Genomic DNA, 121,896 nt, shown 5'->3' with positions numbered 1-121,896 from the left:
AACCTCTGCCCCCACCCCACCCCCTTTTTTTTTAATGGGAGGGAATGTAGGTTGAGGTTAAACCTAAACTAAATTGGGAGGCAGGGGAGTTCTGTTTTTAGGTCTGCCACTGACTAGCTGAACTGAGACCGAGGAGTCCATTTTTTCCTGAACTTTAGTTTATTTGTAAATACAGGCAATAGGTAAGAAAATCTCTAAGGGTTTTTAAAACATTAAACTGAGGCACTTCAACAAGATTTGCCACTGCTCAAAAATATCTTTGCAATTTTGTGGAACTGCTTCCGTATCCAGTTTGATGAAGGTCTCAAAACCAGTGTGAATTTAATAGCCACATAGGGCATCACCTAGCTTGATTCACATCAGTTTCTTAACCTCAAGTGATCTATTTCTAAAACTAAAATCTTCCTCAGCAGAGAACTTGCCTGTATTATTTATGTTTTAAGTTTTAGGCACTGCTCCAGGAAGCAATTCAAAAGTATTTCTGAACAATGGTAACGTTGTCGGCATTAGTATAGCTTCCCAAAATAATTTGTTAAAGGGGCGAGGCACCTTAGCACGGTGTACTGTTGTGTAAGACTCTTTCATTGTAATTACAGAGATGTTAAATAGGAGATAAAGGCCTAAGAATTGATGAAATCTACAGTTCATAGGCTTTTCAAAAACTCCTTGTAATACTTAATAGATGTATCTCAAACTACCTTTTTCCACTGAACATTTTAGAAAAGCTTAGGTTAGGACACAGATCCTTGAACATAAAGCTTCCCTTGATTGTATCTGGATGGCAATGTGGTTCCCAAACTTGAGGGCAACAATGAAGTTTCCTAGAGATATTTTTAAAATCCTGCTGCCTGGCTCCCACTCCCACACACTGTAATTTAATTAGTATGGAGTGTGACCTGGGCAACAGGATTGGTAATTCTTTCCGGGTGGTTCTAATGGGCAGCAACATTACCATTGTGTTACAGTGAACTAATTAATGTGCTACAGTAACTCAGAAATAATTTGCATATAAGCAGTATTTCACCTGTTATGACAGTGATGGTATCACTTCATTAAGGAAAGTCTTCTAAAATAGACATTTTCTCAAAGTTAAACATTACAACAACGGGATAGGGAGAAACATCTTGGGAGAAGACAACTGTTGGTTTACAGCCTATTTATAGTTGTTTTGTTTTTGATATGGTTTTTTGTTTTTGTTTTGTTTTTTTGAGATGTATTTATTTGAGAGACAAAGAGGGCACGAGCAGAAGGGGCAGGAGGAGGAGAGGATCTCAAGTAGACCCCACCGAGCCGGGAGCTGGATGCCAGGCTCAGTACCACAGCCCCAAGATCACGAATGGAGCTGAAGCCAAGAGTTGGACACTTAACTGGCTGAGCCACCCAGGCGCCCCTGCAGTATTCTGCATTAAGCAGTCGTGTCCTGTCTTAGAAGTTCGCACTTTAGAAGTTGTGATATATTGTGCTTAAGTCCTGAACTCCACATTACTGCTGAGTCACAGTGTTCAAAAAACAGTTATGGTTGCTTAAAAAGTAAAATAGATGAGAATCCAGTCCATTTCCCTGCTGCCATTGAGGTTTCAAAGCCTCGGAAGGGTGGTGCAGAAAGGCCAATCAGCACACTTGAAAGGGTGAATAGTAACCTCGTTCTCCTTTGGACAGGCATCACTGTGTGCCGCCCTCCTGCAGAATACGGTTGGTCTTAATTATGGGGGACGTGATCGTACAACAGAGCGCTAAAGTCCAGATAAATCACAACTACAGAGGGGTTGTGTTAGGAATGGGTCAAACCTGTAGTAACGGGGAGAAGGTGCAGTGACACTTGTGGAACTAGGGTAGGGTTGTTACTCCTGCTTGAAGCAGGCCAGGTGACTTCAAATAAGAGGAGCTTAGGATACTTCGTAAATAACCCCAAAGCCCAAAGGTGGTCTTTGTGTAGAAGTTTAGCTGGTCGTTGCTTACACACGACTTTTTATATATACAGTGATCAGAGCTGCCTTCTCCGTGGTGAAGTACTGCAAGGTGTGAGGCTAGCAAATGGGGATATACCGGGTGCCCCTCCCCTATCTGCTGCCAAGGCCATCTCCCTGCTGGGACTGCCCTTTTATTTTCATATCAACCTCTGGCTTTTTTTTTTTTTTTTTTTTTTAACTCTTACTTGCGTAGCCCTTCCTGCTATCCTTGATAGCGCCACCCACCCCATCTGGAAATGTTCCCTCTGTGCTTTCTCTGCCAACAGCCCTTCATTTCCCTGCAGGTTCCTGTTCCTCCCCCTAACCTTCATCTTCACATACTTTATACCTCTTAGTCACTAGACTCAGAATGCAAAGTGGACCACTCTGCAACCTGGGTGTTTTCAAGCCTATTTCAGAAATTTTTATTTTGAGGTCTGTCACTTCTAACTCCGTAAATAAAGTGAACTCCTATCTCAGTGAAAGCAGAATGGTCTAGAGAGTAGCTATCCATGGTAGGGCCCAGTGAGGTACAGGTGCCTGGAATGTCTGTAGGCCAGAGACGACTAAAAGAGCAGCAAGAGGGGCACCTGGGTGACTCAAACGGCTCAGATCATGATTCTGAGATCCTGCGATCGAGTCCTGCACTGGGCTCCCTGCTTCTCTGGCCCCTGCTTGTATGCCCTTGCTCGCTCATTCTCAAATAAATAAGGCCTTTTTTTTTTTTTTTTTTTTAAATAGAATAAGGCTTGGGAAGGTGGCCAGAGGCTGGATCAAAGGACTTAGACTTTTTTAGGAAGAGATGCCATTGAAGAGTTTTTTTTTTTTTTTTAAAGATTTATTTATTCATGAGACACACACACAAGCAGAGACACACGCAAAGGGAGAAGCAGGCTCCCTGTGGGGACCCCGATGCGGGACTCATCCCAGGACTCTGGAGTCACGCCCTGAGCCCAAGGCACTCAAAACGGTTGAGCCACCCAGGCTGTCCCGCCATTGAAGAATGTAAAGCAATTGCAGGGGAGTGACAAAATCTGCATTTTAGAATGGCTCAACTTGTAGCTTGAGAAACGGATTAGAGGGAGGCTTCATAAGAGGAAAAACAGCGAAGGTAGGGGGGATTGGGGAAGGAAGCTATGTAAACATACCATCAGCAGGATTTGATGAATGACTGGAGGTAGGAAGTAAGTTGTCTAGAGTGGTATGGGTTTTTGTGTGTGGCGTGAGTAATGGGCTGCATGTAAAATTGTCATTTACTGAGGTAATAAGAACAGATTTTATTTTTTATTTTTTTTTATAATTCTGTGCAGCTATTTATTTTTTTTTTTAATTTTTTTTTTTATTTATGATAGTCACACACAGAGAGAGAGAGAGGCAGAGACATAGGCAGAAGGAGAAGCAGGCTCCATGCACTGGGAGCCCGACGTGGGATTCGATCCCGGGTCTCCAGGATCGCGCCCTGGGCCAAAGGCAGGCGCCAAACCGCTGCGCCACCCAGGGATCCCAAGAACAGATTTTAGAACAAAGGTCATTCAGGAGGAAACAAAATCCTAGGCAATTAGATAAACCCATCTGAGCCTTAAAACCCTAGGCTAGAACACTTTTGGGAGTGGAAACCACAGGCATGGATGAAATTATCTAACCATTAAGTTGAAGTGAAATCATGATAGTAAACACTCTGAGTGCTTGCTATATGCCAGGCACTGACTCTAAGTCCTTAACATATCCATTTAATTCTTGCAAGTACTCTCTGAAGAGACCCACAGAATCTTGCAAAGCATTAACGCTAAATGGGAAACTGAAGGAGAGCAAAGCAGACTCAGACGACTGAAGTAAACCAGGAGGAGGATGTTGTGGAAAACCAAAGGATTTTTAAGAAGTAGGCTGACACACAAGATCACATAAAAAAAAAATGAAGTGTCTGTTTGATTTTACTACTGGATTGTTGGGCTTTAATGAGAACTGTTTCTCTGAGCCAGGATTCAGCTACCTGAAGAGAGAGTAATAGCTATAAAACTTGTTGGAACAAGGAGACCAAGAAGGTGTGAAAGGAGAGGAAAGGCTGAGTACAGGAGGAAGACACGCCTGCCTCCTTCCTGAAACAGGTGGGTAAGGATGGATGCCAGAGTGAGTAGATGCTCTTAGGGCAAAGGGTCCAGAAGTGGAGGGAGTTCACAGCTCGTGACCTCCACCTTCTCTTTAAAAGGTATACTGGTCATTTGGGTAAGGCCGGCGGTAAGGCCGGAGCTGTTGCTGGAAGAAGACTTAGGGAATAAATGAACAGACTGCTGGTGATGGTTCAAAGGCCCTAAGTGAGGCTGGAATACATAGTGGCATCAAGCTATTGTTTTTAGTTCTCTAAGATACTGGACAAAAAGTAAATGTAAGCTACAGTGGTTTATAGTTTGGACGGGTTAAGACAAAAAGCCTTGCCACTCTTAATCCGCAGAAACACTCTGATCAGTACATACTGTTTACATCTGTTTCCAAATAAGATCTCAGGTGTACTTAAAGAGACAGAAAAATGTCTAGGAAGAGAGGTGGAGATAACCTAGGTAGTTCTGACCTACCCCAGTTAGAACCGACTAGAAATACATTGCGGGTGGGCATTATTCACACAGTATTGAGTCCCGTTAGCTGTCCTCCACGGCAACGGACTTAGATTCTTAGCAGATGTGTTACCAAAACCAGGACACGTCTGAGCATTCAGTATGCTCAGCATTTGGGGAGAGGTGTAGGTATGGTGTAAGCTATTTACTCTTTGCCCTCTAAAAATATGGGAGACAGGAGGACTAGAGGAGACGATACAATTAAGCGCCAGAGAAAACTGAAATAAATATTTAGGAAATGTTTTAAAAGTAGGTAGAATTTGAACTTAATTCCCAAATGGGATAAGAATGGAGTTTTTCTTTGAGCTTTTATTGAAAAGTACCATCAGGTATGTTTATGGAAAAGACAAGTACAGAGGGTGCTGTCATAAAAAAAATTTTTGTCGACCTAAGTATTAGTATCTGATCAAATGCACAACTGAAGGCCACAAAACATTAAGTATCAGTTTATTTAATTTCTAAAAGATGTAAAAATAGACAACTTTTCTTTGTAGTAGAAAGAGCATTAAGATGTAGAGTCACAGGCCCTAATTTGGTGTGAAATTAGGAAGTTCATGTAATCCCTCCGGTACCTCCATTTGCTAAATTTGTAAAAGGGCTAGGGTATTACTTGATCTTCTTAACCCTCCAAAGATCTGGTTGAGAAGTAACTGGTCTGATTTGAAATACAAATTCTTTAAGTGTGGCCAACATTAAAATAATAAACTCATTATGGTAAATAGAACATTATAGTTCATGATAGAAAATAAGTGGCAACATGCAGATATTTGCCAGATATTGATGTAATGGAACAAAACAGAAGGAAAATCTCTTCACACAGTAGGGAAGGAGAAATAAGACTTCTTAACTAAAACGGTGTCTCTATACTACTTTTGAGTATTGTTATAAATACCAGAGACCAAAACACAACATAAATTTCGTTTCTATATTTCAGAAAACCTACTTGAATACACTTTGAAACAAGAGTACAACAAAATAGAATATACTTCAAATGTTGAATATACAAACTATTATAGTTCAAATCTGAACACTGGTACTTTCCCTCTTAAACTTCAACTAAAAAAAAAAAAAAAAGGAAGGAAAACAAAAACAAACGAAAACACCAGGTATTAGAGCTACCTGACAAAAATTCATGCTGAGCCTGAACGTCCAAGTGACAGAAGAACTGAAACTGATATGTCTGCACAGATGCCAGGGCTAAGTGAGTGACACAGGCAGGTTACAGCAAAAGGCCAGAGCCAACTGTTAATTTGTCCACAATTAAGAAACTGACAGACTTAAAACTACCATATAAAATGTTACATGTAAATTCTATAACAATACTGTGCTAGGTACAAGATTTTTAAATTTTTTCTTTTAATAAAAAAGCTTTACACAAACAAGCCATTAGCTTATTTCAATAAAGAAAACTGAAAATTAGTCTAAGGCCTTTGTTTTAAATCAGCTTAAGCTATATGATATAAAAAAAAATCGCACTAGATCTTTTTTGCTATCCTCTTTCTGAAAAGCTTTTGGATCCATTTTCAATTCACATTCTAAAATACCTATATTAGCAGTCTTCACATAGCACCAGTTAAGTGAGTTCTGTGTGAACACAGTAATAATTGCTGGTATGCATATAAAATGCATCAAAAATTGCTATATGTAACAACGAGATCACCCATCCCAACCCCTCCCCACTGAAAACTATAGAACCTCTTACAGAATGTTAGTGTTCCAAGTCTTAGTGTAACTTGCTATTGTAGTGAGTTGCTTGGTCCCTTTCAATCCTCCTCCTCCTCGTCGACAGGATTCAGTTGTTTCCTACTGTAAGAGGCAGTTTTCTGTCAGCATCTCCGTATGTACGTTCATTTCCCACTGAAACATGGGATAGGTAATTTATTTCCAGTAAGTCTGATTGTTTTCTTATATGCATTAAAAATGTTTTAAAGTCTTTTGACTTTTCTTGATGACCTCCCTTGGGAACATTTATGTTAGTACTCCCACTAACAGTCTAAAGCCCACGGCAGAGCTGCTCTTTCATTTCTCACATGTCACCAGTCCTTCCGTTTTCATAGTTACAGGAAGGGCAATAGCTGAAGGCGCACTGACAACCACTACGTGGGTCACTGTCTTATTTCCATCTGCCGGTTTTTCTTCTTGTACCAGCTGCAAAGTTTTCACGTCATGTTCTTGCTTTTTTGCCACCGCTTCTGATTTTACCTCTGGCCCTTTTATGACCGCACTGATAACTCGCGGGGGAGTCTGGCCAGATGCCTGTTGGGTAGGCACTGATAGTCTCATTACAGGTGTACCGTGGGCTATTGAAACAGGGGTAAGTGCTCTCACAGCCAGCGGGGTTCCGACAATGTTAATGCTTCCTGACCCAGTCAGATTTGACTTTGTCTGCAGTTGACACTGTGCAAGTTGTGTAGCTGGGATGGTGATAATTTTGGCAGGCTGCATGGTGATTTTGTCTCCATTTTCAGAAGAGGCTGGCATCACAGTAGGGATTGTCTGAATAACTACCTTTGGAGAGGTTGCTGTTGTGGGACTAGTGCTGGTTATCAATGGTGCACCTGCATTAACGGACTGAACTGCCACAGTCGAGATTTTCTGACCCAACGATGTCATTACAACAGGTACTTGCATTGCCACACGAACTGTCCTGGTAGATTCAAAAAAGTTGATTTAATGTTAAACAATAGGTTTTTTGAGCAAAAAGATGATGCAAATCTAATGTACAGAAGGAATGTTCCCAAATTTTACAGGTATATGACCATTTAGAATATGAAACATCATGAAATATATTTTTAAAATGCTGCCCACATTAAGTTCCATCTGTAAAACCATAAAAAACCAATTCAAGTTAGTTGAGACCTCTACTTTAACAAAATAAAATACATTTAAAAGATGAAGCACTTTTTTTTTTTTTAAACATCAAGCACTTTTCAAAGTCTTGACAGTAGATTCTTAAGCTGCTAACGGTAAAAAAGGAACATAATCGTTTTTTGCTAAAGAACTTGCTGAGAAATAAACACAAGTAGTTTTCCTTCACTGACCTTGGAGCTGTTGTTGCTGACACAGATGCGGTGGTAGTAGGACACCTGGATGGAGTATCATGACCAGGGGAAGTGATATTCACAACTCTAGCTACACCTTTCTCTGCTCTGGAGCAGTTTAGAGATGAGTTTTTGCCACCACGAACAGAAGCTGCTTTCAGGAGACTCTCTGCAGACAGTGATACTCGTTCTAATGACTTTTCATCAGTAGCTGCTGCTAAATCTTCATTACAAGTTTCACTTTTGTCATCATCTATGACCACTATGTTTTTGGGCATATCCTTGAACTGATAGACAAGCCTCTGTCCTTCGACCTTTGCAAGAATACCCCTTTGGTAATAATACCTGTAACGGAGACAGTACTAAATGAGTCAAGTGTATTGTATTTTACACACACACACCGCCCAAAAAAAAAACCCACCATGTAGAAACATTCGCTTATTCCTGTTAGAGATGAGAAGGAGCTCTTATTGGCTGGGTTGTTTAAAAGGCTAAGAATCTGGCTAGGAATGCAGGTGGAACCTAGTACCAAAGGTCCTTTAAAACTTTAGGTCTATAAAGTAGCTAAAAGTTCTCTTTCTTAAAGGAAATAATTCAAACTAAATACTGAATATTTTATTGTATCTTACAGCATCAGCAAAAATTCAACTCTGATTTACACAGGTTATAAGAATAATCTGGCATTATATAGAAAAATTAAGCTGTGCTTAAACAGGTAAATCTGGGGATCCCTGGGTGGCGCAGCGGTTTGGCGCCTGCCTTTGGCCCAGGGCGCGATCCTGGAGACCCGGGATCGAATCCCACATCGGGCTCCTGGTGCATGGAGCCTGCTTCTCCCTCTGCCTGTGTCTCTGCCTCTCTCTCTCTGTGTGTGATTTAAAAAAAAAAAAAAAAAAACAGGTAAATCTGTGGGACATGTGAATACTGTCCTATATATAAACTATGTGTCCATTTACAAACATCCCTAATTAGAAGCCATCTACACTGCAGTTTTGTGGGTTTCTCAAAAACTGACAAAACTTTTGTTCAGAGAAATATTCCTATTAAGATAAATCCACAAGAACTGGAAAGCTGTATTGGAAACTATTATTTCATCTGGGTTTAATTTTCTTAAAGGCCTTCCAACTTCTTGATTAAGGAACAGTCAGTCCTAAGTGTTAAGACACATTTTTCCAATGATGGCTGAGATTTCAGACATCTAGACCAAAATCTTTATCTCCATCTGCCTCCAAGTCCAAGAACTCCTCTAGAATATCCCCCAAAATTCAAAGTTAGAAAAAGGTTAGGTTTTTAGAGCTTTTCTATTAAACAATTAATAGATAATACAGAGGCAAGTAGGTTTTGTTTAAAAATTCATTTCCTTGTATTCCTACCTCAGAGCTCGTCCCATAGTTTCATAGTTCATATCTGGCTTGTTCTTATGCTTTCCCCAAAGTTTAGAGACGGCCTTTGAATCCACAAGCTTGAATATGCCTTTTTCTCTCTGGGTCCACTTAATATACCGCGGACAAGTATTTTTATCCTGGAGTAGATCTAAAAGAAACTCCCACAGATAGGTTGTGTTTCCTTTGAAGAAATGAAAAGACATTGGTTAAAAATTCATTAATATAATTAAAAGCAAATATTCAGGGACACTTGGGTAGCTCAGTTAAGCATCCAACTCTTATTTTCTGCAGATCATGATCTCAGAGTTCTGAGATTGAGCCCCATGTCAGGCTCTGCACTGGGTGTGCAGCCTGCTTAAGATTCTCCCCCACCCCACCTCCACTTGTCCTCTCGCTCAACAACAACAACAACAAAAAACAAGTATTTAACTACACTGGACAAAAATTCACTACCTAATGGTAGAACAACTATTCTAGCAGTCTGTCATTAAGTATTTGATTATATGAGCAATCATTTATACAGTATCAAAGTGTGTTGCCTAGTAAGTTTCATATACACTGTAACATAATCCTAAATATATTTGTTAGTCACTAATAGTTATGATACTAATATAATAGAGGTCCTGGATTTTGTACTATTATGCATCATCTTATCCTAAATTGAGTTCAGTAAAGGCAAGGCAAAGGCATAATGCGTGACACAAAGTGAACCTGAATTAAACACAATTTTCTAATTTATTAATTTACACAGATATAAACCATGAATAAAATTTGCACCAGTATGTTTGTTATATAAGCCCCAATTCCATGATCAAAATTCATCAAAAAGCACTTTATTTGCTGAAAAGGCAAGCAATACACAGTGAAATCTGCAAAACTTGTAGACATCAGTCCTAGTGTCTTTAAAAGAAACCTATTTTAATTTTCTTTCAGGTTTTAAGTAATCTCCACACCCAACATGGGGCTGGAACCCCAAGATCAAGAGTCACATGTCCCACCAAATGAGATAACCAGGTACCCCAAAACATATATTTTTCTTTGATTCACCATTATGCAGGAACTCTGAAGCGTATAAATTAGTACAAATTACCCATGACTCTTTAAACAGCTTTCCATTACCCTCTGGACTACTAGTTAATTTGGATTTGATCATCAAGGAGACCTCCCACCTCTAAAAACTGGCAGGTTCTTTTTTTTATTGCTAATCTCTTTCTACTGGTCACGATGCAGACCAGCAATATATATTAGGATTTCATCATCTATATATGAACAGTTGAGTAAATACATTTGTGCTTCAGCATTAAAGTAACAAGCAACTCCTTTAACTAGTCGAGCATTCATCAAATGCTAACTATAACATTTGATCACATGACTATCCAAATCTGAAAATGAGGTATTTCTGCAGAATAACATACTTATTCATCATACACTATATGCTTAAGTGTAGTAGAGGATACAGAAAAGCATTTAAAACTTGGCCCCGGGGTGCCTGGGTGGTGGCTCAGTCGGTTAAGCATCTGCCTTTACGTTCAGGTGGTGATCCCAGAGTCCTGGGATGGAGCTTCACATCAGCAGGGAGCCTGCTTCTCCCTCTCCCAACACCCCCTGCCCACCCCCCCACCCCCCCCCCGTCCTGCTTGTGCTCTCTTGCACTCTCTCAAATAAATGAAATCTTAAAAAAACAGACAAAAAAAAAACCCTCAACAACACTCCTCAGGTTCTCTTTGGATACTCACTCCACCCCAGTTCCCACCCTCAAGTTAAAACTCAAAGTTCTCTATCTCATTTTAAGGAGAACAATTCAGAAAGGGAAGCCACATTTATCAGATAAGGTAGCTCATTAAGCCTATGACAGACATTATCAGCATTTAGATTGATATTTTACAGAAGAAACACTGGATCTTTTTTCCTTAAGATTTTTAAGTGCTCCTATACTCAACATGGGGCTTGAACTTACAACCCTCATGATCAAGAGTCGCATGTTCTACTGACTGAACCAGCCAGATGCCCTGTATTAGATTTTTAATTTTTAATCTTTGCATTCAACATGTTGCCTCAAGTTTGATGATACAAGACTGAAACTTTGGCAAAAACAGGTCATCACAATGTGTTTCTCCAGTGTTAAGCATAAGGTCTTTGGGTACAAGAGACCAATGATGATGGGAATTATTTAAAACACAGTAAAATAACTACAGACTTACAGTTTATCTAATGTTTAATACTATTATGTAAGTTTTAAAGTTTTCAACATAAAAGACAAAACCTAAGATGTTAGAAATGTAAAATGACCAAGGACAGAAAAATATCCTAAATTTATCCTATGTTGAATTTTATTAGTTCCTGAATAAGTAACAGTTAAATGTAACTGTATTTTTTTTGTTCTAAATTTCTCGATAGACTTAATAGAACTTTTTTTTTCTCCCCTAGAGATTTAATTTTTGATTTAATTATTTAAGAGTAGATATAAGACCATCTGTTGAGGATAGAATAAACCTGAATATATTAATCCAAAATCTATCTATTAAATATTAGTCTAAAAACATTCACAGAAATGATAAATTCTGATTATCAGAACATACCTAAAACCACGATTAAAACACTACCTTAAATCATCTAACAAACTAAGAGTGCAGAATGTGGGAGGTTTGTCATTAATTTGGTTTTAATGAAAATAAAATAAATTCTAAAGCCAAAATATGGTAAGGTTTTTTTTTTTTCTGATTCCTAGTATGACTGAAATTGGTTGACTAGGAGATTGAATTCAACTTGCCTTGAGAATTCTTGCATTACTTCTATCAGTGAAAAAATTAGGTATTAGAAATAACTCTTAGTTATAAACCTACCCCCCTTCAATTCCAAGTGGCTCTATGTGAAGAGGAGTGCTATTATACACACGTACCTCCCTTAAGAACAATGGCTCTTAAGAAGGCTGTGCATCAGTCTGCATTTTTATTTATTTATTTATGTATGTATGTATGTATGTATGTATGTATGTATTTATTTTTAAAGATTTTGTTTATTCACAAGAGACGCAGGCAGAGGGAGAAACAGGCTCCCTTTGGGAGCCCGATGTGGGACTTGATCCCAGGGCCCAGGGATCACGACCAGAGCCAAAGGCAGACGCTCAACCACTGGGCCACCCGGCCATCCCCAGACTGCATGTTAGATGGCCTTTTCCAAACACAAATGCCTACTACCCTTTATTCCCCTGCAGTGTATCTATGACTATAGAATCTCAGTGGGGTAGGAACTGGGAAAAAGCTCCCGAGGCAATGCTCATATATATCTCTGATTAAGGATACTACTACTACCAAAGACAGTACTTCACCTGTACATGTACTGGAAATAATGGTCTTCACAAACTTTCTTACAAATGCAAAAAATGTCAACTGAAAAAAACGATCATCTCAACCTCCAAAACAGCCCTCCCCAAATTACCTTTTCCTTCTCTGGGTTTCTTCTTTATACCTAACTCAGGAGACCCATTGGAAATTGGTGACTGCTGGGTCTTTGGTTTACGGCCAACTGAAAAAATAAGATTGAAACCACACATTGAAAACAGGAAAAATAATAGAAGCATGATTAGCAGACTCTTTGATAACACATTACTCATGAAATTGGACACTAATTTGTGGATTAATATACTCAGTGTGTATACAAAAAGTTGCATTTAAAAGGAGCATTAAAAGCACTTCTGTAATTTTAGATTACAGCAGTTAGTTGGCAGTAATTTCAGTGTATATGGCAAGTCAGGTGCTACCAACCTATTATTTACTCGGTCAGAGCCTCAATTTGCTAAACCTCTTCCAATAATGTATAGCAAGGGAAACAAATTCTAGAACAAAACTTTTTTCTTTTCTGTTCTACAGGATTGTTAGAAAAAGCTTTACCTACCTATTGCAGAGGATCTGATAATCTGCGAGGCCCTTTGAGCTCAAACGAGGAAAAGTAAAAAATATTATTTTAAACACTCAACTGCTCTGAGCCAATCAATTCACCAGAATTTAAGCATAAGTGTTCAAATTTCCCCACCTTGATATGCAGGTACATTATACGGATAAAAAAAAATTAATTATCTCCCATATTTAATAAGTGTGCCCTTTTATAAAACTTGACTTATTCATGAGAGACCCACAGAGAGAGGCAGAGAAGCAGGCTCCTCGCGGGGAGCCCGATGTGTGGGACTCAATCCCAGGACCCCGGCCGGGATCACACCCTGAGCCCAAGGCAGATGCTCAACCACCAAGCCATGCAGGTGTCCCAAGTGTGCCCTTCCTTTCGCTTCTCTTCACTTCTACCGTAAGGTTCTCTCAGACAGACTAGCATCCACAATGAAAGGAAAAGCAAAAGCTATAATTATACCAAAGAAGGCATAAGGCTGAAATGCCTTGTTTTCAATCCTCAGCACTGGTAAAAGAATGCTGGCTGACGAGGGGAAGCCTCCAGAAAGGCTGGGAATAGTCGAGTTTATTATAATTTGCAGATTGAGTATATTATTACTAATTTGGTGACTGTCATACATCTGGGATTTCTGATGTCACTCTGCTCTTTATTAGCAGAGTGTATTTAGAGCTAAATAAATACCTAAAAATCAAAGTGTTTTAATTTATTTCAAAATACATAGCTATTATATTCTCGGATTTCATTATGGTAACTAATCAGTAAGAAGTGTGCTTTGGCAAAAATAAATGGAAACTTTCTCTGGTCTCCTTTATTAGAACAGAAATTAATTTCTCAATTTACAGAGTATAAATCAATCAGTGATAAGACTCAAGCAAAAAAAAAACAAAAACAACAACAAAAAAATCCTTCAACTTCCTTCATCAAAACGTTAGCCCTAAAAGGCCTAATTTATTTTCATATAAAGCAGTATTTCCTAAATCATACTTCTTAAGATCTAGTTTATTCATGAGTAAGAAACAAGGTTCTACAGTCAAATTAACTTTAGAACACTGCATGTTATCTTCTCTCGCAGAATCACAACACACATTAGTATATTAGAAGCTCTAAAATTGAGTTTAAATAAAAAGTTTAAAAAGTAACCTAACTTTGCACGTCCCAAATGAACTTAAGCACAAATAAATACATAATATATGTATATTTATATATACATTATAAATAATTTCTAAATGATCATTAAGATAATCTATTTTCAAATAAATAAAATTAATATTAAATTGGCAAATCATTTCCTGGGTTATATCAGACCACATAAGCAGATCAATTTATTTATCTAGAGGTCTTGGTTCCCAGCTTTTTATGGTCTTTTTCATCTTCTTTTAAATCTAAAAATTTCCTGGGGCACATGGATGGGTCATTCAGCTAAATGTCCAACTCTGGATTTCGGCCAGGGTCCTGATTTCAGAGTCGTGAGACCAAGCCCTGCCTCGGGCATGGAGCCTGCTTGAGATTCTCTCTCTGTGTCCCCCCCACCCCCCACCCCCTAAAAAAATAAATCTAAAAATTTTCTAAATATTTTTTAATAGCTCCTATCAAATACAACCAGCCAAAGGCGATAGTGAGGAAGTAGGTAAACAGGACTATTAATATGTTTGCCTTTTTTTTTTTTTTAAACATTTACAGCAGCAACTAATCCTTCCTTCAAAATTCTCTCGGTCATACCTCTCACAAAATACATGTAATCTCACAAAATACAGGAGGGAAGACACTCAAATCTTATTCTTCACTCTGTCCCTCACAATAACGAGCACAGACCCACCAACACCACAACAATTTGAAATACCTCTAACAAATGAAAGAAAATACCATTATTTCTAACACAAGTTTTTTTTTTTTACTTTTGCCTTTGATTTCTAACATGTGAAAAAAAGATACAGAAGAAAGTGGAATTAGATGAGTACTCATTTATACAGAATTTTATTTCTTTCAAGTTTTACTTCTGATTCAGACAGGAAAAGGACCCACTTGCTGCCCATCTCCTAGTGCTGTTGGAGGTGTGAGGGGCCTTCGGCCTCACCCATCAGGATCGAGTGAGGAGAAGTTTCAGCAAGAGTCAAATAGTAAGTGGAAATGAAATGCTCTTTACCCACTGGTGAGTTTATTCCACTTAAAAGTCCTTGTTGGCAACCTTGGGTGTTTTAATTAAGACAGAAGGTACAGGGGAGAAAACAGCATTGGGCTTTTTATTATAAAGCCCACAAAAAGAGTGGGAAGATAAGATGAAAAATAGAAAAAGTTAAAAAATAAAATGTTTTTTAAAAATAACCAAGTACCCTAAAAGGATCAGAAAGCAAACAAGCAGTGAATCTCTGATCTTCCTTCTGCTTGTCCAACACAAGCAGGCAACTTTCTTTAGAGCTCAAATACTAACTCCTTTAAACAGTATGAACACCTTAACACAAAATTAAAATCGCAATTGACTGATACTTTGAGAATACCTAGGTAAAGATAACATCAATCTTAAATCTACAGCATATATTTCCTAAGTCCCCTGATGGGGGGAAAGATATTTCACCCACTTTTCTGGAAATCTGTAAATATACTCTACCTTTTTTCTTTTTCATTGGTTCATGGCTATCTGGTGATGTAGGAATAGGAGAGGTATCCATTGGTTCAGATTCTTCAGTTGACACCTCCACTACAGTTTCTGTAATGACATCTGGCCTCATAGCAGCATGGATAAATTCTGGAGTTGATACACAAGGAGGGACAAACACTTCCACTATAAAAAAAAGTTGAAATATTAAAATTTCCCACCCCCATTAGTACTTTCTCATGTGGACAATTCAATATTTAATAGAGGTGAGGTTTATTTAACAATTCATCAAAGTAGGGTAAGAGCCTGAAGTTACTTTGCTGAATATGTAATACAGTTTAAAGTATGTTAGGAAATAAATGCAAAGAAAATCACCTTGAAGGAAAATGTTAATCCCATAAGTAAGGTAGGGGTCATGAGGAATCACCCCCTTTCTTCACATTTTTACATACTTTCAAGCTTACTGTAGAAGACTTTTGAGTTATTCTGACAATTGGGAAAACATTTGGAAATAAAATAATGGAATAATAATGAGTTCTTTAACAGTCACTTTCCTTCCCACTACTGCCCACCATTATTCTCTAACTAGGTAAAACATGCACATGGTATAAAATTAAAAACATTCTTATGTGTCTCCAGTGAAAAGAAAGCACTTACAGATCATTTCAAAATATGAAGAAAAGAAAAACCTGTTCATCAAAGCCCAAGGAATATCATCTTTCAGTATCTAAAATTTTATTAAATATAACAGTCCTGATGTCTTAGGTCACTAAAACAGTACATAGAGACTGCCATTTGGTGTTCTGTTAGATACAACAGTGTTGCTCCAGCTTCCTTCCAAAGTGCCTGAATAGTCATGATATGTCATTACTATTTCAATTAAGAGACAGTTAATACTGCTACTGTGGACTAATACATTGCGCTCACTTCAGCAGCACATGTGCTAAAACTGGATTAATACACTGACCAATATGCCCTGATTTTCTTCTCACATCACTGAATAATACATGGCATTCCTATTCTAATTGAAAAGTACAGTTGCTCTTGGTAGTTATTATAAATCCCTCTAATAAGAAGGGCCAATATTATTGAATTAAGTGAAATTAACACTCGGGCATTAAAATTAGAGGGCAAAATGGCTCTCAAAGGCACTCTTAAGGAAAAAGAGACCAAAAGAGAAGGAAACTCTCAGCCTGAGAGAGAGTATGAGGAAATGGTGGAAGCTATCTCCTCTCTCCACCATGGAAGGTTCCCTGGAGCTACTGCCTATTTACCACTGAATACAAGATAGAAAGTAGTCACAGGACACAACTCCCCCACCCCCACCTGCCTTAAGGACTGACTACAAAGGTTATATAATTAGTACAAAATTATAAATTTACCCAGAGTTAAGGAAATAAGACATAAGGGCATAAAAAAAATAGCAATTTAACAAACATTTATCTGTCTACGGTAGGCATTTTCTGTATCATTTATTATAAAAAAATTAAGTATTTCAAGTATGTGAGACTTGGGAACTTTGACAAAGATCATTTATTGCTGCTACAGGTATTCATGCATAATAAACCTTGAGAACAACGATAATCCCCGCGTATTTAAGAAAAACACCCATTGTAGATATGCGAAGTGATGTGACGTGTTTAATATAAAAAAGAACAAGTCACATACCAGGACTTCTTGAATCCCTCAAGCAGGTAGGAGATTCCATATGAAGCAGGGCTTCAGCAGCTTCAATTGTCTTATCTGTACAGTGTGCATTACTGCTATGAACTGATGCTTCCACTGGGGGGAAAAGAAGTTCTACTCAATTAAAAATGCACTGAATACATGACTAAATTAAAATGTATTACTCTATGAAAAACTAATTCTTGTGTGGATAACTCTAAATTAAGTCACTGACACATATCAGTCCATATAAATTATTTACAGAAATAATTTTAAAAACGAAATCACTAGTATCTATACTTTGCAAAATGGATGTTGATTATCAAGCAATGATTACTGAGAAACTTCTGAATCTTATCCAAAGGAAAACAAAGAAAGACCCTTGAAATCTGAACCCTGTATCAATTTTAGAGCAAAACTAACTTGGAGGTGGTGGGAGGATGGCTGGCGATGAACAATCCCAGGAGGTCAATGATGTATCGTGATATACATACAGCCACTGAAATCAGGGGCAGGAACTTGCAGAATCAGTCAGAAACATGCATTTCCTAAGTTAAACGAATTACTCGGATTCTTACAGACCTTCCGAGGTGAGTGCAGCAGCACAGCGCCAGATACCCAGGAACTCAATTCCCAATAACCTTGTCTCTTCTTCTTCAAGACTTCACTCAATTTTTTTCTGGTTTTACCAATAAATTTGCTTTTAAAGTGTCTATGTCTGTTTTCCTTGAAGCCTTTTTCCAATCCTGCCACCTTCTGTAACTCCCTTTTAGCACTTACCCTATGCTGTGCTGCTTGAATAACTAGTGAAAAAGTCAAGTATACAGTGATCGTTTGGCTTTTCAAGTCCAAGGTTGGGCCCTAGACTCTGCTACTTACAGGTTACCCTAGACCAGCAATTTAATTTCTTGTAAGGCTCAGTTTCCTCTTTCCCAAAACGGAGGAGTACTACTTAACCTCATACAGTTGTGAGAATTAAGTGAGGTAATACTCATAAAAAAACATGTACAATGCCTGGCAGATGGATAAGAATTCAATAAATGGTGATAATTTCTTATCATTTCTGTTAAGATTCTAAGTTTCTTGAGGTTGTGGGGGCTATCTTACTTCATCTTTATTATCTGCTACAATTCCCAATGTAGATTTTTAATACAACAGGCACGCAAGGATTTCTTTTATATATTAAGATTAAGAACAACCCAGGGAAACTGGCCATTCAAACACAAACTTATATAAATGATATTACCTTAAAAATATTGGATATTCTACTTGGTTCTGAAACATGAATATGTAAGTTTTTAATTTGATAGATTTTTCTCAAGATGTCCTCTAAAAAGACTAAAAGGAAGTATTTGCTCTGCCTCTCTCTCTCATGAATAAATAAAATCTTTAAAAAAAAGGGGGGGGGGTGGATCCCTGGGTGGCTCAGCGGTTTAGTGCCTGCCTTTGGGGCAAGGCGTGATCCTGGAGACCCCGGATCAAGTCCCAAATCGGGCTCCCTGCATGGAGCCTGCTTCTCCCTCTGCCTGTATCTCTGCCTTTCTCTCTCTCTCATGAATAAATAAATAAAATCTTTAAAAAAAAAAAAAAAAAAAAAGGAAGTATCTGTACATATCTTATAAACTTTATCACAAATTCACAAGTTCTATACACTAACAATACGAATTTTTAGAAACTGCTTCCAGCAAACTTTAAATTGAAAAAGAAAATTTACTTAATCACAAAATTCACCAAATGCTAATAATAAAGCCTTAAACAGCAGTCATTTGGAAAGCATTCATTAAAAGAAAAGAAAAGAAAAAAATCCAGCGACTGTTTTACCACCTGTTGCACATCATCCACACTCTCAACCAAGGTACTGGGTCTCTCCAGTTGCTCTTTCCATTTATGGAAATCTGCTCTAAGCTAAACAGTTCCAGAGAGGCAGCCAAACCTCTAAGTAAATCTATCTTTAGGTGACCCTGCTTACTCTTATCTGCAGCTTCACTGAAGCAAAGGATTCAATCAGTCCTTCTAGCTCAACTTTAAGAAACTTAGTAAGTATAAAATATATTACCATTCTCAAGAATTTTTTTCAGTGCTTCCCACAATACTCACATATACTAAAGAACCCTGGAAAGCAAATTCTCAGGGTTTTAGATTTATTCTAGGAACTTCATTCTCTTTAAAGTCTGCTTGTGTTGCAATTTAGGTGTTGTCTTAGGTGCTATTAATAAACTATCCCGGGTAAACTAATTCCTTATGTAATTGTATTAAGACACACCCTAAAAACCTTGCCATATTAAAATAAGTGCTTCAAAACTTGATAATACAGCAACAGAATTTTACCCAAGTTTTTAATGTTTTCAGTTATAAGCAAAATGAAGCATGCCTAACAATTACAAGTAATGGTGCCCCAGGTTTTTATGTAGTTTGAGGCCCATTCATAAAACCATGATTTCATGTTAGTCATGTCCTTGGAAATCATTTCTTAAAAAGTGCATTTTCTTGCTCCTATCTCTGACCTCAAATTCCCCTTCCCCCTAAATTCAACATATTATTTCCCAGAAATATTTTACATTTACAGAGTAAAACAGAACACATACAAACTTAAGAATGCAGTTTATTAATTCATATTTTAAATTTAGGGTGAGAATATAAAAAATGCATATGTTCTCTGTGAATATTCTCAATCAGATCTAGTACTCTATGTACAGTCAACATTTGGGTGTTGAGCATTTACCACATATGCCAGACCCTGTGTTATAAATGTGAAAGATAAATGTGAATGGATCTCTGGCCTTGTGAGGCTTGTACTAATAGTTCAAAAACATAAACAGTAGTATCAAAAACACAAATGGAAATAAAACAGTTCAAAACTAGCGAAAGGTATAAAATAATTTACTCTGTAAGCTAAGAGCTTGTTAAGTAGAGCACTGATTTTTTTTTATGCTTTCTAATTCTACTTTTTGTCATTTTTATCAAGTAACTCTGAGCACATGCGAATAAATACCTAACAGCTCATACTTAGATCAATTTACAATAGTGTACCTACCAGTTTCCAAGAATACTTCACCATTTGAAAAAGAAAGCACTTTAAAAAATTTTTTGTTGATATGTCAATAGCTTTTGATAATTTTTGAAAATTTTTCAATTCATTTCGTTTAACTCAGTAATTAAAATACAATTTAAACTAGAATTATGCACAATTCTTAAGGATAAACATGAATTTAACAGTGTTGTACAATCCAAGGAAGCAAATAAGCACACTATAGGCAAGGGCTGAAAAATCCTTATCTCTTACTTAAAACTTGATTCACTAGGATCTTTTTAGACCTGTGTATGAAATTAATGGGGGGGGGGGGGAAGCAATTCCTTTTAAAAATAGAAACAATGAAGCTAAAAGTAATCTGACAGGTATCATTTTCTACTTAAAGAGTAGTACTTGGTGTTGCTGGTCAATTCCTCTTGAAGAAATAAACGTATCAAATAAATTTCAAAAGAATTTTAACTTTAATCATAGTGCCAAAAATCAAATTTGCTCATGTCCTCCTTTACTATTGGTAAAAGTCTTCTTGTTCCATTTCCAGCTTTCTAATCAACTGGTGTTTGTATGGTAGACTATTCCAGACTCACTCAACAGCTGTTACAAAATACCAAACTTGGTAATTAAGTCTGACAAGAGACATACCTCTCAGCTTTGCAGAAGAGAATACTGGCAATGGATCTAGCTCATAACCAAGTTCTTAAAGTCAAAAATAAAAATAGCAATTTAATTTGAGAACAATGGGAAAAAATTAGAAAACCCTTCCTTAAATGATAGTAGTATGTCCCTACAAGCAAAAGACCATAAACTAATAATACAAGGTCATCCCTCAAGCAGGCAGAAGCAGGCACCTGACTTACCACAGCTTATCTTCTAATGCCCCAAGGCATAATAGGTGAGTGAAGAATACAAATGAATGTAATAAAAAGGGGAGGGGGAGAGGGAAAGGTGAAACTCTGGGACACTCCATCTTTTCTGGTTTCTCTGACTTTCTAATCAATATAGTTACAATTTAAAAGTTTAAAAGGAAAAAGGAACTAAAATTATTTTCTAAAACAGAGCTCCCTGATGAAAATACGTGAGCCACGTATAATTTTCAAATTTCCGACAGCCAGATTTTAAAAAGTGGAAACTGAAATTAATGCCTTTCCTTTAACCCAGGATAGCCAAACTATTGTCACTTCAAGATGTAATCAATATAAAAGTTTACCACAGCTTGTTAAGTTTACATTTAAAATTTTTAAAAATTAAAAATTCAGTTTTTCAGCCACAAATACAAATAGCTACTGGCTATGGTACTGAAAAGTGCAGACCAAAAAAAAAAAAAAAAAAACCAAAAAAAACAAAAACAAAACTGCAACACAGCTACTCTCAAACTTTTTTGGTCAAAAGAAACTTTCACACTCAAACTAATGAGGACCACAAAGAGATTCTGTTTATTTAAGTCCTAATTTTAGACATTATTCTATTCAATTGAAATTAAGAAGACATTAAAATATTTATCAATTCATTTAAGATAATAAACCTAACACTTTTAAGTAATTTAATGAAAAAATAGCTTTTCTATAATAAAATTAGTGAGTAGCTTTGTTGTACATTTTGGTAAATCTTTTTAATACATGGTAGAAAGCAGTTGGATTCATATTTGCTTCTTCACTGAATTTCCTGTAAAATCAAATCACGTCGCCTCTAGAAAACTCTGAAAGTGAAAAGGCAAATAATGTCTTAGAATTATTATGAAGCCAATTCTGACTTTACAGACTCCCTGAAAGAGTCTAGGGACTGACTCCCCAGATCCTCAGATCAGATTTTATTTCAGTCTTTAAGAACTGCAGCTATAATTTATTACCAAACATAGTAATAACACCCAATTCTATCCTAATGTTTCTATAAGCTTTAGCTTTTATTTTTTATTTTTTTTTTTTTTTTAATTTTTATTTATTTATGATAGTTACAGAGAGAGAGAGAGAGGGAGGCAGAGACACAGGCAGAGGGAGAAGCAGGCTCCATGCACCGGGAGCCCGACGTGGGATTCGATCCCGGGTCTCCGGGATCACGCCCTGGGCCAAAGGCAGGCGCCAAACCGCTGCGCCACCCAGGGATCCCCAAGCTTTAGCTTTTAAACAAGTGTACAGATGAAAAACGATGACTCCGTTTTCCGTAAGTACAGCAGCACTTTGTCCACTTACACATAAAGGAGTTTTTGTCAAGTTTTTCATAAATACTTTCTTTGCATCCCTTTGAACATTTAAGCTATAGATAACACAAGGTATCTAAATAATTATCAAGAACATGCTCCTGCCTGCCCTTCTCCACCAGCCACATGTTTCTAAAGGAAATTGTTTTATGTTCAATTATCCTGATTGAATCCTTAAATACTGATGTTATTCATCGACTCATTTTTTTCATGAATTTTACTAATAATGCTGCAATGACTTCTGAAAAGTAATTTCTTAAACACATTTTTAAATAATTTATTTTTTCTTTCTTTCTTTCCTTTTTTTTTTTTTTTTTTTTTTTATAATGGGGGCCTAGGTGGCACAGTCAGTTCAACCTCCGACTCTTGGTTTCAGCTCAGGTCCTTCCTTATCTCAGGGTAGTGAGATTGAGCCCCGCGTTGGCCTCCGCGTTGGCCTCCGTTGGGACTCCAAGCTCAGCACAGAGTCTGCTGAAGTTTCTCTCCCTCTCTCTGCCCCTCCCAGCTGTGTTCACGCTCACTCTCTAAAATAAATAGATCTTGAAAAATAAAAACAAAAAGTGAATGCCATTCTTCCAGTTTTATTTCAACATATGCTTCATCTTTTCACATCCTAAATTGTTTTCAAATTTAACTTTTCAAGATTGATACCAGATATTTCCATTTACAGTAAACTGGAAATAAGATTTTCAAGTTCAAATTTCACAATGAACTTTGACAAACTAGACAGATTTGTCTTATCAGTTAAAATACTTAAGCTAGATTTCCAGAAAACTCCCTCCCTCCCATTTAATAACAGCGACCTAATAGAACAAAAGTTGGGTGACCGTATCTCTCAACTCTCAAATTCTCCAATTTAATTCTCAGTTTCTCAAAAAAAGAAGAAACAAGTCAAAGAAAGTATACTTGAAAATAAGAAGGCAGAACATTTTAAACTGAAAATCTTCCAGAAAATCTAGATCATAGGTACACAATACTTTCACATAAAGACTTTTTCCCTATAGGCATGTTTTTCCTGTAATCTGTTATACATGAAAGATTAACTGTGTGTGTGTGTATATACATATATGATATATATATATAGAACTTTTATGTATACGTATATGAAGATGATCCAAAACTGTATCCTAGTCTCACTCAATGTATAGACCGACCTGGCTGCAAGTTCCAATTTGGCACAAACACTGGCTAGCAGAAATGAACCTCCCAATTATGTAATGACCTTACAGACACACCTCATTCACACCATGTAATGTAAAAAATCCAGAAAGAAAAAGAAGCCTTCACTTTCCATTAAATTATTGAAACGACTTATAATTTTAGAGCCTTAAAAGTTATGTAGAGATCACCTAGCCAATCTTGTCCTTTTACCAAAATATGAAGCGTTAAAGAAGTTAAGTCACTAACACAGAGCTAGTTCCGTGACAGTGAGATGCGATCCTCCTCTCCTGACTTCAGGTCTAGACTCTTTCTCATACATCACGGTGTAAGTCAAAGTTTCACAAAATGTGTCAAATCTTCACCACAAAAGTATTTTGTATGTTGAAATAAATGATCTTTAATAAACAAGCTTATTTATTTCATTCTTAACTCAGACTCTTCTGACAGCAAAAAAAAAAAAAAAAAATGCTGGTAACTAAAGCTGAGGCTGATAACTAAAGTTGACTGTTAAGCCTCAAAAGAAGGAAAATTAACAGCAAAAGTATATCCCCTGGTACCCTAATATAATACAGCACTGGTAATATGAAGTGCTTTGTAATTGCTTAGAAACAAGAGTTATGCTGCCAATATTCAACCTAAAGCTTATCGCCTCTGTAAGTCTTCATTAATAATCAGTCATTAGAGCACTAGTAATCAAACCATTACAGCAATCACTGTAGTTATATCAGCATTTCCGTACTAGGGAGATTTACAGCTGTCTCCTCACTCAGACTGTAAAACCTTTGTAAGGAAGAATCATGCCTAACACACAATCCCCTCAAGGGGGAAAAAAGGCACCCTTCTATTTTACACATACAAACTTCACAAACATGCCTCTCCCGACATCCCTGGAAACTGGCGGCAATATAAATTTTTACTGAGTGAGATCCGTGGTTCTTCATCCGCGACCACCTTCCTTCCTCAACACTTGGGTCAATCAGCAAACCTGTCTCAAGTTCCTTCTACGACAGGGGCTTGTAAGAGCTTCAGCTTACATGAAAATGATGGAGGAAGCAATCTGAACACAACTATATGTAAAACATTCCTTACAAAACACTATTATCCTAAAGGAAACTTCAGCTGTTAAGATCCACAAATACTGAAGGAATGCGCCAGGGCCAGAAAACGACGCTCAACCTCAGAATCCAGAAGCCGCCTTCTCCGGAGGGGAGAGACAGGCTGCGCCTGGGGCTGGGCTGGGCTGGCTACAGGTCTGCGCTCCCCGCAGAGCACCTGCGGCCGCTCAGCTTCCTGATTCCGACGCTGGCCAAAGCGGCATCTTCGTTGGCAACGTCAGCCCGGAACCTGCAGTGGCTCGAGGCTCCCCGGGGCGACCCACAGGCGCAGGCACCTCGGCACCGGCCCTGGAGCCATGTGCCCGTGTTAACGGACCCAACGTACACGGAGGACCCCAAGGTCTGCCTTCCTGATCCTTGAGTTCCTGCTCGTACCTGAAATAACTGGGAAACGTGCTGTAGGGGCCGCGCCGTGAACTGTGATTTTCTTTTCCTTGGGGCCTTTTGAGTCGTGGGATGGGACATGCTACAGAGTGCGAGGCTGCTCGCGGCGTGCCCCACAACGCCCAGCCCAGCCCAGCCGAAGCACGGAGGCCACTCATTCGGGCTCAAAGTCCTGCGAGGTCGGGCGACGCGCCCTCGTGTGCCGGAGCCCCCGCGCCGACCGTGCAGAGCGGGTGCGCCCCCGGGCCCCGCAGCCCCCCCTCCTCCCCGGGTCCCCGCGGGTCCCCGCGCCCGGCCCCCCGCGGCCCCGGCCCCGGCCCCGGCCCCGGCCCGGGCCCTTCCGCCGCCGCCGCCGCCGCCGCCGCGCCGCACATCCCCCACGGCGGCCACTTCCGTGTTTACACTCCTCTTCCCTCCAATTCCAGGCGTGCATTGTCAGCCTCGCTCCCGCCCCGCCGCCATTGGCCGCCGAGCGCCCGGGCCCGCCCCCCGCGGCCAGCGTTCTCGCCTGGAACCTGTCGGCGAGCAGATTGGGACCCGCGGCCCGTCAATCGGCGCCGGGCCGTCCTCTGCGCGGCGCTTCCGCTGCGGTGGGAGGCCGGGGGGAGGGGAGCGGAGGGGAGCGGAGGGGAGCGGGGCCGCTCGGGGCCGCTCGGCGCCCGGGCTCCCCGCGCCGCCCGCCCGCCCGCGCCCCCGTGCGCCCCAGTAAACGTGCCGCCCCGCGCCGTCGTCCGCGTCCTCCCCCGGGACCGCCGCCCCCGAGCGCCGGGCAGCAGCCCGCGGGCGGGGACGGGGCAGGGGCAGGGGCGGGAGGCGGGCCCCGAGGCACCCCCGGCGCCCCGGGGGGAACCGTTACCCCGGGCCCCGCGGCAGCCCCGGGCGGGAGGGCGGGCGGGCGGAGGCGGCGGCGGACAGCGTGGCAGGCGCCGCGGCGGACAACGGGCTCGCTCACTTCCTGGTTGCCGGCGCCGGGCTCCAGCGCTCGCGCCGCGCGCCCGGGGCCCCGAGTCGGCTGCGGCGGGTCCCGGCCGCCGCCCGCCCAGCGCAGCCCGCGGCGACAGCGCCCCTCCGGCCGCAGGCGCCCCCGCGGCGCTCACTTCCTGATCCGCCGCCTCCATGGCCGCGCTCGCCGCCCCCTCCCCGGCCGCCCCGTGACGGCGCCCGCCGCCGACCCCGGCCCCCCCGGCCCCCGCCCCCGCCCCCCGCCGGCCGCCGCGGCGCGCGGGGCGCACTTCCCGCGTCCCTACCGGCGCGGATGAGCAGATCCAGCTGGTTCGTGGGCCCCTCCTGCAGCGACGTCGCCATGTTTACCCCGGGGCTGGAGCTGCCGCCTCACATTGGCTTCCACCGCGAGCCGCGGCGGCGGGGGAGGAGGCGGAACCCGCGGCCGGGCCACGCCGTGCGCCCCACACACTCACGCACTCGCACACACTCGCACGCCCGGATCCTTGCGCGCCGACAGGAAGCCGCGGCCGGCCCGCCTCCCGCCTCCCGCCCGCCGCCCGCCTCCCGCCTCCCGCCTCCCTCCCGCCTCCCGCCGCGGGGCTCAGCGGCCCCAGCACCAACGGCAGGGGCGGCGGCGGCGGCGGCGGCGGCGGGCGGCGCGATCCTTCCGCCCCGCGCCCACACAGGAAGTCCCGACGCCCGCCCGCCCGCCGCCCGCCGGCGCCGCCCCGGCCGCACGCACCTGAGGCGGACGCCGGCCCGGCCCGGCCCGCGGGGGAGGCGGCGGAGGACGACGACGACGACGAGGCCCGCGCCCGGACAGGGACCAGGGACCAGGGACCAGGGACCAGGGGCCGGGGCGACCCCCGCGGAGCGGCGGCGGCGGCGGCGGACGAGGATGAGGACCAGGACGAGGAGGAAGACGCGGGGACGACGAGCCCGCCGCCGAGGGGCCGCCCCCGCGGGAAGCCTCACTGAAATGACCCTGAGGGGCCGAAGCCCCGCCGCCCCGGGGCTCGCGCGCGGGCCGCACAGCAGCGCCGTCCGCACCGTGAGTCGCCGGGAGTCCCCGGGACCGGCCCCCCCGGGCCCCCCCCCCCCCCCCCGCCGCCTCGCTCCCCCGGGCCCCGGGCCCCGGCGCCGCGCCCCCGCCCCGCCCCGCCCCGCCCGCAGCGGCCGGGAGGCCACCGCCCCGCCACGGCCCCCGAACCCGGGGAGCCCCCTCCCGCGCCGGGCCCAGCCTCACCTGTTGGGCCGGAGGCGCCTCGCGGCCGGGAGCTCCCTCGCCCCTAGTCGGTGTGAACCGGGGCCGCCCGCTCCACGCAGCACCTTAACGGGGGGATGGGGGGGCAGGGGACACCGGGGAGCCCTGGCCGGCGCTGACACCTCACCAAAACTGACCAGAAACCGGAATCTCCACTAGCAGCCAGTAGCTTTTCACACACTTAAAAAGGAAGACAAGCTTATCTTTTCCGGAGGCAACAGGTTAACGTGGCTCAAGAAGGAACATGCAGTACACGACTCGATTTGCAGCCTGATGGGTAACTTCCACCTCACAATTGGCTTCTTGAGATAGATCCTAACAAGTCCATGGTATGTGAGAATTTTACTTTGTACATGTTGATCCTATGTATTCCCCCCGCCTTGCCCTTTGAGCGCCAGGAGAAGAGGAGCTGCATCTACCCCTGCCTAATACTGCACAGTGTACGGGCGTGGGACCATAAATTCAGAAAGGCCGGAAAATATTCCTATAAATGTACAGCTCTTGTAAAAACACAACTCCCCGGGCTCTATGCAGTCCTGCCTTGCTACCGAAACCAGGCTTTCAAGAGCCACCAACACTTCCTAGAAACCAAAAACACTGTATTGGAAACAGCAAGTAAGGATAGGCTGCGGCGGCGGCGGCTGCTGCTGGAGGTATTAATTGGTACAGACTTTCGGGAAAGCAGCGTGGCACTATATATCAAGAACCTGAAAGAGGTTCACACACTCTGACCCCAGGAGTTTCATTTCCTGGACCTTGCCTGAGGAAGTAAGACACTCAATGGGTTGTTCCATTAAAAAGAGTTTGAAAAATCTTTAACAATACAGTAAGATAGTAAAAATACACATGTGCCAAGATTCAAATATATATTTCCAACACCATCATGACTCAAACTCTATAGGACATGTGAATAGGTGTATGTAATATACTGTATGCACGTGTGCACACTCCTCTGCATTTCTCAAGTCTTCAAGAGTAAGCAGGTGTTAATAAGCAGAATAAAAAACTGAGTAAGGATTGCTTATCATGGTAGACACTTGAGAGAAATTCATACTCTACTAATGACATTACAGAAAGATCTCTCCTACATCAAAATCCCAGCTATGTCCTACGAGGGCAAAAAAAATAAAATAAAATAAAGTAAAATAAAATAAAATAGCTATCTCTTCCTGAAACAAAAGCCGCTATGCTGCATGCTTTACCTTCACTTTTTTCACAGAGTCCTCTCCATGTTCCTGTGAAATATATATTACTGTTGTCCTCATTTTACACATGTGCAATCTAAGGTTCCTTGACTAAGGTCATACAGTTCATGGAAGGCTGGTCCAGGATCTGAACTGAAGTACTAACTCCAGAGCCCTTAACCTCAAACACCACTGAAGCACCAAAGCAACAAGACCTTTCTATTAATTATAATGCATTTAGTACCTGTCCATTTTCTCATCTGAAAATTATTCTTTTTTTTTCTTCTTTTGTAGAGAGCGAGCAAGCAGGGGAAGGGCAGGAGGAGAGGGAGAGAGAAAATTTGAAGCAGGCTCCACGCTCAGTGTGGAGCTCAACATGGGCCTCGATCTCACAATCCTGAGATCGTAACCTGAGTCGAAATTGAGAGTCAGATGCTTAACCGACTGAGCCACCCAGGCATCCCTGAAAATTCTTTTATATTCCTTCCTTCAAGACATAGAACCTAATGCCCTTCTCCCTTTGAGTATGAGCTGGACTTCGTGACTCACTTCTAACCAACAGTATAAAGCTGAAGTGATGGTGTGGGACTTCAGAAACGGTCCGCTTGATCCCTTCCTTTTGGGTCACTCTACAAGGAAGCCAACTGCCATGTCATGAGTACACTCAGGTAACTGTGGAGAGGCCCTTTAGGCAAGAAACAACGGTATCTTGCCGACAGCCTTACATCTGAGCTAATTAGAAGACCGGCCCGTCAGCCCTAACCAAGCTTTCAGAGGACTGCAGCTTCAGGAAACACCCTGAGCTACAGCCAGCAAGTAAGCTACTCCCCAATCCTTAACCATAAAAACTACCATAAATGACTGCTGCTTTAAGCTGCTAAATTTGGGGTAATTTGTTTGCAAAGGAAAATTAATACAGAAGGAAGGCATTTAAACTCTTGTTACATTTCACAGCTTAGGCTTTTAAAAAAGGGTAAAGTTTATAAATAACTTTAACTTTTAACTACAGAATCCTGAGCAGTTCTTCCCATTTCTTAATTCTTTATAGTCTGGGCATCAACTCTTAACCTCCAACCTCTCCATTTTAAAAATAAGTCTTTATAATATAATCATTATCATTACAGTCTAATATAACCAAAAAAAATAGATTCCTTTGGCTTTTTGATTTTACGGTCCCATAGTAACCAAAATGGAAAACATTCTTGAGAGAGATATAGATATATAATTGTTTCCAGTACCATATAAGTTTCAGATGTTTTTATTTTTAGATTACCTTGATGATTTCATTTGTGCTTTGCATTTAACTAGTATAAAGAATCATAAAATGTTACAGATTGAAAAAATCCTAGAGGAAACATCACCTAGAAGTTTTCAAAAAATAAAGAACCTGAATATCATGATCTCTCTTCCTCACTACCATGTTAGATACATTACATTTTAAAAACCAAATATATAATTATGTGCTCTATTAGATACTAATAAAAACAAAAGGCACAGACTTTAAAGTTTAAAAAGAATTATGGGTTGGAATCTAAGGGAGTAGACGTTCCATGCATTAATGCTATCTTCCTACAATTCGGAAGAAGGATGCCAATTTCCTATGTTAGTAATAACAACTCTCTAACAATGAGAGTTATTTAAGAATCACCAATTTAGGGCAGCCTGGGTGGCTCAGCGGTTTAGCGCCTGCCTTTGGCCTGGGACATGATCCTGGAGACCTGGGATCAAGTCCCACATCAGGCTTCCTGCAGGGAGCCTGCTTCTCCCTCTGCCTGTGTCTGCCAGGAAAAACTGAGGGCCCAAGAAATTAAATAATTTGATCAGTCATGTAGTATCTTATTATTTCAAGGTCAAAAATTCTAAAGAGCAATCTTCTATAAAACTTAGAAATTAAAAAACAGATGAAAAGGGTTTTTTTTAAGATTTTATTTATTTAGGGACGCCTGGGTGGCTCAGCGGTTAAGCATCTGCCTTTGGCTCAGAAGGTGATCTTGGAGTCCCAGGATCGAGTCCCACATCGGGCTCCCTGCATGGAGTCTGCTTCGCCCTCTGCCTCTGTCTCTGCCTCTCTCTGTGTGTCTCTCATGAATAAATAAAATCCTTAAAAAAAAAAACAGATTTTATTTATTTATTCATGAGTGAGGCAGAGGGAGAAGCAGGCTCCCTGCGGGGGGGGGGGGGGGGGGACGGGGCATGGACTCGATCCCAAGACCACAGGATCACCACCTGAGTCAAAGCCAAAACGCTCAACCACTGAGCCACCCAGGTACCCTAAAATAGATTAAAAGTTAAATCCCTTTTACTGCTACTGTATTTATGAACTATAAGTTGCAAAATGATTGAAGTTTTGCTTTTTAATGTCAAACGTTAAAGCAACGGTTAAATGTCTTTCTGACAAATTGAGAAAAAAAATGAAAAAAAATTTTAAGCAGTGAATGGTAGGAGAGTAAGAGGCCAGATGGTCTAAGCTTTCTGATACAACTGAATTACTAACAAAATTTAAAGCTGGGATATGATGTGTTAGCAATGTTTAAGAGAAAAAAAGTCAAGAAAACTACACTATAAGAAAAATATGCTTATCAAGGACAAACTGGAAATCAAGTGATTTAGGACCACTCAGCAAAGCTTAATTCATCAGCCTTGACAACTGATGTAGAAGTACAGTCTACAGATTTACAGAGAAAAAAATGAATTATTTCACATTTTATGCTATTATCTATTTGCAGTTTTTTATACTGCTGATTTGTTTTACTTAATAGTCAGGGTTTTTTTGTTTTTTTTTTTTTAATTTTATTTATTTATTCATCATAGTCACAGACAGAGAGAGAGAGGCAGAGACACAGGCAGAGGGAGAAGCAGGCTCCATGCAGGGAGCCCGACATGGGATTTGATCCCAGGTCTCCAGGATCATGCCCTGGGCCAAAGGCAGGCGCCAAACCGCTGCGCCACCCAGGGATCCCTAATAGTCAGTTTTTACAAAGTATTATTAAAATGAAGGTGTTTGAACCCATAGTTGCATATTCATCCATTTATTCAACAAGTAATTATCTAGCACTTGCTTTGAGCAAGTTTCTGTCCTAGGCATCTATTATTACACCTGGTAGCACTGTTATATAACAAAAGAAAAAAATTAAGCCTTCCTAATTCACACAGACCTCCCACTAAGGGTCGAATCCTTAAAGACAGTATGATATATGAAATTGATTATACATGAAATTAGAGAAATAGTGAGTATATACTACATTTGGACTATGACCCTGGAAAGTTAAAGTATTTATATGTATAAAAAGCCTTTATAAAGGATAGATTTTTAATGAGGGGTTCACAAAGCCAACGTTTTGTTAGTACAATGAGCATTTTTCTAAAGAGAAGGGCCATGGCTTGTTTTAGATTCTCAAAGAGATCCATGATTACTAAAAGTTATTTTATCATAAGCTACCTTGCCATATGCATTTATGGACTACAAACACTCTACACTGAGTAAAGATTCATTATGTACCATTTTTAAGATGGATAGTTTTGGGGCACTTGGGTAGCTCAGTCCAATTCCTGGTTTCAGCTCAGGTCATGATCTCCCGGCAGTGAGTGAGATGGAGCCACAAGTGGGGCTCTGCACTCAGGGCAGCACAGAGTCTGCTCCAGATTCTCTGTCCCTCCATCCCCTCCCCCCTCCCCCCCCCCCCCCCCCCGCGTGCTCCCTCATGTTCTACCTCTCTAAAATAAATAAATAAAAGCCTTAAGAAAAAAAGCTGATGGTTTGGTTTAGATTCACGTTTTCTGCATTTTACTTATTAAGTTATCCTGGGCAAGACCCTCCTTGAGCTTGTTGACTCTTCACTCTATGGTGAAGGTAGACACACTGCTTCTGATTCTTAGCAGCCACTCCTAGAAGACTGATATTGTAGCTAGTCTTTTCTAACAGTATTAGACAAACAGCTCTTTCCAAATAGCATTTATTAAGCACCCATATGTACAAGACCTCCTGCAAAATGAGTTTAAATAATTAATGATCTCTATATTTTAGATAACATTTATGACAAGTGATTTCAAGGGCTTGGGTTTGTTATCATTAGAGAATATGGAGTATCTTGAATACTTTGGAAATTTTTTTCAATTCCTGTGAAACTGTGTAAGAGCTAACACACATTCTCATTTAGCATGTTCATGAAAAAAATTTATAATGGAGTTAAATCAAATACTATTTTGGTTAATTCCTAAAGGAATATTCAGAACAACTAATTTCTTCACTCTTACAAGAGAGCTTCTGCACTCTACCCACCCAAAAGTTCCTCAGAGGTCATCACTGAGCTTTGAATTGCCAAATCCATCTATCTCCACTTAGTCTTCACCTGACTCTACTTCTCTGAACAAGTGACATTATTAATCACCTGCTACTGAAAACCTTTCCTTCATTTAATTTTCATGAGAATAAACTGTCCGCCTTTGTTTTCTATTTCAGTTGATTTCATCCACTTTCGCACAACCCTTAAATGTGGTTTTCTCCCAAAGTGGGATCCTTAACCACCTTCTCTCTTCATCCTTCACTCTCCCAAGAATTGTATTTATTGTCCAATGACTGCCGGGGTTTTCAATATTATTTCTTTACTGATTCAAAAATCACTGACTACAGGCTTGACTTATTTTTTTGGATCTAGGTTCTAATCTCCAATTATATAGCAAACATCTTTATTTGGCCAACCCACTGGTACTTAAAGGTCTTTTATCTACAAATCTCCTTTGTTTCTTCTATCAATAACATTACCATCATCCCAGGTTACAAATCTGAGTCACTTATGATCCTAGTTTAGGAACATGTCTACTATACAACTTTTGAGGAGGATTTAAAAGATACATGAAATTATAAAAAATAACATAACAGTCACCTTCCCAACACCCAGAACCAACAACTGTTAACATTTTGTTATTTATGCCTAAAAATGTTTTATTCTCCATAAGAAATAACACATTACAGGGGAAGATAGCATCTTTGAATACTACCACCCCCAGTTCTCATTCACCATCCCATCTCTCTGAAGAAACTACTACCATTAAGTTTTATCTCTAGTCCTCTAGTCTATTTTTTACACTTTTATGTTTTTGTGTATGTGTGTGTGTGTGAATCCCAGAGTAATATATATACTATTTTGCATGCTTTGGGTACATAAATGACATTATTCTATATATGCCATGCTAAAATTTTCCTTCTTTCCATTCAAGATTTACATTCTATCCATGTTGGTATAAATAAATATAGCTATGCTTTTTAGATGCTACACATTATTCCACTGCATGAGTTTATCCCACTTTATTCATCAAATTATCTACTGGTCAGCAAATAAATTTATTTCCACTTTGAACTTTTATGAACAATGCTGCAAAAAACTCCTCCGTGTTTCCTTAAACATGCGTGCTAGATTGTCTCCACAGTATATAATATAAATTTTTACATACAAATAGAATTTTTACATAATAGAGTAGTGCATTTTTAATTTTATGTCACTCACACAAAGTAGCTGTGAAAGCCTAAAATTCCACATGATGTTTTAAGAGTATCCACTTCTCTCAAATTCTTGTCAATATAAAATATAATCAGACTTTAAAATTTTTTCCATCTGTTGGCTGACAAAAAACTGTCATATTAATCTGCATGTACTTAAGTACTGAGGTTACTTTTTCACGTACTTATTGGCTATTATAATACTTCCCTTTAAACTGCCTAGTCACATCCTTTGTCATTTTTCTGTGATACTTTTTGTCTTATTGATCTATAGAATGCTAACATATTCTAGATGATAATTCAGATATGTGTTGCAAATACCTTCGGCCAAACTGCTGTTTGACTTTTAATTTGGTTGGTCTATAGTATCCTTTGTCCTACAAAAATTTAGACTTTGATGCAGTCAAATTAATACACATTTTACCTTCCAATGTATGTTAAATAGTCCCTGGAATAAAAAGGAAATCATAAAGAAACTAAGAAATATGTAGAAACGAATTATGATTAAAATATAATATGTCAAATAGGTGTGACACAAAAGAGAACTCAGAGGTCAGGAGACGAAAAGGTCTTAAACAAGCTAAGCATTTGATTCATAAAGATGGACAAATCAACAGAACAAAACCAAAGAAATAGAAGGAAAGAAATAATAAAGAATAGGAAAAATGTGCGGATCCCTGGGTGGCGCAGCGGTTTAGCGCCTGCCTTTGGCCCAGGGCGCGATCCTGGAGACCCGGGATCGAGTCCCACATCGCGCTCCTGGTGCATGGAGCCTGCTTGTGTCTCTGCCTCTCTCTCTCTCTGTGACTATCATAAATAAATAAAAATTAAAAAAAATTTTTTTAAAAAGAATAGGAAAAATGAATAGAAAACAATAATTTTTTTTAGAGAGGGTGCAGGAAGGGGCAGATGGAGAGAGAGATGATTTTAAGCAGGCTCCATACCTGGCACAGAACCCAATGGGAGCTTGATCGCACAACCCTGAGATCATGAAGAGTCAGATGCTTAACAAACCAAGTCACCCAGGTGTCCTGAGAACAGTGATTTTTAAAAATAGTACAGATTCACAAAATCAAAAGATGATTCTGAAAAGATTAGTAAAACAGACCTCGGCAAGAATTATCAAAAACAAAGAAAGCGCAAATATAAAGCTAAAGGGGGAGAAATAACCACAGAGACAATACATATAAAAAATAAGTCAGTATTTTGAACAATTATATGTTAAGTTTAAATGTGGATGACTTGTATAAACTGTGTAAATTATATAAAGAAGAAAATAAGTACTAAGTAGTAAAGAAATTAAAATGTAGTCCAAAACCTCCTTTCCATATTACTTATGAAAGGTCCTAAACTTAAAGGAAAACAAAGCAAAATGATGAGCAACATGTATCTTTAAATGCAAGGAGAGTTCAACATCTGAGAATCCATAAATTAACTGGCCCCATTAATAGATTTAAAGGAGAAAAATTATGATCTACCCAAAAAATGCAGAAAAACCATCTTTAACACAAAACCAAAACAAAGGCATAGATGGGAATTCCCTATACGCTAAGAACTACAACAAACATTAAACTTCAAGTTGAAATTTGAAATACACTACAAGATTAGGAACAAAATAGTGATGCCAATTATTATCACCACTCCTCATCATATTAGAGTTCTTGACCAACATTGTAAGAAAAAGATGTAAGATAACTGGAAAGAAGGGAGGAGGGCTCAGTTGTACCAGCTGAAGCCCACCTAGACTGGTGAGCTCCCAACTGATCCACAGATGACCACAGATAGGGAAATCAGTGCAGCTCATCTCAGCAGAACCAAATGGCTAGAATCCACAGTGTCAGGAAAACCAAGAACTAGTTCTCGTTTTAAGCCAATAAACTTTAGGGGGAGTGGTGGTTGTTATGCAACAATAGCTGACACAAGTAAGGAGTTATGGGTATCCATTACTGGGCGACTACAAAAATAAAATGTGATGGATATCTACAGTGGAGTATTGTGCGGCAATAAGCAGCAACACATTAGATACATACAAAGCAACATGCATGGATGTTAAAAACAGTAGTTACCAAAAAGAGTAGGAAACAGTAGGATACATAAGACCATTTATATAAATGTTAAATATATACGACAGCATATACACAATATGTTAAAAATATGTATTAATCAAATTACATTGGATGCTTATGAGCGAGGGAGATGACTGCTGCATAAATAAAGGGTAGAAAGGAATACATCAACTGAAAAAATAAAACAGGGTATGAAATAGCTAAAACCTTTTTCTTTATATAAAAAGTCAATTATCAATGTAACTTATTAAATAGTCCATCCTTTCCCACTGACTTATAAATCTATGTCTATTATAGAGGTATAATGCCAGGTATAAATACATTCTTACTCTGTTTCTGGGGTCTCTAGTCTATCCTCATAAACTGTCTGCAGGCCAACAACACATTTAAATTTTTTCTAGGGGGATCCCCGGGTGGCTCAGCAGTTTAGCGCCTGCCTTCGGCCCAGCGCATGATCCTAGAGTCCTGGGATCAAGTCCCACATCAGGCTTCCTACATAGAGCCTGCTTCTCCCTCTGCCTGTGTCTCTGCCTCTCTCTCTCTCTCTCATGAATAAATAAAATCTTTAAATAAAATAAAATTTTTCTAGGGCCTTAGAATCATTCCTGTAGGAAGGAGGGCAAGCACCCTATAATTTGTTCTTTTGCATAATTGTCTAGATTTTTGGATCTTTACCTAAGAGTTTATAAAATTCCTCCAAAACCAAGTCCTCTCGAGATTTTGACTGGAATTGTTCTGAATCTATAGATGCAGAAGAATTAACAGCTCTATCTTGTCCATCTTTCCATGTGTGTTTGTGGGTTAAGGATTAAAGGAAATCAAATGGTTTTGGTCTATTTTCTCTTAAGTTGTTTATCTCTTCACTTATTTATGCCCCTCAATAAAGTTAAATTATTATTTTCATAAAGGCATTGCATATTATTGTTAGATTTATTCCTAGATACCTATTTAAGTTTTTTTTTTACCATTGTGAATGGGATCTTTTTTAAAAAAAAATTTATTTTTAAATTTTCATTACTGAAGCATAGCTGACAACCAACACTTTGTCCTGTATTAATGGACCTGTTTGTGGTTTTTGTTTTCTTTTAGATTCCACATATATTAAATGAAACTGTATGATATTTGTCTTTCTCTGTCTGACTTACTTCACTTAGCATATTATATCCTCTGGGTCCATCCATGTTGTCACAGATGGCAAGACTTCATTCTATTTTTATGACTGAGTAATATTCCATTGTGTGCGTGTGTGTGTGTGTGTGTGTGTGTGTGTACACACCACATCTTCTTTATCATTTTCTGATTGTTGTTCTTGTATACAGTATCCCTGATTAACTCTCTATGCAGGTTTAAAATCTATACAGTTTCTTAGAATTTTTGTGTTAAAACATCGTGAATACCAATTTTGTTTTTTCCCTTCTGATCTTCATGACTTTTAGTTGTTTTTCTTACTCCCATTCGCTAGAATCCCTGGAAATTACGCTTGTTAGAAAGATGGGAGCTGACACCCTGTTTCCCTATTATAATTAATATGATATTATTTAATAAATAAATATATCAATAATAAATATGATACTTGCCATAAATCTTTAATATAGACACCTTATCAAGTCCCAATCCAGATTAAGAGTCTCAGAAGATGGTGAATTTTAACAAATGCTTTTTGGATCTACTGGGATGATTATATGGGTTTTCTCTTTTAATCTATTCATATGGCAAATTATATTAACAGATTTTCCAATGGCCTTCTTTGCCTTCCTAGTATGTATTTAGTCATCATGTATTTTTTTTTAAGAGTTTATTTGAGAGAGATAGAGAAGGTATGCACATGAGCAGGAGGGAGGGGCGGAGGGAGAGGGAGAAGCAGACTCCCCGCTGAGCTGAGAGCCCAATGCACGACTGGATCCCAGGACCCCGGGATCATGACCTGAGCCAAAGGCAGAGCCACCCAAGGACCCCATTTTGTGTTTTTAAACCAGTGCTAGATTTACTATTATTTATTTAGAATATTTGTAGCTATTATGATACATAAATTCAGCAAGAAACTTACTTTTTTTAAATGCTGGGTCCATTTTAAAGTTAAGGTTTACTACACCTCCATAAAATAAGTTGGGAAAGCTTTCTCTCTTTTACTGTTTCCATAATTGTATAATAAGGCTTATGTATTCCTTGAAATTTTAGTAATAGGCCTGGGTCTGATGGATTTTATTTGAATGAGGAAATGCATATGTAAAATTAAAGAACTTAAAAGCCTGACTTGAACGTTTTCTATTTCTTCTTGAGTCAGTTGTAATTTACATACATTTATATTTTTTTAATTGTCCACAGGTTTTCAAAGTCCTTAGCAACAGGTGGTTCATAGTATTTTCTTATGATTTTCAAACTATTCTATTGGTCATATTTCTTGTTCTTCATAGTGTTCATTTTTCTTTGATCTGTCTTCTCAGAGGTTCATCTATTTTTTTAAACTTTGTGGTTTTACTATTTTCTTTTATATTTCATTAATATTTATTTTTTATCTTTATAATTTCTTCTGTTTAATTTGGATTTATTCTGTTGGACCTTTATTACCATCTAGATGAACATATGCTCACTATATCTTTCATATTTTCCAATAAGTGCATTTAGAGCTACTAAATTTTCCAGTGGGTTCTATTTAAATCACATCTCAAATTTTTATATGCAATGCTTTCATTGTTATTTAGTTGCAAATATTTTATAGTGTTCATTTTCTCTTTCATCCATTAATTAGTGAGACAATATAAAGTATTTTGATTTTCACCTCGTTTTCTAATTTTATTGTTTTATGATGAACTGATACATTTTGAATGATACAGATTTTCTGGACATTGTTGAGATTTGTCTATAACCTAGTACACAGTTAAAAGCTGACCTACATATAACTGAAAAAAGTATATAACCCTGTACAACATTTTATTAGGTTAGGTACAATGTTCCACATATCTCTAGTTTATGAGGTTTGTCAATCCTGTGGTTCAATTCTTTGATCTCATTTTTCATTTTTTATCTGTTTCATTTTTCAATTTTGGCAGAGGTGTGTTAAAGTCTCATGTTTTGTAGGCATGTCCACTACTTGCAATTCTAAAAGTTTTTGCTTTAAATGATATCTCAAGGCTATGTTGTTAGATGCATATAAGTTTATGATGATTCTATTTTCTGGGTTGTTCCTTTTAGCAGTTTGAAGAGTCTCTGTCCCAATTAAAACTTTTTTTAAGATTTTATGTATTTTATTAATGAGAGACAGAGACAGAGACAGAGAGAGAAAGGCAGAGACACAGGCAGAGGGAGAAGCAGGCTCCATGCAGGGAGCCTGACATGGGACTCCATCCTTTGTCTCCAGGATCACACCCCGGGCTGAAGGCAGCGCTAAACCACTGAGCCACCGGGGCTGCCCCCAATTAAAACTTTTTTACACTAGGGATCCCTGGGTGGCACAGTGGTTTGGTGCCTGCCTTTGGCCCGGGGCACGATCCTGGAGACCTGGGATCGAATCCCATGTCGGGCTCCCTGTATGGAGCCTGCTGGGTCTCTACCTCTCTGTCTCTCTCTGTGTGACTATCATGAATAAATAAATAAAATCTTTAAAAAAAATTTTTTTACACTACATTCTATTTTATTACACCAGCTTACATTGGTTAGGATTTTTTGTTTTTTTTGTTTTTGTTTTTGTTTTTTAATATTTTTCTTTTTTTTTTAATTTTTTTCTTTTTTTCTTTTTTTTATGATAGTCACAGAGAGAGAGAGAGAGAGGCAGAGACACAGGCAGAGGGAGAAGCAGGCTCCATGCACCGGGAGCCCGACGTGGGATTCGATCCTGGGTCTCCAGGATCACGCCCTGGGCCAAAGGCTGGCGCTAAACCGCTGCGCCACCCAGGGATCCCAATTTTTAATTTTTTTTTTTTTTTTTTATGATAGTCACACAGAGAGAGAGAGAGAGGCAGAGACACAGGCAGAGGGAGAAGCAGGCTCCATGCACCGGGAGCCCGATGTGGGATTCGATCCCAGGTCTCCAGGATCGCGCCCTGGGCCAAAGGCAGGCGCCAAACCGCTGCGCCATCCAGGGATCCCGGTTAGGATTTTTTGAATGAAGATATTATTCTATCCTTTTTATAACATTTTGTTTTGTGTATCTGTTAAAAATAACACAGACTCATGTTAAGATCACCATAGATTATTTTAATACAATTTCTGGTGTTTTGGACTTATTTCTACTATTTTGATTTATGATTTGTATTTCCATTTTTTTCTCCTTTGTTGCCTTTTATTAGATTGGTCAAGTTTACTTTATTTACTACCCCCAACTTAGTATTTTAGAAGCTATACCTTCTATTTCTATTATGTTAGTATGTGCTAGTTACTTAAAATAAATGTCCTTTTCACTTCTCATCTTCTCCAGATCACATTTCACACAGTTCCTAATAACTATTTTATTCAAAGGCCACCACAGTCTGGTTCCACTCTATCTTTCTAGCCTTACCTCTCTCTCTACCATATGCCTCTACAAAGCCATACATCTAGTTAAACCATATTGCTTGTCAATTTCTAAATAAAATACAAAATTCCTGGCATTCTCTTCTGGTTCGTGATGTCTTCTCATTTACTCTCTCATTCAATCAACAAATAATTTATTGAAAACTTACTTGGTGCCTAACTCTGAGCAATACCGTAAATGCAAAGGATAAGGTCCCTGGTTTTATGAAGCATCATGTGGAAACATTAAATAAACATAAATAGAACAGAATAGAACACCATGAATACATGAATGAATTCAGCTAAGTTAACTGGTGGTAATTGGCTCCCGTCTTCCACTATACCCTCAAACAACTGTCACTGGAATACACAACTACCCACCAGGTGGCACCAAACCACAACCAGACCTTTGACTGATTGGGAGGTCTTTATCTGAGTCCTGGAACCCCTTCCACACATCTTCCTCAACACACTGTGTTGGGTCGTTTTATTAAACTCACAATAAAGCCATATTTTTTGTGATCTAAGGTTTTTAGAATTATTTAATCACCTCATCGTGGGAGTTTACTGTATCACAAGTTGTAGCTACTAACCAAGAAAGAAAAATGGGGGCCTAGGACAAAAATAACAGAACAGCCTCTAGTTGAGATTGATGAGTACCAGCTAAAGGCAATCCCTCTCTGAGAAAGTGACATTCAAACTGAGATCTAAAGAATGACCAGGAGTATGAAACCGAAAAACTGGAAAGTAAACAGTGTTATGTAAGCACCCTATGAAGGTCAAGTTTGGATTTGTGGAACTCCAAAAAGATAACTGTGTGTGTGTTGGGGGGGGGGGGTGTGAGTGAGTACTGGCGTGAAAGGGGTGGAATATAATTCATCAGAGTATAATGCTTCAGAGCTTGGACTCTTGGAGCCCTACTTACTATCTGAATTTAAATCCTTGCTCCACCACTTAAAGAACTGTCTAACCTTGGAAGGGTTACTCAGACTAAGGTTGTTTAGAATATTAATATATTAATATGTCAAGCCCTAAGAACTATTCCTGACAATATAGTAAAGAAATTTTAAACATTAGGGTTTTGGGGTTTTGTTTTTGTTTTTTAGGGTTTTGGTTTTGTTGCTATTATTGTTTCCAAATGAGTGAGAGGAGCCAAATTATTCAGTGTCTTGAAGGCCATGTTGAAATTTCTGAATATTATCCTAAGTGCAATTAGAACCTACTGAAAGGAAAAAAGAAAAGAAAAAAGAAAACCTACTGAAAGGTTTTAGGGCAGGGAGTGTAATGATTAAATTTACAAATATATTTTTAAAATCATTTTGGCTAATATATAGAGAATACATTGCTTGGAGTAAAAGGGAGAAAGGCCAAGAATGAAGACAAGAAGTTAGAAGGCCAATGGCCATGGTAGTAACCTATATAATAACAAATAACTACAGATTGGTCTAAGCTAGTAGCAACAAAGATGGAAAGAAATTGATAGATCCAGGAGGGAGTCTGCTTGAAAGATTCTCTCCCTCTACTACCCCTCTCTCCCAGGAGCTCTTTCTCTCAAATAAATAAATAAATCTTTAAGAAACAAAGTGGAAAGAACTCAAACATCCAATTACGATCAGGCATTGACCTTAATCTAGGAGAATATGGGATATCTATTATAAAAACTGGCACTCTGTCTTAAAAATGCCTAAGTGAAAGAGAAGAAATGGGTTATATTTTCTTCTCTGACATACCCAATGAAAAAAATTATAGAAACACAATTTTAAAAATAACAGTTAGTCCCATCTCATTTCCTACCCACTCCCAAATTGTAACTAAGCACTGCAAACAATTTGTGTTTTTTCATTGTCCTGATTTTGTGAATGGAAAAAAAAAAAAGTCGCTCATGGGTTTCATGGGCCCATTTCCACACATAAAAAAATTAAAATGGTGACATTTAGGAATGCTTAATTCCATTTGACTTGCTCCTCTGCCCCTAAACCCAGAGGCCTTAACTGTCAACTATGCCCTCACGATGAAACTTAAAATGTCCCACCACATAGCAATAATGCAATAATGTGGAACCTTTAAATTAGCTACCCTATTTGGCAATTCTTTGTCTTTTCTCAACTTTCCCCAGCCCTCCCTACTCCATAGTATTATTTCCTTGAATGCTTGTGTATCTTAATTTAGTTGGTAAGCTTGAGGCCAGGCCCCATGCCTTATTCAACTTTGAATCACTTACTCCCTAGAAGCCACGACGCTGTTTGAATGTAAGTACTTTGTACATATAAATGTGAAGCCTACCAGTATCTCAACTGTACTTAATGAGTATCATATGACAGAGGAAGAGGGAGAACTTCTGCTGCTTTAAAATGTTCGAAAAGAAATGGTCTTAGCTTAATTGCGAATTAAAGAACAATTTCAGGAGGTGTTCATTTATGTGATCTGAGCTGTGACAGAGCAGTTCTATAGTATGGCAAATGTATATGCTTTCTCTTCTAGATTCTAAGATTCTAAGCACCTTGAATGCAGGTATGTTGCCTGTCTGGTCTGCCCCTCTAGTCCATGCTTAGAATAGTGCCTGGCATATAGTAGATGCTCAATTAATATTTACTGATAAATTAATTCATAGGAATTCATTACATTATCTCATATAAACCTAAAAGAATTTTAGTATCTCCCCCCCCACCCCAATAACAATCTTTGGTGATAGGTCTAACACAGTATCATAAAAGCTAGTACATTAACTGGGTTTTCACAATAGCAGCAGCTCTCTTCCAGCACTATCATTCCTAATAGTCTAGGCAATGGTTCTCAAAGTATGACCCCTTGGCCAACATCAGCATCAGCATCACCCACCGAGGGACTTGTTAAAAATGTAAATTCTCAAGTCCCATCCCAGATCCACTGGAGGTGTGCAGCTCGCAATCTGTATTTTAACAAGTGCTCCAGAGGATTCTGATGTGTGGTCAAATTTGAGAACCACCGGCCACAGAAATTTTTGTCTGGAAATAGAGGGATCTCAAAACACAGGTCATAAAATATTACATGAGGCTTTAAAGAAATATACTACATGTTCAAAAATTAGAGTGTCCTACAATAAGTTAAATGAGGTCAATCAATTTAAGAGACATAGAAAGAAAATTACCACTACATAGTTGAGGGCCATTTTTTTTCCTTAGCAAGGATCATAAAAGTGTATTCAATTCAAGCGACATTTAAAATGGCTTTCAAAAAAAAACAAAAAAAATAAAATAAAATAAATAAAATAAAATAAAATAAATAAAATAAAATAAAATAAAATAAAATGGCTTTCAGATCCCTACTATGAGTTATTAGGGAAAAAACAACAGCGATAGACAGAATTACAGAGCAGGAAAGTATGAGAAAAATAATACATGGATGAGACCTAGAAAAACTGCTTCTCATATTCTAATTGAAAGTAAGCACTTTCATTTCAAATAAAGGCACAATCACAATAGTTCTGGCAATATCTGTGACTTTATAACCAACAGAAATCATAAATATTCTCATATTTATAGTTATTACAGATATCTCAAAATATAATTTATGGTCATCACTAGTTTGAAATTACAGGCATAAATTAGATCTGCCACTAGCTCTCATTATTTAATGCATTAGTAACAAGGCAAGTGCATTAATATATCACAATTAAAAATAGTCTGAAAGCTACATTTTACTGTATTTGGTTCCTTGGTAATCCTAGATATTATATTTTATATATTTTAAAAAATTGTTCTGTGAGAAGGCCCAGAGGCTGGAATTCACCACATGATCAAAGAGGCCTGACACAAAAAAGATGAAAAAAACTCTAGAAAAGTTAATCGCTATGTTGAAAATGTTCTTTGACCCCCTTTAAGTGATGCCCTTTCATGAACCTGAGAAAACCCACAAGCCTCTTTCCCAGTTTACAAGTGGGTATGAAGGACGCATAAGGGACAACGACTCCCTTTCCTGAAACAACATTGTACCAAGGCACGCAGCTTTGCATTCTGGAAAGAAAGGCAAGCTGCGACTACCTTAATCTCTATCATTTTTAGTTTAGTTTAAGCGATGGGCATACCTATAGCTCCGATCTACAGAGGCAGACCATTTAGTGGAAGGTGAATAAAAATAGTTAACCAACTAGTAGGGAGTTCTGAATAAGAAGCTAAGGAGTTCAGACTTTATTTTAGGTAATGCCTTGATTGTCTTGTTTTACTTTTCATTTACAGTACTATTTGGGAAACAACTAAATTTGTATAAGAAACAGACTTTGTGGGGATCCCTGGGTAGCGCAGGGGTTTGGTGCCTGCCTTTGGCCCAGGGCCTGATCCTGGAGACCTGGGATCGAGTCCCACATCGGGATCCCGGTGCATGGAGCCTGCTTCTCCCTCTGCCTGTGTCTCTGCCTCTCTCTCTCTCTCTCTCTCTCTCTCTCTCTCTTTGTGACTGTCATAAATAAATTGATTAATTAAAAATAAAATTTAAAAAAAAAGAAACAGACTTTGTTTTTTAAAACTCTTAAGAGGCTTTCCATTGCCTTTTAGATAAAGCCCAACAAAGAGACACAAACCTTATAAAGTCGTCAGCAGTAAGACTCTCTTACCTCTTCAGCTTCATTTTAATCCCCTTTCCTTCCCATAACCCATATTCTAGCTATATTCAATTCTTTCTATAATTCAAATAGTCCATGTTTTTCTTTCTCCAGACTTCCAACCATGCTAGTCTCTGCTTGGCTAATTACTTCAAACCCTTCAAATATGCTCAAATGTCACTTCCTCAGGGAGGCACTCTCTGCCCTCCTAGGCATTCCCCAGTGGTATACTCCCTAAACCTTTCATTAATCCTTTCATAAGGCTCATCACATTTGATTATAATAACATGTTTAATTGTTCATTCCTCCATATAGCTGAAAGCCTGGTGAGAGCAAAGACAGGGTCTTATTTACCACAAGACACTCAGCTCTGAGCCTGACAGCTACAGCCCTCAGTAACAGCTGGTAGAGGATGAATAGATGGATACTTTGCCTACAGATAGGTTTTAAAGCATTCCTACATTTAAGAACCTTTAGCTATCCCTACTTGACATTTATAAACCTTGTGTACTCATTTAAAATTCTATATAATCAATATTTAGCCTTCTCCTCCGTCTAAATGAGTAAAAATTTATTACTTAGACACATTGTTAAATAGTGAAATTGAGAATTAACTAGTGTTTTAAAAATTAAAATGTCTGTTATCTCAGTTGGTTGAGCAACCAACACTTGATTTCGGCTCAGGGCATGATCTCGGGGTTATGATCATTCTCTACCTCTCTCTCTGCCCCTCCCCTTGCTTGCTCGTTCACTCTCTCTCAAATAAATAAATAAAATCTTTTTAAAAAATAAATAAAAAATAAAAACTAAAAGTCTGAGCACAAAAGAATGAGTGCTACTAGTTTCCAAAAGCAAACGCCCTTTATTGATCTGTTTTCTAGCTATATATACTTCTCTTTCCTTCTATATAAAACATGATTCTTAGAGCATACAAATACCATTTAAAACCATTCCTTTTCGTTTCTGCTTTGTTAACTGGCAAGGTAGTTCTTTACTTTTGGCCACTATTTTTTTCCTTTACATAACAACCTGTAAAACATATATTCAAGTGCACTAAGAATCAGTTGTTATTTTAAAGAGGCCTTAAAGGATCCTGTTTTTCAATTATAGGTGACAAAGCAGAAGCTTTGTTTTATTTTCTTTTTGGATCGCAAAATCTCTATAAAAAGTAACAACTACAATAAAACTCTATTGATTTAAGTAAATGTGTCATATTAAAACACTCATCTTCTACACTCTTCATAATTTAATACCTTATAGCTACTTTGTATACTTTTAAACACTATGGTTAAATGATTTTTCACTTAAACACCCTCTATTAAAAGACAAGTAAAGAATTTAGTGACTTTACTCAGCATATACGGGCTTCCACAAACACAACTCACCTCCATTTTTTATAAACTTGATACTTGTAATGTCCAATTCCCAGTAAATAGGATTTTCAGGAATATTCCTAATTGCATGATACCGTATTTCATTAATTCTAAGATGTACTTTTTTTTCACATTTTAACACCTCTGAAATCAAGATGTGTCTTACAACTGATGGTATCCTAAAATTTATAATTGGCAGCATTTACTTCTTTTATTGGTCTAAAAATGTTTCTTACAATAGATTGTATCTTGGCTAAATGAAACACAGTTATTAAAATGTTTTAAACTTTTCTCTAATAATGCTTTCTAACTGGTCTAAATCACAGTACAATAATAATTCAAACAGTTCTAGAATCAAAACTAAATAAACTTAAGATTCATGTTTTACCTTTTTAGAAAACTAGTGACTAGGCTAAACTCAAAAAGTAGATAATTGAGGGATCCCTGGGTGGCGCAGCGGTTTGGCGCCTGCCTTTGGCCCAGGGCGCGATCCTGGAGACCCGGGATCGAATCCCACGTCGGGCTCCCGGTGCATGGAGCTTGCTTCTCCCTCTGCCTGTGTCTCTGCCTCTCTCTCTCTCTCTGTGAGACTATCATAAATAAATTTAAAAAAAAATTAAAAAAAAAAAGTAGATAATTGAAAGAAAATGCTTCTTTTTTTTTTTTAAGAAAATGCTTCTTTAAATAAAAATGCAGCAGAAGTTAGATTTAAGAAGCAGAAATAACAGAAATGAAAAAAAAAAAAAAAAGACTTGAAGATGTTCAGTCAGTAGTAGCTTCCAAGGAAGTGGAGGCATGAAATAGCCCTAGAGCTTAATCTATAAAAAGAAACAAATATTAGGAACATGGCAGGGGTTAGCAAAGATAACAAATTATTTAGGAGGAAAGATACTGTTGTATTATTTTTCTCTCCTTAAGGAGGAATCATTGTCACCCTTTAAACAAAAATATGGTAGAAGTAGTTGAAATAATTGTAATTAAATGTAAAATTGTAAACATTCTTAGTAAATTAAAAACCAACCTACCAGCATTGTCTTCCTTCTGGCTCAATCTGTTTCACCTTCAGGTAATCCTAGGATAGGGGCTCCTTTTCAGATCCCCAGTTTTTCATGTCGATCTTCTACCTCCCTGTGGCAACAATATGTTCTAATTAAAAGAGTCCTTTTGTGCCACAGGGAGGATTTCTGATGGTATAACAAATACAAAAGTTATCACAGCTCATCCATGAAGTCAAATTAATCTTGAGATTTTTCAAGAAAGAAATTTGGCTCTTGAACTTATTTTTCAAGACAGAAATCTCGTTTTATTTTTTAAAACTGCACTTTAAAAAGCTAAGCTTTCATTTACTTAAAAAAAAAAAGCAGTTCTTTCTTGTTGAATTATGTAAAAATTCTTATCATTTGTGTACCTTTTCAACTAGTCTCTAAACGCAATTTTGTTGATCACAAAAAAGTTTTCTTGAATTATTTAACTATTAACACCAAATTTTTATGTTTTGCTACCTGGTTAAAAACCAAAGTCCTGGTCCTAAGGATCAGAAGAGAGAAGTAAGAAGCTACCAGACTGCTTTCAGCCATGTCTTTTGTAAAGATTAATAAATCTACTTGTATTACAGAACATGATGTTAATTTTGCTTAAAATATACATTTTTAAAAGACCAGCAGGAAATATAAAAAGAAGTACTTGCTGTTCCCTTGCTGGTAAGATTATGAGTGATTTTCACTTTTTCTTTTTAATACTTCCCAATTTCTCCAATGAGCATGTATTGATTTTATTATAAGAAAAAAATCAAATTTAGGTATAAGAATGAATGATTAAAACCTGTTGTGACCTTCAGATGAAGTTAATCTAATATGACAACATTATGGCTCTGATATATTTTGGATGGTCATATTTATGTTTTTGGATGACTACCTTTTTATATTTTAAATAACACTGAAGTATTCAAGGTTTAGCATATAAACCTTTCAAAAAAGAAAATATATTTAAGATTTTATATAGATGGTTCTCAGTTATCTGCAATACTGAGGCAAAAATCAATTTATTTCAATCTTCATTTCCTAAGAGCTATGTGTTAAACACTATATACTATATTCAACAAAATTTAAATATATGGTCTCTGTCTTCAAGAGACTTATATATCCACTTTGAAAACAAAAGGAGTATGTATACACACAAGAACAGTATAAGAAAGTAAATGATCAAGTGCTTTAGTCCAGATGGTCTAACACAAGATCAGGAAAGAGCATCCTTAATGTAGGCCATAACCACTGTGGAAAGCTTCATGTAGCTGGGCCTTGAAGAAATGGATAATATCTAATCACAGTATTGATAGAAAACTATACTTGCACAAAAGCTCAGAAGCATAAATAGCACAGTCCATGCAAGGGGTAATAAGGAAACCTAGAATACAATGTTTCAGTAGATAAGAAGTCCAGATTAAGAAGGATCTACTTCTGGATGATTCCATGGGTGACTGATCTTGGCAGAGGAGTGACTTTTGAAATCTAATAAAGAGCTTCAGAAGAATGATAAATGTAGGTGCCAAAGCACAGTAACTTAAGGAAGGAATAACAAGGAAAAAGCACAGACTGAAGGTATAGAGCATTTGTCTTTTTAAAAAAAGTGAAGTGAAAGGAAAGAGAAAAATAAAACAGAGAAGTAAACAAATGTTCTGTTTTAATGTATAAAAGACCTTCTCCATATTCGAAGACATAAGCAAAGGTCCTAATGAAGTTAAGGAAATACTTATGGAGCACTTACTACATCACAAGCACTGTGCTTTGTATATTTATTTTATATAGTCCTCACAATCTTGAATTACTATTTTATGACTGTGAAACAGACTCAAAAAAGTTAAACACTGACAGGTAAGTAATAAAGTAGGAATCTGAAACCAAGACTAACCATCAATATTCTTCCCTTTTCTTCTAAAGACAACTACTTAAAAAGGCTTTAAAAGAAAAAAATATTAACCCCAGGAATAGGACTTTCTATCGTATCTGACTATTCTTGGCTCTTCTTCATGTTCCTCAAAATGTAAACATTCCCTAAGGTTACTTCTTAATCCTGTGTCCTTTGTTCTTGATCACAGAGAGTCAAACACAGAATCTAAATATCTTTCCCTTGGAGAAATCTCTCAAATACCTTTGCTTTTGGAGATTCCATTTATTTCCATGGCATCAATTACTGATTTCTAAAACTATCTCTCCTTGACCTTTCTTTACTAAGCTTCACTTGTACTAGATAACTTCTATTTGCCCCTCCAGATCTATTCTCCACCCTTCTTGATGCTGCTCTCTGTCCCAGAAGGCTGACTTCAACATCCTATTGCTTTAGATTGCACTTGGTCAGTGGAGAGCCTTGCCAGGGGATTAGAGGGAAGAAGGAGAAGAAAATCAGAGTCCTTATTCCCTGGCTCTCTCTCTGTGCCATTACCCTCAAGCCAGCTGTATCCTTGACCAAAGGTTCCAGATTCTCCCAAGGTAATCCTCGTTCTCCAGGGCTCTCTCCTTCTGGGTTCCAGCAATCATTCCCTCCCTATGGGAAGAAACAACTCTGCTACTGCCACCTCTGAACTACAGTTCTATTTTTTATGGTCACCCTATACTTGCCCATATATTTATGACTAGTCATTTATTAAATATTTTTAAATTGTTCTAATTTGAGTATGACATCTCCCTTGTGATAGGGCCCTGACTATACATTTGTGCACCTTTAAATACCTAAATATTTCTCCTTAGAAGCTCTGCTTCAACTCAAAATCAACACTACTACCAGACTTATATGGTTCCCAAAACAGTCTTGCCTTCCTCAAATCCCTATATGATACTATGGCCATCACGTAGGGTTAAAAAACTGAGTAATATCTACCTACCTGTGCCTGTCCCCCTAATTTGTCATGTCAAGTATTGCTAGATCTGGGCAGCCCAGGTGGCTCAGGGGTTTAGCATCCCCTTTGGCCCAGGGCCTGATCCTGGAGACCAGGGATTGAGTCCCACATCAGGCTCCCTGCATGGGGCCTGCCTCTTCCTCTGCCTGTGTCTCTGCCTCTCTCTCCCTATGTCTCTCATGAATAAATAAATAAAATCTTAAAAAAAAAAAAAAGTATTGCTAGATCTTATGTAGTAGTATTACTTAGATAAGCCCTTTCTGTTCCTGTGGTTTCTACCTTGTTTAACTCAAGTCATCCCTTAACTCATATTACGACAGCTAGTCTTCCTGCTTCATCCCTTCCCCTACAATCATCCTGTATCTCCTGAGATACTAATTACATAGTACTTTCTACTCAAAACCTTCCAAATCTTTCTGCTTTTTACATGCCTTATCACTAACTCTTGGATTCAAATGGTATTTTAGTCACAACTCTTAGTAGAACTCCCTGTCATGGTCTCATTTACTCAGTAACTTCTAAACATGCCTTAAACTTTAATATTCCACCCATTATTAATTATATTTCCCTCTGCCTTTCACTAACCTCCTATCTTGTCCCATCCTAATCCCACCATCTGTCCTCCTTTACTTTCTCTAACCATTCCCTAATTCTGTAAATTGAACTTTCTTCTGAAAATTTCTTTAACTTCGTAAATAGCACTCAGTTGATTCTATACTGCCTTATATTTTCAATATAATATATATTATATATTATTAACTTATATATATATGTAAATTATTAACCCCTTGAGGGAAAGAAACATGTTGAAGATAGTACTCTCGTACATAAGAAATACAAACTATTTACTGATATATTATCATAAATTAAAGTAGAAGTTTAAGGGGATAAATACAGTAAGTTAAAGTGCAAAATGAAGAAACAGATCCTAAATAGGTCAATCTTCTCAGCTAAGCCTTAAAATATTTCTATCAACATTTAGCTACTATTGGTTGCATTGGCATAAACTTACTACTTGTTAAATGGTAATCTGTCTAATAACCTTTAAAATTTATATGTATTTTATACATGTGTGTATATATATATATATATATATATACACACACACATATATAATTTTTTGAGAGTGAACATAAAAGCTACATCTTCAAATCTTAGTAGGGAATCCCAGAGACTCCTCTCCATCCCCAACTCACCACCTCAGTCTATCTAGCGGGCCTCCAGAGCTGGTGGGGTCTGCAGCTACTGGCAAAGGTACTTTCAGCCTGCCAGTCAAGACCACCCTTCACTCATACTCCATTACCATTCCTTAAAGACACTTTATGATTATTGATCTCCAGTTATCATCAAAAAACAATTTTATTTTTTAAAAAGGCAATTTATAGATGAATACGCTTATTTTTAAAGTCTCAAACATGTTTGGTTTTTCCTATAAAATTTGAGAGGATTACTATTACATATAAGCTCTGTGAGGAAAATGTACATTTTCTTGGTCTATACAAAAGGTGAAGCAAAATAGCCAACAGTTACAACTAACAAAATGAGAAATCATTTTATACATAAAATAATTAGGATGGCTAAATGTACATCACTAAATAATTTTAGTACTCCTGCCTGGATTTCATCATGAACATTATTTCTGTTGGAGACATATACATATGGGTATATAGGAATAAAACAAGAAAAACTTCAGTGTAAACATGCAGGAAACAAATATAACAGGTCAGTAAGTGTAATTATGAACATTTTTAGACTAATATAATTTAAGTTATAATACAGGAGCATTCCAGGAAGTAGTTCCTAGATGTACAAAAGGAAATCTTGTTCTATACGATCTCATTTCCACCAATTCACTAAATAAAAACTGCTGTAGACATCTTATAAATACTCCTTTTCCTTTTCTCCCTAGTCAGCTTCTTTTCCAAAGCCTATACATATCTGGAATTTAGGTTAAAAATGTCTAGCACCACAAGAAATGAACCTAATCCTAATCAACTACCTAAAAGGAAACATACATTAGGATAAGTCATAACAGCTTTATTTATCTGTATATGTTCTAGATATCAGAAGAATGAAAAAATATTTATTCAGATTTTAACTTGTTTAAAAATGCATTTTATTCTTTATGGGGTGCCTGGCTGGCTCAGTCATTAGAGCATGGGACTCTCGATCTCAGGATTGTTAAATTCAAGCCTCATGCTGGGTATAGAGATTATGTGAAAATAAAATCTTTTTAAAAATGCATTTTATTCTTTAAATTAAAAAATTAAGTTTAGATTAGCTGATTCTAAACTAATCTATACATATTAACAATCCTTAGAAAGTTACATTAGCCACATGTATTTTCAAGTAAGTCCGTATATTGTAGTCTCAAGTTCTGCATGCCTTATGATGAATAAATGGGAGTATTTTAAATTGTTCTAATTATACATTTATGAGATGTATGAGCCAGCAGATTTCAGTCTGAATTTGGCATTGCCTTTAAAAGAGCTGTAAATGAATTCTAAGTTTCAGTGTTATTCTATAAAGAGAGACAAGAATAGCTATACTATACTATTTTTTATTTTTTGAAGTAATAAAGCAAACATACATTTTTAAAAAAATGTTTAAGATGAACTTCTCAAGTACTTTTAGACTATTTTAGAATAATGTAAGTTATTTACTAACATTTCCTTTTAGTGTTGAAGAAAAACCAATCTAAAACATATTACCAACTAGTCAAAAACCACTTTTAAAATATCACAAAAGTAACTGTTCTTTTTAGCCAGATGATGTATATTCCATTTTTCAATATCACAATCATTCATACCCGTGCCCAGCAAATGACTGTCATCACCCTTAGAGTTCAAGATAACTAAGAAAGTAAAATCCTTTGAACAGATGATATTCGCTTCCTATTTGAAATTGTTTTTACCTAAGTAATTCAATGAAGCACTAATCATCAATTTATACAACCAATAAGATTTGGCTGATCTGCTCTGGCATTTTATTTTATTTTTTTTTAAAGATTTTATTTATTCATTCATGAGAGACACAGAGAGAGAGAGAGAGAGAGAGAGAGAGAGGCAGAGACACAGGCAGAGGGAGAAGCAGGCTCCACGCAGGGAGCCGGACATGGGACTTGATCCTGGATCAAGCCCTGGGCTTAAGGCAGCACTAAACTGCTGAGCCACCGGGGCTCAGCCCTGCTCTGGTATTTTAATGTGATAAGTATCCATAATTTAAATTAAAAAAAAAAATTTTTTTTTTAAAGGTTTTACTTATTTAATCAAGAGAGAGAGAGAGAGAGGCAGAGAGAGAAGCAGGCTCCATGCAGGGAGAGCCTGACGTGGGACTCGATCCCGGGTCTCCAGGATCACGCCCTGGGCTGTAGGCGTGCTAAACCGCTGAGCCACCTGGGCTGCCCTTTTTTAAAATTTTTTAATGGGAATTTGGTATTGTAGTTTTCATATTTTAAAGTTTCCCATTTGTTACCAAAATAATAGTCTTTTTTATTTTTTTGATCAAAACATTTTCCAGGGGATGCCTGGGTGGCTCATTGGTTGAGCATCTGCCTTCAGCCCAGGGCGTGACCCCAAGGTCCTGAGATCGAGTCCCACATCAGGCTCCCCACACAGAGCCTGCTTCTCCCTCTGCCTGTGTTTCTGCCTCTCTCTGTGGGTCTCTCATGAATAAATAAATTTTGAAAACAAACAAACAAAAAACAAACAAAACACTTTCAAGAAATTTCAAACCGGCTCTTTTTTTTTTCAATCAATTTAAGCTATCATGCTTTTTTTTCTTGTGCTACTAGTTTTGTTTAGTTACACTCTAGTTATACTTCCATAATAAAATCAGTTACAAAATCTACTTCAAAACATCATCCTGCATAATACTTTTAACTGTTCTCACAATTTTTTTCCTCAAGAAGAAAATTCATCTCTGCCATGATGCTTCTGGCTTCAGACTGGAAAACTCTCCAAAACCCTCAAAAAAACATACATATATCTTCCTGCCACTTCCATTATCTACTGTCCATCACGTACCACTCCAGTCTAGTCACAAAGTCTCTATAAAGTGTGTAGCTACCTATTTTGAGAAAATGAACTGATTATCCCTTCACATGGGGTTTGCAGGCACTGCTGTAATCATTGCTCTGCAGAGCAAGGTAACTTTTAATCCCTTAGCTCAATAAAAAATAAAACTGGAGAGAAAAAACAAAATAAAAGTGAAACTGGAGGAAGGGCAGCATTAAGCCATTAAGCTAGACTAAGCTAATAGTCTTAGGGTGTGCTACTGGGCCTCCACAAGCAGAAAAACATCAAATATTCAAAATTTTTAATCATGAGACTTTGCTACATTTATAGAAATTTATCTAAATACTTAAGAATGCTGGGGCAACTGGGTGGCTCAGTTGGTTAACTCTTAATCTCAGCTCAGGTCTTGATCTCCTGGTCATGAATTCAAGTCCCATGTCAGGCTTCACGCTGGGCATGAAGCCTACATAAATACATACGTAGTACATACATACATACTTAAGGGTGTTCATTAGAATTATAAACCAAGCATAAGGATTCTTTTTCTCCATTAAGAGCTAAAGATAAATTTTAATGTTTATTTTTATAAAAATAGTCATTACAGTCTTTCTGGTAAAATACTCTATTTTCTTTATGGTCAGTGGCAAAAATGAAATGGTTTCCAAGAATTACATAGATTAACCTCCAATTAAACATATAGTTATCTCACCACAGACAGACTGAAATACCAAAATTTCTCAGAAGACAAAAAGGGAAGGAGACTCTGATAGACTGTTAGAAAGATGCTCCTGATCTAAGAAAAAAGGAATCATGCTGCTCCACCAATACTGATTCAAAGAAATTCTTAATTGGTTATAGAATGAGAATACTGTGTTTGTTTTTGAATTAGTTACCCTCCTTTACTAGCCTAAAGACTTCTATAAGTAACTAGTCAATACTCACACTCTTAGAAAAAAATGATAAAGATAATTTTATTATTATGGGCCTATTAACTTGTCCTTAGGGTCCATGATTTGAAACCTGTTATACTTCAAAGAATTGTAATGTTGAACTTTATAAAAAATTCCCTTCAATGAAAGATTTGCCACCAGTTTCCAAGCAGAAAGAGGTTCTGTGCTCTATTACTCATTTAGCAATAGTACTGTGGACACATCAAATAAGAACTCACAAGTAATGAACATTTCATGAGACATCTACCTGTTTCCACATTTTCGGTCTCGACTTCTTGTTCCTCGGCCACATCTTGCATCATGTAAGTCTCATCATCATAAACCAGGACCTGGGCTGCATAGCCCTGCTCTAATCTGGCACTTGGAACTGGCTCCACAATCACTGCTGGATATTCAGAAACCTTTTCACTTTCCTGCAAGAGCAAATTTAGAAAACAACCTTTTAATTCACAAATTCTGGATTTACTTATAAATACTTGAGTTCACATAGTGTCAAGGGGGCTACATAACAAGTTTCATGTATTACGAGTATGAATGTAAAAACCAAAACAAGATGAAAAGGGAACTTTAATCATCTTTTCAAATCTCAGGAGGTAAGACATAAACATTTTACATAAGCAGGGCTTCAGAATTAAGATGACAAATTAAAAACATGCATGCAACTGCACTGTCTCACAAAACCCACAAAAACAAAGTAAAAGACTTTTTAACACAAATCCATAAAGAGAAGAGAGAAGAGCAACAAAGGAGAAGAAATAAGAGCAACAAAATCTTGGAAGATTGAAAGTGGATGGGTAAGTGTTATGAAATGGTTTAGCAGACCCGGGAAAGCCAAATCACAGTCTGGCAGCAAAAAAGAAGCTGAGAAATGACACACTTTACAGTGGAGAACCCACAGAAGGCAGTACCCATTACTCCTGGAAGTGGAGCAGCAGGTGGTAGAGAAAGGAGGGGTTCAAACAGGAAGGTTCCATTAAAGCTGTTTGAAAAGCACTTTAATTCCTAGACCTGTTCCCTCCATGATGCTGGGCAACTGGCCCTCATCTCAGCAGAAGATTGGAGAATTAACTTTCTGGTGAGGGAAAAACAAGAGCATCTTTGAGGTATATTAGGCACATTGTTAGCATTGATTTGTTAGCATTGATTCCGCATTAAAAAGAGAATTTTCAATCAGCTTTTTAGTCCTCCACTTTTAATCATGACCAGACAGCTAAGTATTATTAACCATCTAAGGAAAAGCCTCTACCACAGAATACACACACACACACACACACACACACACACACAAACACACAGTCATATTCCTCAGATAAGATAAATCTTCCTCAGAAGATAAGATAAATCTTCCTCAGATAAGATAAATCCATAAAACAAGAACAGAATACAATTTAATAAAGATATTTAAAAAGAAAGAGTTCCTAGAAGTTAAAAACACAATGACTGAAATAAAAAAGACAGAGGGTTGGAAGATAAAATTGAGGCAGTCTTCCAGAAATCAGAGAAAAAAGATAAAGTTTTGAAAAACAGGACAGAAGACAGAACAGTATTAGAGGACCAGTCCAGGAGGTCCAATATCTGAATAATAGAGTTCCAGAAGGAGAAAATAGAGGAGGGGGAAAAAAGGGTTGGAAAGAAATGAGAAGAATTCCAGAAAATTTCCTAGAGCTGAAAGATACAAGCTGCCCATTTGAAAGGACCCACCAGATACTTAATATAAAAAGTTAAGGGAGAACTACACTGAAGCATGCCACTGTGAAACATCACAATGCTGGGGACAGAAAGGAAGATTTTAAAGTTTCTAGAGAGAAAATACAGGTCACATGCAAAGAATATGGACTCAGACTTCTGTCTTCTCAACAGTCATATTAGAAGGAAATGACAGTGAAACAATTTCTTCAAATTGTAAAGGAACATTATTTCTAACCTAGAATTCTTCAGCCAGTCAAATCACCTTATGAAAATAAGATACTTTCTCAGAATCAAAAGATCTCAAAACATTTACCTTCCATACATCCTTTCTCAAGAAGCAAGTGGAGAGTGTATTTCATCAAAACAAAAGTAAAATTTTAATAAAGACAACAACTCAAGATAGAGAATACAGGAGATCCAAAACGGGAGAGATGACGGTAATCTTCAAGAGAATCTTGTGAAGAGAGATTCTGGGATGCCCGCTATGCACTAGATTTATAGGGCCACCAGTCTGGATTGTAGGAACATGATTCTGGAGACAGCATTATAAACTGTCATCACCAAGATAACCACTGGCATTGCTCCTAAGGACAGAGTGTCCAGATAAGCCTATTCCTGGTTTTCATTCATATTTGGTTTGCTTTATCTATTCAGTCTACCTTGTACTGCTACCTGGATCAGTTAAGACTCATTTCACCTCCAAGATGTGTTCTGCTTTGATCTACCCTTAAGTGTTGGAAGAAGACCACAAAGCCTAGAAACAAAACAAAACAAAAAACAACCAACCAGCATTCTTTCCCTGTGACTGCATGTATACCTGCTGAACAAACCTTCAACACCAGATCATACTATTGCCTGAAACCTGATCAAGACGGCCCTATGTTTCTAAGAACTAACTCATAACATTGCTTGCTGATTTCCTGAGTAGAACCTCTTGAAACTCAGTGAACCTGATGCCAGACTACTCCTCCTTTTCCTGGAAACTTTAATCTAACTGTGGTAATACTATCCTTTCCTAACTCAGCTTGGAACATTAATCATTTTTTCAAAGTAAACAACATGTTGTTTAGGAATATATACAAAGACAAAACTATAATGGAAAGTAAAGGAATATTACCATTTATTAAGTCAGGATAATGGCATCTCTGGGGTTATTAAGAAAGGGGACACATTTAATATCCTAAAATACTACTAATTTCTATTTTTTAACCTGACTGATACGTACTATTTTTTGCTCTTAAACATATATTTTATACACTTCATTTTGCATCAAATATTTCACAATAAATTTTAAACATATTAAAAACAAATGTATAATAAATTAAAAATAAGCAAGCATATGCTGAATATTAACATTGAATTTCCTACTCTGTAAGACTAAAAAATTTTAACATTAAAAAAAACCATCCTGGGGCGTCTAAGTGGCTCACTTGGTTAAGCAACTGACATTTGGTTTCGGCTCAGGTCACTATCTCAGGGTCCTGGGATCAAGCTCTAAGCCCCCTGTCAGGCTCTGTGTTCATAGGGAGTCGGCTTCCCCTCTCCCTCTGTCCTACCCCCTACTCAAGCACTTTCTGTCTCTCAAATAAATAAGCCTTTAAAAAAAAAAAACTCTTTCCACAAACTGGATATACTAACAGTTGAATCTCTATGCTGCTTGCTCAGCTTTATAACCACAACCTACAGGCAGCATCACCTAGCTGTAATAGCTGTTAATGAGAAGCGTGGGGTAAGAAAAGACTGATGAGATCTACGCTCATCAAAAACTCAGAAAGCAACAACATAAGTAGCATTTGAGGCTAGTACTGACCCACCCAGTAAATATTTATATATAACCCAAGAGATTTATAACTTCTCTCATTCCTCTGAAATCTAAGAGTATTATTAATAGTAACATTAACCTGAAATCATTTTATATTGTGAACTCTCCACCTCCACCTTACCAGCAGGAAATAAATTTTCTAAACTATGAAATACTTGAGGTCTAGAAGTCTGTATAAAACCAATTTCCCCATCTATACTCTCTTCTCCACCAATTAGGATTCTAGACCCACTCTTCTCTCTTATACACGTTAGTTGGGTTTTAAGATCTCAATGGTTCCTTCTCATTAACTTTTTTAAAAAGATTTTATTTAAAAAATAAATAAATAAAAGATTTTATTTATTTGAGAGACAGAGAGAGAGCACAAGGAGGGAGGAGAGGGAGAAGCAGGCTCCCCGATGAGAGGGAGCCCCCTGTGGGGCTCCATCCCAGGACCCTGAGATCATGACCTGAGCCGAGGGCAGACGCTTACCCGACTGAGACGCCCCATCCTTCTCCTTAATTTTTATAAAAAAGAAAAAAAATCTTTATTAAAAATGTTCAATTCTTCTTTCAACTGAACTCCAGATCTTTGCTTCTTTTACCTGTATACCCTCTCAAAAGATAGTTTAACTCCCTGACTAGTTATCTACACCTACCTTGTGATCTGGATTCCACCACCACACTGAAACTATTCTCTTAAATGTCAAGAAGGACAAAATTCTATTCCAGCTTTCATCCTCCTTTCCCTTTCTGCAGACTCTTACACTCTTACCTCACTTTAAAAACTGTCGCTTCCATCATTTTTGTTCTCTCTCTACCACTCTGCTTTTAAGCATCTTTGATTCTTCTTCTGTCTCCAGTGACTAAAACATAGCCAACCTTCTATGGTTCTGTCTTCAGCATTTCCCTTTTACTCTCTTCTACCTTCCCTGGCAAGGCCACCCATTCGTAGGGCTTATTTTAAAAATAGCACCTCTATACTAATGATTACTAAATATTTGTCTTCTCTGACTCATCACCTGAACTCCCGAACCAGATTTTAAACTACCAATTTAACATCAGTACAAGAATAATCAGCTAATACTCTAAGCTTAACATGTTTAAATGTTAAAAATAAATAAATAAATAAATAAATAAATAAATAAATGTTAAAACAAATTGTCAACATCTGTACCTGTTTCCCTGTCCTGTGTTCTTCTCTCAACCTATTTCTTCACATTTAAAAAAATTACAATATTCATACCTCTCAAGGTCCCTTGAGAATTAAATATCCACAAAGTACATATACTTAGCACAGCGTTTAGAACAAAGTAAATACTCGATTAGTGACAGCTAATCATCATATTGTAACATTAGCAATAGTATTCAAACCTACTATTTGCCCTCAACTTTGGAAGGCATCTCTTCACACTACAATCAGAATTGTCTGTATTACTTCTTTGTACAAAAAGCTTTCATGACTCCTCATTTGTCTAAAACGAAGGTTGAACACACAAAACAATGGTTTTTAACACTCTGAAATATAACCCTCAACCCACTTGTTAGATGTTGAATTGATTCAGATTGGGGGATGATAGAAGACTTCCTAGAACTGGGTCATGAATGGATGAAAAGGATTTGGACAGATGTGGAAGGCAATTGTAGGCTACAAGATGAACACGAGCAAAAGTCAGAGAGGCTTTCACATTGCGGAATTAGAGGCAAAGCAAGTAATCAAAGAGCTATGAGAAGTAATGCAGGAAATAAGGCTGCAAAGGTGGGTATATTAATTTTTGGAGCTACTATAACAAATTATCATAACCTGGGCTGTAATGCTCCTGTGAACGTCCCTGCTCTTCCCCACCCTTCTGTTCCATTCTATTCCATACTCACCTATGAGTCAATTTACCAGATCATACAGTAGTTGTACACTTCATTTTAAAAGAATACTCAAATTGTATTATTTTATATTTGCACTATAAATGAGAGTTCCAGTGCTCTACAACCTTTCCAACACACGGTATCCCTCTGTTATTTTTGCCATTCTGCGTAAGTATGTAGTAGTATCTCCCTCTGGTTTTTGTTTTTAAGATTTTATTTACTTATTTGACAAAGAGAGAAAGCACAAGCAGGGGGAGTGGCAGGCAGAGGGAAAGGGAGAACAGGCTTCCTGCTGAGCAAGGAGTTGGATACGGGGCTTAGTCTCGGTACCCTGGGATCACGATCTGAGCTGAAGGCAGACACTTAACTGACTGAGCCACTCAGGCACCCTTGCCTGTGGTTTTAATTTGTGTTTCCCTGACAGTGAATAGCATTGGGCATTTTTATATGCACTTATTAGCCAGTCATATTATTATCCTTTCAAATCTTTCCCCCATTTTAATGTATTATCTCCAACTTATGTATTCTGAATATAAATCCTTTGTCAGTATATTTAGTATTTTTCCAAATTTTGCTTCACCTTTTTAAAGATTTTTTAAAGAACATTCGTTTTTAATTTAAATTCATCATTTTTTTCTTTTCAAGTTTTTTCAAGTTTTTGTGTTCAATCTAAAGAAACCACTGATTCAAAAAATTTTCTCCTGTGTTTTCTTCCAGAAGTTTTTATAGTTTAAACATTTAATTCCAGGATCAATTTTGAGCTATTCATGGTGTATGATGTCAGAAAGGATTGAGTTCATTCTTTTGCATATGGATATCCAAAAGTTTCACCATTGTTTAAAAGACTATCCTTTCTCCACCAAATTACATTGTCACCATTATTGAAAAATAATCAGTCTTATGTGGCTCCATATTATGTCAACTGATTTACATGTCTATTGACATATCAAACTACACTGTCTCAATTACTGGAATGTCAAGGGAAATCTTTAAAGCAGGTAGATAAGCCCTCTGACTTTCTTTGACATAAGTCTTCCAATCTATAAACATAGTATAACTCTTCATTTATTCAGGTCTTTTAATTTCTCTCAACATTATGTTGTGGTTGTCTCCATACAGATCTTTTAGTTACTTCCTTAAACATATCCCTATGTTACTTTGATGCTTCTAACCAGTACTTTTTTTCCCCTAAGATTTTATTTATTTATTTATTTATTTATTTATTTATTTATTTATTTATTTGAGAGAGAGAGAGAGAGAGAGGGTAAGCAAGAGTGAGAGACAGCACAAGCAGGGAGAGGGACAGAGGGAGTAGGAGAAGCAGGCTCTCTGCTTGCTTAGCAGGGAGCCTGAGTCCGGGCTCCTGGGATCATGACCTGAGCTGAAGACAGATGGTTTAACTGACTGAGCCACCCACGTGGCCCAGAAGCACTGCTTCTTAAATTTCATTTTCCAGTTGTATTTCACAAAGACATATGAACGTACTTGAATTTTACATATTCACATGTTCTAAATTTATTACTTCTAACAGTTGTATAGATTTCTTATGAAATTTTTTTAAAGATTTTATTCATTTATTCATGAGAGACACAGAGAAAGAGGCAGAGACACAGGCAGAGGGAGAAGCAGGCTCCATCCAGGGAGCCGGACGTGGGACTCGATCCCAGGACCCCGGGGTCACAGCCTGAGCCAAAGGCAGAAGGTCAACAACCGAGCCACCCAGGTGTCCCTTCTTAGGAATTTCTATACATATGACTGTATCATTTAGAAATACAGACACTTCTACTCTTCTCTTCCAATCTATACGTCTTTTATTTTTCTTACCCTGCAGCAAGGTCACCACTGCAATGTTGAATAGAAGTGATTAGAGCAGACATCTTTGCTTTACTATAAACCTCACAAGGAAAATATTCCTTTTTCACCTTTAAGCATGATGTGGCTGTGGGTTTTTCACAGATGCACTTATAGGGTTGAAGAAGTTGCCTAAAGGGTTTTTTGTGCCTACTGATATGATCACATGATTTTTTTTTGTTAATGTGATAAACTCCATTGATTGATTAAACCCACCTTATTGGGACATAGATCCCTTTTATATGTTACTGGGTTTAAATGCTAGTATTTTATCAAGAATGTTTTTTAATGTGCCCATGAAAGACATTGTAGTTTTCTTTGCCTGTGTATTTTTTATCTTGGTATCAGGATAATGCTGGACTCAAAATGAGTTAGGAAATGCTATGATGTCTATTTTCTAAAAGAGTTCTATAAGATTGTTATTATTTCTTCCCTAAATGCTTGTTAAATCATCAACAAAGCCAGGGCACCTGGGTGGTTCTGTCAGTTGAATGTCTGACTCTTGATCTCAGCTCAGGTCCTGATCTCAGGGCCCTGATCTCAAGGTTGTGAGTTCAAGCCCTGCCATGGGCTCCATGCTGGGCCTGGAGACTACTTTAAAAAAAAAAAAAAAAAAAAAAAGAGCAGGCCCAGATGATTAATAAAGCCACTTTGCCATGGAAATTTCTTTGTGGAAAAGGTTTTTACTAGAATTTCAGTTTATTTTAAGATAGAGGGCTATTCAGACTTTCTATTCCTTTTGGAATGACATTCAAGGATTTTGTCCATTTCATCTGGGTTAAGAAGCTTATTGACATAAAATTGTTCATAATATTTAGTATCTATACTAATGGCTCTTTCATTCCTTATACTAGTAATTTTTGACTTGTTTCTTTTTCCCTTTGGTTGTCTACTTAGAGATTTGTTAATTTTATTAATCTTTCCTTTTTTAAAATAAAGATTTTATTCATTTATTCATGAGAGACACAGAGAGAGAAGCAGAGACACAGGCAGAGGGAGAAACAGGCTCCATGAAGGGAGCCCAATGTGGGACTCAATCCCAGGACTCCAGGATCATGCCCTGGGCCGAAGGCAGGAGCTCAAATGCTGAGCCACCCAGGTGTCCCTTATTAATCTTTTCAAAGGACCAGCTGATAGTTAATTTCCCTAATGTTTGTCCATTTTCTACTTCACTGACCTTTATTTATTTTGGTTATTGCCTCCCTTCTACTTTGGGTTTAATTTGATCCTCATATTCTAGCTGATTGAGATAAAAGCTTAAATGATTTTAGGCTACACTCTTTCTAATATAAGTATTTGAAGCTCTAAATTGGGATGCCTGGGTGGCTCAGCGGTTGAGTGTCTGCCTTTGGCTCAGGGCATAATCCCTCAGACCTGGGATCAAGTCCCACATCAGGCTCCCTGCATGGAGCCTGCTCCTCCCTCTGCCTCTGTTTTGTCTCTCTCTCTCTCATGAATAATAAATAATCTTTATTTAAAAAAAAAAAGAAGCTATAAATTTCCCTCTGTGTACTGCTTTACCTACATTCCTCAAATTTTAATATACTGTGTTCTCATTTTCATTCCGTTAGGATATTCTCTAATTTCTCTTGTGATTTCTTTTTAAACCATGAGTTCTATAAAAGTGAGCTGTTTAGTATCCAAATATCTAAAGATTTTGCAAACGTTTTTGTTAATTTCTAACATAATTATGCTTTGGTCAAACAACTTTCTCTGTATGATTTCAATCCTTTAAAAATTATTGAATGTGGGGCACCTAGGTGGCTAAGTCAGTTAAGCATCCAACGTTTTTTTAAACATGGACTATTTTATTTTGGTGGAGGGATTTTTAAAAATTTAAATTCAATTAATAACATATAGTGTATTATTAGTTTCAGAAGTATAGATTTCAGTGATTCATCAGTTGTGTGCCCAGTGCTCATTACATCACATGCCTTAATGCCAGTCACCCAGTTACACCATCTCCTCACCCCTATCAACATCAGCAACCCTCAGTTTGTTTCCTAAAATTAAGAGTCTCTATGGTTTGTCTCCCTCTCTGATTTAGTCTTGCTTTATGTTTCCCTCTCTTCCCCTATGATCCTCTGTTTTGTTCCTTAAATTCCACGAGTGAATCATAGAACTGTCTTTCTTTGCTTGATTTCGCTCAGCATAATACCCTCTAGTTCCATCCACATTGTTGCAAATGGCAAGATTTCTTTTTTTTTTTTAATAACTGAGTAGTAGTCCATTGTGTATATGTACCACATCTTCTTTATCCATTCTCTTGTCGATGGACATCTGGGCTCTTTCCATAGTTTGGCTACTGCAGACACTGCCGCTATAAACATTGGGGTGTAGGTGCCCCTTCAGGTCACTTCACTTGTATCTTTGAGGTAAATACCTAGTAGTCCAATTGCTGGGTCGTAGGGCAGCTCTATTTTCAACTTTTTGAGGAACCTCCACATGGTTTTCCAGGGAGGCCGTACCACCTTGTATTCCCATCAACAGTGTAAGACGGTTCCCCTTCCTCCACATCTCCACCAACATCTCATTTACTGATTTGTTAATTTTAGCCATTCTGACTGGCATGAGGTGGTTTCTCATTGTGGTTTTGATTTGTAAAAGTGTTCAATGTGTCTCTGATGCTGAGAGATGTTGGGCATTTTTTCATGTGTCTCCTGGCCATCTGTATGTCTTCTTTGGAGAAATGTCTGTTCATGTTTTCTGCCCATTTCTTGATTGGACAGTTTGTTCTTCAGGTGTTGAATTTGGTACATTCTTTATAGATTTTGGATAATAGCCCTTTATCTGATAAGATATTTGTAGTATCTTCTCCCATTCTGTGGTTGTCTTTTGGCTTTGTCAACTGGTTCCTTTGCTGTGCACTTTTTATCTTGATGAAGTCCCAATAGTTCATTTTTGCCTTTGTCTCCCTTGCCTTTGGGAGCTTTTCTAGAAGCAAGTTGCTGTGGCCAAGGTCAAAGAGGTTGTTGCCTGTGTTCTCCTCTAGGATTCTGATGGATTCCTGTTTCACATTTAGGTCTTTCATCCATTTCGAGTCTACTTTTGTGTATGGTGTGAGGAAATGGTCCAGGTTCATTCTTCTGCATGTGGCTGTCCACTTTTCCCAACACCACTTGTTGAAGAGACTCTTTTTTCCAGTGGATATTCTTTCCTGCTTTGTTAAAGATTAGTTGATCAAAGAGTGGAGGGTCCATTCCTGGGTTCTCTCTTCTGTTCCATCGACCTATATGTCTGTTCTTGTGCCAGGACCACTGTCTTGATGATTACAGCTTTGTAATAGAGCTTGAGGTCCGGAATTGAGATGCCCCCGGCTTTGGTTTTCTTTTTCAACAACCCTTTGGCTATTCCTGGTCTTTTCTATTTTTTTTTTAAGATTTTATTTATTTATTAGAGACACAGAGAGACAGGCAGAGGGAGAAGCAGGCTCCGTGCAGGAAGCCTGACGCAGGATTTGGTCCCGGGTCTCCAGGATCAGGCCCTGGGCTGAAGGCAGCGCTAAACTGCTGAGCCACCCGGGCTGTCCCTTTTCTAGTTCTATACACATTTTAGGATTACTTGTTCCAGCTCAGTGAGAAATGTTGATGATATTTTGATAGGAATCGCACTGAAGGTATAGATTGCTCTAGGTAGCATAGACATTTTAACAATATTTTTCTTCCAAAGCATGAGCATGGAACATCTTTCCGTTTCTTTGTGTCTTCCTCAATTTCTTTCATGAGTGTTCTATTATTTTCAGAGTGCAGATCCCTTGCCTCTTTGGTTATTCCTAGGTATCTTATGGGTTTTGGTGCAGTTGTAAATGGGATCCACTACTTAATTTCTCTTCCTTCTGTCCCATTGTTAGTGTATAAAAATGCAACTGATTTCTGTGCACTGATTTTATACCCTGCCACTTTGCTGAATTTCTGTATGAGTTCTAGCAATTTTGCAGTGGAATCTTTTGGGTTTTCCACATAGAGTATCATGTCATTTGTGAAGAGTGAGAATTTGACTTCTTCTTGCCCACCCCAGTGCCTTTTATTTCTATGTGTGTCTGATTACTGAGGCTAGGACTTCTAATACTATTTTGAACAAAAGTGGTGAGAGTGGTAATCCCTGCCGTGTTCCTGACTTTAGGGAGAAAGCTCTCAGTTTTTCCCTGTTGAGAATGATATTCACTGTGGGCTTTTTGTAAATGGCTTTTATGATACTGAGGTATGTTCCCTCTATCCCTACAGTGTGGAAAGTTTTAATCAAGGAAGGAAAGCATCCAACTTTTTATTTCATTTCAGGTTGCTCAGGTTGATCTCAGAGTTGTGGGATCGAGCCCCATGTCAGGCTCCTCACTCAGCAGGTAATCTGATTGTCTCCCTCTCCCTCTCTCTCTGCCCCTCTCCCTGCTTGCCCTTTCTTTCTCTAAAATAAATAAATAATTTTTTTTAAAGTATTGAGATGTATGGGGCATCTTTGTGGCTCAGCATGTGACTCTTGATCTCAAGGTTGAGTTTGAGCCCCATGTTGAGTGTAGAGATTACTTAAAAATAAAAAAAAATTAATAAAAAACTATTGAGATATATAGCCCAGCATATTCTCTATTTTGGTTCACTATGTGCACTCAAAATAAATGTGTATTCTGGTACTACTGGGTAGAGAGCTTCTGAGAGGATTGCAGCTTCTGAGAAGAATGCAGCAACCTCCAGCTAATACTGTGGATTTATCTATGTTTTCTTTCACTTCTGTCACTTTATGCTTTATGTATTTTGAAGCTCTAATATTGAATGCATACCTATTTCTTGACAAATGGTCCTTTTATCATATAGAAAATATCTATCTTTATCCCTGGTAATATTTTTGTCCTGAAGCCACTTCAGCTTTTTTATGATTAATGTTTGTAGTGTATTCCTATACTCTTACTTTTATGCTATGTTGTTATACTTAGAATGAGTTGTTTGTATGAAACATAAATAGATTTGGTTTTTAACCCAATCTGACAATATCTGCATTTTAATTGCACTGTTTAGAATATTTACATTTAATATTATCAATAAAATGGGATTTAAATCCACCCCCTTGCTCTGTTTGTTGTTTCATTTATTCCTCTCTTTATTCTGTCATCTTTTGAACTGAGTCTTTTTTTAGTAGCAATTTTTAATTCAAAAATTGCTTGCTATCCATAGTTCTTTGCTTCATTTCCTAGTGGTTCTCTAAAGTTTACAATATGTTTACCACAGTTTATATATGCGTAATGTTACTTCGTGTATAATGTACAAGCTTACAATAGTATTCCTACAGTTCTCTCCTATCCTTTGCTTACTGTTGTCATACATTTACTTCTTCACGTTGTAAACCCAAGACACTGTTATTGTCTTAAACAAATATTTTTTTTAAGTTAAGAACTGATCTTTAATTTTATGTTTATATAAATATAAATTTTATATTTACACATTTCCAGGGCTTTTCATTCCTTTATGTAGATCTATACCATTCGGTATCATCTACCTTAGTGCCTATAGAACTTTTTTTTTTTTTAAGATTTTATTTACTTATTCATGAGAATACACAGAAAGAGAGAGAGAGAGGCAGAGACACAGGCAGAGGGAGAAGCAGGCTCCATGCAGGGAGCCCGACATGGGACTCGATCCCGGGTCTCCAGGATCACACCCTGGGCTGAAGGCAACACCAAACCGCTGAGCCACCCGGGCTGCCCTACCTATAGAACTTCTTGTAACAATTCTTATTAACAAAAGTTTGCTGATGACAAATTCACTTTTCACTTCACTTTTGAGAGATATTCTCACTGGCTATATCCTTATAGGCTGACAAGTTTTAGTCTTGCTACATTTTTTTTTTTTTTTTAATATGTGATAGCCACGCAGTGAGAGAGAGAGAGAGAGAAAGAGAGAGGCGCAGAGACACAGGCAGAGGGAGAAGCAGGCTCCATGCACCGGGAGCCCAACGTGGGATTCGATCCCAGGTCTCCAGGATCGTGCCCTGGGCCAAAGGCAGGCGCCAAACCGCTGCGCCACCCAGGGATCCCTCTTGCTACATTTTAAAGAAGTCATTATCTTCTCACTTGCATAGTATCAGTATCAAGATGTCTGTTGTCACTACATTTGTTTTTCTGTTTGTAGGATTTTTTTTCTCTGCATGCTTTCAGGATTTTCTTTCTGAAATTTGCTTTCAGCATTTTTGTTATAATGTGGCCCAGTGTCAAAAATAATAATAATGTGCCTCAGTGCCTCTGCTTTATCCTGCTTGAGGTTAAGATTCTCAGATCTATGGGTTTGGGTTTTTATTTTTCATCAAAATTGAAAATTTTGATGGTCATTATTTCATTTATTGTTTTCTGTTTCCCTCCACTCCTCTCATTCTGGGACTCAAATTACATGTATTTTAGACAACTTGGTATTTCCCACAGATAACTACGTCTTTTTTCATGTTTTTTTTTTTTTTTTCAGTTTTTCTTTGTGCTTCATAATGCAGTTTCTATTGCTCTCTTCAAATTTATTTGTCTTTTCATCTGTAGTACCTGATCTATTTTTAATTTTATTCAGTGAAATTTTCTTTACAAAGTATATATTTCATCTCTGGAATTTTTTTTAATGTCTTTTATGCCTCTCCTCTGAGGTGCATATTTTCTAACATCTTGACCATATTTATAATGGCTGTTTTTTTTTTGTTTTTTTTTTTTTTTATAATGGCTGTTTTTAAGTCTTATCTGCTCCTTTCGTCATCTCTATCATTTGTTTTTGTCTTGATACATTTTTTCTTCAGGTTATAGGTTACATTATTCCTGCTTCTTTGCATTTAACATGGTTAGGTGTTAGATATGTAAATTTTACACTGTTGGGTACAATTTACATACTGTTGTCATATCTTAATAATGTTTAGGTTCTTTATGGCTCAAGGGGCACCTGGCTGGCTCAGTCAGAAGAGCATGCAACTCTTAATCTCTGCATTGTGAGTTCAAGCCCCATGTTGGGTGTAGAGATTACTTAAAAATAAAATCCTAAAAAAAAAAATTGTTATTTATGATCAACTTCTTCAAGGCCTCTTTTTTAACTTTTTAGGTCAAGTTTGAACTACCCTTTATTCTACGGCTACTACAGCCCTACTGGAAGGCATAACACTTCTGGAGTCTGTAGGAATGTCCTGAGCATTTAATAAGGACTCTCTCTTCTAACTGCTTAGGACTGAACTCTAGATTTTTCAGTATATTATTGAATTTATACCTTTCTGGTCATTCTTTGCCTGGTTTCATGGAGTTTCATATTATATCTGAGCAGCTTATTCAGCTAAAGATCAGGTTACTTGAGGCTGAATTCTGGTATTCTTCCTCTGAGCAGCTTCTTCCTCTCAGATACTTTGCACTTCAAATTAGTCATGTTTGTCTCTCCATATTCCAAATTGTACTTCCTCAATTCAGTGAGACTATCACTCTTTGCTTGGGTTCCTCCCCACTATGCTAGATCCAGAAAGTTGCTTCAAGCAATGAGTCAGTACAGAGATTATCTGCTCTTCTCTTAAGAAACACACTGCTGTGCTTCCTGATGTCCAATTGTCTTAGTCCATTCAGGCTGCTCCAACAAAATAACACTGATGTGGCTTATGAACAGTAGAAATTTATCGTTCATAGTTGTGGGAGCTGTAAGTCCAAAATCAAGGTGCCAGCATGACTGGATGAGGGTCTTTTTCCAGGTCAAGGACGCCTTATTGTATATCCTTACACAGCAGAAGGAACAAGGGATCTCCATGGAACCTTTTAAAAGAGCACTAATCCCATGCATGACAGTTCCTCCCTCATGACTTAATTACCTCCCAAAGGCCCTAGCTTCCAATACCATTATGTTTGGAGGGTAGTGTTCAACATATGAATTTGGGAGGGGGGGTCACAAACATTCAGGCCATAGCACCAATGTTTCAGAACTGTGCTTTCACATGTTTGTTCATTTTCCTAGTTGTTTATGGTGGGAATAAAAATCTGGTCTCAGTTATTCCACAGAACTCCCAATCTTATTTGTCTGAAAGTAGATGCTCTCTAGAATTGTATTTGCTATGTTTTTAAAAATGTATTTAAATCCTCTTTATTTTTCAGCATTAACTCTGACTTTTATGAGACTTACCTGCTATACATTTCCTTTTCAAAAACTGATCTGGTTATTCCTGCCTATCTATTCTTCCATACAATCTATACATTCATTATCAATTTCCCCCAAACTTGCCCTAAGATTTGATAGAGATGGAATAAAATACATAAACTGCAGGAAATTGACATCCTCCACAATATTGACTCCTTCCATCTCTCCTATCCAAGTACAAAGTATATCTCTTTATTTATGGAAGTCTTCTTTCATGTACCTTCTTTCATGTACTTCAATGTCTTCAAAGAAGCCCCATATGTCTTTTACACTTATTCCTCAATATTTTATATTTTTTGCTAATTTTCTGAACGGAATCTTATTTTCCATGATCTCTTCTATTTCCTTACAAAGGATAGCTAGATATTTTTTAAGTTAATTAAATCAGGGTACCCACCAAACTACCAAGCACTGTTATTAGTTCTAATTGGTTTTCATGGATTTCCTCTGGTTTTCCCAGGTAGAGAATCATATTATCTGAAAATAATAATTTGGTCTTCTAACACTTATATATTTTTTCATTATCTTATCTGATTACAGGAAAATATTAAATAATAGTTATGGTACTGCCCACACTTTAGAGGAAATACTCTAGTACTTCACCATTAAACAGGATTCTGGCTACTGATTTGTAACAGTTATTTTTTTACAATGTTACAGAAATATATACTTATATTTATATTATTAAGAGTTTTTATCAGAAATGGATATTTAATTTCATAAAATCTCATTTCATCAGTTATTTTATCCCTATTAACATGTCATAGATCATATATCCTATTATTAGGGCTTATATATATATTAACTAGGTTTTTTTTTATATTGAAATATCCTTGTGTATCTAAAATCCTATTTGGCACTGGACTCCATTTTATATATTTATTTCTATTCTATTTTTTATTTTTGCATCTATACTCTGATAAGTAAGTAGGTATCTTTGGTTTTTGGTCTCTGTCAGAAATAAAATGATTCTAATTTTATAAAATGCATTACTTTTATAATCAGGTCTCTTTGTCAGAAATATAATTATTCTAATTTTATAAAATTATTACTTTTATAATAAGGAATATAATTATTCTAATTTTATAAAATTATTACTTTTATAATAAGGAATAAAGTTAAAAAAATAAAGCCTAAAAATCATCAATAACTCTTCAAATGCCCACAACTTTTTAAACATTTATTTTTTTTCTTCAGATTCTAGAGCTGTGATTATAAAATTTTAACAGGTCATTTTTTTCACCCCACCCCACATTCTAGAGTGTAGTTATTAAATCTATCTTTCCATACACTATCCTCAAAATTCCCTCTGTAATATTAGGAGATATTTCAGATACTAGTGGCTTTTCAATTTCTTCCTGGAATTCTCTTCCCCTAGATGTTCCTATTTCTATAGCCCAAGCCATTACTTTGTTTAGATCTAAACTAAAATGCTACTCTTTCAGAAACTATTTCCCTGACCACCCTAACTAAAATATCCCCTACCACCTCTCTATTTCTAGCCCTGATTTATTTTTCATAGCCAAATATTTTTATTCCCAATGCCTTAAAAAGTACTTGACACACAGAAAGTGGTCAATTAATATCTGCTGAAGGGACAAATAAGTGAAAGTAAGTGGGTACCTATATCATATAATTTGAAGAAAGAGTTCCCCAAGAACAATTTCTCCCATTCTAGTGCCATACTACCTAAAATGCCTGTGACTATCTACCACATAAATCATTAGTCAACAATGCCTTGGTGAAATGATTTCATTTATCAGATTCATTCTTATATAATAATCAGTTCTCCAGACCATGAACACTGGGTTCCATATAAAGAAAGAAAAATATAGTGTCTTCCAGAAACTGTTGTATTCTTTTTCCCACATTAATGATACCAAACCAGTACAAGGTAAATATACTCTGCCTATTACTCGTGGTGGTTCCCTTCTTAGGGTTAAATACTACAGAGTAAAATTATACAACAAAGAGGAAGCACTGGAAAAAGAAATAATAATTGGTCTGGGTGATGTGAAGGGGATAGTAAGTCCCCTGAGACCCTGATCTCCTTGGTGAGTCATACCTAGAAGTGATTATATAGAAAGCAAATCTTCAAGGAACAAGTAGAAATCAATGAAGAGAATTAAGTATGTTCTCTGGCTGTGGCTTCTCTTAATGGACTTTGAACCAGTTTTAGATTCAAATACAATTAGAACATTCTGGTTACCAAGTCCACTGAGAACAAAGAAAAAGTAATATCTTCAGTTTATCTCCTTCCCACTGACTTTAACCATAGTTATCTTGGAAGATTGAAGAGACACAAACAAGCAAGAAAAAGAAGCAGACTCCAAAAACAGCCTTATTCCTAACTTATTTCTTGGTTCTGTCACAGTATTATATGCTGGTACTAAGGACCAGTAACAGCAATATCTTTCACAGAATATAGAGAAAACAGATTTTTTAAATACAGCCAACTCTCCATTTGTCCCTCTCATCTCTGACCAAGTATCTGTCTATTATTGTAACAGCATTACCATATTTTAATTTAGATTCTTCCCAATATTCAGTCTTTAGTGAATGGTGGGAACAGAAGTCAGGCCCTGGAAGTCCATATGTTTCTGGTACTGTTGTTTTTCTACTCTGTCTCCTATTCTTTAATGTTATCAATAACAAAAAAATAACCAGATATGTTAATGATGCAGAGATCTATATGTATAAAATCTCAAAACTTTTCTGATTTACAAACCATCCAAATTCTTAAGTATATACACTTAGGATTAAAATATGATAGATCTTCACACTGAATCAGGTAGAATAACAAAAGATGACAACTAAAGGAGATACAGAATTCTAATTTAAGATGAATATAATTTATGTACTTAGATACAGTATATACCTATAAACACTTTAATCCAAAACAATGGATTTTTATCAGGAATTAAAAATCTATCTCAACTAATACTTTCTGTGTTCTTTCTTTCAATTTTTCCTCCAGTTCATTCTAACATATGCATGTTCCAACAACTCAGATGAGCCTAACTAAGTTTTGAGGGCACATGACATATTCAATTTCATGCATCATACATTTAACTCTACTCAAAAATACCTATTTCCCATTAATTTCAAAATTAGTTCATATAATGATTTCTATGAACAAAACAGAAATGTAATACATTGGATGCCTAACCTCTTGATTTTCTACTCCATTGCTGGAAAGCTCCAAAATAGAACCTCCATTGTCAACCACTGCTGATGTCATTGTTACTCCCTGAGGAAGCTTCAAACACTATAAATCAGTGTAATTTAAAGGTTCATGGATGATGGCCAGTGGTACAGGTTTGCATTATGTTTTAAAAGTCAATAGACATGGAGTGAAGGAGATATCCAGAAATCCAGTCTTCTAAAGATGATTAGCCAAAGAGCCTAAAAAGAGGAAGAATTTGAAAAGTTATTAAAAATATACAGGAAGTATATAAAGTACAACCTATTTTACAATCTAATCTTTGACATTTTTGTAAACCAAGAAAAAGGAGCTTAGGCTTATAAAGCCAGTGTCTAGGGGATCCCTGGGTGGCTCAGCGGTTTAGCGCATGCCTTTGGCCCAGGGTGCAATCCTGGAGTCCCGGGATCGAGTCCCACGTCGGGCTTCTGGCATGGAGCCTGCTTCTCCCTCTGCCTGTGTCTCTGCCTCTCTCTTTCTCTCTCTATCATGAATAAATAAATAAATCTTTTTTAAAAAATAAAATAAAAAAAAATAAAGCCAGGGTCTAAAGAGGGCAGTAATGAGCATTCTACTTCTTAGAGCTGTCAAGTTCATAAACAATTTATTGCAACCAAGCTATTGCACATGGATGACCTTATGACATTGACATTCCAAGAGATAAAATGTTATAACTTTGTCCTTTTATGAAGATGTACTTTTATTCCCAAAATAATTTTGGTAGAAATTTTAAAAATCTTTTATGCATTGATAACAAAATATGCTAAATCAAGACAACTTCTAAAACTATTTGCCTATTTAGCAAATTAAAAGATTTATTGGTTTGTAAATATTTCACTATTCTTTGGCTCATTTGGTTTCTTTATTTGAATAATATAATTACACTTGTCTTTTGCTTATAGTAGCAATCTCATTTTGTGTTCAGATTTTGAATACCATATACGGCATATAAAACGGATTAATCTGAGTTGTATATTTATAATTTCAAATAGAGTAGTTCAAAAATAAAGTAGCAAAATCACTTGGAATGCCTTTAGTATTACTTTAACATTCTTAATTTCTCTATAGTTTTTTTGCTACAAATGATGTGATGAGCCTTAGGTGTTACATGTTGGCAAATTGAATTAAAATAAAATAAAATAAAGTAGAAATATCCTGATTTAGAAAAAAAAACTAGTCTTTTTGCTCTTGGTTAAAAATTCATTATAGCAGAGGTGCCTGGGTGGCTCAGTAGGCTAAAGAGTCTGCCTTCAGCTCAGGTCATGATCCCATGGTCTGGGATCAAGCCCCCCAACAGGCTCCCTGCTCAATGGGGAGCCTGCTTCTCCCTCTCCTGCTCCCCCTGCTTATTTTTTCTCTCTCTCTTTCTCACCCTCTCTCTCCCTCCACTCTTCCTCTCTCTCTCTCTCTCTCTCTCTGTCAAACAAATCAATAAAAATCTTTAAAAAAAAATTCACTATAGTAGCAGCACCTAGGTAGCTCAGTCAGTTAAGAGTCTGACTCTCAGTTTCCACTCAGGTCATGATCTCAGGGTCATGGGATCAAGCCCCATGTAGGGCTCTGCTCTCAGCAAGGATGCCCTCTCCCTTCACCCCTCCCCACCACTCGTGCTCGCTCTAAAATAAATAAATCTTAAAAAAAAATTTCAACATAGCAAATGGTTTCAAGTAAACATAATTCAAACTTTTTTCTCCTAGCAGAGATGAATATTGATATATACATACATCATCTAGATTTATGCATTAGATTATTCCTAAAAAGTTATATTTTATTTGATTTTATATAGGTTAAATTTTTCATGGCGGAATTAAAGATTTATTTTTTGCAGATGTTCAGATAAAAATCATGTAATGTAGAAGAAGTAAGCATATTTAAAGAGAAATAAACATGTATTTCTAATAAATCATTTCATTAATATTATATCCTACATTAAGTTTGACCACTGGCACTATACAGATATGAAATAAAATAATAAAGAATTTCCATTAATTTATACAATAAAATACCTGGGGGAAAAAAGCAGAAATTTCATACCTACTATATAAGATTCATTCAGAACTATAAATATTCTTTTTGATCTCATCACAGAAAATGGGATAGGATGTATTAATATCTTAACAACAAAAATTAGTAAAAATCCATAATCCACATCACACTAAAGCTCACTATTATCATATTAGGGTAATGACTATTTTCAATTTCTGTTTTCTTAACATAAAGGTAATAATAGCAGAAATAAAGTTTACTTACAATTTGAATGTTAAGTAGTGTAAGCATCCTTCACTATTTTCACAACTTGGCAAGAGCTAAAATATAAACCAGCAGTTCTTTGGAACTACTGTTGGGAGGAGGAAAAAGACAGTATTAATATAATTCTATTTAAAAATATTTTGCCCAAAATAGGTATGACTCAGACAATATGTACTTCTTATAACAAACCATCTCCAAATCCTGAGCATACATTATATAATATACATACATATATATAATAAGCATAATAAAAAATTATTTCTAGGCTACTGGAGGAATCAGAAATTTTAAGTCACCACTAAATTGCCGAGTTTATATATTTGTTATACTGGATCTTTTGAATAATGATAGATCCAAAATGCTACAGCCTATGCCTCATAGTATGGCTATATTTCCATCAACCGACAGGAGTGGTTGCAGGTATAATAACCCCTGATGCCTAGAAATATAAAATCATGTTTAAAAACACTAACTCACAAAACCACTGTAAAACAAAATCAATATTCTATTGCCTATTAAGTCACTTTCCGACTCTCTAACCCTCCAAACTTAGCTTCCATATACGTCCAAACATCCCAAGCTTCCTCAAATAGCCCTCATCCCTTCAAAGGCTAATCTAATGACCCATGTACTGGATGTAAGGTCTTGCTCCATCAATCATTCCCTCCTTTTCCTTAATCTTCTCTTACTTGACATTGGGTCCTCTCCATTAACATCTCAGCATTTGTAAGACATTTTCATCTTAAACATAGAAAGGTCTTCCTCCATGACCCTACAAACCACTCCAGCTACTCTTCTAGTTTCTTCCTTTCTCAGAGACAGATATAAAAAAAAACAAACTTCTATCTTCAATATCCACTTCCTAATTCTTCAGGTATTCTCCCTTTTATGGGAGTTTGGCAACCATCACCACCAGCTGAAATTTTTACTAAATTCTGATTGTCAGTTAAATCCAATGGATACATCTGTTTTCATAGGACTTAATGTCTCTAAGTCTTTGACACTATTTATCATCCCTCCTTGAAACTCTATCTTGAATTTATCCTCTCCCTCTCTAGCTACTCCTTTTCAGTTCCCTCCTGTAAGCCAACCCCTAATTTTCAAGGGGTTTAGATCAAGAGTACAAACGGAAGCCTACATTCCATATGTCTAAATATTTTTAAATTATACATCAAGCTAACAGGTTGTTAAATTATTATTCTATCCTCCTATCTTGATATGTATACTTTGATAACAACCTAAAAGGCTAAGTTCTGATTGGAATTCTCAAACCACCTCAAGTTTTATAGGAGCATGGGAGTCACTCAAATTCTTTGGGAGCCTGCCCCTTTTTCTATTCCCACCTTTAGCTCTACTCCATACTATAAGGAACCTCATATGTATACATGTAGACATCCCATCCTACATGTCCAAGTTCTGGCCACATGCCTGCAAACAGCAGCTTCTTGGTCATTCCTTACACCAAGAGAAGCCCATACATGTGTTCAGTCAAGAGAGAAGAGAAGAGGCTTTAGAAGGGCCACGTGGGCAGGGAATTCTAGGGTTCAAATATTCAGAACTCAAGTCTAGAAATGGGTACCAAATGAACTAGTTCCCTTGTGCTTCCCTCTCTCGCCACACACACATACACACATACATGCCTCATCCCATCAGGAGGGGTATAGCTCCACGAAGGTCAGGATGAGGACCTTCACAAGGTCATAAACCACAAGGCCTAAAGCAGGTTCCTGCTTGTCAAAGTCAAAGAACAATGTTACTCTCTGGTCAGCCCTTACATGGAGGTGTTTCCAGAATCCCACCCCTAATCGTCTTCTGACTCTTTACACTCTCTCTAAGCTATCTTATGTATTGCCATGGCTTCATGCATATCTCTCTTCCAATCTAAACCATTTTAATGGGCTCCAGTTTGTCTACTAGACACATTCTTTTTTAAAAAATATTTTATTTATTTGAGAGAAAGAGAGGACATGAGCAGGGCGAAGGGCAGAGGGAGAAGCAGGTTTCCTGCTGAGCAGGGAGCTTGATACAGGCTCAATCCCAAGACACTGAGATCATGACCTGAGCTGAAGGTAGACACCTAACTGACTGAGCTATCCAGGCATACCTGTCTGTTAGACACTTCCTTGCCTACTTCTTTGTGAAATTAAAAAGGGTATAAATAAATAGTAAGCATCTATCCCAGGATATCCCAAACATTCCATCAATTAATTTAAGTCATTCAATGAATATTGAGTACCCATTATATGCTAACAGTTTTCAGTGTTAAACGTACAGTAGCAAATAAAGCAAAACTCCTCATTCTTATGGATCTTAAATTCCAATAGGAAGAGATGAAAATAAACAAAATAGGGATCCCTGAGAGGCTCAGCGGGTTTAGCGCCTGCCTTAGCCCGGGGCATGATCCTGGAGTCCCAGGATCGAGTCCCACATCAGGTTCCCTGCATGGAGCCTGTGTCTCCCTCTGCCTGTGTCTCTGCCTCTCTCCCTCTCTCTCTCTCTCTCTCTCTATCTCTCATGAATAAATAAATAAAATCTTTTAAACAAAAAAAGAAAATAAACAAAATATGTTTGGCATACACGTAGATAGTGATAAAGGCTAAGGAGACAAATGAACCAGAGGGAAAGAATATTCAGCAGTGAAGAGAACTATAATTTCAAACTGGATGGTCAGTGAAGGATTCACTAAAAAAGTAACAAATGAGTAAAAACCTGAAAGTAGGGAGTGAACTGTGTCAGTGACTGAGGGAGGAGCCCTCTAGTCAAAGGAAAGGGAAATGCATATCTTCAGAATGGCATATGTCAGATTAGTTCAAGGATCAGCAAGGAGGCCAATGTGGCTGGAGTGAAGTAAGCAAAAAAAAAAAAAAAAAGTAAAAAAAGATGAGAGTGAATAAGGAGAAAGGATCATATAGGCCCTCCTTGAAGTCTGTGACATTTACTCCAAGGAAAGGAGAGTTTTATGCAAAGAGATGATTGATTATTATAAGAATCATTCAAAGCTGGGTTGAAAACCGACAAAGGCATAAACAGGGAAATCAGTTAGGAAGCTACTATAATAATTAAGTGAGAAATGATAGTGGTTAAGATGAGGGTGGTAGGTTCTGGAGAAAGTAAAAAGTCATCAACTGTTAGATATAGTTTGAAGGTAAATGGACAAATTTTATAGCAATCTGGATGTGGATATGAGATAAAAAGAAGAATCAAGAATGAATCCAAAGACAACAAAGCACATTGGAATAGCCATTCAATGGGATAGAGGAAAGTGTGGGAAGAGAAGTCCAATGTGTCCCAAACTAAACCCACTTCTTCCTCTGCTAGGAAACATATTACTTCTCCTGCTGTGCTAGCTCAGTAAGCTGCCTTAACAGCCACACAAGTTGTCTAAAAAGTAAAGTTCCTGAAGTTCAGAGTTCCTGAAAAACAGAGTTAATCAACACTATCATACTCTGTCACTCTTGACCTCATTTCTATAATCTTATATCCTCCCTTAGCCAAGGTCCTATTATCATTTCTCTATATTGTTTTAATGGGCCCCGAATTTGCCTCTTTATCTCTCATCTTCCCATCCTTCAACTCTACCTTCTGCAATATCAGGATGATCTAAGATGCAATAATGTTAGGCCACTCTCAAAATTCTTCAATAGTTCCTCATCACCTGTGCAATGAAATCTCAACCTCTTTGCAAGGGGAGTGCAAATCTTAACTTAGTAGGAACAAGCAAGGGGATAGGTCAACTTTTCTCAAGTTATGAAATGTTCATTCTGATATGCTCAGGTACAGAAATCACAAATCCAAACCATGCTCACTTGTCCAGTTTCATCTTCCTTTATTCCCTTTACCTAATGTTAAACCACATTGTTCATAGTTCTGTATGTCCTTCTCTCTCTCTTATCGTGAATATCCTTCCTTTGCTTGCTCATTTGGCCAATTCCCAGCTGTCTTACAGGTCTCAGGCTGTAAGGTAACCTGATCCCCTCAGGCTTAATATCATCTTCTAGGACCCTCTTCCCCCAGCCACACATGTACCTCCCTCATAAAAACATCAGAGAAATAACAACTTCCAGCAGATTCTTCACTTGCCACCTCTTACCAATCTTCAAGCCCAACTTCCTTCCAGCCCCTCTAAAATCCTGCTCCTCTTTACCTTCCTGATCTTACATCTACTTTCCCAAAGTACCAAGTTTTAAAAATCTGTGGTTTATATCATCTAAACTAGTGCCTTTCATACGGCAGATACACAATAAAGACGTGACGAGTACAAGAATAAACAAACATGTTCCAATCAGACAAGTATCTTCACTGTTCACTTACATACCATGCTCATCCCCATCCCTATTCCCTTTGCTAGTGCTCTTCTCTCACCAGGAATGCCCTCTTCTTTGGTTATTCAAATTTTTTCCCTACAATTATGTCACCCCCTTCCCATCTCTTACTACACCAGTTCTTTTAATAATCTTTATTTTTTAAAGGTTTTATTTATTTATTCATTTACTTATGAGAGAGAGAGAGAGAGAGGCAGAGACATAGGCAGAGGGAGAAGCAGGCTCCATGCAGGGAGCCCAATGTGGGACTCGATCCTGGGACTTCGGGATCACACCCTGAGCCAAAGGCAGACGCTCAACTGCTGAGCCACCCAGGCATCCCAAATAATCTTTATCGAGCACTTAGTATTTCCCAAACACAGAACTATGCCAGGAACACAAAAGTGAAGTCAGAACTTAGCCTTCAAACAGCTTAAAGTCTAGTAAAAAGAAACTATATAAAAGCAATTACAACCATGTAAATCCCATTAAAGAAATTACAAAGTATAGAATATTAAAAAAAGGAACATCTGAGTCAACCTCAGGGAGTTCTAGAAAAACTTCAGAAAGGAGCCATCATTTGCTCTGGGACTAGGAGACAGGATAGAAATTGGCGTAGAAATGAGAACTTTGAATAATAAATGCTATCCTCAGGATTGAAAAAAACTGCAAAATGATAAAAACTTAAGTATCACTCAGAAGTAAATTCTGCTCAGACTATAATTTAGGTGCTTACAGTACAAATCACACTCTCATCAAAAACAGTTTGTGTAGGGCAGCCCCGGTGGCGCAGAGGTTTAGCGCCACCTGGAGACCCGGGATCGAGTCCCACATCGGGCTCCCTGCATGAAGCCTGCTTCTCCCTCTGCCTGTGTCTCTGCCTCTCATTCTCTCCCTGTGTTTCTATGAATAAATAAATAAAATCTTTTTTTAAAAAGTTTGTGTATAACTTTATTTATATAAAGTGCAAAAGCAAGGAAAACTCAAACTATGATATTAGAAATGGGATAATGTATTTCTTTTTTTTTTTTTTTTATGTATTTATGATAGTCATCAGAGAGAGAGAGAGAGAGGCAGAGACACAGGCAGAGCGAGAAGCAGGCCCCATGCACCGGGAGCCCGATGTGGGATTCGATCCCGGGTCTCCAGGATCGCGCCCTGGGCCAAAGGCAGGCGCCAAACCTCTGCGCCACCCAGGGATCCCGGATAATGTATTTCAAAGGGTTAATATCACTAATACATAAAGAACACTTAAAATAGAGGAATAAAGGACCAAAAAACCTAAGAGAAAAATACAGAAAACACATACAATTCACAATAGCAGATATAAAAATGGCCCTTAAACATATGAAAAGATGTTCAAATTCACTCACAGAGAAATGCAAATATTTTAAAAATTTTCTTAAAAATAAGAAACCATTTCTCTCATCTATCAAATTGGTGAAAAACTAAAGTGAAAAATTAAAATGTATATTGTGTTGGTGAAACTGTGCACCCTTATACATTGCTGGTGGGAATGCAAACTGATACAATTTGGCAATATCTAAGTAAAGTATATACACACCCTTTTTTAAAGAACTTTTTTTAAAAAATATTTTTATTTAATTTAGAGAAGCAGAGGAAGGAGCAAAGGGAGAGGGAGCAAGAATGAATCTCAAGCAGACTCCACACTGAACATGGAGCTGAAATTATGACCTGAGCCAAAACCGAGTGGGATACTAGCCCACAGAGCCACCCAGGAGCCCCTTAAAGAACTCTACTGAGATACAACTGACATACCACTCAGTTGCCCACTTAGAGCATCTAACTCAAGGAACCTGGGTGGCTCAGTTGGTTAAGTGTCTGCCTTTGGCTCAGGTCATGATTCCAGGGTCCTGGGATTTAGCCCTGCGACAGGCTCCCTGCTCACTAATGAGTCTGTTTCTCCATCTTCCTCTGCCTGCTTGTGCTCACTCTCTCTTTCAAATAAATAAGTAAAATCTTTAAAAAATAAAGTATATAACTAAATGACCTTTAGCATATTAATGGAGTACAATCAATCAATCAATCAATGGGATAACATAATCACAAAAACTAGAAGACACCTAAGATTCAATTTAACAAAAAATGTACAAAGACCTCTATGGAGAAAATCATAAAATTTATTGAAAGGAATTTAAAAAGTCTTATGTATTTGTAGAGATACCCATGCCCAGGGAAAGGAAAGCTCAATATCTTAAAGATGTCAATTCTCACCAAATTCATCTAACAAATTTAATGTATTTCCAGCCAAAAATCCCAAAAGCGTTTAACAAAAAAACTTAATAGTGAAAAAAAATAAAAGTATGTAAAAGAGTACAGGGCAAAAGTCAGCTAAGACCCTCCTGAAGAATTGCCCTAGTCTATACAGTTAGGCAGTAAGTAAAATAAGTAGCGGTTTATATACAGTCAAATATGCTAATGGAACAGAATATAAAGGCCAGAAAAAGACTCAGGCATATTGGAAACAATATATGACAGGAGTGTATTAAAATCAATGAAAAATGTAATAAATGACACTGAGACAAGTAATTATCCATACAAGATAAGAAATTAAATCATTACACCTCACACCATTCACAAAACAAATTACAGGTATGCTAACAACCTAAATATACAAAATATTTTGCAAAATTAGAAGAAAATATACAATATCTTAATGAACTCAGAGTTAAGGAAAAATTACTAGTAAGACATGGAAAGCAAAAAACAAAGAATTAATGAACTTGACTACGCCAACTTTTTTTTTTTAATGCATAACAACAGAAACCAAAAACAAAATTGAAGGACAAGAGACTGGGAAAATTTATTCCCTTCCTCCCCCTCCCAAAAAAGGGAGGGGAAAATACACCTACTAATTAATAAGAAATATATATAACCAAAATTCTATTAAAAGATTTTTATATAGGAGATCCCCGGGTGGCTCAGCGGTTTAGTGCCTGCCTTTGGCCCAGGGCGCGATCCTGGAGTCCCGGGATCAGGCATGGAGCCTGCGTCTCCCTCCTCCTATGTCTCTGCCATTCTCTTTCTGTCTATGATAAATAAATAAATAAATCTTTAAAAAAAAGAAGATTTTTATATAATCAAGATACACATGGGTAAATGTAAAGTGAATTCTTGATAAGGTTCTAGTTCTCATGTTGAATGATGGATTAATGTGTGTTTGTTAGATTATTAAAAAAAATAAACAGCCATTCTTGGGCTAAGTATTTAAGTGTTTCATGGATCAAGGATTATGACTCACCTAATTTTGTACAACTGGGGCCCAAGGTAGGAGGTTCAAAACCATTTTGATTTTATTAGTTTCCCATCTGAAGTATGAAAACCTAAACCGGTTCTTTTTAAATATGTCATATACACTGAAAAATACTAATCCTTTGACAAACTGTCTTTTTTACAATTTAACAAGCCATGTGTTTCTCATCGAATTGCTTCTTACTGCAATTCCTAATTTGTGAGAAAGCTATATCAGCATAGGGGTTAGTCATCTTGTTTACTACTGCAGCAACCATATCTAAACAACTACACAGAAGGAAGAAGGGCAATTCCATTTATATGATATTCAAGCAAAGGTAAAACTATAGGAACAGAAAATCAGTGGGAAGGAGCTGACCTCCAAGGGCACCAGGAAACTTTCTGGAGGTGATACAAATGTTCTTTAAAAAAAAAAAAAGATTTTAAAGATTTATATATTTGAGAGAGAGAGAGCACAAGTGGGAGGGAGTCTCAAGCAAACTCTGTGCTGAGCGCAGAGCCCAACCCAGGGCTCCATCCCACGACCCTGAGATCTGCACCTGAACCAAAACCAAGAGTTGGATGCTCAATTGAATACACTATTCAGGCACCCCTTGGAATGCTAGAAATATTCTATATCTTGATTGTGGTAATGATTGCAGAATGCTAAGCATCTGTCAAACTCATGGAAATACAAAAAAAAAAAAACTCATGGAAATGTAAGGATGAATTTCACTATATAAAAACTTCAAAAAACTTGACTTTAAAAGAGGGAGAGGACAGTGTTGAAAATTAGAATTTAACTTATTAGATACACTCTTATTCAATATTAACAATATTATGATGTTAAGAACTATAGCTTGTAATCTAAATCCATACACAATTAATTCACAACTGATCCTTGCCTGTAGAATCAGTAAATTCTCAAATACTCTCCCCTCAAATCCTTATTATTCTTAGCCATTTTACTGGTAAAATTAAATGTTTTTAATATGGAACTCAATTCCTGAAATACTTTTGATTTATATATTCATTGTCCCATTTTTAAAAATTATCTACAAAGTCTGACAGGAATTATATAAATAGTTTATAATGCTAATAGTCTCAATATAATAGTCTCACCATGTATTTTTCTAGTTACTGAACCACACAATTGTATGCATTGTCTATTCATCCTTGGACCCTAAGAAGTAGGTATAATTGTCCCCCTTATTACATGAAGATTATTTTGACAGTATGCTTTATATTTAAGAGCTACTATGATTTAACAGGTAAGAGCCTGTTGGCTACTGCATCCCCAGAACACAGTAGGCACTCAGCAAATATTTGCTGAATTTTGGCTTTACCTCTGACTACATAATCTTGGACAATTACTTATCTCTTTAAACTTCAATGTCTTCATCCAAAATAAGATAGTAAAACAACTCTGGGAAGTAGGTGTGTTTAGTTTTTTTCACTCTTCACATAAAGCATCTGGTACATTATGAGCACTGAATATCATTGAATTTATTATTATCATCTCTTTGGTAGAATGTTGGAACTGTATATTTCTAAAGCTTGATGTAAGAATAAAGCAGTAGCAGAATAGATTATGCCTAAAACCTAACCTAACTATTCTTCATGCAAAATTGAGCTGTTCATTTTTATGATTTAAGACAAAAATAAGCACAACTTTTTTTTTTTTTAAGTACAACATTTTAAAGGTATAAAAAGCAGGAGCACCTAGTTGGCTCAGTCAGAAGACCCTGCAAGTCTTGATCTCAGGGTTTTGAGTTTGAGCCTCATGTTGCATATAGAGATTACTTAAAAATAAATAAATAAATTAATTAATTAAGCAAACAAACAAATGAATACACTTTTAAAAACAAATAAATAAGGGGCACCTGGGTGGCTCAGTTAAGCATCTGACTCATGATTTTGGTTCAGGTCATGATCTCAAGGTCCTGGGATTGACCCCACGTCGGGCTCCACACACTGAGTCGGCTTGGGATTCTCTCTCTCCCTCTTTTGCCCTTCTCCCCCACCTCATTCTCTATCCTGCTCTAAAATAAATACAGTAAAATCTTTTTTAAAAATTTTAAATAAAAAAAAAAATTTTAAATATGAGATGCCTAGATGGCTCACTGGTTGAGCGTCTGCCTTTGGCTTAGGGTGTGATCCCAGTCCTGGGATCGAGCCCTACACCGGGCTCCTTGCCAGGAGCCTGCTTCTCCCTCTGCCTGTGTCTCTGCCTCTCTCTGTGTGTCTCTCATGAATAAATAAATAAAAATCTTTAAAAAATAAACAAAACTAAAAATTTTAAATAAATAAAAGGATAAAAAGTTAGTTAATGAAGCTTTTAAAAAAAGATTCCTTTGAAATGGGAGTGAAGCCATTCACTAAGTCTAAGGAGCATACAGTTTAGAAATATTTGGGCCCATAAGTCAGGACTGGAAATAAATCTGGCAGCAAGAGTTCATGTCATGAGACCTACTTTAGGGCAAGGTGATTGATCCAGATATTTAAAATTGGATGCTAGAAATTTATACGATAAATGCAGTTGTAGAAATTGCACAGGATAAAAGAAAATGAGCTCATTTTATAAAAGAAAAAATTAGATGGAAGAGAATAATCAGAAAATTGAGTGAAATAGCTCACCAACTGTAAAAAGCTTTGCATTTCAAGAGTCCCATACCATGGATAACAGTATTTTTAACATCCTTATTTACTCATGGCCCTGATATTGTTATCCAATTAAGATACATTTTCTTAATCCAACTAAGATACATTTTCTTAACTTTATATATTCTTATGCACAATACGTATGAATGACATATAAGAACTGAATTTATATAATCTCTGACTTCATCTAAATTGTTTACAATATTTTGATGCTTTCCCTGAAAGCATGCTTTGGTTGGTTTCTTCAACCTAAGAACTACAATGGCCAGGTTCCCAGGTGTAACCTAATCAACGATAACTTATTCAAAATATTTTAGTATGATGATTAAAATCTAAAGAGACATATCATATAAAAATACTCTGGGGACACCTGGGTGGCTCAGTGGTTAAGCGTCCAATTTGATTTTAGCTCAGGTCTTGATCTCAGGGTTGTGAGATTAAGCCCAGCATTAGGCTCTGTGCTAGGCATGGAGCCTGCTTAAGATTTTCTCTCTCCCTCTGTCTCCCCCTCCACTTGCACATGCGCCCAAAGGCACTTGCTCTCTCTTAAAACAACAACATTTAAAAATACTCCAAATACTCAAACTTTACAGTTATTTAAAGAACTGATGACGGTGTCTGGGTGCTCAGTCAGTTAAGCAGCTGCCTTCAGCTCAGGTCATGATCCCAGGGTCCTGGGATGGAGCCCCATGTCAGGCTCCCTGCTCACTGGGAGTCGGCTTCTCCCTCTGCCTCTCCCCCTGTTCATGCTCTTTCTCACTCACTCTTTTCTCTCTCAAATAAATAAAATCTTGAAGAAGCAACAGCAGCAGCAGCAACAGCAACTGAGGAGCAAAGAGACACCAAGGCAAAACAAACCTGACCTGGCTGCCCACAGTCACCATTGAAGCTAAAAAATTATACTGTTGCCTAGTTATACTCCTTTAATATTATTATCTTCCTAATCTCTGTTACCAGTTCACATAATGCTCAAAGTCTAGGGCAGCGATAATAAGGGTCAGAATAAGTATATGGAGGAAGGACTCACATCAAGTGCAGTTTAGAATCCAACTATCTCAGGGAGCCTGGATAGCCCAGCTGGATTAAGTCTCTGGCTCAGGTTGTGATCTCAGGGTCCTGCGACTGAGCCCCACATCGGGTTCTGTGCTCTGCACGAGTCTGTTTGGGTTTCTTATTCCCTCTCCCTCTATTCGTACCTCCATCAAAATAAATAAATAAATCTTCAACAAAAGCTATAGAATCCAACCTATCTTGAGGCTGAAGCAACAAAGTTTTGATTATTTATCAATAACCCCAAATTTATGGGACTATTCATTCCCTGACTTCATGAACTATTTGTAAAAAATACTAAATTGTGGGAATAAATATGTTTAGCCATGCATATTCTGCAAACAAGCAAATTTCCAAATCAATTCAGAACCAGATAAAAGGACAAATACTCTGAGGTTTAGTTAGGGAAAAAGTAACAATCAAAGTAAAGGCTTATTCCCTAACTATTGCTCAGAGATTTGAAAAGTCTAAAGTCTGGTTACAATAGCCTCTTGTTTATACAAAAAGAGATTCATAGGTCAGCCTGGGTGGCTCAGCGGTTTAGGGCCGCCTTCAGCCCAGGGCCTGATCCTGGGGTCCCGGGATCGAGTCCCACGTCGGGCTCCCTGCATGGAGCCTGCTTCTCCCTCTGCCTGTGTCTCTGCCTCTCTCTCTCTCTCTCTCTCTCTGTCTCTCATGAATAAATAAAATCTTAAAAAAAAAAGAGAGAGATACATAAAAGCTTAGAAGTCTTGTTTCAACTGCATCATGGTAGCCAAGCAAGTCCTTTACAAGACAGAGGTGGTTGGGATATATGGCAGGTTCCCAGTCATTAAGAAAGCCCAACATCTAGTTAAGTTCTATTCCAAAAAGCAAACTGGAAGAAATTTTCTTTCTTAAGGAGGGATAAATTGCCAGTCCAGCAACTGACATTCTGACATCTTGGTATATTTAATTCTAAAAACTTAACCAACTTCCTTACTTTCAGGATTTAAAAAAAAAAGAAAAACTGCCTTATATTAGAATCATTTTAATATTCTAGTATATGTGCTGCTGAAATGAGCACAAACTGTTTAAATATTCTGATTTGATAGGACATGAATCCATTAAAGTGAATTTATCCTAGAGGACAGTCAATAATTAGCTTAGTTTACAATATTTTTCCTTCTTTTCTCAAACAAAAGAGGGATAATAATAGGTAACATTCATACAGCACTTGCTCTGTGCCAGGCATTGGTTTAAATTCATTATATGTGTTAACTACTTAATCTGCACAATCCTACAAAACAGGCATTATCATTCCTATTTTATATTTGGGAAAACCTGAGGCATGGGGAGATTCAAATAATTTACCCAAGGTTAAGCAACAGACAAGTGACAGAGTCACAATTTCAACTCAATCAGTCTGGCTCCAGAGTCCATCTATGCTCTCAATCTTTAAGTTTTTCTGTCTCTTGGTTATACAGGTGTCTTTGTTTTTGTTTTATTAAAACTGTAAAAGAAATGCATAGAATATCTCCCACCCCACCATGGGAGATTTTTCTCCTTATTTCTAACTGGCTCATAACATGGGCTAATTAGAAGGCTTAAAACGTTTTAAGTGGAAATTATATATATCTTATCTACATTAAGTATATAGATCTTTTTTCTCTTTCAAAAAAAGTGGGGGAGGGGCATGGACCGGGGCGGGGGGGTGTGAATTCTTCAACTCACAGATTCTCTCATATAATTTCTATAGGCCTTAGGAAGAAAGTGAAAGCATTAGAAATTCTTTCTACTTTGCTCTCTTCAGCGTTGAGTTTGCTTTTTAGAAAGAAATTTTGGTGTGGAATTCTGTATTAGCAGCAAGTGAATATTCTCAGATATAGGGCGTATAGTTCAAGTTTACCTATTATTTCAAATAAAAGAACTATCTAAAACCAAAATATAAACGTTTTCATAGTGCTAAACAAAAAGGTCCCCTGCAGAGGTGCCTGTCTGGCTCCCCTGGTGGAGCATGCAACTCATGATCTCAGGATGGTTAAGTTTGAGTCCAAGCTGGCTGTGGAGATTACCTAAAAATAAAAATCTTGATAGATGATAGATAGATAGATAGATAGATAGATAGATAGATAGATAGATAGATAGGCAGGCCCCCTGCAGAAGCAACAAGACCTAGGCCACTTTGAGGCCTAAACTATTTACAAGGTGACTCTCTTTACCTAATGAAGCCAAGGTTTACAGCTCCCCCCTCAGGGCCTAGAACATGGGCACATATGGGCCCATAGAATGTATAATGAATGGATGACTGAACGAATGCAGGCTTATTTTTATTTGAAGGACGAAATAGCATCTTCTCCATTGTACCTAGGTCTCTAATCGACAGGCAAAGGTAAATAAACTTCTTCCCCAGAGGTTAAAACACCAATCTTCAGGGCGCCTGGGTAGCTCAGTCAGTTAAGTGTCTGCCGTCAGCTTGGATCATCATCTCAGGGTCCTGGGCTGGAGTCCCACGTCCGGCTCCCTGCTCAGCAGGGAATCTGCTTCTCCCTCTGCCCCCCTTGTAATCTCTCTGTCTCTCTCTCTCTCTCAAATAAGTATCTTTAACACACACACACACAAATCCTCAGCTTCAGCAGGGCTGAATCTTAGTCTTGAAAAAGTGTGTCAGGAGATCTCACAGATCTCAGCATACAGTTGCATTCATGGATACAGTAAGATATGCAGCAGGCAATAAAGAAGAGAGACAGGTATAAAATGGAGGAGTCCACCAGCAGGCTTCCTTACACTCTCTCCTTCCCATGAGAGGAGGGCATGCAGAACTTACGTGAAGCCCATCAACAAAAAAACACCAACGTATGTGCAATGTTTCTGCCCAGGGAAGCCCATCAGAGAGAAGGCACCCAAAGTTTTATTGAGGGCTGCTCACATGGTACCCTCTGCCACATGTATGCCAAAATTCCAGACCCCCAGAAAGAAAGCAGGTGTTCAACATAAACCATATTGTTTGCACAGTCTAGGCACAGTGAATCAACCTCATCAGTTACTGGAAACACTCTGAGAGCGGAGTTCCCAGATGCCAACCATGGGCCAACCCTGCAAACGGGCCTTTCCAAGGAGAGCAGTCTCAGACCTACTATCTTAACTCTACCATGCACCAAGTTATTTAACTTCTTGAAGTCTCAGATTCATCTGTGAAAAGGAAAAAACAATAGAAACTACCTCACAGCTACTATGATTATTATAATGTAACTATCATAGTATTGTTATCCAGTGTGATGGCAAGACTTCATAAAGATCACTTCATGATAATGATGAGAGCTACAGAAAGTTGCAGATAATGTAAAACTTCTAACTTTATCTTCAACCCAACAGCACTTTTAGATGATAAAAATCATAATGATCTGGAATGAAGAAGACACAGACCCCCATCTTCTCCTATAAAAGATATGTGAAGATTAAGATGCTTTATCATTAAAGTCACCCGGGTGGCTCAGTGGTTGAGCGTCTGCCTTTCCCTCAGGGTGTGATCCAAGGGTCCCGGGACAAAGCCGCATGGGGCTCCTTGCAGGGAGCCTGCTTCTCCCTCTGCCTATGTCTCTGCCCCACTCTCTGCCTCTCTCATGAATAAATGGATAAATCTTGTAAAAATGAAAGAAAGAGAGAAAGAGAGAGAAAGGAAGGGAAGGGAAGGGAAGGGAAGGGAAGGGAAGGGAAGGGAAGGGAAGGGAAGGGAAGGGTGGAAGAAAAAAGAAAGGAAAGAAAGGAAAGAAAGGAAAGAAAGGGAAGAAAGGAAGGAAGAAAGGAAGAAAGGAAGAAAGGAAGAAAGGAAGAAAGGAAGAAAGGAAGAAAGGAAGAAAGGAAGAAAGGAAGAAAGGAAGAAAGGAAGAAAGAAAGAAAGAAAGAAAGAAAAGAAAGAAAAGAAAGAAAAGAAAGAAAAGAAAGAAAAGATTGAAACTTTGGCCTTCCCTACGAACCAGCAATTGCACTGCTGGGGATTTACCCCACAGATACAGATGCACTGAAACGCCAGGACACCTGCACCCCGATGTTTCTAGCAGCAATGTCCACAATAGCCAAACTGTGGAAGGAGCCTCAGTGTCCATCCAAAGATGATGGATAAAGAAGCTGTGGTCTATGTATACAATGGGATATTCCTCAGCCATTAGAAACGACAAATACCCACTATTTGCTTCGACGTGGATGGAACTGGAGGGTATGATGCTGAGTGAAGTAAGTCAATCGGAGAAGGACAAACTTTATATGGTCTCATTCATTTGGGGAATATAAATAATAGTGAAAGGGAATAGAGGGGAAGGGAGAAGAAATGGGTAGGAAATATCAGAAAGGGAGACAGAACATGAAGACTCCTAACTCTGGGAAACAAACTAGGGGTGGTGGAAGGGGAGGAGGGTGGGGGGTGGGGGTGACTGGGTGGCGGGCACTGAGGGGGGCACTTGACAGGATGGGCACTGGGTGTTATTCTGTATGTTGGCAAATTGAACACCAATAAAAAATAAATTTATTATTAAAAAAAAAAGAAACTTTGGCCTTCAAGTATAGATAAGAAACCAAAGGACTCTGCATTTTAGTATTTATTCTGAAATTACTATATTATTTGCTTGTTTTATCCCAACTCATGAATTTAACTTATTTTCTTACATTATTTATATAGCTTAGCCCTATAATCAATCTACAGCAATGTCCCTCTAAGCTTCCTTATCATCTCTGATTATCGCTGAGTAGAAACCTATAGACCATATAAATTACCAGATTAGAGAAATTTTTTGGTTTTGTTTTTTTGACCAAATTTATAATCCAATAATGTTAAGTAACATATGCAGGCGTGGGAACCAAAACAAATTAGCTTTATTCTATCTTAAGTGAATCATATCAAGGATATTAAAGGCATTAGACAATAGAATTTTTTAGTTGTCTGGATTTTATCCTGTCCCAAATCATCTTGTCATTCCTCTGGAATGAAGTAAAAGGTGAAGGTTTTTTTTCTTACATGCTTAATGCAAATCGTTCTATCACCCCACCAACACAAACTAGAATATAAGCTCCATTAGAGCTGAGCCATAGCTATTTTAATCACCATTGTATACACACCTCTCAGAACAGTGTCTGGCACATAATAGACAACAATTTTAACTCCTGACTCAAGTTTTCTTGTTCTTGGCTTCCTTCCTCTATTTTACTATCACTAATATATATCTCTGCGTGTCCTTTGTTAAGGCTCTTTAAATCATTATTGGGGGCAGCCCTGGTGGCTCAGCGGTTTGGGGCTGCCTTCGGCCCAGGGCATAATTCTGGAGACCCAGGATCATGCCCAGGGCATAATCCTGTAGACCCAGGATTGAATCCCACGTCGGGCTCACTGTATGGGGCCTGCTTCTCCCTCTGCCTATGTCTCTGCCTCTCTCTCTCTCTCTCTCTCTCTCTCTGTGTGTCTCTTATGAATAAATATTTTAAAAAATAAAAAAATAAATCATTTGGGGGGAAAAAGGAAGCACCTTTTAACAACTATATATATAATACTGAATATAGTCAGATTAAATGTTAGTGAATAAAAAAGGCAAAGAAATATATTCAGATACACACTGCAAACCAATATTAACACAGAATTAGAGTAATTTAAAAGTACCCTCCAAATTATATTATACCTGAGTTGGTTTGATATAGCTAGCTTATCTGAAATTTTCAATATATTTCTAATACCAAAAAAGTATATTTTAAATATTATAGAAAAGCACAGTTTGTTTGTTTGTGAGAGAGAGAGAGAAGGCACAAAAGGGGGGCAGGCACAGAGGAAGAGGGAGAAGCAGACTCCTCACTGAACAGGGAACCCAACACAGGACTTAATCCCAGGACCCTAGGATCATGACCTGAGCCAAAGGCAGCCATTTAACCAAGGGAGCCACCCAGGCACCTCTAGAAAAGTACATTTTAAATATTAAAAATATACATGACATTATAAGGGGAAATACTGGAGGTTACTATTCACTTTCACTTTTCACTTACAAAAACCATAATTTACTGTCTTTTAACAAATAGTAATATTTTGAAAAAGTAGTTTATCTTCATAAATTTTATTCACATAAAGCTTTAGAGGACTATATTCCACTTTGTCTAATCTGAAGTGACTTGAAGTCATATTTATTTTATGTTAATATTAGTCAAACAAAAATAACTGTGACTGGGGCACCTGGGTGGCTCACTTGGTTGAGTGTTTGCCTTCAGCTCAGATCATAATCTCGGGATCCTGGGATGGATCCTGAATGGAGCCACCCATTCAACTCCCTGCTCAGCAGGGAGTCCAGTTGTCCCTCTGGCTCCCACCCCTGTCCACCAGGCTCCTTCATTCTCTCTCTCTCAATTAAAAACTAAAATCTTTAAAAATATTTTTTTAAAAAACTGTGACTGTTTTTGCTAGTGGAACAGAGAGGAAAAATAGTTCTATTTAGAAAGTCACCATACAACTAACTACATCATGCTATCTGTAAATTTTAGCTCATAATTATGAATAGTTGAGAGTACAATTTTATAATATTAACATAAATTGGTTAAAATTGTTATCAGGGCAGCCCTGGTGGCACAGCGGCTTGGCGCTGCCTGCGGCCTGGGGTGTGGTCCTGGAGACCCTGGATCGAGTCCCATGTCAGGCTCCCTGCAGGGAGCCTGCTTCTCCCTCTGCCTGTGTCTCTGCCTCTCTCTCTCTCTCTCTCTCTGTGTCTCTCATGAATGAATAAATAAAATCTTTAAAAAAAATAAATAAAATTGTTATAAGAATCTCTGTCATTGTTATAACTGTATAACAAATTTAAAGTTTTGTAGATATTGACATTTTAAATTTTTTTTTTTTTTAATTTTTATTTATTTATGATAGTCACAAAGAGAGAGAGAGAGGGGCGCAGAGACACTGGCAGAGGGAGAAGCAGGCTCCATGCACCAGGAGCCCGACGTGGGATTCGATCCCGGGTCTCCAGGATCGCGCCCTGGGCCAAAGGCAGGCGCCAAACCGCTGCGCCACCCAGGGATCCCAGATATTGACATTTTATTTCATTTTTAGGTAGCTAATTTTCAAGTTAGAAACATTAGGAAAAGTGATTTTCCCTATTGCTCTTTATAAAGCTAAAATCATTTAGACAAAAATCTGACATACATTTACTCATACTCAAAAATCATTACAGAATAAAATTACAAACTGAGTTAACGGGATCCCTGGGTGGTGCAGCGGTTTGGCGCCTGCCTTTGGCCCAGGGCGCGATCCTGGAGACCCGGGATCGAATCCCACATCGGGCTCCCGGTGCATGGAGCCTGCTTCTCCCTCTGCCTATGTCTCTGCCTCTCTCTCTCTCTGTGACTATCATAAAATAAAAAATAAATAAAAATTAAAAATAAAAAAAAAATTTTAAGTCAAAAAAAAAAACTGAGTTAACTCTTTAGTCAAGAATGAAGATCACTAAAAAAAATAATAATAAATAAATAAATAAATAAGAATGAAGGTCACTATAATATTTTTCCAGTGGGTTCCCACCACATTTAGAAAAAAAAATCTAAAATCTTAAACATGGTCTATATAAAGAGCATCTCAGGTTAGCCCACCCCACTTCTCTGACCTCAGCTCCTTCACTGGCTTCCTGAGCTGCAACTACGGTGGCCCTATTCTGCAACAAAATAAGCTTATTCTGGACCTCCCATTCCCTAGGCTACAGGCTCTACAGGTCATCCACAGACTGAATCCTCCTCACCCACTACACAAATATCACCTCAAGAACCATCCCTTTAAAGGACAAACATTATATGTTCTCATTCATTTGGGGAATATAAATAATAGTGAAAGGGAGTGAAGGGAAGGGAGAAGAAATGGGTAGGAAATATCAGAAAGGGAGACAGAACATAAAGACTCCTAACTCTGGGAAACGAACTAGGGGTGGTGGAAGGGGAGGAGGGTGGGGGTGGGGGTGAATGGGTGACGGGCACTGAGGGGGGCACTTGACGGGATGAGCACTGGGTGTTATTCTGTATGTTGGCAAATTGAACAATAAAAAATAAATTTATTATTAAGAAAAAAATTTTTTTAAAAATAAAGAGCCATTTCTATCATGGCTCCCCAGTTCCAATCATCCATCGCCATATAGCTCCCTCATCAGTCTCTATCTGATATCACAATAACCTATTTTATTTCATTATATTTATCACTAAAATTATCTTACTCATTTATGTTTAATGTTTGTCTTCTCTCCCAGAATGTAAGTTCCATAAGAGCAAGTACTGCATTTATCTTGTTCACCACAATCTCTCAAGAACCTAAAATGAATTAATACTATACTATTAAATGTACAGGCTAATATGGAGATTTCTGGGGTTTTTTTTAAGATTTTTATTTATTTATTCATGAGAGACACACAGAGAGGCAGAGACACAGATAGAGAGAGAAGCAGGCTCCATACAGGGAGCCCGACATGGGACTTGATTGCCCGGATTCGGGACCATGCCCTGAGCTAAAGGCAGATGCTCAACCACTGAGCCACCTGGGCTGTCCTCAAGTTTCTTCTATCTTTATCACTATTTTCCACCTCCTTTTGAGATCTTTTCTCATGTTAGTATGTAACCATAGTTTGTTAGCATCCAAGTTGCTTAACTCTGGCAAGAGACAAACCATCCTTGATAGAACCATCTTTAGTAGCAAAATGATCAGAAGTCAGGCAGATTTTGATATTTTTTGGCAAAATTAATATCAGTTAGGTTTTCATATCAAAACTAAGTGAGTCCCTAATATGAAGATTTTGATATTTTATAACCATTCTCACACATATGGCTCTCTTAAGGCCTCTTCCATTTTTTTCTATGCATTAACACTTACAGTAAGAGAACTGGTTAACTAAAAAATATGTACAGCAAGAAGATGTTATACTGTATAAGCAGCTCAGAAACTGACTCAAAGTTTCAGAATTTTTTTTAAAGATTTACTTATTTATTTATGATAGAGAGAGAGAGAGGGAGAGGCAGAGACACAGGAGGAGGGAGAAGCAGGCTCTATGCTGGGAGCCTGACGTGGGACTTGATCCCGGGACTCCAGGATCACGCCCTGGGCCAAAGGCAGGCGCTAAACTGCTGAGCCACCCAGGGATCCCCTCAAAGTTTCAGAATTAATGGTATATCTTTCAAGTTACACACTGATCCTACATATCAGTAAACATTAGAAATTATAAGTGAATTGTTAATTATGTCTAAATAAAAACTATCAGATAAAATTTAGCATTTATGAGTAATATACACTCCTATCATAAGATAGATAAAAATTATTGAACATAATTAAGAAATAAAACAAGCAACGTTTTAGAATTTAACATAGATTAGATATCATCTTCTACCTAAAATATAACCTTATCTGCAATTAAAGAGATCATGTTTAAAGAATTAAAGGAAAGCATGACAACTATAACTCAAAAAATGGGCAATCTTAACAAAGATACACTACTACTACATTAAAAATATAGGAAAAAATGGAAATTCTGGAGGTGAAAATACAATTCAAGAGTTAAAAAGTAATCAACCAAAATTTAAGATTCTCTAGCAGAGTTCAATAGCTGATTTGAGATGACACAAGGGTCAGTGAACTTGGAGATCCATCAACAGAAATTACCAATTCTGAAGAAGAGAAAAAAAGAATTTTAAAAAATGAACACAGCCTGAGACTTATGGGATACCATCAAACAACCAAAGTACATTTATTGCAAGTTTCAGAAGGAACAAAGAGAGAGAAAAGGACAGAAAAAAATATTTGAATATTATGGTCAGAACTTGCCAAACTGTTGAAATCTATAGATTCAAGTTTAATGAATCCAAAGTAGGATAAACACAAAGAGATCAACACCTAGACATATCATTATTGAAAGCCAAAGGCAGAGAAAATCATGAAAGCACAAAGAGAAAAACAACTCATCAGAAACAATGGCGGTCAGAAAGCAGGAAACAACACAGTCAAGGTGCCGAAAGAAAAAAGATCTGTAACAAAGAACTCTATATCCAGCAAAACTATTCTTCAAAAATAAAAGCAAAATAAAAGCAATCCCAAAAAACAAAGATTGAAATAGTTCATTGATAACAGACCTGCCACACAAGAAATCTTACACGAAGTCCGTTAGACTGAAAGAAAATAACCAGTCCAAAAGTCAAATTCACAAAAAAGAAATAAGGAGTGGGATGCTTGGGTGGCTCAGCAGGTTAAGCATCTGCCTTCGGCTTACATCATGATCCTGAAGTCCCCCGATTCAGCCCTGCATCAGGCTCCCTGCTCGTGGGGAGCCTGCTTTTCCCTCTGCCCCTCATGCGCCCTCTCTCAAATAAATAAAATTAAAAAAAAAAAAAAAAGAGGAGGGACATCACTACCTACACTAGTAAAATTAAAAGTACATCCAAGAACATTCTGAACTATGTGCCAAAAATATTAAATAGCTTAGAAGAAACAAACAAATCCCAAGAAACACAATTACAGAAACTACCTCAAAAATAAGCAGAAAATTTGAACAGACCTATGACCAATAAAGAATCTGAATTAGCAGTTTAAAAATTTTCCAAAAGAAGAAAATCCAGGCCCAGATGCTTTCAGTAGTAAATTCTATCAGATGTATTCCAAGAGATAATAATATCAACTATTCACAAACTCTTATAGAAAATAAAAGAGGAAATACTTCTCAATTCATTCTGAGGCTAGTATTACTATGTTACAAAATCCAAAAATATATTTAAAAAAAAACCTACAGACCAGTATCTTTCATAAACACAGACACAAAAATGTTCAACTAAACATTGGCAAAGGAAAGCCAGCAACTGTAGTAAGAATTATATGCCATGACAAAGTGAGATTTATCCTAGGACTAAGGCTAAATTTAATATCTGAGAATCAATTAATATAACACACAATATTAATGGAATAAAGGACAGGAACCACATGATCATTTAAGGTACTAAGGTGACCAACCATACTGGTTTGTTCAGGGCAGAAGAGTTTCCCAAAATGCAGGAATTTCAGTGCTAAAACCACAACAGTCTTGGGCAAACTGTGACAGTTGGTCAAGCTAACAGATGCAGAAAAAGCATTTGACAAAACCTAATACTCATTCATGATAAAAACTCAGGAACAAACTAGGATTTAAAAGGAATCCTCTATCAAATATAAAGATGTTCTATACAGGGTGGGAGTGAATGGGTGACGGGCACTGGGTGTTATTCTGTATGTTAGTAAATTGAACACCAATAAAAAAAAAAAAAAAAAAAAAAAGATGTTCTATACAACACCTGTGCCTATAGTAAACAGTATTGCATTAAATACTTAAAAAGTTCAGGAAGTAGATTTTGTGTTGTGTTCTTACCACAATAAAATTTAAAAATTAAGCATAAGATTTATACACTGAAATTACAAAACATCAATGAGAAAATTAAAGGTCAATAAATCAAAAGAAATTTTCATGTTCCCGTATCAGAAAAGTAAATATTCCGAGATTTATAATTCTCCCCAAACTGACCTACAGATTCAATGCCTACCCATAAAAACCCCAAGACTGTTTTGCAGACATTAATAAGCTAATCCTAAAATTCTTACATTGGGCCCAGAAGAGCTATAACTTTTAAAAACAAAAACAAAACCAGAGGCTTACACTACCTGGTTTCATAAGTTACCACTGGGCACAATAATAAAGACAGAGTTAGTCTCAGCTAGTGTAAAGACAGATATATAGATAATAGAACTGAGTCCAGAAATAAATCTTTACGTTTATAATCAATGGAGAAATGGTATCTTTTCAACAAATTGTTCTAACACACTCCATATTACAACAGATGAATTTAGACCCTTACTTCACACCATACATAAAAATTAACTCAAAAAAACCAAAACCAAAACCAAAAACAAAAACAAAAATTAACTCAAAATAGATCCTAAATCTAAGAGCAAAAACTATAAAACATCTAGAAGAAAACAAAGGAGAAAATCTTCGAGACCCCGGATTATGCAGAGAGTTCTTACAACAAAAGCATGATCTATGAAAGAAAAAGCTGGGGGGATCCCTGGGTGGCGCAGCGGTTTAGCACCTGCCTTTGGCCCAGGGCGCGATCCTGGAGACCCGGGATCAAATCCCACGTCGGGCTCCCGGTGCATGGAGCCTGCTTCTCCCTCTGCCTGTGTCTCTGCCTCTCTCTCTCTCTCTCTGTGACTATCATAAATAAATAAAAATTAAAAAAAAAAAAAAAAGAAAAAGCTGGGAAATTAAACTCCATAAAAATTAAAATTTGGGGGGGGGCACCTGGCTGGCTCAGTGGAGCATATGGACTCTTGGGGTTATGAGTTCGAGCCCCACATTGAGCCTAGAGCATACTTTAAAAAATAAAAACTCTAAAAATACATGTATTTTAAAATTTTTTGCATCTCAAAGGGCTCCAATAAAAAAAGGTCAAGACAAGCCGCAGACTAGGAGAAAATATTTGCAAATCATGTATCTAATAACGGGCTTACATCCAGAACACATAAGGAACTTTTACAACTCAGGGGGCCTGGGTGGCTCAGTCGGTTAGGCATCTGACTCTTGATTTCAGCTCAGGGCATGATCTCAGGGTTGTGAGACTGAGCCCCAGGTCAGGCTTCTCACTCATTGGGGAATCTGCTTGATTCTCTCTCCCTCTTCCTCTGCCCCTCCCTCCTCTCTCTCTTTCTCTCTCTCTCAGGTAAATACATTTTTTAAAAGAAGAACTTTTAGAACTCAATAATAAAATAAAAATGGGCAAAGATTTGGATGGCTACTTCAACAAAAAGGATACATTAATGGCTAATAATTATATGTAAAAATAGCCAATGCCGGGCAGCCCGGGTGGCTCAGCAGTTTAGCGCCGCCTTCAGGCCAGAGCCTGATCCTGGAGTCCCGGGATCGAGTCCCACGTCAGGCTCCCTGCATGGAGCCTGCTTCTCCCTCTGCCTGTGTCTCTACCTCTCTCTCTCTGTCTCTCTCATGAATGAATAAATAAAATCTTAAAAAAAAAAAAAAAGAAAGAAAGAAAGTAGTCTAGGGGCACCTGGGTGGCTCAATCTGTGGAGTACTTGGCTCTCGATCTTGGGGTCATAAGTTCAGGCCCTACACTGGGCAGAGAGATTACTTCCAAAATAAATAAAAATTTAAAAATAAAACAATAAAGTGGTCCAGTTTCATTCTTTTGCAATGTAACTGTCCAGTTTTCCCAGCACCATTTATTGAAGAGACGTTTCTTCCGTTGTAACTTCCTGCCTCCTCTGTCAAACATTATTTGACCTTATAAGAATGGGTTTATTTCCTCGGCTGTATCCTGTGCTATTGATCTATGTCTGTTTTGGGGGAGGTACCATACTGCTTTAACTATATAGCTTTGTAGTATAGTTTGAAATCAGGGAGATTAGTATCTTCAGCTTCATTCTTCCTTCTCAAGATTGCTTTGGCTATACGGTCTTTTGTATACAAATAAAATTCTATACAAATTTTAGGATTATTTTTCCTACTTCTGTGAAAAATGCCATTGAAATTTTGATAGAGGTTGCAATGAATTTGTAGATTGCTTCAGATAGTACGGATATTTTAACAATATTAATTTCTCTAATCCATGAGTATGGTTTATCTTTCCATTTATTTGTATCATCTTCAATTTCTTTTTTTTTTTTTCATCTTCAATTTCTTTCATCAATGTTTTATAGTTTTCAGAGTAAGGTCTATTAACTCCTTGGTTAAATTTACTCCTCAGTATTTTATGCAATTGTGAATGGGATTGTTTTCTTAATCTCTCTGATAGTTCATATTTGGGAATGGAAATGCAATAGACTTATGCATATTAACTTTCTTTTTTATTTTTTTTTTTTTGCATATTAACTTTCTATGCTAGGTACATACCCAAGAGAAATGAAAACATAACCACAAAAAAGTGTACAAAAATGTTTAAAGCAGCATTGTTCATAATAACAAGAAAGTGAAAACTCAAACGTCCACTAATAAGTAACGTAGTATATCCATACAATAGAATATTAGCAATAAAAAGAAACAATGACATATGCTACAACATGGGCTTTTAAAACAGTATATTAAAACAAACTAGTCATGAAAAATTACATATTATATGATTCTTTTATTTTTTGAGTGTGTGTGTGCTTTAAGCAAGGGCGGGGCGGCCAGGCAGGGGAGAGAATCTTAAGAAGGCTCCACCCCCAACTCCATCTTCCCACCCTAAGATCAGGACCTGAGCCAAAATCATGAGTCAGAGCTCAACCCACTGAGCCACCCAGCGCTCCTGATTCTACTTATTAAAAAAATGTCCACAATAGGCAAATCTATAGAGACAAATCAGTGGTTGCCTAGAGCTAGGGATTTTAGGGGAAAAAGAAGAGTAACCATTAATGGGTATAGGATTCCTTTTCCGGATGATGAAAATGTCTTAAAATCGATTATGGTGATAGTGCAAGAACTCTGTGAATATAGTAAAAACCGCTTAATTTTATACGTTAAATTTAAATTGGTGAATTGAATGGTACATAAATTATATCTCAATAAAACTGCTACCAAGACAAACAAACAAACAAAAAACCCCACCTTGGTGTATGACCGGTGAGTAGGTAAAGCCAACAACACTGGTTAGGCCTGCCACATCCAAAGTTAACATCCTAATATTTAGGACAGAAAAATCTCAAAGTCATAAATACCTTCCAATCACACTCTGATAATTTGGTAAATTAGTGTGTCTGTATATATACATATATATGTGTGTGTGTGTATATGTATATATACATATCTGAAATGGGAAGCAATGATTAATCAGAGTAACTAGTTCAGTCACTAACCTTTAAACATAGGTTGACAGTAAATGTTCAAACTTCATATGCCCAAGATATTTCAATCTTCTACTTAATGTGTGCACTAGGAGAGAGCTCGGGGACATTCAAAGCAACACACTGCATGAACTGTATTGCACGACATACAAACTTCAGTCGTCCCTAAATTCCTTACATGTAATCTAGTGATTCCCAGGCTTGCATAAAGTCGTTTCTCCCTCTTAAAGAAAGGAAGAAACTCTGAAACGCGAGTGCCCCATCCTACCTTGGCAAAGCGGCCGTCCCTCCGCGGTGCTGGCCCTGCTCTGTGTCACGGCCCTAGAGAAAGTGCGCATTTCCCTCTCTACAGTGACTCACAGGTAAAAAGGAAAGCAAATCTGATTACCAAACGCAAGATTACTGTTGTATCATCACCGGATTAAAATGTAAACCACGCAGCTGAGAGCAAATGGCCACGAAGGGGGGGAAATTTTACAGGTTTTCTAATGAAGTGTTTCCCCCCCGTCCTCCCCCCTCGTTTAAACGAGGACTAACAACTCTCGGGCTGCTCGGCGGCGAGTCCAGGTCCTGGGAAGGGAGCCCGGGGGGCGGGCGGCGGGAGACGCGGGGAACGGTGCACTCGGGACTGCTCTGGGCCCTTGTGGGGTGTTTTCTCCGTCCTTTACCGACATGGAGTAAAGATGTCCCAGCCGAGCGGGGGTGCGGGGGGCTCGGGAGGTGCGGGGCTGCGGGGCTCGGGGGGCTCGGGGAGTACGGGGGGCGCGGGGGCTCGGCTCGCGAAGGCGCTGGGGAGTCCGCAGCAGCCGCCCCGGCGGAGCCCCAGGCCCCCTCCCGCGCGGTCCCGGGGGGCAGCCTCGCCCGGCGGGGACCCAGGGCGGCCGCGGGACGCGCGCCACACAGCTCGTTTTTGTTTGGTTTCCAGCCCAGCCTGCGCGCAGCGCCGAGCCTCGAGCCTCCGGCCCCCGGGGGCAGCGGGCGGGCGGGAGGGCGGGCGCCGGCGCGGAGCCGAGAATAAAAGAAGAACCGCGCACAACCTGCCACGCGAGCCGCCGGGCGGGCACGGGAGCGGCGGCCGGAGGGCCCGACGGGGAAGGAGCGCGCGCCCGGCCCCCCGCCGCCCCGGGGCCGCCCGGTCCCGCCCCGGCCCCCCCGGCCCCCCCGCCCCCGGGACGCGCTTCCTGCGGGCCGCCCCCCGCCCCCGCCCCGGCCCGGCCCGGCCCCGGCCCCGCCGCCCGGCCCTGCCGCCCGGCCCCGCCGCCCGGCCTCCCCGCGGGGCAGCGGCTCAGCCCCGTCCCGGCCGCACGGGCGACTCGCGGAGATGTAAACACGGCGGGCCACCGCGCGGCCCATCCCCCGCCCGCGGGCCCCCCGCCCCCCGCGCCCCGCGCCCCGCGCCCCCCGCGCCCCGAGTCCCGCCGCCCCGCCGCTGCCCCGCGGCGCCCGGCCGTTGTCACCGCCGCAGCCTCCGGGGAGCCGCCGGCAGCGCCCGGGGCGGGGACCCGGACGGCGAGGCCCCGGCGGCCCGCGCTCTTACCTGCTCTCCGCCGCGCCGCTCTCCTCCCGGCCCGGCCGCCGACTCGCCCCGAGGGGCCCGGGGCCTCCCCGGCAGCCCGAGCCGCTCCGCCGGGAGACGACCGAACAAAACAGCGGCGGCCGCCCCGCGCAGCGCCCCGCCCCGCCCGCGCCGCCCCGCGATGCCCAACCGCCGAGGCGACGGCGGCGACACAGAGCCCGGCGCGGGGAGCAGTGGGGGCCCCCGCCCCCCGCCTCGGCTCCTCCCCCTCGGCCTCCTGCCGCCGCCACCAGGACACTCGCGTCCGCCTCCCCCGTCCTCCCCGCCCCGCCCCGCCCCGCCCCGCCCCGCCGCGCCCCTCCCCGCGCGGCTCGGGGGGGCCCGCCCGTCGCCGCCGCCGCGCCTGTCACCCGGGGCCGGCAGTTCGCGCCCCGCGGGGCCCCGCGCCCCCGGCCCGCCCCCGGCCCGCCCCCGGCCCCCAACTTCTCCCGAGCCCGCTCGCCCAGGTCAAGGCGGGCCCCCTGTCCCGTCCCCGCTCGGGGCTCCCGCAGCCGCCGCTGCCACCGCAGCCCTCCGCGGGGGCCCCGCCGTGCGCCGGGCGGGGGCAGCGCGTGCACCTGCAGCGCCCGCTCCCGCTCCCGCTCCCGCTCCCGCTCCCCGCCGCCCGGGCCGCACGGCACAGCCTCCCGCGGCCCCGCTGTCACTCCGGCCCCTCCCGGGCTCAGCTCCGCGCTCGGCCAGTGCGGCCGTTACCGGGGCCGGGGCTCGGGAAAACTCCCCGCGCAGGTGCCCCCCGCCGCCCGCCCAGGCTCCACTCCTCGGCCGCCGCCAGGGACGGGCGGGGGCGCGGCGGACCGAGCGCGCCGCGGCCCCGCCCCCTCCAGGCCCCGCCCCGGCCCCGCCCCGGCCCCGCCCCGCCCGTGACGCTCCGGCCGCCCCGCCCCCCCGCCTCGCGGCCTCGGCGCCGCCCGCTCCTCCTCCGCCGCCGCCGCCGCGCTCGCCCGCGACCCCGCCCCGTTCCCAGAAATGACCCCCGCCCAACGGCCCCGCGGCGCGGCGGTTGGTGCCCGCGGGGGCGGCGGCGGCGGGCTCAGCGCGCAGCTGCGGGGCGCGGAGGGCCCCGCACCGAGCCTTTGTCGCGCCCCGCTCGGCCCGCGGCGGGAGGGCGGCGGGCAGGCGGCGGGGGCGCCCCGGGCGGGGGAGCCCGGCAGCGAGACCCGGCGGGAGCCGCACGCCCCGGACCCCCTTGGGCACCGAGGGGCCCCGGTGCGCGGACGCCGGCGGCGAGGAGCTCCCGCGCGCTGGTGCGGACGGACGGACGGACGGACGCGAAGTTGCGCCTCGGCCGGTTCCCGCGCCGCCACGCCCGGCCGCCGCCCGCTCCCTGCCGCCGCTCCCGGAACAAAGCGACGGGCGCCCCGGAGCGCGGACCGACCGGCCGCGTGCGCTCCCGCCTCCTGCGGCCGCGCTCCCTGCACCCGCCCCGCCCGCGCCCCGCCCGCGCCCCGCGCCCCCCCGGCCGCACCCTGCACCCACGCGGCCCGCACCGCGCCCCCACCCCGCCCGCCCGGGCTCCCCGCGCCCGCCTCCCGCTTCCCCGCGGCTCCTCGGCCAGCCGCGAGGCCAGAAAAGCCCCTGAAGGCAGGGCGTGGGGGCCCTGGAAATGCCCCAGGGGTGCGGCTCAGCTCAGAGCCGCCGGCCGCGCCGCTGTCCCCGGGGAACCGAGAAGGTGGGGCCTCTTCCTTCTTGGGGCTCCCGGCGCCCCGTGGGGGGGCCGGCGGGATTCTTCTTTCCCCACCTGGAAAAGCCACTCTGGTGACTTAAGAGAGTTGCTTTTTGTTTTTGTTTTTTTTTTTAAGACTATTTATTCATGAGAGACACAGGGAGAGAGGCAGAGACGCAGGCCGAGGGAGCAGCAGGCTCCCAGCGGGGAGGCCGACGCGGGACTCGATCCCGGGACCCCAGGGTCACGCCCTGGGCCGAAGGCGGGCGCCCAACCGCTGAGCCACCCGGGCGTCCCTTTCTTTTTTACTTTTAAACGTGGGGGGCAGCCGGACAGCAAACGGGGTTCGTGAAGAGATCCTCTTAACTCCGATGAAGTTTCACGGGCCCCTTAGTTGGAAAACACGGCGAGCCCGGGCGTTCTCTTGAACTAAGGAACTCAAGCCTTTAAGCACAAGGGACCGGGCCCCGCGAGCGCCCCCCGCCTCCTCCAGGGCAGTTGGTGTCCGCTCCCTCCGCGGGTACAGGGGCCGCTGCGCCCTCGGGGCGCCCGGGGTGACCCTGCGCATCCCCGCGCAGCAGCGCTCGGGCGGAGGAGCCGCGGGGACGCAGCCCGACCCGGCCGTGGGAGCGGGTCTCCCCTGCCGCGGCCTCCCCTCTCCTACTGCACCTGCAAGGCGCCTGGAAAGTCCCAGGTGGCTAACGACGGGGCAGCACTTCGTCGGTCGCGGATCTCCCGCGCTCCTCCCCGGCGTGCCCTTTGCGACGCGGCTCTGCGGTTCCAAGCAGCGGCCTCAGGCGCCTGCACCCCGCCGGGTGGCCGTGCGGTGCCCCGGGCCTGCGCCGCCGGGGCCGGGCGGAGGACGGCTCGCGCTTCCGAGCCCGCCCGGAGGGGCCTCGGCGTGTTTCCGCCGCCTGCCTCGCCCCCACGCCTGCCTTCCACGGTGGGAAGAACCGGCCCGGTAGTCAGTCTGCGGGTACAAGGAGGAGAGCCTGCAAGCGGCCCTAGAACCAGCCCACCCCCCCCCCGCCCCCAGCTTGCAGCCAGTGGCCTGCAGGGGGAAAAAAGGAATGGTATTGGGGAGCGCTCTGCTACCCAGGATCCGTGTCCCCGTTGCTGGCCGGAACCACAGGAGATGGAGCCACCTGCTCTCTTGGTACTGGCCTTGGAGGCGCCAAACTGATGCCTCTGGCTCTAAAAACTTCCTAGTAGGTCTTGGAAAGGCACGTCTCGTAGAAGCAGACTAGGAAGTTTGTAGCAAAGCACTAAGACCTCAGACTCCGTGGGAAAGGGGTGATGTGCTCAGTGGTCCTGGCTTAGGAATATAGACGGTGAGATCTGCAGGGGGTCGCTCACCTGCTCTTGCTTCCCGCGTGCCTGGGCCGCTCCTCGGTTGGTTGAGTGGATTAAGGACCTGACTCTTGCTTTCTGTTCAGGTCATGATCTCAGGGGTCACGGAGTCCAGCACCTCCTCACTGGGCTCTGGACTCAGTGCAGAGTCAGTCTGTCTCTGCTCCTCCCCCTCCTCATACTCTCCCTCTCTTTCTAAGATAAATCTTTTTTTTTTTTAAGTTGCTCTTCTGTTTTTAATAGCACACAATTTATTTTGTAATTACGCAGGTGCTTCATTAATACAGTCTCATCGTCAATTTTCAAGTAATACAAAACAGATGTTTTAGAGAGTCAGGTCTCCTTTTCTATTTCCCTTTCCACTCCTCACCCTGCATCCATGGTGGTCTTTCCACACCTCTACTCTTCCATAGGTAACCATGAATGATAATTTAGCATTTCAGCTTCCTGACATTTTTCTGTGCTTTTATATACATACACATGTAATTATGTAGACCAACTATAAATGAAATGGTATGTGTATTAAACAGGACACTTTTTTTTTCTTTTTTTAAAAAACAGGACACTTTTATACTCCTTTTCTCCATTTATTACCCTTTGTTCATTTTTTTTTACCTAAGAAAGTCTTTAAAATTTCAGCCTGTCTTCAGTATGATGGGTTAACTAAGAGGTTTTTCCTGCTTTTATACCAGAATCTTAAATGGGGAGCACCTGGGTGGCTCAGTTGTTAAGCGTCTGCCTTCAGCTCAGGTCATAATCCCAGGGTCCTGGGACCAAGTCTGGAGTTGACCCGGGCTCCCTGCTTGGTGGGGAGCCAACTTCTCCCTCTGCCACTCCCCCTGCTTGGCCTTGCTCTCACCCTGTCTCTTTCCCTCTCTCACTCTCTCTCTCTCTCTCTCTCAAAATCTTTTTTATTTTTTTTATTTTTTTTCAAAATCTTTTTTTTTTTAATGTTAAATGGGAAAAGGAGTTTTTGGAGCCATTTTAGGGATGGAAGTGATAATCAACATAAGGAATACAGAAGACTAAATTCTTCTAGTGCTAGCCAGTAAATCATTTTCCTCTCCCAAACTGGAAATTCTCTTGCTTGGGATAATCCTTGGACACTTTGAGTTAGGGTTGATTAAATAAGACTATATTCCTTTACAACATTCCAGAGCGAGTAGTCAAGAGAAGGGAATGATGTGCTACCTTTTCTGACATAGCCTCAGGAATCTCTCTCACACACACACACACACACACAGACACACACACACCAGTGAGGATTGTTGGAAGCTGGCTACCACAAGGACATTGTGCAGTAGTGAACTTTGAATTACTGACACAGTCTTTTTTTTTTTTTTAAGATTTATTTATTTATGATAGACATAGAGAGAGAGAGAGAGGCAGAGACACAGGGAGAGGGAGAAGCAGGCTCCATGCCAGGAGTCCGTTGTGAGACTTGAACCTGGGACTCCAGGATTGCGCCCTGGGCCAAAGGCAGGCGCTAAACCACTGAGCCACCCAGGGATCCCCACTGACACAGTCTTAAAACCTGTTGGATTCCAATCATCGCAGGTGGGCAAATCCCTAGGTTTACCAACAACTAGACTTTACAAGAACAGCCAGAAAAATCTCTTCTTTTGCTTCTCTCTACAGAATAAGTGGTTTGGGGTGCTATTGTCCAGTTATATCCTGGTATTAACCTACATTTAGAAGCCACTATGTCCATCCCTTCCACTACCCCTTTCTGGGCTTCTGCAAAGATGACTACTATTCCTAACTCTCCCATACTCTGGTTCTGCAAAGGAACCCAGTCTCCATACTCACTTTTGTTTTAGGCATCATTTTGCCTTGTATGAATCAGAATCTCTTAAATATTATGTAGTAAACAAGTTATAAGAGGCTTTCCTCAGAGAATGGCCAAAACCAAAATAATAGGGGGTGGGGAACCTATTATGTTTCTAGAATCCAATGAAACAATTCTTGAGGATGAAATTTGTGCCATCAAATGCAATCAGATAGGGATCCCTGGGTGGTGCAGCGGTTTAGCGCCTGCCTTTGGCCCAGGGCGCGATCCTGCAGACCCAGGATCGAATCCCATGTCGGGCTCCTGGTTCATGGAGCCTGCTTCTCCCTCTGCCTGTGTCTCTGCCTCTCTCTCTCACTGTGTGCCTATCATAAATAAATTAAAAAAAACCAAATGCAATCAGATAAAATAAGGAAGTACAAACTTTTGAGTATAGAAGAGAAGCTAAATCCTCAAGAAGTACACATGTGATTTTACCATGTAATGTTTTCTAGTAAAATAAGTCCTTAAAATCATTTCATACTTTGAGTTCATGATATATTTTTAAAGTAGCTTTTTCTTTAAGATAGTGCTTTAGTTGGAAGCATTTTATTCTATCAGCAAATTACTTTTAGCATACATTTTATTGCTCTGTTAAAATATTTGAAGGGTTAGGATAGATTATATTTTAGATATAATTTCTAATATTTTCAATGATAAAACCAATTTTTGTAAGCAGATTTGCCTGTTTTTATTTTTTTAAAGATTTTATTTATTTATCCATGAGAGAGAGAGAAGGGCAGAGACACAGGCAGAGGGAGAAGCAGGCGCCATGCAGGGAGTCGGACACAGGACTCGATCCCTAGTCTCCAGAATCACACCCTGAGCTGAAGGCGGCGCTAAACCACTGAGCCACCGGGGCTGCCCTCCTTGTCTTTATCATAAAAATTAAAAATCCAAATGAAATGTACGTAAAGATATTAGTGATTTAAGATCATATTAATCTTTAGAGTTTCTGAATGAAATCGGTTTCTTAATAAAATTCAGGATAAATGCCATAGTACTTAATTAAAATACAAAGATAAATATAGTCCATGGGGAAAATTCTGAAATAAATTTCCATATTTGTGAGCTGACCAGTTTTCAAGCGCGTGTAACTGTTTCTTCCATGCTACTAAGTTAAAATGAATTAATAGAAATTTTTCTTTCCGGGATCCCTGGGTGGCGCAGTGGTTTGGCGCCTGCCTTTGGCCCAGGGCGCGATCCTGGAGACCCGGGATCGGATCCCACGTCGGGCTCCCGGTGCATGGAGCCTGCTTCTCCCTCTGTCTGTGTCTCTGCCTCTCTCTCTCTGTGTGTGACTATCATAAATAAATGAAAATTAAAAAAAAAAAAAAAAAAAAGAAATTTTTCTTTCCATTCATTTCCTGGATCACTCTAAAGATTAGAAAGGCAAACTAATCATTCTGTTTTTTTCCACGATTTATTTGCTTTCCCCTCTGCAGTTTTTTCTTACTGGTCAACTAACCAGAGTGAGTGGCAATATTTTAGTAAGAGGAAATAATAATGACAATAATGACAATAATAACAATAATATTGACCATAATTAGTATAGTGCTAAATACTTTGTATTCTTAATCTTATGAATTACCTACAAGTATCTCCATCTTACAGGTCACATTGAAGGGTCAAGCCACTCATTCACAGTTACACAGTTGACAATAGAGTTGGATACTGGATCCTTCAGAGCTCATGCTTTAACCACCAGTACTTCTAAAGTGCAGGTGTGTTTTAATGGTTCATCACCAAACATCAAGGACAAAAAGTATTGCCCTCTTCCTCAGCTTTGACACCAGCCTCATGTCTTACTCCCCCAATTTTGGGGGCTTGGATGCCACCTTGCAGCTCTATTTCACCTCTCTTTGGGTCCCTGTTCTGCCTAATGTAGCAGACACTGCTGCAGATGATGGTTGAGTGTTTCTGGCCACCTTCCCTATCTCCGTCTCTCCAGACACTCCTTCGTCCACGGGTTGCCAACATATTCCCTCTACTCCAGTTCCTGTTTCATGTCCTTCCTGTCTGCTTTATTGTGTCTGAATAGACCTCCCACATCTGCTGATGACACTGACTGGTATGCAAAAAAGAGAGAGATTAGGGTCAGGAGAAGAAGCCAATCAATATGGAGGATGAAGGGGTCACTATGATTAAGAAGAACCATAATTTAAAAAAAAAAAAAAAAGAAGAAGAAGAACCATAATTAAAATGTGAATACCAGGCAGAAAAAAGAATGGGATAAATGGGAAGATGGGTTGAGAGTTTTAAAATACTGTGATCCTAGGGATGCCTGGGTGATTCAGTCAGTTAGGCCTCTGACTTTGGCTCAGGTCATAATCTCAGGATTGTGACATCCAGCCTGGCCAGGAGCTGCATGCTCAGCAAGAATCTGCTGGAGATTCTCAACCTCTCTCTCTACCCCCACCCCCACCCCCACCCCACTCTGGCATGCTCTCTCTCTGTCTCTCTAAAATAAATAAATAATAAATAAATAAATAAATAAATAAATAAATAAATAAATAAATAAATTCATTCTTAAAATACTGTGAATCTATACGAGTGACTGGAAACTCCTATAATGTGAAGGAAAGAGGGAAATAATAATAGTTCTATAGTTAAAGTTAATATTCAAGAGTTCATGATAGGCATTGTAATTGATAATGTCTGTCCTTATATGCGATCAGAGTCCTAAATACCAGCAAAATACTTGTGAAATTTAGCATCATCTTACTAGTGCTGATTGAATGTATACTTTCTTTTCATCTTTTTTTTTTTTTTAATCATCGTAGCAACCCAATCAGGAAAGTAACCGTTGTCATTTGCAGATTATGACACCGAGGTCTTGAGAAAGACCACCAGCAAGTGAGTAGTGGAGCCAGGCAGGAAACCCAAGCAGGCTGGCTCCATGCTCCCAACATTCTGCTCAGCTTCCTCCTCTTCTGCATTGTCCTTCCCAGGGTTAAAGGCTAGACCAGGCCAGCTTCTCCCTACCCAGTGCTCTCCTTATGAATAAGCCAATACCTCTGACCTGTGATTTGAAGCAAGTGAATTCACAATTCAGCAAGTCTACAAGTGTCTTATAATCTACTAGCAGAGAATTTTCAGAGCCCACCTACTAAGTTTGTACTTTTAGTTGGTTACCTGGGTGGAGAAAGAAAATTAGTATGTTAACAAGGATTAATTATGTTACTACTCAGTGTGTCTGAGGAGAAAGTAGGTCCTTTTGTGATCAGTATAAGCTAGAGAAGTAAGCTTTAAAACAAAAAAGATTTTATTAATTTGAGACAGAGAGAACACAAGTTGGGAGGAGGGGCAGAGGGAAAGGGAGAAGCAGACTGTCCACTGAGCAGGGAGCCGGGTGCGAGGCCCAATCCCAGGACCCCTGCTGGAAGGCAGGCACCCAACCGACTGGGCCACCCAGGCTCCCCAAGAAGTACACTTTGACAGATGGAAGAGGCAAGGTTGGAGTCTCCAACCTCCAGCTTTCAGTCTTTCAGATCTGTCAGGAATATTATATATTTACTCTAACCCAATTGCTGTGCTGTTAAGAACACTGAGGCCTGAAAATAAGTGACTTGCTTTTGTCAATGCAGGCAAGCAGAGTCGGAATTTGAATCCAGCTTTTATTTTTACAAGCTCCCTTTTTGAGGTCACTGAGGTGAAGGTTGGGGAAGAGGAAGGTCTATGGAAATGTTGACACCCATAAAATAAAAATTTTAAAAAAATTTAAAAAAAGGAAATGTTGACACCCTTGAGCCTGGTGGGGAAAGTTTAGCAATAACAGTCTCCCTCTCACTGACCAGGTCGGGCAGAGCAGGAAAGGGAGGGATGGAGTAAGATGATGAGGGGCAAGAAGCCAGGGGTAGGACGACTGAGATAGGCTTGGACCTGGTGAGCCCGAGAGAGAAAGTTGGGACATTAAGGAGCCAAGGCAAATCTCAGGAAGGAGCTAAAGCTGGTTAGGAAAACTGGGAACTCAAATGTAGGCAGTTATCAACGTTACAATTTTGTCTATAGCCAGCTATACCCACATGTTCAAAATTATTTTGCTTCTCAGTTTTTCCTCAGGGTACCCTGTATATTTTTATAAGGTGCTTTACACCTATTATAAGCCAATTTTGGTGGTTTTCCAACATTTGTATGATGGAAAACTTAATCCTTTTTCAATTGTTCTATTGAAATTTCAGTCTTTGGGCAGCCCCGGTGGTGCAGCAGTTTAGCACTGCCTGCAGCTCAGGGCGTGATCCTGGAGACCCTGGATCAAGTCCCACGTCAGGCTCCGTGCATGGAGCCTGCTTCTCCCTCTGCCTGTGTCTCTGCCTCTCATTCTCTCTCTGTGTCTCTATGAATAAATAAATAAAAAATCTTTAAAAAGAAAAAAGAAATTTCAGTCTTTAATTTTAATTTTTTTTTACCATTAACCGGCAGAGCCCTTTATTTATTTATTTTTAAGATTTTATTTATTTGAGAGAGAGAGAGAGATAGCAAGAGCACAAGCAGAAATGAGAGGGAGAAGCAGGCTCCCCAGAGCAGGGAGCCCCATGCAGGGCCGGATCCCAGGACCTTGGGATCATGACTTGAACCGAAGGCAGACACCCAACCGACTGAGCCACCCAGCCATGCCCCCACCCAAGAACCCTTGAATCACTACTGTAGTACCTGTTGAATTAGGCAGGAACTGGATATACTGAACCCCAGGTGATGGGCTGAGAAGCATAAGGGACAAATTTGTATTGAAGTAAGATACAATCCTGGTTATCAGACCAAATGAGTAGCACTGAGTCTTTTTGAGTATAAAATTTTTAAAAGACAACAGCAGGTGCTTCTGTAAATGGTCTAGATACTTTGAAAGGAGATTAATGATTAGTTCACAGGACCATGGTGCATATAATTGGCTTTCTGAAACCCTGTCCCCACAAAAATAAATTAACTGGGATCCTGCTTTCCAGTAGCAGGTTTTTGGGGTGGGATAAATGTATGGGGTGAAGGAATGAAAAAGTAAGATAAGACAACAAGAGTCTTTTGTGTACCCCAGGTTGTTTCTAGTTGTTTCTATAATTACAGCAAAACATTTCAATGATCTAATGCAAGAGTCGGGCCGGCTTAGTCAGTTGAGCATGTGACTCTTGATCTTGGGGTTTTAAGTTTGAGCCTCACACTGGGTGTAGAGATAACCTAAAAATAAAACCTGATTTAAAAAAAATAATAGGGCAGCCCCGGTGGCCCAGTGGTTTGGTGCCGCCTTCAGCCCGGGGTGTGATCCTGGAGACCCAGGATCGAGTCCCACATCGGGCTCCCTGCATGGAGCCTGCTTCTCCCTCTGCCTGTGTCTCTGCCTCTCTCTCTCTTTCTCTGTGTCTATCATGAATAAATAAATAAAATCTTAAAATAATAATAATAATAATGATGATGATGATGATGCAAGAAAAAAGAGAACACAAGTTATGGTAAATCCAGGGTCTAAGGTCATTCAGTTTGCTAGATAAAAACATTTCACATTTGGGTACCTGGCTGGCTCAGTTGATAGGAGCATGTGATTCTTGATCTTGGGCTTGTGAGTTCAAGCCCCACATTGAGTATAGAGATTACTTAAATAAATCATCTTTTTTAAAAAAAGACTTCATGTTTGGGTTTTTTTTTTTTAATTGTTAGAACTTATAAAGTTCACATAAATCTGAAATGATTATTATGAGGGTAGGGTATGAAAAATCTTCATGAGCTATAAAGAGAGGAAATGTTTATTTAAAAATATTCTCGGGAAAAAAAAAAATAAAAATAAAAAAAAATAAAAATATTCTCGGGGATCCCTGGGTGGCTCAGCGATTTCGCGCCTGCCTTTGGCCCAGGGCACGAGCCTGGAGTCCCGGGATGGAGTCCCGCGTCGGGCTCCCGGCATGGAGCCTGCTTCTCCCTCTGCCTGTGTCTCTGCCTCTCTCTCTCTCTCTCTCTCTCTCTATGTCTATCATAAATAAACAAAAATAAGTTAAAAAAATAAAATAAATTAAAAAAAAATATTCTCACAGGAGACTCCTAACTCTGGGACACGAACAAGGGGTGGTGGAAAGGGAGGTGGGTAGGGGGTGGGGGCACTGAGGAGAGGCACTTGATGGGATGAGCACTGGGTGTTATGCTATATGTTGGCAAAATGAACTCCAATTTAAAAAAATGTAAAAATTTAAATTAAATTTAAAAATAAAAATATTCTCATGGGACACCTGGGTGGCTCAGTGGTTGAGCATCTGCCTTTGGCTCAGGGCGTGACGGGGGTCCCAGGATCAAGTCCTACGTCGGGCTCCCTGCATGGAGCCTGCTTCTCCCTCTGCCTGTGTCTCTGCCTCTCTCTCTCTCTGTCTCTCATGAATAAGTAAATAAAGTCATTTAAAAAATAAATAAGTAAACAATATCCTCGCAGTTGAGCTTTGAAATGTTATAAAGGAATATGGCTTTGCTTAATTAAATATAACTCAAAGCCTCCAAGAATTAACCCAAGAAAGTGTATTTTCCAGATTGATAGCAGATTACCCGCACCACTCTGAGAATTGAGTCTTCCCTGTGACCCTCACTTTGATTATCACTTCCAGTCCTATACTGAGCTGTAAAAGATGCGCCTCCCAATTAACATTTTGTTGTATTCTCCGCTCTAATCTCATTAGTTGTGAAGATCTCTAGCTTTCCCATCCTTCTCCTATACTTTCATTCTTACTCAGGACCCCTGTAATTCAACACCAAGGGGGTACCTTTGGGTTTTGACCCACTCGCTTGAGAGCTAACCCCATTTTCTGAAAACCAGGCCTTGGTTCTTTCCCTACATAGCCATGCTATGCCATGTGACTTTGCTCTCTTTGGCTAAAAAGGACTGATTGAACCAGCAAGGTGTACCTCATCTAAACTAGGCCTATCATATTTTGTCCTTTTAGGAATTTGGAATTGGGACCAACAGGCCATCTACAGTCTCTTAATGTGTCTGGAACCTTGTGTATATGTAGGTTGGTAGTTGTGGGAGAGCCATAATCTACCATATGAAAACTAAGAACAGGGAAAGCTAAGCCTGTGGCTCAGCCCCAGCAGAAGCAGACAACAGAAAGCAAGACAGAAGTGTGTGGGTTCCTGGTAGCCTTAGGGATCCAATCCATTCCAGTGGCTGGAGATGAATCCAACTTGTGTAGTGCCTAATGCTTATATAACTGCAGGACCCCTGTGAAAAAAAATTAAAATTATGAATATAAAATTAGGTGTGAATATGCATACTTATTTAGAATGGGAAATAAATCACCAAAAATGACAGGTTTTAAAATTTTTTATTTAAATTCAATTAGGTAACATATAATTTATTATTGGTTTCAGAGTAGAAGTCGGTGATTCATGAGCTTATATCATACTCAGTGCTCATTACATCATCACATGCCCTCCTTAATGTTTATCACTCAGTCACCCCATTCCCTCACCCCTTCCTCTCCAGCAACCCTCCGTTGATTTCCTATGATTAAGAGTTTCTTTTTTTTTAAAGATTTTATTTATTTATTCATGAGAAACACAGAAAGAGAGGCAGAAACACAGGCTGAGGGAAAAGCAGGCTCCTTGTATAGGGAGCTGGCTGCAGGACTTGATCCCAGGACCCCGGGATCACACCCTGAGCCAAAGGCAGACGTTCAACCACTGATTAAGAGTTTCTTATGGTTTGTCTCCCCTTCTGATTTCATCTTGTTTTATTTTTTCCTCTCTTCCCTTTAACCCTCTGATTTTCTTCTTGAATTCCACATATGTGTGAAGTCATATGATAATTGTCTTTCTTTGCTTGATTTCGCTCAGCATAATACCCTCTAGTTCCATCCACATTGTTGCAAATGGCAAGATTTCTTTTTTTTTTTAATAACTGAGTAGTAGTCCATTGTGTATATGTACCACATCTTCTTTATCCATTCTCTTGTCGATGGACATCTGGGCTCTTTCCATAGTTTGGCTACTGCAGACACTGCCGCTATAAACATTGGGGTGTAGGTGCCCCTTCAGGTCACTTCACTTGTATCTTTGAGGTAAATACCTAGTAGTCCAATTGCTGGGTCGTAGGGCAGCTCTATTTTCAACTTTTTGAGGAACCTCCACATGGTTTTCCAGGGAGGCCGTACCACCTTGTATTCCCATCAACAGTGTAAGACGGTTCCCCTTCCTCCACATCTCCACCAACATCTCATTTACTGATTTGTTAATTTTAGCCATTCTGACTGGCATGAGGTGGTTTCTCATTGTGGTTTTGATTTGTAAAAGTGTTCAATGTGTCTCTGATGCTGAGAGATGTTGGGCATTTTTTCATGTGTCTCCTGGCCATCTGTATGTCTTCTTTGGAGAAATGTCTGTTCATGTTTTCTGCCCATTTCTTGATTGGACAGTTTGTTCTTCAGGTGTTGAATTTGGTACATTCTTTATAGATTTTGGATAATAGCCCTTTATCTGATAAGATATTTGTAGTATCTTCTCCCATTCTGTGGTTGTCTTTTGGCTTTGTCAACTGGTTCCTTTGCTGTGCACTTTTTATCTTGATGAAGTCCCAATAGTTCATTTTTGCCTTTGTCTCCCTTGCCTTTGGGAGCTTTTCTAGAAGCAAGTTGCTGTGGCCAAGGTCAAAGAGGTTGTTGCCTGTGTTCTCCTCTAGGATTCTGATGGATTCCTGTTTCACATTTAGGTCTTTCATCCATTTCGAGTCTACTTTTGTGTATGGTGTGAGGAAATGGTCCAGGTTCATTCTTCTGCATGTGGCTGTCCACTTTTCCCAACACCACTTGTTGAAGAGACTCTTTTTTCCAGTGGATATTCTTTCCTGCTTTGTTAAAGATTAGTTGATCAAAGAGTGGAGGGTCCATTCCTGGGTTATCACTTCTGTTCCATCGACTTATATGTCTGTTCTTGTGCCAGGACCACACTGTCTTGATGATTACAGCTTTGTAATAGAGCTTGAGGTCCGGAATTGAGATGCCCCCGGCTTTGGTTTTCTTTTTCAATGACCCTTTGGCTATTCCGTGTCTTTTCTAGTTCTATACACATTTTAGGATTATTTGTTCCAGCTCAGTGAAAAATGTTGATGATATTTTGATAGGGATCGCACTGAAGGTATAGATTGCTCTAGGTAACATACAAATTTTAACAATATTTGTTCTTCCGGCAACCCCGGTGGTGCAGCAGTTTAGCACCGCCTGCAGCCTGGGGTGTGATCCTGGAGACCCGGGATCAAGTCCCACCTCGGGCTCCTTGCATGGAGCCTGCTTCTCCCTCTGCCTATGTCTCTGCCTCTCTCTGTGTCTATGAATAAATAAATAAAATATTTTAAAAAAACAATATTTTTCTTCCAATGCATGAGCATGGAACATCTTTCCATTTCTTTGTGTCTTCCTCAGTTTCTTTCATGACTGTTCTATTATTTTCAGAGTGAAGGTCCCTTGCCACTTTGGTTATTCCTAGGTATCTTATGGGTTTTGGTGCAGTTGTAAATGGGATCCACTACTTAATTTCTCTTCCTTCTGTCTCATTGTTAGTGTATAGAAATGCAACTGATTTCTGTGCACTGATTTTATATCTTGCTACTTTGCTGAATTCCTGTATGAGTTATAGCAAAATGACAGATTTTTAAGAGCTGGTCAATATCTCATATATTGGGGACACGTGCGTGGCTCAGCAGTTGAGCCTCTGCCTTTGGCCCAGGGCGTGACCCCTGGGTCCTGGGATCGGGTCCCACATAGGGCTCCCTGCATGGAGCCTGCTTCTCCCTCTGCCTATGTCTCTGCCTCTCTCTATATTTGTCTCTCATGAATAAATAAATAAAATATTTTTAAAAATCTCAAATATTATAAAACCCAGAAAAATGAAATATGTACTATTTTATTTTACTATTTTATTTTTTATTAATCAACTGCCTGACATGCCTCTTACTTTATTACATTCACTGTCTACATATTCTTTCATTGCTTCTCCATGTGATGAGTTTGCAAAGATTTTCTATAGAAAGAATACAAAGATAATAAAGTTTTTTGTCTAACTGAGAATATTAAAATTTGTCCTTCTAAATGTTTAAAAAGAGTTTATTTATTTATTTATTTATTTATTTATTTATTTGAGAGATTGAGAGCAGAGGAAGAAAGAGAGCCTGAGCAGAGGGGAAGGGGCAGAGGGAGAGGCAGATTTCCTGCTGAGCAGGGAGCCCAACATGGGGCTCAATCCTTGGACCCCAAGATCATGACTTGAGCCAAAGGCAGACACTTAACCGACTGAACCACCCAGGCGCCCCTAAAATTTGTCTTTTATTACTAATAAATTAGAAAAGTTTCTATCTGCCTCATATCTTGTTATTAATTATGTCACATGAGTTATTAAGATAGTTTCCAATTTAAGGGAACTTCCATCACATATTCTTCATAAACAAGTAAGATTTCAGCACATTCCACTTTTCTTATGCAGTAAGTAATCTTAAATATTCTTTCAATTGAAAACACTCATTAATAGCTGCTATTTGAGATTCAGTGATTTGTGATTGAGTTTTATGTTATCTCTGTAGATGTCACTATTTATTGTCAAGTCAGCCATGTGTTTATATCTTTTGCAAATGTGTTTCACTCCTTTGTCAACTGTGGTATGAAATAGTCCAAAGCTTATTCATTACTTATTTGCAGATTCACCTTTTCCTGTGAATGACTGCTTTTGGTATTATCTGAAATTATGATATTGAATTTCACTATGTAGTATGACTATCATCTTTTTCACTTTTGTTTCATAGTCCTTTAATTTATATCTAAATTTAAAAATAGATGTTCAAAAATAAATACATTTTTAAATGACAAAAGAAGGTACTCCTCATATCTGTCCATAACTGGGCATTGGAAGTGATGTGGTTCAGGACACACTGCTCCAAAATTTGGCGCTTTGGCATATTAAATATATTTTTTTGGCATGTTAAATATTTTAAGCTGAAGGAGTTTGATAAAATGGCAGAAGCAGGAGGGTCACTCTGACCTCCTACCCCGTGTCCCATAAAACCCTCCTGTGAGAAGCGCCCTTTCTATACCCAGAGGAAAGGAACATCCTTATCTCTGAGGACAAAGGAAGGCCAAGAAAAATCCTAACAAACGGGACCTGCTAAGTTTCCCCACTTTATTACAATTACATCATACTCCTTAACCTATCATATTCTTACATGACTGTCATTTCTTCATCAAAGCTAGCATAAAAGAACATAGGTCTAATTGTTTATTTGGCTCTTCAATTCTGTATGAAGATTCTCGTGTTATGTAAAACTTGAATTAAATAAATGTGTATGCTTTTCTCCTGTTAATCAGTTTTTGCCCTTTTACTTTTCAGACGCAGCCAGGAACCCTAAGGGGAGAAAAGAAAACTCTCTCCTCCCCTACAAAGGCCTCTGTAAAATGGCCCACTGCCTATCTCAGGTTTACTTTCCAGTACTTTCCCTGATAGAGTCCTGGCAACAGCCACAGTGGCTTTCACTCATCAGGCCCTGAGCTCTCCCACCACGTGCTTTTGCTCACGCTCCCCCCAACATAGAACTCTCTCTCTTGCTCTGCGTGTCAGAGTGTATCTCAGATATCCTCTCCTTCAAAAACTCTTCCCTAATTTTCCAACAAAGTTCCTATGCCCTACCCTAAATGCGATTTTTTTCCCTGCTCTTGACTCATCGTAGCTTTTGTTCCCTACCAACATTCGTTAATGACATTATATTTTGCCTTAGTTTGGAATCATTGTATACAGCGGCCTCACATCTTACATAAGGACTAGGCCTCAAAGTCAGTGAGCAAGGGAAAAAAAAGTTATAGTCTAGAAAATTCCTGGAAATTTCTTACAAGGTGCCAATTAGAGAGCAACTTACTGCTCTCCCTAGGTCAGCGGCACTCTGCTTCGTCATTGAAAGACATCACTGTTGCAGCCCAGATGAAATGAGGTGGCCTTCATGGAAAGACCCTCGTATATAAATACTACCAAGTCTTCAAAGCTAAAATCACCCACAGCTTGGTGACAGATGTGCGCTAGGAGTGTTACAGGATCTGAGCAGGACAGTTGTTCATTTTCCATAGCCCATTCCCTCCGAAGCACATGCCCACCGACGAGAGTGAGAGGAGTGACCGCCCTCCCCATCTGATTTTTCTCTCATTCTCTCAATGCAATTGTTGAAGTCATGTAAATTAAATGTGCATAAAAATGGGATTTTATGGTAGAGAAAGTACTGAAGAGTGGTTAAGGTAGAGACTCTGGCACTAGACTAAGTGTGTTTGATTCCTGGCTCCACCACTTAATAGACATGTAACTCAGCCAAAGTATATAATCACCTATTTTCTTACACCCTACTTTACATCTGCAGAAAGGAACAATTATAGGGCCTAATTAATAAACTTGTATGGATTAGATTAATTGATCTATAAAGTAATACTATGTACCATCTGGGTTTTACACGAAAATTAAATGAGCTAATATAAATAAAGGACTTAGAACAGTGCCTTGGCATACATTAGTACTCAGTATCACCAATTAGGATTACTTGTCTATCTCAGTTTCCCCATATGTTTGTAAATGATTAAATGAGAAGCATTTAGAACAGTGACTTTCACAGAATAAGTACTCTGTAAACCTTGGCTATTATTATTATTATTTCACTAATATTCCACCATTATTATTCCAGTGGAATTATAAATAATTCCACTATTATTCCATTATTATTCCTGTGTCCTCCCTGTTGGGGCCAGGCGGGAAGGGAAACTCCTCAAGATGGCGGATACGCCAAAATGGCTGAAGTTCCTGTCACCACCTCCACTTGGGATGACAGCTTGAGCAGACCCTTACACCTCTCCTTTGGACTTCCTCAACCGAACCCAATGCCCTTCAAACCCCAGAGGAGGAAGTCACCTTTGACTGGTCGAATTGCAATCCTTCCTTTGCATAGTGAGGGTCACTCTGACTGGTTGGATTGCAATCCTTCCTTTGCATATGAGCCAACCAATAGGAAACCGTTCTGCCTTACAACGTTATGTAAACCCCCTACCACCTTGTCTTGGCGCGACTTCCTCGACTCACTCTCTTTCCCCCGTGAGTCGTGGAACCTCGCCCGAGGGTGCCTGCAATAAAATCTGTTCTTGGACCCTCGCTTGCCTTGGTGGTCTCATTTCCGTCTAGTTACTAAAAAAACTTAACACTCCCTATGCAAGTTTCCTGGGGATGGGGACATCACCTTTCACAATTTTACATCCTTGCCATGACTCCTGGGATATGTGAGTCATTCAAAAAATAGTTGAAAATCAGATAATGTTTTCCTCCCCCCCAAGATCTTGAATTACATTGGTTTTATTATTTTTTTTATTTTGTTTAAAGAA

At 39.5% G+C, this 121,896-nt stretch overlaps 1 protein-coding gene and 1 long non-coding RNA gene across 23 annotated transcripts; one reads left to right on the top strand and one right to left on the bottom strand.

Moving 5' to 3' along the window:
- Positions 1–4,988: 4,988 nt before the first annotated feature.
- Positions 4,989–103,809, bottom strand: ELF2 (E74 like ETS transcription factor 2). 21 transcript variants are annotated; one of them, XM_077860992.1, is made up of 12 exons: positions 102,137–102,346; positions 101,889–101,959; positions 76,058–76,145; positions 73,775–74,010; positions 55,526–55,691; positions 17,149–17,280; positions 15,493–15,666; positions 12,879–12,917; positions 12,423–12,509; positions 8,973–9,165; positions 7,600–7,944; positions 4,989–7,205 (listed from the first exon to the last, which is right to left on the bottom strand). In XM_077860992.1, the coding sequence occupies exons 4-12, from the start codon at positions 73,844–73,846 to the stop codon at positions 6,578–6,580; spliced, it is 1,836 nt and encodes a 611-aa protein (XP_077717118.1). In that variant the 5' UTR covers positions 73,847–74,010; positions 76,058–76,145; positions 101,889–101,959; positions 102,137–102,346; the 3' UTR covers positions 4,989–6,577. The 21 variants fall into 21 exon arrangements, with proteins under 21 accessions (XP_077717118.1, XP_077717117.1, XP_077717122.1 ...); XM_077860991.1 differs by lacking the exons at positions 101,889–101,959; positions 102,137–102,346 and adding an exon at positions 103,662–103,809; XM_077860996.1 differs by lacking the exons at positions 101,889–101,959; positions 102,137–102,346 and adding an exon at positions 103,662–103,809 and having other exon boundaries at positions 15,493–15,630.
- On the top strand, positions 26,744–29,820 carry LOC144291468 (uncharacterized). Of its 2 annotated transcripts, XR_013358730.1 has the most exons (3): positions 26,744–27,023; positions 27,326–27,565; positions 28,715–29,820. It is a non-coding gene; the product is annotated as an uncharacterized LOC144291468 (long non-coding RNA). The 2 variants fall into 2 exon arrangements; XR_013358729.1 differs by lacking the exon at positions 26,744–27,023 and having other exon boundaries at positions 27,138–27,565.
- Positions 103,810–121,896: the final 18,087 nt, after the last annotated feature.

Source organism: Canis aureus, chromosome 20, assembly GCF_053574225.1.
Source record: "Canis aureus isolate CA01 chromosome 20, VMU_Caureus_v.1.0, whole genome shotgun sequence".
Lineage (NCBI taxonomy): Eukaryota > Metazoa > Chordata > Mammalia > Carnivora > Canidae > Canis > Canis aureus.
The sequence above is the reverse complement of the archived record's forward strand: the minus strand, read 5'-3'. Positions and strand labels throughout refer to the sequence as shown.

Coding starts and splice junctions, on each gene's coding strand:
- ELF2 (XM_077860991.1), bottom strand. CDS start 73,846: ATGACATCAGCAGTGGTTGACAATGGAGGTTCTATTTTGGAGCTTTCC. Junction 15,667..17,148: donor GAGGGATTCAAGAAGTCCTG/GTATGTGACTTG, acceptor TTTTTTTTATAG/TGGAAGTGTTTGTCCCTCCT. Junction 12,918..15,492: donor ACCAATGAAAAAGAAAAAAG/GTAGAGTATATT, acceptor TCCTCGTTTGAG/CTCAAAGGGCCTCGCAGATT.